General features: G+C 35.6%; 5 protein-coding genes across 7 annotated transcripts; 3 read left to right on the top strand and 2 right to left on the bottom strand.

Annotated features, from left to right (window-relative positions):
- Window positions 1-45,106: 45,106 nt before the first annotated feature.
- On the top strand, window positions 45,107-49,377 carry LOC110717320. 2 transcript variants are annotated; one of them, XM_021895980.1, is made up of 8 exons: window positions 45,107-46,184; window positions 46,263-46,302; window positions 46,401-46,496; window positions 48,282-48,401; window positions 48,520-48,618; window positions 48,703-48,762; window positions 48,856-48,957; window positions 49,049-49,377. In XM_021895980.1, the coding sequence occupies exons 1-8, from the start codon at window positions 45,388-45,390 to the stop codon at window positions 49,112-49,114; spliced, it is 1,380 nt and encodes a 459-aa protein (XP_021751672.1). In that variant the 5' UTR covers window positions 45,107-45,387; the 3' UTR covers window positions 49,115-49,377. The 2 variants fall into 2 exon arrangements, with proteins under 2 accessions (XP_021751672.1, XP_021751671.1); XM_021895979.1 differs by having other exon boundaries at window positions 45,111-46,184; window positions 48,856-48,950.
- A 2,643-nt stretch (window positions 49,378-52,020) lies between these two features.
- Window positions 52,021-72,110, top strand: LOC110717321 (sister chromatid cohesion protein SCC2-like). Of its 2 annotated transcripts, none has more exons than XM_021895982.1 (28): window positions 52,021-52,425; window positions 52,597-52,706; window positions 53,670-53,800; window positions 53,889-53,982; window positions 54,076-54,332; window positions 54,482-54,586; window positions 54,727-54,838; window positions 55,027-55,123; window positions 55,355-55,541; window positions 55,644-56,072; window positions 56,151-56,677; window positions 56,984-57,194; window positions 57,269-57,319; window positions 57,454-57,612; window positions 57,694-57,861; window positions 59,403-59,693; window positions 59,758-59,910; window positions 61,022-61,191; window positions 62,003-62,114; window positions 67,880-68,035; window positions 68,120-68,224; window positions 68,315-68,548; window positions 69,804-69,937; window positions 70,011-70,298; window positions 70,381-70,732; window positions 70,812-70,904; window positions 71,009-71,134; window positions 71,462-72,110. In XM_021895982.1, the coding sequence occupies exons 1-28, from the start codon at window positions 52,193-52,195 to the stop codon at window positions 71,678-71,680; spliced, it is 5,304 nt and encodes a 1,767-aa protein (XP_021751674.1). In that variant the 5' UTR covers window positions 52,021-52,192; the 3' UTR covers window positions 71,681-72,110. The 2 variants fall into 2 exon arrangements, with proteins under 2 accessions (XP_021751674.1, XP_021751673.1); XM_021895981.1 differs by having other exon boundaries at window positions 67,877-68,035.
- A 7,406-nt stretch (window positions 72,111-79,516) lies between these two features.
- Window positions 79,517-82,326, top strand: LOC110717309 (protein FAR1-RELATED SEQUENCE 5-like). The gene is made up of 4 exons (XM_021895962.1): window positions 79,517-79,924; window positions 80,019-80,158; window positions 80,729-81,172; window positions 81,579-82,326. Exons 1-4 carry the CDS (start codon window positions 79,517-79,519, stop codon window positions 82,324-82,326), a joined length of 1,740 nt encoding a protein of 579 aa, XP_021751654.1.
- Window positions 82,327-89,823: 7,497 nt separating this feature from the next.
- LOC110717319 lies at window positions 89,824-92,544 on the bottom strand. Its single transcript, XM_021895977.1, has 4 exons — window positions 92,321-92,544; window positions 91,359-91,569; window positions 90,275-90,436; window positions 89,824-90,124 (listed from the first exon to the last, which is right to left on the bottom strand). Exons 1-4 carry the CDS (start codon window positions 92,425-92,427, stop codon window positions 89,972-89,974), a joined length of 633 nt encoding a protein of 210 aa, XP_021751669.1. The 5' UTR covers window positions 92,428-92,544; the 3' UTR covers window positions 89,824-89,971.
- Window positions 92,545-92,828: 284 nt separating this feature from the next.
- LOC110717308 (nucleophosmin-like) lies at window positions 92,829-93,884 on the bottom strand. Its single transcript, XM_021895961.1, has 2 exons — window positions 93,805-93,884; window positions 92,829-93,108 (listed from the first exon to the last, which is right to left on the bottom strand). Exons 1-2 carry the CDS (start codon window positions 93,882-93,884, stop codon window positions 92,829-92,831), a joined length of 360 nt encoding a protein of 119 aa, XP_021751653.1.
- Window positions 93,885-144,179: the final 50,295 nt, after the last annotated feature.

Below are 144,179 nucleotides of genomic sequence, written 5' to 3'. Positions count from 1 at the left end.
TATTAACTTTAAACATAATTAATTTTATTAATCAAACTCAAGGATAATATTTTAAGTATAAAAAAACTTTGTTAAAATCAAAAACTGCCCACAAATCATATTTAAAGGATGAATTTGGCCACGAGAGGGTGGTGCTCACTACCAAAGGTAGTAAGTCTTTCTTAAAACATTGTTTCCACATTAAAAACACTACTTTTTCATCAAAATTGGATGAATTCATAACCTAATCAGGATGAAAACGATTAATATTAATGAACGAAAATCTTAAAATTAAAACACGAATTTAAGTGTTCAAAATAATCTGGAATTAAGTTAAACTAATCATTAGTTATAATCACCAAAATCTCAAAACATCATTACTATAAAAGCCCTAAATTAATTGTTCATAAAAACCCTAAAATCACGATTTTCAATAATTAAAAACCGTAGGTTATAAAATTTACAAAATCTGAAAATTATAAAATTTTTAAAATCTGAAATTATCAAATTTAATCATCAAAATACAATTTGATACTAATTAAATTAATTTCAAACAATAAAATCAAAACCCATAAATCAATAATTATAATTATACAAATTAATAAAACAAAGGAGAAAATAAGACAAACCTTTTTGTGTGGGAAAATTTTGGGGATTAATGGGTTATTTATAGGGGAGACTGTTGTAAAGTAAATAGAAAGATTGGGCCTCATAAAATTAATGGGTCAAATGATTGAAATGGACTAAGATTTAGTTGTATTGAAATAAATTATAGAATGAAGGTTTATCAAATGATTTGTACCAAAATAATTTTTGACCCTAATTAATAATTTGAATAATTTGAAATTAAATTACGGAAAAATACAAAACAATATTATAAATAAAATTAAATTTCATTTATAACATATTTAAAAATACAGGGGATTACAATTTTACTTGAAGAATCGATGAAACATGTGGTGATAATGAAATACTGAATTGAGAATTGAGTTATGACTTTCTTGTTTTTTTTTTAAAAGGTTTGTCGGGAATAAATTTCAAGCGTTAACCCCTAGCTTGAACCCCACTGTGATCATACACTAAAGTACGGTGGCGTCCAAAAGGGAAGAAGATAGAGCAAAAGAGACGCCAACAAGTTTTAGGAACTTGTAAACCGTTCACGAGGTGAAGGTTACACCCCTTAACGATCCAAGAGATCGTCAACTCCATAAGGTCTAGAACCAAATAAGGGTTCGGGGATGAAGGTACAAATCCAACCTAAAAGAGATTGAACCTGCCCTAATAATAGGCCTCTACTTTATTCTGATCGTATTCATGTGCGCTTTTTAATTAACATGCAATCAATAGGATTAACCCTAAACCTGTTTAATCTATTTTGGTTGAATATTAATGCACAAATAAACTATTATTGGCGATCACTTGAAATTATAATCATATTAACCCTAACAAGATTATTAATTATCTTATTAAGCGTGATTACAAGTACAAATTCCCTTTAAACATACATAAAAGGCGTGATCAAGCAATAAATATCAAGCAACATAATAATAATCAATATCATGACAACAAAATTATAATATCATCAAGATAATAATAATCATAAAAATAATAATCATAAATTATAACAATTATAATCATAATCATGTTCATGTTAATATTAAAGCATAATAATAGCAAGATCCTAGGCATGATACTAACAAGATTAATAACAAACCCTAGCATGTCACTAAGCAATAAAAAAAATCAAAGCCTTAACCCAAACATGATACTAACAATCATAAATATTAGGAAAAACATAGGAAGAATCGCAGGAATCATATTAAGCATATTTGATATTAAAATTACCCTAAACATGATACTAGGAATATCATAATAACAATGTAAACATGATTTCTACATCATAATATCAATTAAAACCATTAAAGCACTTACTTTGATGCCTCCTACCTCTTTCTAATAACAAAATACACGCGTTAGTAACTTCAAGGAAAATAATAAACCAACAATTAAATTAAATAATTGAAAGAGAGATTTGGGACCAAACCCTCATAAATTTAACCTTTCACGTCTAGGGCAAAGGCAACTTCGAATATGGCTAGATGCTTCTAGGTCTTGTGAATGCAGAAATTTGTGTGTGAAAGCAAGGTTTAGAAAAAGAAAGAAAGAATTGATGATTATAGAAGAGAATTAGAGAGAATTGATGATGAATGAAAACTGATTGTAGGTGAATATTCATGAAAATTGGTGGATGAAAACGGAGTTTTTAATACGTTATTTATAGAGAAAATCAGCCAAAAAGATAAAATATCAAAACAGAGTACTTGGCGCACGCCAAACGAGGTTGGCGCACACAAAACAGAGCTGGCGCCAGAACCAGCTAATTGGCGCCAGGCGCCAATAGCTAGCACCAGGCGCCAGGCGCCAAGCGCCAATAGCTAGCACCAGGCGCCAGGCGCCAAGCCTGGTTCAAGGAGCCAATGCCTGGAGTCAGGCGCCAAGCCTGTTTTTAACGCGTTTTCGAAAATCAGATAAGTTTGTCGTACTGGAGGATAAAATCGTATCTTTTCCTCGAAAATGCTATTTGATTTTAATTAAAAAGTCAACAAAAGTCCATTTATCAATGGTAATTGAATTAGGAATGAAAAGAACCTTCTAGAAGAATCTAGAAGACTAAAACCATTCCTAATTGCATTAGGAATGATAAATCATATTAGGCCCTCCCCTAGATCATTGGGCCGCATATAAGGCTCAAACCGGGCCCAGTTTAGTAAATTGGCCATAACTTCCTCAATATTCATCGGAATTGGACTTATAATATATCGTTGGAAAGGTCTTGGCAAGCCCCATCCAACTACACTATTATTAAACCCATATCATGGACCAACCAAACTGGATTTGCTGTTTTCTTAAAATAAGTTTTCAAAAACAGAGAGAAGAGAAAAGAAATTAAAACTTTCCGCAACACTAGACTTTCCACACTTTTACTTCATTCGATTATGATTCGACGTGAAAGGTACTCATCACCGGGTTTGGTTTTGGGGAGACACAAATAGATGTCTACAGAAGCCCCCACTTTGACTGAGTTTGGAGAAACGCGAGTTTCGAAAACAAAAGTCAAAGTATCGATAGGGACGGAGAATGATTCAGAACGTTCTGCGATCCTAAATCATTCTTGTAACGTCGATACCTGCAAAACTAGCGTTAGTTAAACAGATAAAAGAGTTAAGAGACGCGTATCTTGCACCGTCAAGCACACGTCTCTGAAAGAAACCGATTTGTTGTCGTATTGTTGTTTTGATGACCTCCTGCAAGCTAGAGAATGCCATCGCGCTTGAAAACCGCTACGCCTGTAACTGCTTTCAATATAGAAGACTGCTTTGCCTGGAACAATCCTCTTCCGCTTTGATAATATTCCACATCCAAGGGAATACTATCGAAGATTGCTTCTCTTGAAACAATCCTCAGTTGTTTGTGACAACCCTCCACAATCTAGGGAACGCCATCTTGTTGTTCGATGTTCACTCGTCTCTGAACAAAGAGCTTCTTTTGGATATGTTCACGCGTCTCTGAACAAAGAGCTTCTTTTTTATATGACTCCAATTTCCGCTGTGATAGTCTTCGAAAAGATCACTGCTTTTATCCTTAATGCTGTTATGCCAATACGTCGGCGCTTTGCTGCTTGTCGACAATCCTCTTTTATTTGGGAATAGTTGCCAACACAACTCTTGTATGATGTATGACAATCCAATTTAGGGAAAGTTGTCAATGCTGCGCAACAATCCATCCTTAGAAATGTTGCCACGATGAAGCGACAATTCGTACCTCGGAAAATTTGCCAAAATCCAATCTTTGGAAAAGTTTCCAATGCTTTGTAACAATCTTTCATAAGAACTTTGCTACGATCGACAATCCACATCTTGGAATATAACTCTTGAAAGCAATCCATCTTGGAAATTTGCCAACGCTATGCGACAATCCTTTTGGGGAAATATTGCCACTATTGACAATCCGCGTCTTGGAACATTTGCAAGAAAGAGTCGATCGACAATCCACTTCGGGAAAATTTGCCACTTGCTGAAGACAATCCAAGTTGAGGAATTTTTGCCGAAACTTATGATGAGTAGAGACCTACGACAATCCTTTGAGAAATTTTTCCATAGGGAACTAGGTGTATGACAATCCAATCTCGGAAAACTTACCAAAGATCTATGAATGTATGACAATCCAAACTTGGAAAAACTTGCCAAACAGAGAAGGAGCACGAAAATCCACGCTTGGAAACCTTGCCAGAGATGACAATCCAATCTTGGAAAAATTGTCGTTGAAGAAGATGCACGACAATCTATTTTTGGAAATATTGTCAGTTGGGGATGACAATCCAATTTTCGGAAAACTTTGTCGTTTAATAAGAATGCGCGATAATCCATATTTGGAAATATTGTCGTTTAAGTGCTTGCTTTTGAACCGATTGTAATGAGCCAGTGTTTTAGGCGCTTAAGCTAAGTGAGACGATCTTTCGTCAGGTCGATCACTTATTGCGATTGTAATCAAACTGACTACTTAATCATGTCAAATTGCTTATAGGGGCTAACTGGCGTACCAAGGAACCCGAAATTGTTGTATGAGGTCGAAATCACCTTTCTGAGAGGCTTCGAGCTCTGTCGTTGCTGAGATATTTCTGGCGCCAGGAATTAGAGTAGGGTCCTCCCTATTCTGCTGCACCTGTATTTATTTTGACTATAGAACCTTACCAATATTTTTAATTGTCTTAGGGTTGACCTAAGGTTTAGCATTGTTTGACTCATTGACTTGACATGACTCAAGGCATAAACTTGACTCGCTGTGATTGACTCGAGGTTGACTCGACTCAAAGAGTTTGACACATGTTTAGACTCAAATCAAAGTGATATGAAACGACATGACTCAATGTGTACATGACTCGTGTGTGCATTGTATTATGATTGTGCGACTCGAAAAATTTTCCGTCATTTTTGTGGAGGGTACCGACTTTCTCCCGGAAAAGAAAGACGTGAAAAAGAAAATCGAAAATTTGAAGATGCATGTTGAATGAGCTTAGACAAATGTTGTTTAATACTATCTCTCAAGGTGCAAGGATTAATCCATCCTAGGCTATCTCAATGGTTGAGTCAATGATGAAAGTATTTGGGTAACTTAAACACGGAGGCTAAGCACTTCATACTTCGTGATGCAATGACGATTATGATTGATGAGTGATGTTGATATCACAAAGCATGCTTCAACGTTGTGTTAAGATTCCATGACAAAGGGTTCCTAAGGGAAGTATATTTGGTCATGTATCTGTGATGTGTGTGATAGTGACACTAAAGTTAGGCCGCAAGAGCTAAGTGTGTGGAAAGATATTATTTGTTAAAAGAGCCAAATGGTGACTCTTAGGCTAGGCAAGCTAATGATGTAAGGATCAAGCCCCCAAGTCTAGCTCTACATGGATAGGGATGAGCATAGGATATCCCTTGATATGATCATGGTGTAAGTGTGTAAACGTGAATATGAATGCATGTTTATCATGGCCGCACCTCGATGTGAGGTTGCCTACGTATCCGTTAGGAATCAGGCCGAATGTAGCTCTAGCCGAACCTCTCACAAGTGTGTATACCTCAAAAAGTTCTTTTAAGGGTTGTAACGTGGTTAGGATAAAGGTTTGAAGAAGAAGGGGATAAAGGCTCAAGACCCTAGATAAGCCCCCAAGGTGTGCAACCTCGCTTTTGAATCTTTATATTTTTATGCTTGAGTTTCTACTCTTTTTTAGCTCTCTTTTATTTCATTTTTATAAGTGAGGGCAATCCCGATCATGCGGTCTATCACTCACTTGGCATTCATGTTTCTCAGGCACGGTACCGAGCACTCGATAAGAGACGCAATCTGAGACGTGTTCTTATCGAAGATATTTTCATATCAAAGACATTGGAACACTTGCCCTTTTGTACACTTTTATTTATTTTTTATTTTTATTTTATTTGCTATTTCTTTCTTTTGAAATTACTCAAGCTTTTTAGAATTGCATAAGTTACACATCATCCTATCCCAAGGTTAGGTAGATGTAGGTTGAAAAAAGAAAGGTATATCGTTAGACGAGGCTCAAAGTGGTTTATGAAGAAAGGATTGTAAATTTGAAAGGTGAAAGGAGATATGATGTGGCTACAAGGGGTGCCTCAAATCATTGGTATACCTTGTGCTTAATTCGACATGGATTTTTTTTTAATGCAATGTAATGAAATGATCATATGTAAGGAAATAAATGCTCATTTTAATAAAAAAAAAAAGGAAAAGAATCTACAAAATTCATCTAAGGGAATAGAAAGGCGCCTATGCTAGACTTATTGGGGAAAGGAAAAAATGAAAAAGAACTAGAAAAAAGAGGTCATGAAATCTTGTCATTGAAGCTCGCCTCTGTCTTGTGTTGTTTACTCTGACATCATCCAATCTTCTCGCTAACTAGAGGGAATGGGATCTTATTAGCCTCTATGAGATCTTGAATGAGGTTTTGAAACCTGTAGCTTTCATCAGTAGTATGACCGCGCCCTCGATGGTACTTGCAATTGGAGTTTGGATTCCATCTCGAAGATTGATTTTCTGGTGTTGGATCCTCAGTAGGGCCAATAGGTCTGATTAATCCTCGATCATAGAGACGATCAAAAGCAGCATCGTAGGTCATTCCAATGGGTGTGAACTCTCGCCTGGGTTTCCTTTTAGATCCTTGATTGTCCATGGCTAAGACACCATTATGGTCAAAGGTACTAACATTATTACTAGAGTCGGCGTTTTCGGAAGAATAAGGATTGTCGCTTTTCTTTCCTTTCCAGCCACCGTGGTTACTATTGTTAGTAGCTTTTTTCTTTGCGAGGTCGTCTTCGATCTCGATACCTATGTCATAACGGCTCTGAAAGTATTCAAGTTGTGTTGATATTTTAAGTGCTTTGAATACTTTTCTTGGAGATTCTTGATAAACATCCTCACAGACTCCTTTTCGGTGGGGACCTCAATCATCTTAGCGGAAGTTTCTCTCCATTTATTAAAGAAAGATGTGAACCCTTCGTTTTCTTTTTGTTTTAACATCTCGAGTTGTCTATGATCGGTTTCAACTTGGATATTGCACTTGTACCTATCAACGAAAGCGTTCACTATCGATTCCCAGGTAGAGGTTTCCTCCTTGTCAAGGGAGAAGTACCATTGTTGGCAAACGGTTTCAAGAGATAGTGGGAACAGAGAGGGGAAAACCTTCTTATCGATACCTCTTAGATGAAAATAAGGGTTATCAGTTGCCTTGAATTTAGGGATGTCAGCGGCGTTGAACTTATGCGAAAGAAGTTCCTTGTCCAGCGAGACCCCTTGTGAACTCATGCCCTGAAATTTATAGTCACTAGATAGCTTGCTTAGACTCTCTTGCATGAGACTCATTTGTTGTTGCTTCACAGTGTCATCAATCTTGAGTGTGAGTAGCTTCAGTGTCTCAGTCACGGTAACCAATTGATTCCTAAGCTCATTGACTTCTTCTTGACTTGACATTATCCTTTTAGCCTTCCTCTTTTGACGAATCGGTTTATCAAAAAGTGAGACTTGAACAAAGAGGTTGTCCTTGATTAATCGCCCTTCTCTCCTCGACCAAGTACTGTGGAAAAGGAATTTGGGGATACTTATTGTTAATTATTTGACTCAAACTTCATTCAACATGCAATGGATGGAGGAAGTGATGAAGAAGAATTAGGAATAGAATGTACCCCCCAACTCAAATGACGGAAAAAAAAATCGACTCATGCATGAACCTAAGACATAGTCATGGTGATGTGTACTCAAAGTATGTGCTAAGACTAGTGAGTGTAGGTGACATGTTATGACTCTTGTCATGACCATGTGGCTAGACTATGTGACTAGACTCAAGCAAAGACTAAGTTAAGACTTCATGTATATGCATTAAACTGGACAGACTGTGGTATTTTAGTCATAACGTTTTATCTGTGACTCTGATTTGAATGAAACCAACGCCAAATTAAAGATAAAACTCGGGGCTACAGATCCATAGGCTGTAGGGCTCGTAGTTCTTCCTAGAACTCTGTCTATGACCAAAACAAGTTGACGTTTGTGCAGTATACGGGAATAAAAATCCGGGTTGACTTAAAGGAACTATGACTCGATTTTATGTTTATTTATTAGGTTAAATTAATTAATTAATTAATTAAACAAAGTCCTTTAGTCATTAATCAGTTTATTTAGTCTTAACACAAGTCAAACAAACGGTTAGGAAAAATCACATAGAGTATGCACAACAAATAATGCACAATTAGTCAAGTAGGCACAATATGATGCAATGAGTTTGCAACCTAACCATGGCTCTAGTTCTCTAAAGTTCGGGATATGGTTTAGTCAATAGAGGGTCCATGGTTAATTGTCCGGATGCACCGCGCGGATTCCTAACCGTGAAGGGTTCGCGCGAGTGGATGGGACACCGCGAGTTTTTAGAAAAAACTCGCTTCCATAGTTTGGTGAATTCAACAATCTCGGATGTACCCTTTGTTGCATGGAGCGTTCAATCAGGTAGATGGAGCATGAATTCCCAGAGGGTTATGTCCATATGTAGAACACATATGGGTTTCAGAAAAGTGAGAAAAAATTCAATCAGGAAGTAGGATCGAGCAAACAATACGAAAAATCGGTCGAAATTAGAACGCATATTTCTGGCTCGGTATTGGGGGAAATTGGCGCCAGCAATCAGAGACTGGCGCCAGCTTTTAACTGTAGCGCCTGGCGCCAATACTGGCGTCTGGCGCTACGACTAAAATGCTGGCGCCAAGCTCTGGCCCCAGACGCTACTTCCCACATGCCTCAGCAGCTTTCTGTGCTCGATAAAATTTTCCAGTTTCGCGCGGTGTTATTTCGGTCCTAGTTGTGAAAATTATTTCTCAAATTTCCTACGTGTAAAATCCTATGTTTTTAACTCATTACGGATGGTCTTTCCAATGAGATCTTTTTTATGCATATGACAATAATGTTAATCAAAATTATGCACATGAAATACTTAGAACGTTTCGAGTCTAATCCACTCATTCTAAATCATTGCCGAAACAAATTCAGGAATTAAAATAGAAATCCTCCCCAGTGGTGTCTCCAAAAACTGTAGGGAATAAATTTCAAGCGTTAACCCCTAGCTTGAACCCCACTGTGATCATACACTAAAGTACGGTGGCGTCCAAAAGGGAAGAAGATAGAGCAAAAGAGTCGCCAACAAGTTTTAGGAACTTGTAACCGTTCACGAGGTGAAGGTTACACCCCTTAACGATCCAAGAGATCGTCAACTCCATAAGGTCTAGAACAAAATAAGGGTTCGGGGATGAAGGTACAAATCCAACCTAAAAGAGATTGAACCTGCCCTAATAATAGGCCTCTACTTTATTCTGATCATATTCATGTGCGCTTTTTAATTAACATGCAATCAATAGGATTAACCCTAAACCTGTTAATCTATGTTGGTTGAATATTAATGCACAAATAAACTATTATTTGCGATCACTTGAAATTATAATCATATTAACCCTAACAAGATTATTAATTATCTTATTAAGCGTGATTACAAGTACAAATTCCCTTTAAGCATACATAAAAGGCGTGATCAAGCAATAAATATCAAGCAACATAATAATAATCAATATCATGACAACAAAATTATAATATCATCAAGATAATAATAATCATAAAAATAATAATCATAAATTATAACAATTATAATCATAATCATGTTCATGTTAATATTAAAGCATAATAATAGCAAGATCCTAGGCATGTTACTAACAAGATTAATAACAAACCCTAGCATACCACTAAGCAATAAAAAAAATCAAAGCCTTAACCCTAACATGATACTAACAATCATAAATATTAGGAAAAACATAGGAAGAATCGCAGGAATCATATTAAGCATATTTGATATTAAAATTACCCTAGACATGATACTAGGAATATCATAATAACAATGTAAACATGATTTCTACATCATAATATCAATTAAAACCATTAAAGCACTTACTTTGATGCCTCGTACCTCTTTCTAATAACAAAATACACGCGTTAGTAACTTCAAGAAAAATAATAAACAAACAATTAAATTAAATAATTGAAAGAGAGATTTGGGACCAAACCCTCATAAATTTAACCTTTCACGTCTAGGGCAAAGGCAACTTCGAATATGGCTAGATGCTTCTAGGTCTTGTGAATGCGGAAATTTGTATGTGAAAGCAAGGTTTAGAAAAAGAAAGAAAGAATTGATGATTATAGAAGAGAATTAGAGAGAATTGATGATGAATGAAAACTGATTGTAGGTGAATATTCGTGAGAATTGGTGGATGAAAACGGAGTTTTTAATACGTTATTTATAGAGAAAATCAGCCAAAAATATATTATATCAAAACAGAGTACTTGGCACACGCCAAACGAGGTTGGCGCACGCAAAACAGAGATGGCGCCAGCACCAGCTAATTGGCGCCAGGCGCCAATGGCTAGCACCAGGCGCCAAGCCTGGTTCCAGGCGCCAATGCCTGGAGTCAGGCGCCAATCCTGTTTTTAACGTGTTTTCGAAAATCAGATAAGTTTGTCGTACTGGAGGATAAAATCGTATCTTTTCCTCGAAAATGCTATTTGATTTTAATTAAAACTCTGAAAAGTCAACAAAAGTCAATTTATCAATGTTAATTGAATTAGGAATGAAAAGAACCTTCTAGAAGAATCTAGAAGACTAAAACCATTCCTAATTGCATTAGGAATGATAAATCATATTAGGCCCTCCCCTAGATCATTGGCCGCATATAAGGCTCAAACCGGGCCCAGTTTAGTAAATTGGACATAACTTCCTCAATATTTATCGGAATTGGGCCTATAATATATCGTTGGAAAGGTCTTGGCAAGCCCCATCCAAATACACTATTATTAGACCCATATCATGGACCAACCAAACTGGATTGGCTGTTTTCTTAAAATAAGTTTTCAAAAACAGAGAGAAGAGAAAAGAAATTAAAACTTTCTGCAACACTAGACTTTCCACACTTTCGCTTCATTCGATTATGATTCGACGTGAAAGGTACTCATCACCGGGTTTGGTATTGGGGAGACAAAAATGGGTGTCTACAAGGTTATTACTTGGGAATTTTTGAGAATAAGCTTATGATCTGAAGGAATTGAGTAAGTTTAATTGGGAAATTAGAAAAGCACTGGTGAGGTAGTTAATAAGTAATAAAGTGTGAATACGTGAGTTAAACTACGAGTGTTTCGTAGAGGATTGAGAGATGATTGAGAGAACTACGACCTACGAAATTATAATGAAATTCTTGGTGATGTTATTTATTGAGGTGAGTTACGGGGGCGTAACTCTTTTCTTTTAAGGGGGGGTAGAATGCGATGTAATTTTGCGCTTTTTACCTAATTCATGCTATTTATTGCTTAATTTTGCATGATTTTTTCTCATTATTGCTTAATAGTATTGTGTTTGCATGCTTTTAAAGTATGTAAACTTTGGCCAAGTACGAGTTTACTGAGTATAAGTTCGGTTTGTTGAGTATACATGTTGAGGATCAAGCAATTTACAGCAATACAAAACACAAAATTTTGAATGGTTTTGGAGAAATTATTGTTTTTGAGTTAAGTTTCGAGGGCGAAACTTCTTTTAAGAGGGGTAGATTGTAATCCCCCGGATTGTAATCCCCCGTATTTTTAAATATTTTATTAATGAAATTTTATTTTATTTATAATATTTATTTGTACTTTTTCGGAATTTAATTACAAAAGTTTCAAATTATTAATATTGGTCGAAAATTATTTTAGCAAAAACTAATTTATGAACCTATGTTCTACAATTCATGATCATACAAACAAAGCCTAGTCCATTTCATTTACCTAATTGGCCCATTAATATTATGAGGCCCAATCTTCTTACTTACCCTACAACATTCTCTCCTATAAATACCCCATTAATCCCCAAAATTTCCCACACAAAAAGGTTAGTCTTATTTTCTTTCTCCTTTGTTTTATTAATTTGTGTAATTATAATTATTGATTTACGGGTTTTAATTTAATTGTTTGAAAGTAATTTAATTAGTATCAAGTTGTATTTTGATGATTAAACTTTATAATTTCAGATTTTATAAATGTTATAATTTTCAGATTTTGTAAATTTTATAACCTAGGGTTTTTAATTATTGAAAATCATGATTTTAGGGTTTTTATGAACAATTGATTTAGGGCTTTTATAGTAATGATGTTTTGAAATTTTGGTGATTATAACTACTGATTATTTTAACTGAATTCCAGATTATTTTGAACACGTAAATTCGTGTTTTAATTTTTAGATTTCCGTTCGTTAATATTAATCCCGTTTTAATCCCGATCAGGTTCTGAACTCATCCAATTTTGATGAAAAAGTAGTGTTTTTCATGTGGAAACAACAATTTAAGAAAGACTCACTACATTTAGTAGTGAGCACCACCCTTTCGTGACCAAATTCAGCCTATAAATATGATTTTCGGGTAATTTTTTATTTTAACGAAGTTTTTTTATACTTAAAATATTATCCTTGAGTTTGTTTAATAAAATTGAATATGTTTAAATTTAATTAGCATAAATATATGATTTTATTGAAGTTTTAATTGCTGGAAATAGTCTCTAAGTAATACTTTTGATGTTTTATAAAAAGGGTTTAATCACCCATTAAAAAGCTAAAGGGAGATTATTAGGGGTTTTAAATAATTTTTAGATTTTTATTAAACTTTAAACTTGCTGTAATTTCATGTATAAGAGTGAATTTTAAGGTTTTTATGAAGAAAATTTAAAGAACTATATATAAGCCTTTAATTTTAACTAAAGGGAAGGTTTTAAAGTGTTGTTTGATTTGGATTTTGAAGGTTTTAAAGTAAGTTAGTATTTCTGTAAATTTGATTGATTAGGTATTGATTGAGATGTTATTGTTTGGTTTAGGAGAGGAGTTTATTGAAGGTGGTTTCCAGATCATAAAGTGGCATACCAATTCGTTTATTCAAGGTACGTACAAGTTACGAAACCTTTCTTTTAGGTGCACGTTTAAGGACGGATCGAGAACTTAGTATCATGTATAGGGATGACTGAGTTAAATTGTTTGGTTATACATTGTGAATTTCGTATAACGTGCACTATTTTATATTGCAAGTATTATTTGTGCTCTAATTATGCAAGGTGCGCTTAGAGGCAAAGGTATATGATTGGTGTAATGATTAATTTATTACTCATTCATGATTATGCAAGCAGAATGAGTAAAGAAGAATTTAAGTCTTATTAGACGAGGTTAAGGTTTTGGGGTGCCTTATGAACTCAAGGTGTTTATACACTGAGGTAGTTAAAGGAATAAATAATAAATGCTGCTTGTCACTAATAAATCAAGAATTGAAATTGGAAAGTTGTTTTACTTGATTGAATTGATATTGGATTGATTGTATTGTTTGCATATGAGTCATCACAAAGTCTAAACCTGCAAATCACGTAAAGTGCAAGATGGATGAGCAGTAAAACTCTGGATTGGTGCACTTCTGGAGTAATGACAATCGGGGGTTGGGGTACACGGGGTATTAGCCGTGTACTTTTATTGAGGTCGTCTGATCTACGAGTCTCCTATTTCAATTTTTTTTTTAAAACTAGGAGTTAGGTGAGATCTCATACTAACTACAGACACAGAGTCGCGCCCGTGGTAGTTGGATGTTTATTGATGTTTCCGAAAGGAGGTATGGGGTTTTCTTTATTGATGTTTCAAATGGAGCATGGGTTGGACAACCTTGTCTATTTCTAAATCCAATGAAATAAATAAATGAGTTAGTTAATATTAACTAGTGAAGTCTTAATAAATTTGATGGTTGAGTCATGTGTTGAGTCTATAATTTAATGATGCTTATGCTTGATTATTAGTAGCATGTTAGGTATTTCTTAATTTATTTCGCAGCTTGTATGTACTCAGCTTTGCTGATTGCGTGCTTTTGTGTGTGTCTTTCTTTGCTCATGGCCTTCGCCTTTCAATGACCCTGTGACGATCCAATTTTTACACTTGTAATATTGGGGAGCAGATTAACCACAGGTTCTTATACATGCAGCATCTGTTTCTAGATGGTGGGATCTAGAGTGGAGTGTTGGTTACTTTTCTTATTTTTATTGCTATTTACATTTAAAGTTATTCAAACTCAACTTTACTTTCATACTATTTCTATTGGTTTAAGTTTTGAATAAAGGCCTTAAGGGTTCCAAGTTGTAAGAATTAATTTTGTTTTGGTTATTGGTTTTGAAACTTATATATATTTGTTTTATTTTTTCCGCTGCTATTTTCTGATAAAGCCTTAACGTTTGAACACGTGGCGGTAGTACGCTAGTAATTCTCTTGAATATTGTTCAGGGTCCTCACAGGTTTAAAGAGAGAATTATTGGGGTGTTATAGTAACCCAATAGGGAAACTCTCTCCCCGATCACTCAAGAGAGTGACGGAAAGAATGTGGGCAATGTATATCCGAGCCAGCCGACAACTCGTCGGCAAGAATCGAGTACGAACAAGACTGAGGATATATGTGAAGGATCGCCGCTAGACGATCCCCCACGAGATCCCTCAGTCTCAAGTCTTGCCCCGTTACGGCCTCTATAACTACAGGCTCACCTACAAAAGGAAAACCTGTAATCATAGAGAAGTCATAAGGGGTGACAGTTATATCTTCCCACGGAAGTGAAAAGTGTTGGTGGAATCCCTTCAAAACTCCATCAATCCGCGGAGGAAAGCTGACGAAGCAGACTGACTCGACAAATCCCGAAGAGCCGCCAGCGCGCGACCGATCCCTGAAAGCTCCACAATCTCCTTTACCACATCGGGTAAGCTCCAAAAACGAGTCCGCATGTCACCAGAGTCGTATAGACGCATGCTAAACTCACTCTATAAAAAAAAAGAAGAGAGAGAGCCAAAATTATAAAAAAAATAACGGTTATTAAAAGAAAAGAGGGAAAGTAAAAGAAAGAAGGCATAGGAAACTCACGATGCCGCACCACCCTCGAACCGAGACGTGATGGTCTAGATCCCACTTAAGGACCCTAGAGTCGCAGTTGGGAGGAGCCTCCCAAACCACATCCTCCTGGCGACGTCGATCAGTAGCGGTGCGTCGCTCTCGAACTTCCTCACGAGGCCGGCTCACCCTCTTTCGAGGGCGAACTACCTCGTCAGGACCAACTAGAATCTCCTCAGCGTCGACAAATGGAAGCGAATCCATGCTATGATAGACGAGATTTCTCTATTAGTTCATTTTTTTCTTAAACTAATAATCGCGTTCTAGATCCATTTCGGCAGCTGTAGACACCCATTTGTGTCTCCCCAAAACCAAACCCAGTGATGAGTGTCTTTCACGTCGAATCATAATCAAATGAAACGAAAGTGTGGAAAGGTCTAGTGTTGCGGAAAGTTTTATTTCTTTTCTTTTCTTTTCTTTTCTCTTCTCTCTGTTTTTGAAAACTTTAATTTAAGAAAACAGTCAATCCAGTTTGGTCGGTCCATGATATGGGTCCAATAGTGGTATAGTTAGATGGGGCTTGCAAAGACCTTTCCAACGATATATTATAAGCCCAATTCCGATGAATATTGAGGAATTTATGGCCAATTTACTAAACTAGGCCCGGTTTGAGTTTTAAGTACGGCCCAATGATCTAGGGGAGGGCCTAATATGATTTAGGAAAAATTGCCCGGAATAATCCGACCTTTTGCCCGTCCGCTGAAAATAATCCCACCGTTGGATTATTTTTTAATAATCCCACCTTTATACCCATTCCGCTATAAATGGTCCCATTTTACTTGGAACCGGTTGAGCAGGTATTTTTTTTTTTAAAAGTAGAATTTACACGTGTTGCTCCTTGATTAGTCAAAAAAATAAAAATAAAAAATTAGTAAAAAACCACCACCGCCACCTAAGCCACCCCAATTCAGCCACCACCACCCAACCTAAACCCTAGAACCACTATCCCACCCACACCTGAAACCACCAAGCTGACCGAAATCCCACCGAGCCAAGCCAACCTAAACCCAATTACCCATTAACCCAAGTACCCAACCCCTTAACCACATTAACCATTTAACCCAACCCCTCCTCTGTGGACGACGACGACAACGCGGTTGGAAACGGTGGACGGGGGAGACGCGACACGACCAGAATCTGGGGATGGGGGAAGTCGGCGCGTCGGAGCTGGGTTTAAGGGAGTTGGTGGATTTTTCGCGGACGGAGCCTGGGTTTAAGGGCTGGGTTTTCACGGGGGTAAGAGTGAGGGAGAGGATTGGTGGTTCATGGGAGGGGAGGGTAAGCCGGAGCCGCGTGAATGAGGTTGGCCGGTTGGGGGTTGGCTTGGTTTTTAATACAAAATTTCGCATTCACAAGATCTAGATACACCTAGCCATATTCGAAGTTGCCTTCGCCCTAGACGTGAAAGGTTTTAAATTCTGAGGGTTTGGTCCCAAATCTCTATTATTTAATTTAATTGCTTTGTTTATTATTTTCCTTGAAGTTACTAACGTGTGTATTTTGTAATTAGAAAGAGGTACGAGGCATCCAAGTAAGTACTTTATTGATTAATTGATTTATGATGTAGACATCATGTTTATATTATTATTATGATATTCCTAGTATCATGTCTAGGGTGTTTTTAATATTAAGCATGATTAAGAATATGATGCTTCCTATGTTCTTTCTAACATTTATGATTATGATTGATGATGATTATTTATTATGTTGCTTGATATGCATATTATTATATATTGTTATTGCTTGATCACCTTTTATTGCAGGTTAAAGGGAATTGGTATTTGCAATCACGCTTAATAAGATAACTAATAATCTTGTTAGGTTAATTGTGATTATAATTCAAGTGATCGCCAATAATAGTTTGTTTGTGCATTAAATTCAACCAACATAGATTAAACAGGTTTAGGGTTAATCCTATTGATTGCATGTTAGTCAGAAAGCGCACATGAATACGAGCAGAATAAAGTAGAGGCCTATTATTAGGGCAGGTTCAATCTCTTTTAGGTTGGATTTGTACCATCATCCCCGAACCCTATTTTGGTTCATGACCTTATGGAGTTGACGATCTCTTGGATCGTTAAGGGGTGTAAACTTCACCTCGTGAACGGTTTACAAGTTCCTTAAAAACTTGTTAGCGACTCTTTTGCTCTATCTTCTTCCCTTTTGGACGCCACCGTACTTTAGTGTATGATCACAGTGGGGTTCAAGCTAGTGGGATTTTTAAAGGCTTGAAAATACTCCCTACAGTTTTTGGCGACTCCACTGGGGACGATTTCTATTTTAATTCCTGAATTTGTTTCGGCAATGATTTAGAATGAGTGGATGAGACTCGAAAAGTTCTAAGTATTTCATGTGCGTGATTTTGATTAACATTATTGTCATATGCATAAAAAGGTTCTCATTGGAAAGACCATCCGTAATGAGCCAAAAACATAGGATTTTACACGTAGGAAATTTGAGAAATGTCTTTCACAACTAGGACTCAAAAAACATCGCGCGAAACTGGATGATTTTATCGAGCACAGAAAGCTACTGAGGCATGTGGGAAGTAGCGTCAGGGGCCAGAGCTTGGCGCCAAACTTTTAGCCGTAGCGCCAGACGCTAGTATTGGCGCCAGGCGCTACAGTTAAAAGTTGGTGCCAGTCTCTGTTTGCTGGCGCCAATTTCTCCCAATACCGAGCCAGAAATATGCGTTCTAATTTCGACCGGTTTTTCGTATTGTTTGCTCGATCCTACTTCCTGATTGAATTTTTTCTCATTTTTCTGAAACCCATATGTGTTCTATATATGGACATAATCTTCTGGGAATTCATGCTCTATCAACAAAGGGTACATCTGAGATGTTGAATTCACCAAACCATGGAAGTGAGTTTTTTCTAAAAAACTCGCGGTGTTCTATCCACACGCGTTAACCCTTCACGGTTAGGCTTCTACGCGGTGCATCTGAACAATTAACCATGGACCCTATTTGACTAAACCATATCCCGAACTTTAGAGAACTAGCGCCATGGTTAGGTTGCGAACTCATTGTATCATATTGTGCCTACTTGACTAATTGTGCATTATTTGTTGCGCATATATATTCTATGTTCCTCTTAACCGTTTGTTGATTTGTGTTGAGATTATAATTAATGACTTAAAGAACTTTGCCTAATTAATTAATTAATTAATTCGAGTCAATAAAATTTTTCTTCTTTTAATCGGAATTGACCTAGTACGACTTTAGGCATACCCAAGTTGACTAATAATATCGAAAACAGTCCCAGACCGAGGCTCCAATGTTGGTGCCAAAATCTGGGCTGTAGCGCCACTGTATGGTGTGTAGCGCCAGACACTTACTAAAAAGTCTGGCGCCAACCACCATATTGTGACGCCAGTCCTGTCGCTTGGCCGACAGTTCGGATTATTGGTCGAGTCATCAACTAGGGTCTAATTAACCAGTTTGCTAATCAATTCGGTCAATTTCCGCTGTCAATAACACCGTGTCGAGTCATTAATCGAGTCTTGGTCACATAGTCTAGCCACATGGTCATGACACGAGTCTTAACATGTCACCTACACTCATTAGTCTTAGCACACACTTTGAGTACACGTCACCATGGCCATGTCTTAGGTTCATGCATGAGTCGGTCTTTTCCGTCATTTGAGTTGGGGTACATTCTACTCCTAATCCTTCATATCCCTCCATCTAAATCCTCTTCACATTCTATTCCCATTTTTCTTCACTTCCTCCATCCATTGCATGTTGAATAAAGTTTGAGTCAAATAATTAATAATAAGTATCCCCAAATTCCTTTCCCACAGTACTTGGTCGAGGAGAGAAGGGCGATTAATCAAGGACAACCTCTTTATTCAAGTTTCGCTTTTTGATAAACCGATTCGTCAAAAGAGGAAGGCTAAAAAGATAATGGCAACTCAAGAAGAAGTCAATGAGCTTAGGAACCAATTGGTTACCATGACTGAAACACTGAAGCTCCTCACACTTAAGGTCGATGATCCCGTGAAGCAACAACAGATGGACATCATGCAAGAGAGCCTAAGCAAGTTGTCTAGCGATTACAAGTTTCAAGAGCTTACATCACAAGGGGTCTCGCTGGACAAGGATCTTCTTCCGCAGAAGTTCAATGCCAACGACATCCCAAAATTCAAGGCAACAGATAATCCTTACTTCCATCTAAGAGCTTTTGAAACTATAATGACCATTAAGAGTATCGATAAGAAGGTTTTCCCTTCTCTGTTCTCACTATCTCTTGAAACCGTTTGCCAACAATGGTTCTTCTCCCTTGACAAGGAGAAAACCTCTACCTGGGAATCGATAACAAACGCTTTCGTTGATAGGTACAAGTGCAATATCCAAGTTGAAACCGATCATAGACAACTTGAGATGCTAAGACAAAAAGAAAATGAAGGCTTTACTTCTTTCTTTAATAAATGGAGGGAAACTTCCGCCAAGATGATTGAAGTCCCCACCGAAAAGGAATCTGTGAGGATGTTTATCAAGAATCTCTAAGAAAAGTATTCGAAGCACCTAAAATATCAACACAATTTGAATACTTTCAAGGCCGTTTATGACATCGGAATTGAAATCGAAGATGACCTTGCAAAGCAAAAAGCTACTAACAATAGTAACCACGGTGGCTGGAAAGGAAAGAAGAACGACAATCCTTTTTCTTCCGAAAACGCCCACTCTAGTAACAATGTTAGTACCTTTGATCTCAGTGAAGTTTTAGCCATAGATAACCAAGGATCTAAGAAGCAACTAAGGAAAGACTTCACCCCTATTGGGATGAGCTACGATACTGCCTTCGATCGAATCCATGCCAAAGGACTCATTACTCCCATTGGACCTATTCAAGATCCCACACCTGAAAAAAGATTGCCTAGTTGGAATCCAGACGAACACTGCAAGTACCATCAAGGTAGGGGTCATACTACTGAGAGCTATTGGAAACTAAAGGAGGCTATCCAACATTTGATTGGTAATAACAAGCTTCCCATGCCCCCAGTTAACAAGAAGACTGGGTGATGATGAAGCAAATGACACAAGACAAGAGGCGAGCTGCAACGACAAGATTTCGTGACCTCTTTTTCTATTTCTTCTTCATTTTTTTCCTTTCCCCAATAAGTCTAGCATAGGCACCTTTTCTTTTCTTTTAGATTAATTTTATAGGTTTTTCCTTTTTCCCTTTTTAATAAAATGAGCATTTATTTCCTTGAATATGATCATTTCATTACATTGCATTCAAAAAAAAAAAATCCATGTCGAGCTAAGCACAAAGTATACCAATGATTTGAGGCACCTCTTGTAGCCACATCATATCTCCTTTCGCCTTTCAATTTACACATCCTTTCTTCATAAACCACTTTGAGCCTCGTCTAACGATAGATCCTTCCTTTTTCAACCTACATCTACCTAACCTCGGGATGGGATGGCGTGCAACTTATGCAATTCTAAAGAGAGCTTGAGCAAAATCAAAAGAAAGCAATAGCAAAAAATAAGCAATAATAAAAAAAAAACAAAACAAGTGTACAAAAGGGTAAGTGTTCCAATGTCTTTAATATGAAAATATCTTCGATAAGAACACGTCTCAGATTGCGTCTCTTATCAAGTGCTCGGTACCGTGCCTGAGAAACATGAATGTCAAGTGAGTGATAGACCGCATGATCGGGATTGCCCACACTTATAAAAATAAAATAAATGCTAAAGCAAAAAGAGCTAAAAAAGAATAGAAATTCAAGCATGAAAATACAAAGATTCAAAAGCGAGGTTGCACACCTTGGGGCTTATCTAGGCTCTTGAGCCTTTATCCCCTTCTTCTTCAATCCTTTAGCCTAACCACGTTACAACCCTTAAAAAGACCTTTTTGAGGTATACACACTTGTGCGAGGTTTGGCTAGAGCTACGTTCGGCCTGATTCCTAACGGATACGTAGGCAACCTCACATCGAGGTGCGGCCGTAATAAACATGCATTCATATTCACATTCACACACTTACACCATGATCATATCAAGGGATCCCCTGTTCTCATCCCTATTCATTTAGAGCTAGACTTGGGGGCTTGATCCCTACATCATTAGCTTACCTAGCCTAAGAGTCACCATTATTTGGCTCTTCTAACAATAATATTTTTCCACACACTTAGCTCATGCGGCCTAGCTTTAGTGTCACTATCACACACTGCACAGATACATGACCAAATATACTTCCCTTAGGAACCCTTTTTCATGAAATCTCAACGCTGAAGCATGCCTTGTCATATCAAAATCACTCATAATTGTCATTGCATCACAAAGCATGAAGTGCTTAGCCTCCGTGCCTAAGTCACCCAAATACTTTCATCATGGAGTCAACCATTGAGATAGCCTAGGATGAATTAATCCTTGAACCTTGAGAGATAGTATCAAATGACATTTGACTAAGCTCATTCAACATGCGTCTTCACTTTCGATTCTTTTTCGCATCTTTCTTTTTCGGGAGAAAGTCGGTACCCTCCACAAAATGACGGAAAATTTTTGCTTTTTTGCTTTTTTTCGAGTCGTACGATCACATTACAATACACACACAAGTCATGTACACACTGAGTCATGTCGTGTCATATCATTTTGATTTGAGTCTAATACATGTGTCAAACACTTTGAGTCGAGTCAACCTAGAGTCGGTCAATCACATCGAGTCAAGCTTATACCTTGAGTCGTGTCAAGTCAATGAGTCAAGCAATGCTAAACCTTAGGTCAACCCTAAGATGGTTAAAGAGATTGGCAAAGTTCTATAGTCAAAATAAACACAGGTGCAGCAAAACAGGGAGGACCCTATCACAACATTCGGCGATAGGGTCAATTCTTGGCTCTAGAGATATCTCAGCAACAACAGAGCTCGAAGCATCTCAGGAAGGTGATTTCGACCGCATGCAGCAATTTTGGGTTCCTTGGTACGCCAGTTAGCCCCTCTAAGCGATTTGACATGATTAAGTAGTCAGTTTGATTACAATTGCAATAAGTGATCGACTTGATGAAAGATCGTCTCACTTAGCTTAAAGCGCCTAGGCATTGGCTCAAAAGCAGAAAAGGCACCGACGTATGGGTTCAAAGAAACGAAAGCGCCGACGTACAGGCATGGAAAAAGCAAAGTTCAGGCGAACTTTTAAAGTTCGACAAGTGTTGGTCTTCGGTAATTTTTTCCTTTGGGAAAATTATCGCATCGAATGAGGATGGATTCAAGTAAAGTTATTTTCGACAGCGTTCGCTAAGATTGTGGAAGTTGTCACCAAAGATTTGAGAAGATAGCACGAGATGGGCGGTCTTCGACAGCGTTCGTTAAGATTGTGGAAGTTGTCACCAAAGATTTGAGAAGATAGCATGAGATGGGCGGTCTTCGACAGCGTTCGCTAAGATTGTGGAAGTTTTCACCAAAGATTTGAGAAGATAGCACGAGATGGGCGGTCTTCGACGGCATTCGCTAAGATTGTGGAGGTTGTCACCCAAGATTTGAGAAGATAGCACGAGATGGGCAGTCTTGACGACTTTTGCTATGATTGGAAAGGTTGTCACTATGATTCAAGAAAAAGCTCAAGATGTAGCAACATTGATCGACGGCGTTCTCTAGATTGGATCGTCAAAACAAACAGCAAGACGGCGTTCCCTAGATTGTGGAGAGTTGTCACAAACAACTGAGGATTAGTTCAAGGGAAGCAATTTTCGATAGTATACCCTTGGACGTGGAATATTATCAATGCAGATGAGGATTGTTTCAAGAGAAATAATCTTTGGTGGTATTCCCTTGGACGTGGAATATTATCAAAGCAGAGGAGGATAGTTTCAGGCGAAGCAATCTTCTAATTGGAAGCAGTTACGGGCGTAGCGGTTTTCAAGCGGGATGGCATTCTCTAGCTTGCAGGAGGTCATCAAAACAGCAGTAGCAGCAGCAATCGGTTACTTTCAGAGACGTACGCTCGACGGTGCAAGATACGCGTTTCTAAACTCTTTTATCTGTTTAACTAAAGCTAGTTTTGCAGGTATCGGCGTTATAAGATTGATTTAGGATCGCAGAACGTTCTGAATCATTCTCCGTCCCTATCGTTACTTTGACTTTCGTTTTTCGAAACTTGCGTTTCTCCAAACTCAGTCAAAGTGGGGGCTTCTGTAGACATCCATTTGTGTCTCCCCAAAACCAAACCCAGTGATGAGTGTCTTTCACGTCGAATCATAATCGAATGAAACGAAAGTGTGGAAAGGTCTAGTGTTGCGGAAAGTTTTATTTCTTTTCTTTTCTTTTCTTTTCTCTCTGTTTTTGAAAACTTTATTTTAAGAAAACAGCCAATCCAGTTTGGTAGGTCCATGATATGGGTCCAATAGTGGTATAGTTGGATGGGGCTTGCAATGACCTTTCCAACGATATATTATAAGCCCAATTCCGATGAATATTGAGGAATTTATGGCCAATTTACTAAATTGGGCCCGTTTTGAGTTTTAAGTACGGCCCAATGATCTAGGGGAGGGCCTAATATGATTTATCATTCCTAATGTAATTAGGAATGGTTTTGGTCTTCTAGAACATTCTAGAAGGTTCTTATCATTCTTAATTCAATTAGGATTCTTTAGAGTTTTAATTAGATCAAATAGCATTTTCGACTGAAATTATATTATTTTATCTTCCAGTACGGTAAAATTATCAGATTTTCGAAAACGCGTTGAAATCTAATTTGGCGTCCAACCCCAGGCCTTGGCGCCAGACGCCAGCCATTGGCGCCTGGCGCTAGCCACTGGTCCTGGCGCCAAGGTGGTTTTGCGATCTTCAGGCTCTATTTTGATAAATTATATTTTTTGGATGTTTTTCTCTATAAATATCGTATCAAAAACTCTGTTTTCATCATCAATTACCATTCATTAATTCTCTTCAATCATCATCAACATCTATCATTCACGAATTCTCTTTATTCTCAAGTTTTCACCAACTCTCATCAAGATTTTCTTGATTATTCTCTCTCTCTCTCTCTCTTTTTCTAAACTTTGGTTTTTAATACAAAATTCCGCATTCACAAGATCTATATACACCTAGCTATATTCGAAGTTGCCTTCGCCCTAGACGTGAAAGGTTTTAATTTAATTTAATTGCTTTGTTTATTATTTTCCTTGAAGTTACTAACGTGTGTATTTTGTAATTAGAAAGAGGTATGAGGCATCCAAGTAAGTACTTTATTGATTAATTGATTTATGATGTAGACATCATGTTTATATTATTATTATGATATTTCTAGTATCATGTCTAGGGTGTTTTTAATATTAAGCATGATTAAGAATATGATGCTTCCTAACATTTATGATTATGATTGATGATGATTATTTATTATGTTGCTTGATATGCATATTATTATATATTGTTATTGCTTGATCACCTTTTATTGCAGGTTAAAGGGAATTGGTATTTGCAATCATGCTTAATAAGATAATTAATAATCTTGTTAGGTTAATTGTGATTATAATTCAAGTGATCGCCAATAATAGTTTGTTTGTGCATTAAATTCAACCAACATAGATTAAACAGGTTTAGGGTTAATCCTATTGATTGCATGTTAGTCAGAAAGCACACATGAATACGAGCAGAATAAAGTAGAGGCCTATTATTAGGGCAGGTTCAATCTCTTTTAGGTTGGATTTGTACCATCATCCCCGAACCTTATTTTGGTTCATGACCTTATGGAGTTGACGATCTTTTGGATCGTTAAGGGGTGTAACCTTCACCTCGTGAACGGTTTACAAGTTCCTTAAAAACTTGTTGGCGACTCTTTTGCTCTCTCTTCTTCCCTTTTGGACGCCACCGTACTTTAGTGTATGATCACAGTGGGGTTCAAGCTAGTGGGATTTTTAAAGGCTTGAAAATATTCCCTACAGCAGCATAACGGCTGCCGATAGGACAAAACACAAAAATCGAATGCCACCCATACTTGGGGGCAACGATACCTGCAGTCAAACTCAGTAAATGGGGGCTTTTAAGACCCACAAAAGCCATCCTATACCAGTTTCAACTAAGCATTCAAGGGATTATGTTTTAAAATATCAAAGAATCGACTATTCCAAGACGAATAATAGTAACACCAACACAATTATCGTCTACCAAACAATCTTGAAGTTCGAATATGGCGAAAACGAGCTAAGTATACACTTCGCGCCATTTTTTTTTAATTTCAAATTTTGCAAAATGTGAATTATGAAAGTATTAATAGTTCTAATACTACAATCTACTTCATAATCAATAAGTATAACCAAAATGAGCAAGAAAAGCAACAGATTCGAGCAAAATTCGAACAAAAAGAGCAAGAACGAACTTAAACAATGAAATGCTCACACAAGGTTCAATACTTAACCATTTTTCATGAAATTTGTTGCAAGACACTCCTTAAACATAGCATAACAACATGGAATAAACAATTTCAAGAATAATAGACCGAATAAAAAAAAACCCCCAAATTCAAAATTTGGGGTTTTATGGTTTGAAAATTGCTCAAATGTCAGCCAAGAATGAACAAAATTAAGAAAAACTTGAAGGAGTTGTGTCTTCGATAAGTGCAATTACTAGATATATCAAGGATCACAATTATGGAGATAATTAGTTCATTCTATAGGGTCGTCAATGTTTGGTGCTAGATATGACAATTGATCTTTGGGCTAGCTTAATGGCCCAAAGCCTTATAGAATGGATCCTACAAGGTCATACATAAGAGTATTGGGTTAAACAAGTTAGAGGCCCATTATTTGGCCTCATGAGTTCATGACATACCATGTTGATAATTGGGCTTGGATAGTTAGAAGAGTCTAACGGTTTTTGGACTTGACATGGTTTTATTTCTAGATATGATCTATAAATATAAACCATGCCTAGGGTTGCATGACACAACAATTGACATACAATGAATTGTCACACAAGCAACCAAGTTTCCCAAAAACCCTAACTCTCTCTCTCCCTCCTCCCTGTCCGTACGGCCCTCCTCCCCGGGTGGCGCATGTGGTGGCGCGTGGGTGGTGTTGTGGTGTATTCGTGGCTCAAATCTCCGTTGAAGGTTGATTGAAGTGTTCAGTCACAACTAACTAGCATTAGTGGAGGTTTAATCCGTGCTCGTGGACTAAGTAGAGGAATCACGCTTGGGGTTCTTTATCTCCCATTGTTCTTTCTCGATCGCACGTGGAATCACGCTTCAAAGGTACGATTATATGTTCTTTATGTGTTATGCATTAGATCTTGGAATTAGGTACTGTATGAATATGATTCATGTTTTTCCGCTGCGTAGTACCTATAATTCCCTACAGTGGTATCAGTTAGCCTATTGCATTCACGCATATTGACTATAATTCTTTGATAGTCCACAATTTTAATTCAATTAGGAGGGAGAATAATTAATTATGGTTCAATCTTTATATTAAATGGAGATTTATTTTTCGGGATATGATTAAATATGATTTAATTGCTCAACAAATCCGAATAAAGCCCTAATTTTTCGAAAATTTTGATTGAAATAAAGCCCTAAAATTTTGATTTTGTGTGCTTAATTTTGATGATTTTCAAATATTTATGCTTCATAAATTTAATTGACTTGATTTTATACATAAAATATGATTTTTGTATAATCAATATTTTAATTTAAAAGTTGAATTAATTTTATAAAGAACCCTATATTTGGAATTGAATTGTGAATTTGATTTCAAAATTGAATTAGGCAAAGTTATGTTTTAATTCAAAAGACCTAAATTAATTTAATTCAACAAATGTTGTTTAATTAGATTAAATTTCTCAAAAAAAAAATCAATTTATGGGAGGGGGCAGCCGTGGCTGGGTGGATGAACCACCGTCAGGTGGCCACGGCGGCTGCCCAGGTGGTCGAAAAGGGTGCAGCAAGGAAGGCGCAGGCAGCGGACTGGTGGCAGCAGTGTAGTGGAACTGTTCCACTGCCACCTGCTGCAGCCAACAAACGCAAGTGGCTTGGCTTTTCTGCCTGGTTGCGCGCCTGGCTGCGACTGCGGCTGGGCTCCAGCCTGGCTGCGGCAGGAGCAGCGCGTGGCTGGGCGGAGAGCTCAGTCACATAGAGCAGCTCGATTTTGCCGCGGGTGGTGGCTGGACGGTGCAAGCGTTGCACGTCTAGCTGCTGCCCTGGTGGCTGCGCGGCTGGGCTTGATGTCTGGCTGCGCTAGCTGACTTTTGCGGTGGCTGGGCACTACGCCTGGATGCTGTGGCAGGGTACTGCGGTGGTCAGGCTTTGGTCTGGCCACTGCGGTGGTTGGGACGTGACTGGCAGCAAGCCAAGTCACGATGTTTCCCAATATTTCAAAAAAAAATGTTTTTTAAAATTATTTTGTTTTAAAGATATTTCAAAATAAAATCTGATTTTATTTTTGAATAAAATCAAATTTCAAAAGTTGGTTTTTGATAATTATCCTTTATTAAAGTTGTTAATTTTGGATAGGATTTGTTAGAATATTTTGAGCATATTCCAAAAAGGATAAAGATTGATTTAAATAATGTGATTATCCCATAATTAATTTTGGATATAATTGATTTAAAATTTTGTGATTGGATAGTAATTAGGATAGAAATTCCTAACATTGTTAGGATAATCTTTGAGGATAAATATGATTTATCTTTTAAGATTAAAATAAGATTTGATTTTATCTCATGACTAATTTAGAATATATGATATTTTATTGATGGTCATGAATAATATATGATATTATCTAACTGCAATAATTAAAAATATGAGATATTTTGGTGTCATGTTTCCTTAATTGTGAACATTCGATGTTGTAGTTTAGGAAAGCATGATGAGTGATTTATTATGTGGCAATTTTATAATATATGATATTATTTATTGCTATATAATGACTAGTATGGCCTAGTAGATTACTAAATACGATCTGCGCATCGTGATGTATTTTTGTAATCTTAGTACGGTCTACGTACCGATAAAGTATTTTTGTAATTTTATTTCATTTTATTTAAGTAGTAGATAGAATAGAGTAAAATTACTGCAGTTAATCCAAGAAATCCATGGAGTAAAGGCCCAAAGGAGCAAGATGGATGAGATCCAAGAAGGTTCAAGTGGGAGTTTTTTGCTTTATTAGTTTCTTAGGATTATGGGCCATGCTATGTCTTGTTTATGCATTCAGTATTTTATGCATGTTAGATTTTATTGATGTTTTGTGGTGATGGGCTAGAGTTCACTATTTAATCACAACATAATAAATTTAGGTCCCAGTAATATTGAGGTTGCTTTTCCAATTAAAAACCCGATGAAACCTTCGATATTTATGATAGGTCATGCCTCAGCTGGGTGTCATATTATATCTTAGGGGAGTGGGGGTAAATCACGTTTTACAATTTTAATTGGTTATACTCAACAAGGTTACCTAAAGCGTTTAGAACCTTGAAGCTAAGGGTAATAATTAAACATGTGATGGGTAATTATTCAACCAAGAATTACAAAGAGTTGTAATCAGTAAAGAGTTTACTCACCTTGAAAATGCAATACTTGATGGTAGGGCTTCAGTCTGGTCAATTATTGCACAAATAAAGGATCTTGGAATCTTTCTATTCAATAGGGATCAATTAAATTGAATGAATGCTTTAAAGATACCAGTTTTAAAATCGTTTATGGTACTTAAAATTTTATTAAACATAATTGAATTTTGCGTTTACTCATAAGTAACATGTCGTTCTAATTTTATTATTATATATAATCTCCTCGATTGAAAATAAAGTTGAGAAACGTTCTCAAAAGGTTAAAAGATAATCCATAAACCTATATTCCAATTTTTCTAAGATGGTTCTAGAAGGCAAGTTTTAGAAATCCATGTCATATGTCTAATGTTGGTTTTATTCAAAATGTTTGAGTAAAATTCCAACACATCTACATTTTGAAAAGTGTTTCAAGGGATATAATGAGATGGGAGGTACAAACCCTCTAAAAGACAAGTATAGAAGTCCAATAAAATCTCTTATCCTCAATATGATTGAATATAAGAAAGTGATTGGAAGTCTCTATGATCAAAAGTTGATCAAATGATATTATTCTTCATCCATTTCATATAGAGTTAAATAGTTGATTAAACTCTAATATGAATAATGATTGAATAAGACTTAGCACAATCATGAAATATGCTTAAAGTAGTTAAGCAAAGCATCATTTTGAACCTAAGAGAAGTGTTCTAAGTGGCTCAAATTGGAAAGGTTTAGGAATATATGAGGATTGCATTAAGAAGTTATAGGCCAAGAAATGCAAACAAGTTGCTACTTCTCAAACCTAGAACTACTTATATGCTAAAAGTTGTTATGAAAGACAAATGTTTCAAATTAAATGGACCAATTCCAATTGATTAGAAACTACCTCATACAGTTGGAAGGTAAAAGAATGGAAATGTTCCAATTTAAGAAGTATATTATAGAAATTGATTTAGCACATTGCTACTTCTTGGACATATGATGTCTTGTTTAGTTCTCTCTCATTGAGAATGAGGTTTAACTAAAGGAAGAAGTTATGGCTAAGGGAGAAATAAATCTACAAGTTTAGAAGCAAATGTTGCTACTTCACTAGTAGACTCTACAAGTCTGGAAGCAAAAGTTGTAACTTTACAAGTAGAACCTATATTTCACCTTACCTTGTTATTGGCTAGAATTAAATAAATGTTATTCATTCCTGCCATTATCAAAACACCATTCAATGTTAGTAATGACTAAGCATCGAAGATTCAAAAACGTGGAATAAATGTTATTCTATGCTTCATTGAGTCATAATGTGTTTTGAGTTGCTAAATAGTTCAAAGTTCTATATGATAGAAATAATTAAACCATTTCTATATATGAATTGTCTCTAAAATGTCAAATAGTTCGAACGAAAATGAACATTGCATGCGAAAGATCCAAAGGGATGGACTTTCAATATCATTGGATTATGAATCCATTGATATATGTAAATATCATTCTAATTTGAAAAGTTTTGACAAAGTCACCATTTAGAGAAATGATGATGCGAACCCAAGGTCGAACACATATCGATGTAAGAAAACCAAAGGTTCAAAGACTAGAGACGCACAATAAAACTTCATTTGTGATATGATCACTACTTGTGCTTAGTTGAAGCATAAGAGTGAAAATTTTGAAAAGTTCAAAATGTTCAGTATGAAGTTCAGTATCAACTTGACAAGATAATGATTACATTACAATATGATTGTAATTGTGAAAATTTAAGTCAAGACAAATACTTGGCAACACATTCAAAGTATTGTGATATGATCGTAATAATGAAAATTTAAGTCAAGACCTTTATAAACATCCAAGAGTTGTGAAATCATTTTACAACAAACTCCGAAAGAAAACCTTATGAAATGTTCATAAAAAGGAGCAATCTATATGGGATATATTTTATAATGGATGTAAATTACCTATCTTACAACCATTGTTCAAGGGATATAATTTTAAGATAAGCTACAAAACTAAACAAAGATACATAGGTCAAATCAAAATGTAGCAAAGGTACCGGTTTCATATGTGATATGGATAAGAAGAGTTCTTATAAAGTCTTTCTACAAAGAAAGGTATAAAAGTTGTATTAAATTGCTTAATGCACGATCAATTCCTATACAGAGCACGGGGTACTACTACACAAATCATACTTAGCACAAAATGTTTGTTTCTCAAGTAGATGCCCTTATGGAAATTTTTCCAAAAGGTCAAGTGGGAGTAGTAGAAATCTCAAAAGAGTTCGAGAAAAGAAATAAACAAACATGGTTCAAACCATGGTTGGTTCACCCTATGCTAAATGTGCCTCCTAAAAAAGGCAAGTGGGAGTATAAGAATCTCGAAAAGTTTGAGAGCCTTAAAAGAGTTCAAGAAAAGCTAATTTGAAGATCTTGAAGAAATTTGAGAAGTAATCGAATCAAAGCAACAATATGAGCATGATTCACCTCATGTTACAAATGACAACGCGTGGTCTCATTAAGTGTAATGGGAATAATAACCATGTGTCGAAGGTAGTACATTCCAAGTGCACATCCTCTACTGTCGTTTCTCATTGGAAACTAAACAAAGTTGTTGTATGAGTTTCAATTGTTGCATCAAACCCACAACGATGACTAGCATATGTAAAACTTAGTCAAAGAAATATGATTTCATATTGACTAAGAGTTCTAAAATATTCATTTTGGAACATGATGATTATACAAGTAATAAAGATGATTTGACAAGTTATGACTCCAAGTGGTTTAAAAACCAGGAAATCTGAAATAGATTCTAAGTCTGTAAGCAAGTGTATGACACTTAAATAATTTGCTTAATTGGGTGAGACCCATTATAAGCAAAATAGACAAGAAAGAAAAATTTCTAACTAAGCAAAGACTTGTTAAAGGATTCAATTAATTCATAGTATGACTATGACTACGACGAAAACTTTACATTAGTCATGTTTCAAAGATCTATTAAAGATATTTGAGTGATTTCTACCTTGTAAGATTTGGTAGATGGACTTCAAAACACTTTATTAAAATTGTTCATGAAAGAATATTTGTATATGATACAATCAAAAGTTTGAAGATCCAATAATCCTAGGGATGCATAGCATCATGGAGTTAGTGTTCTTAATTTTGTGAGTAAATAAATCGTTTGATGTTCTCATAAAATGAAGAAAAGGTCTTGTGTGTACAAGATGTTTAGTGGAAGCTATGAAGTCTTCTTGGTCTAGTACAGAGAGCAATTGTTCATTCTTGAAGGGTCAAGTGATGGCTAATGCATTTTGTATGAAAATCTTGAAGAAGAAGATGAGTACATTTGGGATTCAAGATCTATAGAGATAGGTCTCGAATGATGTTTGAGTTTGGTTAAGAAGCTTATATTGATAAGATTCTTATAAGGTTCAACATTATATTGAAAGGAGTTTCAATCCCATGTAACATGACACATTGAGCAATGATTCAATGCTTTGAGAAAGGTTGATGAAATTAAGGTTTTGAGTGATGATCCTTATGCAATATACAAAGGATGCATCATGCATGTCATGGACTATACTCGTCTATTTGATTCACGTGTTTTTTAAAACAAGTGATGATAGATTTCAATCGAAATCCAATATGAGTTTGGAATACAAATTAGAAATTACTAAGTTCCTTGCAAAAGGGCGAAGGAAAATTCTTAATGTATGGAGATGAATATGATTATAAAATTTAGAAATTGCAAAATTCATGTTTATGAGAATGTCTCATGAACTCTACTTACTAAACCCCTTCCATTTCCAAAGCATGAGAAACATGCTAATGAAGTTGGATTGAGGTAAATGATGTAATTAGAAGTTGTATTTGTTTTTGGAGAAAAACAATTTACATGTGTAATACATTCATTTGCAGAATTATGTTTATCAATTGAAACAAAGTTTCAATCTTATTTAATCGTTGTTTCAAGATTAAATAAAATGTCCAAGATAATTATGAATTAATGGGCTCATCAGGTTGATGACCTGTTGAATGAAACCCCATAGGTGAACTAAATTCATACATTATTTAAGTTCCTAGTTCAGAATCATTAAACTGGACATAAATGATTTCAATTAATGGACTGGCATGTAAGATTAATTGGATAACGCAGTTTCATGGGATATAGGAGCGTAGTGAAGCTCGGTCAATCACATGGATATGCATGAATGATGCATGATCGAACTATAGACCTACTTTAAAGTTCAAGTATAGAGCTTCCGGATATATTAGTGGATTCCTTTGACATGAGTGGAACACTGATTCCATTCAATGGCTGATTTGACTGTGGTACATTCAAACGTCTGCATGTAACTGGAGATTATAAAGGATGTTTCCCGGTTATTTCAAAAGCTGAGTGGGAGCTTTGATTTCCACAAGATTGGATTGAGTCTACCTATTAATAGGAATGTGTCTTGGCCCCTTGAAGAGGGAGAATTCAGAAAATGCATGGCCGTGCTCAAATGCATTACATAGTAATCATTTGTTCCGTGAATCTAACTCAGTATTTCAAGAAAAGATTTGAAGACTAATATGATCACGACATGAGATGCAATCATATTATCAAATCGACACACATTGACTTAAGGAATTTGAATATTGCGCACTTGTCTCAGACAAGTGGGAGATTGAAGGAGTTATGTCTTCGATAAGTGAAATTACTAGATATATCAAGGATCACGATTATGGAGATAATTAGTTCATTCTATAGGGTCGTCAATATTTGGTGCTAGATATGACAATTGATCTTTGGGCTAGCTTAATGGCCCAAAGCCTTATAGAATGGATCCTACAAGGTCACACATAAGAGTATTGGGTTAAACAAGTTAGAGGCCCATTATTGGGCCTCATGAGTTCATGACATACCATGTTGATAATTGGGCTTGGATAGTTAGAAGAGTCTAATGGTTTTTGGACTTGACATGGTTTTATTTCTAGATATGATCTATAAATGTAAACCATGCCTAGGGTTGCATGACACAACAATTGACATATAGTGAATTATCACACAAGAAACCAAGTTTCCCAAAAACCCTAACTCTCTCTTTCTCTCCTCCCTGTCCGTACGGCCCTCTTCCCCGGGTGGCGCGTGTGGTGGCGCGTGGGTGGTGTTGTGGTGTGTTCGTGGCTCAAATCTCCGTTGAAGGTTGATTGAAGTGTTCAGTCACAACTAACTAGCATTAGTGGAGGTTTAATCCGTGCTCTTGGACTAAGTAGAGGAATCACTCTTGGGGTTCTTTATCTCCTATTGTTCTTGCTCGATCGCACGTGGAATCATGCTTCAAAGGTACGATTATATGTTCTTTATGTGTTATGCATTAGATCTTGGGATTAGGTACTGTATGAATATGATTCATGTTTTTCCGCTGCGTAGTACCTATAATTCCCTACAAAACTTACATTGGATTATGGTAAATATGAATTAAGAGCGTGATTTGCTTTTTTAGCCTCGAAAATCGCGAAAATCCGAGCTCTATAAAGAGAGAAAGGGACGAAAATGGAGGAAGGAAGGAGAGAAAGCGAAATGAAAAATCGCGGTTGAGATTTTATTTTTACTGAACTGAGTGTCGCTCGCAATTAAAGAAGCTGCGCGTGACATATCAGCGCAACTCAGAAAGATGCGCGCGCCTGGCCAGCGCGACCAACTGAGTTGCGCGCGAATACTAGTCACTAAATGACCGGTATCCGGATTTTGATCCGTTTGATCATTTTTTCAACGAATTTTTCCTCATTTATAGACGTAATGGCGCGCAAATTATAAAAATCTTTTTTAATTGCTTTGTATTTGTAGTTTATTTTCTTCTTTGATAGTTTTTTGCATCATTTTGCATGTACATCGTGCTTTGTGCCTTCCCCAAGCATACGTTTTGAACGTTTTTCGTAAGCGTGCCTTAAGACGTTCCGTGGTGGTGCTTTACCCATAGATAGGTTTGTCATTTTACTATAATGACGTTATAAGTGTCCGGGTTTTCTTTTTTTTCACGTCCGAAGCAAAAGGAAGACGTTTTCATGCAGCGTAAAAATGCAAATGGCGTAGCGTACAGCGTAAAATTGTACGGTGTAGGTGTTGCATAAAATTTCACCTCAGCCCAAGCTTTGCGAGATCTACCTCTCGGAACTAAAAGGTAGACTATTACTGTAGGCGTTAGCTCACGAGTCGACAGGCGCGCCGAACCTTCAGGAACAGGCACTTCTTGAATGGAAGCAAATACGGTAGTTAGTGAGCTTACTAACTTACCGGACAGTTAGGGTGTCCGTCCACCCCTTGTATAAAGAGCGACGAGACAATGTCGCACCCATGTAGTCACGTGCCCCTAGTCCTGAGATACGTGTACTCATCTTGTGGACAAAACTGCTGGGAGAGTTGCTGACTTTCTTCCCTCTCACTGGATTTGGATATATGCCTCCAGCCCTGAGACATGTATTTCTATCTTGTGGACATCCGGTTCGAATTCCGGACCCAGCTCGAATGCCAGACCCTTTTCGGTTCGAATATCAAAAACCCCTTTTCATTCTTTTTACTTTGTTAAAGTCAGGCTAAAGTTTCAATGACATATCAAGGGACTTTAGACCAACGATGACATGATTGAGAGGATATCATCCCCTTTTATTCTTTTTAAAACCGATCTCTTCTCATGACTTGACATCACCCAGAATACATTTACTTGTAAAAGTATTCTACAATTGCAAAGGATCAAACTAGATTCTTTAGCGCGTTAAGACTAGGGAAAACTTTCTCTAGCCTTAATAGCTACTTGTTTCAAACACTTGGCAAACCGAGGACTGTTTCAACATCCTTAAACATATTGCTGAAAGATTCTCTAACCTTAGAGAACTTCGCAGAATGAGTCTCGGATTTTTCCTTGACTACTTTGATCATCGTCTATCCTAGACTCAATCAAAGTGGGGGCTAACTGTAGACATCTAATTTTGGCCTCCTGTCTCGACAGGAAGTGTAATGACGATAAATAAAGCCATCTTCGTGTTGGATCAAAGTGAAGAATACTTATGGATAACTGGTTAAGCCACAAAACACAAAAGACTAGCCCGAATAAAAGAACAAGGCCAATACAAGGTCCAATTAACTAAACCCGATCATAATTAGGCTTAAGTCCGTGCTTAAAACCCAATAATGACGGATTTAGGAGCGCCTAGGTTAAAACTAAAGCTGCCGCGGAAAATTTCGCGCGCATCTCATAAAGTCGCGCTGGGAAGTCACGCGCAACTTATTCAGTTGCCCGCGACACTCCGCGCAACTTCTGGAGATGCGCTTGCAAAAGATTCAGATTATCAAAAAATCGAAAAATCGAATTTTACCATAAAGCTGCGCGCAAGACAAATAGTTGCGCGCATAATCCGCACGCGACTTATTCACTTACGTGCGATGGCCGCGCACAACTCATCCAGTTGCGCGCGACACCTGCTGTGGCAGAATTCTCTTAACCCTAAACCTAATCATTCCATATAAATAAGACCCTAATCTGAGGGTTAAACACACAGAAAATAACCTAAAATCCTAGAAGAATACTTATGAACTTGTGCTTCCTAACCCTCTTGTCCTAAACACTCACCCCTTTTGATACTTTGTTACTACGGTGGAGGTTCCCCAACAAGAAGGAATCCATAAGTGTTCTAAACGGAGATCTAGCAAAAAAAGTGGTAAATTCCCAAGCACTTAGTTAAATCACATTTATTTTCTTGTTTAAAAGAACCTTAATTAATTAATTAGTGTTGTTTGATCACCTTGAAAATAATTAATTAATCAATTCCACATAGTATCTTTCGTTAAATAAAGATTATAATTGAATAAAATAATTGTTGGTTGATCACTTAAGCCAAGGCGAATATTGTTTATTTTCTTGTTCTTTTCACGAATTTGATTAAATAAGAATAACAACCTTACGATGTAATTCATACGTGAATTGATGTGTGTAAATAAAATTACTTAACATAGTTTTAGGTATCACGTAGCATACATTGTTTGGTGATGAAATTGTGCAAAAGAAGAGCTAGTAGAGGCCGCACTAGGGCTAGGATCGCGATTCCCCTCTAAAGGGAACTTTATCTTGGTACCCTCGCTCCCGAACTCATTTCTGGTTTATGTAGACCAATTTGGGCATGGGTAAACTTATGATTCATGCTAAATATCCCTTGAACTCTACTTGGGAGAAAGGCATGAACGAGGTTTATGGGTTTTCCTAAAACTCATTGGCGACTCCTACTTGTTCCTTACAAAAAAGCGTGTATGATGGAATCATTTCTAATTCAAGGTCCCCCAAACAGTCAGGAATTCAAATCCTAAACACCCTAACAAGTGTAAAGTCCTAGGCTTTTAAAGGGCCATGGGCATCTAAGGAGAAGGATCCCCTACGATGGGAACACCCTCCTTACACTAACCTAGGTGTATTGGGTTGTTCGACAAGGGGAGAAGAGGGAAAAGTGGGTAAATTACTATTCATTAGGAATCTTAAATTTGGCATAGTAAGGGTGCATGGGGCTTTTATATTGGTTAAAGAGGTTTTTATAGATTTTAACGAGAAATTCCCTTAAAAAAAATAATTTCCAATGAAAAATTGTTTTCTTTCTTTAAAAATAAATAAATAAACAATTGTTTCCAGTAACTTAATATTTGTAACTGACGTTTGTAAGTTAGTTACAAACTTTTTGGTCAAAGTTTCTTTGACTTAATATTTGTAACTGACGTTTGTAAGCTAGTTACATATGTTTTGGTCAACGTTTCCTTGACTGAATATTTGTAACTGACGTTTGTAAGCTAGTTACTAACTTTTTAGTCAAATTTCTTTTGACTTAATATTTGTAACTGACATTTATTTAGTCAGTTACTAATAAAACTTCAAACAATGATAAACCACATATTAGTAACTGACATTTACTACGCCGGTTACTAATGTCATGAAATTTGTAACTGCATTATCTTAGTCGGTTACTATTGATGTTTTCGTAACTAGTATAACATACGCCAATTACTAATAGGGCGTTACAAATAGCATTTTTTGTACTAGTAAAATACTTATTTAAATTAAAAATACGTATAAATACGGGGTATTACAGATGCCATGCACGCCCGACAAAAACGTGCGAACAATGTTTTCTTCAAAGCTCAACACACCTTGTAGGTAGTCGAGCAGTTGAGATTGCAATTTTTCTGATCGATCTTATAGTTTGGCGACTCCACGCACTAAGGAGACTCTGCAAACCTAAGTAGTGGTTGCAAAACTGCTTTGCTTGGTGTATTCTTCACCTAAGTTTATTTCATTCCATTTTTCAAAAAAAAAAGTTTATTTCATTCCAAGTGCCTTAGGTTTTTATTAAGAGTAAACTTGAAGAGTGTCGCTTTCAACTTTTCATTAAATGGTGGAAAAGATTCGATTTTGCATCACATTTCGAAATTCTCAATTCTTAGGTATTATGTCTCATGTTATTAATATTATTCTACGGACTTCTAGCCTCACATGGGCATGTTTTATGTCTGAGATTCAGCTACAATGGTTTTTGGTAGAAACTATTATGATTAAGGTGTTTTCTTACATAAAAGATAAATTTAAAGATGGATTGTGCCTAAAATTAAATATATAAAATGAGATTTGTGACAAAAAAAAATAAAAATAAAGTATGTTTAAAGTAGTCTTGTGACTAGCACGCAATGAGTCCACGCCTGCGGGATTGAATCCAACCAAAGGTGATGTCACATATATGTTTTACTACTTTTTTAAAATGAGATTTTCCACAAAAATATGTAATTTAAAAAAGGTTCTTGACAAAATTTAAATATAATAAGATTGTAAACACAAAAATTTGAGTCTGGAAAATAAAGAGTCAAAATAAATGCAACAAATGTAGTTTTATTATTCTAACAATTTTGAGTAAAATCTCTAATATAATCCGCTGATTCAATCTCCACATTATGAAGTCGTTTGCTGATTCGCTTAGTCGCTTTGATTTTCTCGAAACTCAGGCTCAAATTCCTTGATATATAGAGGGTCAATGAGGCTTGATCTCGATCAAGATTTGTCTCTAAAATGAAACGACGCGCCTGATGCGGTGTTTGTTGTTCTTCTTCTAGGTTGGAGATTGGTTTTTAGATAAGCTTTTAGGTTTCCTGAAAACTTTGTACATAGGGTTTTAGGTCTAGAGAGGTTTTTCTATAGAGAGATATTTCTCTAGATTTTCATGTCTGTGGTATGAGAAAAGAGATCTCTATTTATAGATTTCTCCCAAGCTAAGGTTTCAAGATGACCACTAAATGGGTCTCATAACCATTTTTTACTTCATTTTATGAATAACCCATTTAAATTAAATCCAATTTGTTGAATTTTATCATTAAATAAATGAGTCTAACTAAAATAAACAACATGGACTAAAGTAACCTGGATTAATTATTTAGTCAATATATACTAGTCAACTGTTTGACTTTGACCCGAGTAATATGCAATGATACTTAATAAATAATAATAATAATACACTCAACTAATAATATTGGGGAAAAATACACTTTATTAATCCCAACTTTCACCCGTTTACTTTCATTAATCCCAACTTTGGATTATTCCTCAATAATCCCAACTTTGAGGTGGGTTATCTTTCTTCTTACCCAACCAGTCACTTAACCTATTGTAGCAGGTTACAGTCCTACATGGCACTAGTCGTTATCTTTTTCTTTTTTTTTCTTTTTTTTTTAAAAATTTAATGTACCCCTTTATTAATTCCCCACTCACTCTCTCTCTCTTAATTTCCCGTTGGAACTCTCTCCCTCTGTTTTTCTTTCTTTTTCAGCCTCCTTTCTTTTTTTCCCCTTCATAACCATTAGCAATGGCTGGAGGTAAAAGTGTACCAGTTGGTTCCTCTAGGTCTTCTTCGAACTCGCGTGGAGGGTTGTACACCACAACAAAATGCAGTTGTGGTTTGTACGCCGTTGTGCGAACTGTGAAGAAGGGTCATAACATTGGATCCAGATTCTATGGTTGCCCAAAATGGCCAGTAATCATTTATATTTAGATAATTAAGCTTAAATTAGTTGTAATTGCTTATTTGATATCCAGATTGTATTTAGGGTTTTGATCAAAAAGGGTATTTTTTTTCGTACAGGATACCAATTGCAATTTCATGAAGTGGGTTGACTGTAATAATGGGGATGATCTACGATTAGAGATATTTGAAAGGGACACTACAATTACTGAATTGGAGATGCAAAAGAAATTCCTTGAAGACAAATTGAAGATAATGCAAGGACAAAGGGAAAAAATGGAGGTGGTGCAGCAAATGAAAGAAGAACTTTGTGAGATGAGGACTGAGCTCATCAAATGTTCAAGGAATGAGATTAATTTGTTTATGGCTCTTTTATTTTCTTGGGTATTTTTTTTCCATAATGGTGTTGTACTTAAAGTAGGGTTGGTGTGTTAGGTTGTAAACCTGTTGTCATGAAATGCGATGAAGTTTGGTTCTGTTCCAGAATAAAGTGTATGTTGTATGTTTTTGTTTGCAAAGCATAAACAAATAATCATGTAAATTGATGACTAAAATAGGTACATCATGTACCAACCCAACGTATTAGTTCACTAATCCAAAATAACACTAGCTACAGCAATTAGTTTGATACACAAAAGCAAATACTGCCCTAGCTTAATAAATATGTTCACAAATCCAAAATGAACCCAACATAATTGTAATTAGTCTGATTCTAGTAATTGAAATAAGCCTGCCCTAAATTGTGTTTAACATGAACATAATAATCTTCACTGAGTTGGCTGATGGAGGGTTGATTGCTGACTTGAGATTATGTAATTTCAGAGGTTGGTCATGGCTTGACCTGGTTATCACTCCTCCTCTCCTATTTGATTTGCCACGCACCTATTACACGTACACATTAGGCTAAGTCAGAACAATTGGTGCAACACAAAAAACAAAGGAAATCAATTTGCAAACTTGAAACACATACATTGGGTTGTATACTCCCATCCTCAGCAATGTACACACCCACTCCACTTACAATTCTCTGTCTTCACCTACCACCACTGTACCTACCACCTCTGCCTTGCCCTCTTCCTCTACCTGTAGGGATCTCATCTTGTCCTCTCCCTCTCCCTGCAGAGGTTTGAGCTTGTCCTCTCCCTCTCCCAGAAGAAGATGTAGCTGTAGAAGAACTTTGACCACCTCCTCTTGACCCTAACCCTCCTCTTATAGCTCTGCTACCTCTCCCTAGTTGTGTTGGTTGGGCAGTGATTGAGTGGTGTGGAGCTGATTCAGAAATTGTGAGCTGAGTTGCAGGGTTGTTAGGTGGTTCAGCATCCCTTCTTGGCCTTCCCCTCGGCTTTTTGGTGGGTGGTTCAATAGGGGGTGGTACTGTGTCCTTGTTAGGAAATCTTCTTTTGTTATGCCCCTTGATTTTGCACAAGGAGCATGTCATCTCAACACTAGACTTAGTCAAAACTCCAGGTTTTTTAGGGTTCTCAAAAGGGTCCCTAATTCTGTTCTTCCTTGGCCTCCTGGGACCAATTTTAATTAGTGGTGGGTGCATGGGATAATGCACCTTTGTCCAAAAACTCTCACCTTCTAAAGGTGGAATTGAACCTGTCCCAGTCAATACATACAATTATAACCAGGTTCAGTGGGAGCTTAAAAGTAATTACAAAGTGTATATAGAGGAGTAGAGTTAGTGTATACCTGCATAAGCCTGTAGATAAGCTTCCCTTGTGTAGCACCTCTCCACATAGTCTTCTGCTTCTTTGTTCAAAAAGAATATGCAGGAAACTGCATGGCAACATGGAATGCCAAGCATTTCCCACTTCCTACAGCTGCAAGTTCTTTGGTGCTAATTTACAACCAGCTGGTCCATGTTATGACTGACATTGAACAACATATCAGTGGAAGGCTGCACATCACAGTAGGTTGCTTTGTGTTTCTCCTTGTCCAATTTGGCTTGAATTCTAGGGCACAGAACACCTGTCACTTTCTCCATGTACTGCCTTTTCTTGAGTAGCCTCTGCATCAAGTATGTTCTGATTTCTTCTAACATGAACAAGAGGTGCTTTGTTTTGGCATTTATTATGTAGCCTTTGAAAGTTTCTACAATACTACTTGTTATTGCATCAGTCTTCATTGTAGTACTCAAGAAAGCTCTATAGATTAGGCTAGGATTATAGGCTTTGAATGCCTGAGCTGCTTTTGGATTCATCATAGTGAGCTCCTCCAATGCCTCATCATAATCAGGCATGTTGTAACACTTAGCAATCTTCCAAAATTGCAATTTTAGTTCATCTCCTCTATAGGTCTTGTGCCAGTTGGCAAGTATATGCCTAGCACATTGCCTATGTTCTGCTTTGGGTAGAACAGAGGAAACAGCATTGACAATAGCCTAACAGCAAAGTAAATGCAATAAATAAGTAAACACTAAACCAATTTAACCTTTTAAAAAGTGAGAAAAGTAGGAGCTAAAATCATAGCATTCATTCCTGGTGCTCATCACAAAGAACTGCAACACCATCAACTTCACCCAACTCCAACACTTTTTGTAGATGAACAAAAAACCTTTCCCAACTCAGATTATTCTCTCCCTCAGTAATAGCCCATGCCACAGGGAACATCTGGTCATTGGTATCCCTTCCTACAGCACAGAGCAATTGACCCCCAAGAAAAGTCTTCAGGAAGCTTGCATCAACAGCCAACACTTTTCTACAACCATCTTTTCATCCCTTAGACAAGCCCTCAAAGCACATGAAAAGTCTTTAGAACACAGGTGTACCCTTCTTCTGCTATACAGTAACAAGCTCAGTTGTACTACCAGGGCTGCTACTCTTCAAAGATGCAAGATAACCTCCTACTTTTTGGTAGTGTTCATGCATTGAACCATGTAGGAGGTTATGGCCAGTATATTTCACTTTATAAGCAAAGACCCTGTTCACAATGACCTTGAAAGCCCTTTTAATGCACTCCACTATTTCCTTTGTAGGCCAATGTGGTCTGCTCTTGAACACTTCAAGGAATTGTTTAGCAACCCATGAAGCTTTCAACTTCCTATTCTTCTTCATGTTCCTTTGGCAGGTATGCTCTCCACTAATCCTCTTTACAATCATGGCTGCTTTTCGAGAATGCCAAGATGCATACACATAGAAAGGACACCTTTAGTGTATTTCACTCCTAACCTCTGGTGTCTCTTCTTATTGCCAACAACAAAAATTAGGTTCTTTCCCTGCAGGACAGCATATTTGGCCACTGCCTCCTGGCAAATCTTAAACCCACTTTCCGCTGAAATTGACTGAAATCTGTATTTGGACTTACAAGCAATGCAGATCTTTTCTTACTCAAACCAACACCTCCCTCATCTTCACTCTCAGGTGGTGTATCTATCTCCTCCTCAGAATCCTCATAATCACTCAAATTTCCACCTTCAGACACTGGATCTTGAACACCTAATTTTCCATGAACTACTTCATGTATAACTTTTGAAGCAACCTGAACTAACTGTGTACTACAAGCCTTGACCATCTTTCTAGCTGTGTTGTACTCCTCATCACTCACATCAGAATCTGTCTCTAATGTCTCATTAAAAATTGCTACTTCATATTCTTTCTCAACCTCTAGATCTAACTGCTCCAAGCCTACATCCAAATCTTCTGCAGCTAAATCACCAGGATTGACTTCATCATAACTTTCTTCATCAGTGTACACATCACCAAACACCCTCCCCTCATCAGCTACTGCAACTCCCTTACCTTCGTCAGTGCTAGGATTATAAGGAAGGTCTTTGTCCTCACTACTATCAGTGTAACCTCCTACTAGCTCATTAAAGGGAATTGGAGAATCAGGCCTGTCATCAAACCAACTGTAATCTTCAAACACTTGGGGTTCCGTTTGGAATTTAGATTGTGAAGGAAGAGGGTTAACTAAACCCAGATCTGGATTAGAAGTAGTGGGAGGATGAAGACTGGCTTACTTAGATACAAATTTAACTTTAGGTGAGCTGGAAACTGTTTTTTTTAAGTGTGGGAATAACTTTATCTATTAAATGTGATGGGGTGGGAGCTTTTTCTTTTGGTCTAATAGTCAAAGTACCTTTAGGTGTTCCCCTTTTTGGGTTTGTTTTTTTCCTGAGATTTGGGTTTGGGGGAATCACACTCATCAGATTCTTCTTCTTAGGGTAACAGTTGATAATGTGTTTGGACAACAGGTGGGTTTGTGGGGTCCAGCAATGGTGACTCATCACCATGATGTACATATAACTCCACATTCCTATATTTTCTTCCAATTTCAATCACCTCCCTCACATCTTCATCACCACTAATCCTCCTCAAACCATTAGTCAGACTTAGTCCAGGGATCAAATACAACATAGCTTCAACAGATTTCCCACAACAATCAGTCCCCATCTGTACAATGTCCCATAAGCATAACTCATCTGGGTCAACTTGCTTTGTTTTACCCTTCCCACCCATATACACCAATTCACCATTAGACATAGTACTAAAAGACCAAGAATGCCAAAACTTCAACCCGATCTTGCCAAAAACACTATCCATGTTCAAACTTCAATTTTGAAACTTCAAACTACAACCTAGAATTGCAGTACCAAACTTCAATTTGGAAACAATAATAAACAAAAATACTACAACTACACAAAACGCAACATAAATCAAATATTCTATTGTTAAACATTCAACCAACAAACAAGCTTAAACAACAGTAAATTTCACATCAAACGAATCATAATTCCAAGTTTCGATTTTTATTGCAATTTCTTTTCTTAAACATGAATTAACACACATAAAAACCACAATTACATGTCGTAATTGGGTATAATTGCTCATTAAACAAAAAAAATGCACAAATTAAACACGATTTTAGGGTTACCTGGCCTCTGTTTGCTAACGTCAACAACTTCGATGTCATCAACTGAGTTGTTCCTTTCCTCAAATGGAAACCCTAGAACGCAATTAGTCCTTCCCTCTGCGATTTTTGGGAAATCTAGAGTAGTACAATGAGTCGTAATTGGGGGGAAAGTGAAATCCAAAGACAAAGAGGTATTAATGGCGGGAGTTTAATTTTGGCAGGGGGAAGTGGTTGGGAGAAGATGCTGACTTGGTCTTAAAAGTCAATATGTAGGTTTGTTGACTATTTGTTCACTTCCTTAGCAGGTTACCAGTTTTTTGTTTTGAAGAAAGATAACCCACCTTAAAGTTGGGATTATTGAGGAATAATCCAAAGTTGGGATTAATGAAAGTAAACGGGTGAAAGTTGGGATTAATAAAGTGTATTTTTCCTAATATTGGTTAAACTTAATAATATTTCCGTGCCTACAAAATAATCAAAACACTTAATACACTCAACTAATTATATTGGTTTAAGTTACAATTATAAAATATCCATCAAATTTTTAATTACAAAACCTAGCAAATTTATACCAAAGTTTTTCATTTGAAAAACAAATTGTGAAATATAATTAAAAAAAAAAAATTGTGAAATTTAATAATGTTTTTTTTTTTTTTTTTTTTTTTTTTTTTTTTTTCTGTTTCGTTGATTAGTTTCCTTATAAATTGGGTGTGATTAACAACCTTGATACACAATATTCCACATTTAACGGCTAGCAAAAACTAATCAACAAAACTTCAAATTTCTTTAATAATTCATATTTGCCCCCATCTTAATCGCTCCCTCCTACAACAGGCTCCAAAAAACTAGCCGTTACGGAGCTCCGTGTCCAACGTTCATCTTATTTTCCCTCTTTTTCACCTTCTCACAATCAACGCCTCCAAATTCTCCATTTTTCTCTCTCTCTCCTACTTTCTCGAGTGATTTCAGTTGAAGGAAGCAACAATGGCGACTCCAACAAAAGACCCACAAAGTGTTCGATCAAATGCCGCAAAGAATCAAGAGAATTCTAACCCTAATTTGAAATCATCTCCTTCGATTAAATCTGCGAAATCCCAGAAATCTGCGAGTAAAAACCCGATTTCTTCTTTTGTATCGCCCAAGAAGAAGATCAGGGAGAGGAAATTTGTGGTTGCGAAGAAGAATAATGCGAATAAGCAAGAATTGAATCGGAATTGTAAGTGTAAAGATAGGGTTAATGGGAAGTGTTTGTGTGTTGCTTATGAGAATTTGAGGGTTTCTCAGGAAGAGTTTTTTAAGAGTAGGGATGAAAATGATGGTGGGGTTGAAGAGTATGAAGATTTTGATAAACCCAGTAGTGAGAAATTAGAACTTGGGGGTGTAGATGATGTGGGTGATTGCGAACCGGAGGCGGCTGATTCTCCGAAAGGGGTGGGTAGTTCGACTACGAAACGAAGGCGGGATATATTGTTGCAGGAGGCAAGGGCTAGTGTTCCGGAGCCGGGTTCAGGGAGGGTTTTGCATCTAGTGAAGGCATTTGAGAAGCTTTTGACATTGCCTAAGAAATCGGAGGGTAACAAAGATGATGAAAATGAGGTGGAGGATGAGGAGGATACAAAGAAGGGGATTAAATGGGCGTTGCCGGGTTTGCAGCAGCCTCCTAGAGCACCCGAAACACAGGAATCGTCGTCTGCTTTTTGTCCCGGAGAATTGTTCTTCAATGCTGAAAGCTTGGGGATGGATGCACATGTTACTTCTTCATTAGATAGTAGCAGGGGAAGGTACATTATAATTCAATTGTGTGTGTTTGAGTAGTTGTTTTCGGGTTTGGATGTGTCTTAATTCGGTTTTAATTGTAGTGTTTCGAGCAGAAGTTCGATTGGAAGTCGAAGAAGAAGTGTAAGCATAGTGTTTTGGGCTTTATGTTATATTTGTATGTTTTAGGATGTATGTTATTGTATATTGAGGCTTATGTTTTGGAATATTATGTTTTTCAGGGCTCATTTTCTTCAGGGACTGTTGGTGGAAGCAAGTGGAAGAAGAAGCAACAGCATAGAGTCACTTCCCAGAGACCATTTAGGCTGAGGACTGAGGTATAATCACTGCATAGTTGCTATGTGTGTTTTGCTATTGAATTACTAATGTGTTAGAATGAGGAATTCCTTGCTGGGGGCGGTTACACTCATGTATTAGTGTCGAAAAGATTAGTTAGTCTTCCATGATTGCAGCCCAGGGTAGGGAACAATTTCATCAGATTTTTTGTGTTAGAAGAACTGATAAACATTGGAAGTCTGCTTTGCATTTCTGGATTGATTCTGGTGATCCTTACAGTTTGTTTGGATAAAGAAAGGGGAAGGAAAAGAAGGGGAGGGAGGGAAAGGGAGGGGAGGGAAGAATGGTGAGTTTTCCTTCCAAATCTCTCCATTAATTCTACAATTTAATCCTTTCATTTCTCTCCCCTCCAATTCCCCCCCTTCCTCATTTGCTATCCAAATAAAAGATACTCCATCTGTCCATTTTTCCTAACTTCCTTTCCCTCCATTTCCTTCAATCCAAACACACCGTTAGTGTATCTTTGCGGCATTTATTGATATGGGATTTCGAGGGGGAAAGGTTAGCTTTCAATGATGCAAACAAGTATTTTTTTTCTTTTTTTAAATCAAAGGACGTGTCTCCATTATTAATGGAGTGTAGTTGACCCTTTTCAATGCAGAATTTCTAATATTGGATTCTTTTTACAACGTTCCTGTTAGTAGGATACAATAAGTTAAAGCGTCGTCACGTTCTGCTCTAAGCTGTCATATTTATTCTCCGTGTACCAATTTTTTATTATTTGATGAGGGACACAAAGCTATTATTAATATTGCCTTCTGATGATGAGTAATAGAGCACTTAATTTTATAAATGAAAATTAATATTATACATAAAGCAAATTCCTAAGTGAATTCTAAGCCGGATTTCTAGATTGAACTCTCTTTGTTATAATTCTGTTAGTGTAAGCCATTAGCCATAGCATTGGAATATTTGGAACTTACAATAGATAGATAGCTTTTTTATACAACAACAGATGTTCTGCTGGAATTTTATTTGTATAAGCTAATGATGGTAATAGGCCTGATTCAGAGAATGATAAAGCTGCAAGGATGAATTTTTAGTTTTTGTTATTTGTTTTTTTTTTCAGTCAAATTCTTGTGATTATTGAGGGACATTCATGGTAACTTTGGGCTTTGGTTTCAACTGGAAAATTAACTTTCCCTAGAGTTCTGAATTCAGAAGAGATATAGTGCTTTTATGTGATATTATCTGCCACTTTTAATGTCTTCTCTGAACATATTTGAAGTCAATATTTCATCCATTTAAAGTGAGTGATTATCAAGTTCTATCATTACAACGTTGTTTTTGTGTCCTTTTCGACTTTTTTTCCATATGAGAGGGGTTAGACTAATAGGCTATAACTTCTGGTGGCTGTCTTTTCTAGATAAGTAGTAAACTCTAATTCTATGTAGGCAATAATGTGTGCAAAAGACTAGATTATAATAAGAATACACATTTGTTTTTCTGTTCTTTTTTCAAGTTTAATTTCCACCTTTTCTTTTGCAACCTGCAAGTTTGATCACAGAAGAGATGTATTTCTGCAACCTGCAAGTCTCATCTCTTAATTAACCTATGTATGTGTCTATTATAAGTGTGAAATGTTAATGCAGATGATTAAGTAATGGTTCATTTTAATAAGTTACTTGAGGACTGCAAAACTTTTATTTTATTATTAGTTCTATGTAGGTTAGTCATTTCTACTTCCCTTTACCAATGCTTTTTCTTTCCCTTCTCTACGTGTGTGTTGTAAATATTACATCTGCTTCCTCCACCCATAATTTCAGCAAAGAGGAAAAATGAAGGAGGAGGAGTTTGTGAAAAAATTACAAGAAATGATGATTGAAGAGGAGAAGCAGCGGATACCTATTGCACAAGGCCTTCCATGGACAACTGATGAACCAGAAGTGAGTCCTATAAACACTGTTTATCCTCAATTAGAAAGACTTCTATAATTGCTCTGTCTAATAGATTATACTTGAATAATTCAGTGAATGCTAATTTGACGTGTACATTCATATGTAGTGTCTGATAAAGCCACCAATTAAAGACATAACAAGGCCAATCGACCTGAAGCTGCACAGCGATGTAAGGGCTGTGGAACGGGCAGAGTTTGACCACCAGGTATGTTTAGTGATTATTGAATTCATTTCTTTTAAGTACTTTTGGTAATCATAGTTGCTAATGTAATTGTGATTCAATTACCAGATTTCTGAAAAATTGACGTTGATAGAGCAATACAAACTGGATAGAGAGAGGCAACAGAAGGTACACTACTAAATAACTGTGATAAACTGAACATAATCAGTATTATTATGATCGCAGTAAATTAAGTGAGAAACTTCTCTTTTGCTCTAACAGCTAGAAGAGGAGGAAGAAATAAGAAGATTAAGAAAGGAACTCGTCCCGAAAGCTCAGCCCATGCCTTACTTTGACAGGCCTTTTGTCCCCAGGAGGTACGGGGTAATATTTACATTGAATACAGATTGAGTTTGTATCTTTTTACTTTAGAAGATTAGCATCTAATTACAGTTGATCATCTCGGGATTTTCAGGTCAACAAAGCAACCAACGATTCCAAAAGATCCAAGGTTTCAATATCCCCAGCAAAAGAAAATTAAGTGTTGTGATTCATGGAATGACTTGAATGATTATATCCATGCAGCATGACTGGAACCAATCTTAAACATCACATTTTCGAAGCAATTCTCAGTGTTGCCTATCCTTGAAGATGTCATAATTCTTTTGTTCATAATATTTTTTTTTTTTTTGTTTTCTTACAACTTGCACACAAGTGTTTCTCAATATGAGTTTGAAGAACAAACGGTTGCCATTAACTCCGTAATTAGTACACAAGATGAATTAATGTATTTCTTGCTATCTTCTACCCTTTTGCCTTTTAACTTCTTCACCCATCTACAATAGGTTGGGGGGGGGGGAGTTTGAAGAACAAACGGTTGCCATTAACTCCGTAATTAGTACACAAGATGAATTAATGTATTTCTTGCTATCTTCTACCCTTCTGCCTTTTAACTTCTTCACCCATCAACAATAGGGTGGGGGGGGGGGTGGTGGGGGAAGCAATTGCAAAAACTGGAAAACTATCACCATCTCTTACTCTAAGAAACATGATTTGATAAAATTAAAAAAACGACATTATGAAACCGCACACTAAGATGAATTTAACAACATGCGTTAAAATAACTTTCTCCTTAGACTATGTGGTCAAATTTTTTAAACTACGACTATTAAAAGCAAATGGTGCATGTAGTATAATATATTATCAATAGAAAATATGAGTGGATGTCTTTTATGATATTTTTCCTTCCTCGCATTAGCAAAATAGCACCATCATTTTTTAAACCTTGATTAGGAGAGAATATATGACAGGTTAGGAGAGAAAAGATGGGTTTATTATTCCATACAATATTCTATTCTATAGAGTACTTGGATATATCATGGGCATCCACAAGTATTTCATAACAAGTATAAATTTATATTATTAACATATAGATGAAGGATCGGATTATCTACACGAAATATTGCACATTGTGACCGTTCAACTCGATTTATATATTGACATGTAGAAATGGATTTTTGTACAACATGCAAATACAATATCAAGCCCTCTCTATCTATCAAAAAATAAATAAATAAATAAAAATATTAAAACCTAAAATTATACTATAGTGTGATGCATTTGATCACACAAAAAAACTAAATTAACATTGATTGAAAAAAGAAAACCTAAACATGTCATCTTTAACAACACGTTTTACAACTTAGGATTAATGGATTGGATCACCTAGGGCTTGAATCGACTTCAAATCACCTTGAATAATACTTGATAAGGAGATTTGAGGAGGTTTTTATGATTATAATGCCACTGTTTTACTGTTTAAATAATTGTTATAAAGTGAATTTTTTTTGTGTTGAGCTCGGGTGGAAGAAGCATCGTATATATAATGAGCTTAGCTGGCTCGCGAACTACTCGAGCTCGGCTCGTAATTTTTACAAGCCAAGACCCAGCCCTGTTCGTCTTGAAAGCTCGCGAACAAGCTCGAAATATATTTTTTTAACATTGTAACCTTAAATATTAGTAGAATATTTTTAATAAGTCAAAGAAAAATAAATAAACTTAGTTATAATTTATTATATCTTAAAAATTGACATTATAATTGTAATGATTTTCGAACCTAAGTCGATTTTTATTGTAATTTAAACTTGATAATTTAAGCTCGAAAAAGCTTGAGGCTCGGCTCGAACTCGATCAATAGTGTAACGAGCCAAGCCTAAGCTACCCAAGCTCGGTTTTGGTTTGGCTCGTTAACATCCCTAGCCGCAAGAAACCATTTTCTGGCACAAATGTGGTAAAGCTAGTTTCCCAACGCTACCTGGTTTTCTTGCCGACATGTTGACTTAATTCCATGTTGATGTTTCATGTGTACCATGATGGGTACAAGCATGGTGCATAGGGTTTTGAGTCGATTTAGCTTGTCATAGATAGCTTTAAGCTTTGTGTGAAAGGTTTGCACAAAAATTTGGCCATTGGATTGAGTTTGAAGGTAGGTTAACAACCAAATACAAGGTATTAAGAATCAAGTTCCATCTCGATTCTAAATCCATACAACTCTGTTAACAATTGCCCTCGTAAAGGTTTGTTGACATTTCTTTATTCCATTTTCAGTTTTGACCCAAACAAGGGAAGTTATTTGAATTCTTTTGTCAAATTATTTTGGACAGGGAAGATTATGTCTCACATAAGTAGGGCCTGTTCTGATTTACTGAACTGAGATGAGCTGATTTGAGCTGACTAAACTGAAATGAACTGAATATTTTATAAGAGAAGAAAGTTAGGAACTAAACTTAACTGAAAATAAGCTGAAGAGAATAGGCCCGTAGTCTTAAGTTTCAACATGGTGAACTAGGAACATAAAGGATGATTTAGGGAGATTTTAGTCCATTATTAAACCCAATACCATTATGCAGTAGTTGTCATTTTTTTGGGTTTCGGTGATTGATTGATTTTCCAATTAAAATAATTCTTATTTAGAAATTTTATTCGAGGAACTTTTGTCGGCCTTAAGACCCGATTTCAAACGTCAGCCAAGTTGCAATTTCAACCGAGAAAGTATCACTTAAAAAAGATGTCTAATAAGGTTCCTTCGACATGGACGAGAAACACGGGAGGAGAATACGGAGTACGGAATACCTCTAAATCTCTAATTCAAGCAATGTATCTGAGCTTGAATAGAGATATAACTTCCCAAGTAAAGTCACATCTCCAATTGTACCATACAAGCTTCGCATGGGCAACAAGGCAAGTTAAGTCGGACCTTTTTCTTAAACTAGCTGACCTCTTCTTCAAATCAAACATTCAAACTACGGTTAAATTACTAATTAGTGGACTCAATTTTACTGTAAACCCTCAAAAATCAACCACTTAATTTTATTTTTCACATTTTCCCCGCCATTTGTAATTTGTGTAGTCTTCATCATTTTCTCTCTCTACCTCACTTTCTCTCTCTAGGGCTTATTCCTTTCAAAATTTCCCAATTTCTTCAACCTCTCTCTCACTCCTTCTCTCTCCTTCAAAGCCCTAATTTTCCAGAAATTGAAATTCCAATTTCACTGAATTTCATCAATTGATGATCAAATTCCAACCAAATTTCACTTCAATTGCTTTAATTCATTGAAAAATGAGCACCAATTTCAGCGATTGGACTCAAAGAGGCGTCACTCTCTCCAACACTCTACACTCCGAGGTTGCGCCTTGCTTACCTCTGCCGTCTCTTCCGCCGTTTTGCGGTGCTTCCGATGAGCAGCTTCGGCTTTTCGATGATCACCTCTCTCGGCCGCTAAATCGCCGTGATATCTTTGCTCAAGCTCCGAAAATCGCTGATCTCTTGCTTCATACTGATGTTTCCTACTTGTATGTGCTTAATTTTTCTCTGTATATCTTTTTTTGCTGTTGAATTTGAGTTTGGCTTTGAATTTGAATGTGAATTGAGGTGATTTTTTTGAGTGATTGGAATTTTGGTTTGAAAATTTGAATTTATTTGCTGCTGTTGCTGTTAGTCTTACATTGTGTTTAATTCGTCAGGATTCTTAAAAATGATGCGAGTTCAGGTTCTGGTTCTACAATGGCGCCTATGGATCTTTGCGAGGAGGTTTTACGATGCAATCGTGACGCCTTCGAGTGTACACTTCCAGGTAAGCGTAGTTTCATATGGCAATTCATTGGAGGCGTTCCAGCTATATGAATAATTTAATCCGAACGAGAGACAAATGTCGAATATACATCAACAATTTTAAAAATTCTACTCGTCAATGTTTGGCTGTGATAAAATCCAATGAGAGACAAATGCTGATTATGATACTATTTATCTATTTTATTTTTTTGATTTGTAATACTGATAAGATTAATTCTAGGCATTGTGGAACCGGTGCTGATGTATCTCACTTCTAGTTTACTTTCGTGATCATTTCTATCAATGGGCTTGAGAATATATGTATACAATTGGTGGCTTATTAGATGTTTCATTTTTTGGTTTAAAATATCAAATGAGGAATCGAGTGTGCAATCTATGCAGCCATTTGAACTTGTGGAGTGTGAATTATATTAGCTGGATAGATATTCTCGAGGGTGGGATAGAATGGAGTGCCCAACAAATTAGGTTGGCGTATGGACACTGTTCCTCATACGGCCTTAGCTGAAGGGAAAATAAAGTGGTTATGATGTATTATAACATGACTCAGAAGAAAACTATGTCAAAAGAGTAAAAAAAGGCGAGGAAGCCAATTTTGAGTGATTGGAGGAGGATTTTAGTCAGGAACATCACACCTTTAAACTGGAACAATTTGTTAATATCAATGTGTGCTGTTGTGGATTTTGTGTGAGGCATTCCTAGTGATAATGTTGTTTCGGGGCTATCTCCATTGATGCATCATGTAAGGAGGGTTATTAGCTCATAAAAGGACATAGCATGGAATTTCTGGCTTTCTAAGCCAATGGGCCAAGGAAATCACATATTAGACTTTAGTTGTCTTCCTAGGGATTAGGCAGTTGGATATATATTTCTACCTTTTACTCCCATGACTAGTCTCCTGTGCATTTTGGATGAAAGTGGTGAAGATTTATCCCTTATTGTTTATCGTCTCGTTCAAGTTTCTCAGGTCCTCTTGAAGAGCGAATCTCTAATGTGGAGTCTGATCGCAACATTTATGAGAAGAATGAGCATGTATCCTGTCAAGTTGATGGAGACCGTGAAGAAGGACACATGCGCCATCATGCTCATGTTGTTGATGTATGCGATCCTTTCATTTTTTTGTCTTTTAATTTTTAAACATTTTGTACAAGACCCTTTTATTTCTTAATTGCAAGCTGAATTTCAGGATGCACCTTCATCATCTAAAAAAACAAGAGCTAAGAAGAAAGGAACCCAGGGAGTGTCATCATCTGCTTTGCCAGATTTCAGTGAACAAAGAGGTTAGTATAGTTTACCAATAACTGGAATTGGCATCTTGGTGTTTCATTCTATAAACTTTTTACACTAAGACTATTGTTGATCAAACTTGTCAGATGCTATGATTGGGCGATTCTGTGATTTTTTGGAGGACTTTTGCAGTAGGGCTGAGATTCCTGGTGAAGAGCGAGAAGAGTCGGAGTGGTTAATGTTACCCACCTCTGACATTCGTATGGTCGTGAAGGAGATATTGACTATCAGAGAAGAAAAATTGGTACATCGAGTTCCTGTTGACTTTCTTGTGAGACTATTGACGGTTTTAGACCATCAGATTCATCGCGCTGAAGGCCTATCAATTGATGAATGTGAAAATGTAAGTTAATATGTAATGCTTTTCTCTAATCCACTGGATGTAAGGGGGAAGGGAGTGGAGGGGGTATATTCTCTTGCGCTATAAGAATTTTTGGTGAGTTGTGTCCTGTGTTTTCTGACATCATATTACTTCTGTGAATTTTTTTTCAGTCAGATTCTGATGTTTCATCGATTCTCTGTGCTTTGGAGTCTATCCATGCCGCTCTGGCTGTAATGGCTTTTAATGACATGCCAAAGCAACTATATAAGGAAGAGGTATGTTTTCTTCCAATTTTATTTAATTTCAAAAGTGTAGTATATTGCTTGCTTTCCTTTTTACCCTGATCTGTTATTTGTCAAGTACTGTGAGAATAGCTGTTTGTACCAAATTTAAGTGGTGATCTTCTTACTATTAGATTATTGAGAGAATTCTCGAGTTCACCAGACGTCAGGTCATGGACATGATGTCAGCTTATGATCCATCATATCGCGCTTTGCATAGACCTGGTGATAACAGAGTTGCTGAAGGTAGGTGGCTTAGAAAAGATGAGTGCTGGACCATTTTTTATTTTTATTTTTTAATTTGTGTCAATATCTGTTTTGTAAATATATGGCAATTACAACCCACTGTTATGGATCCACATTTATTTACCTTTTATATCTCAAATTTAGGCATGTGCTTTTAGATAATCATTACTAAGAGACTAGCTTTCCAGGGGAAGATGATCCAGATGTCGAGGCTGAGTTTGGTTCTGCAAGCAAAAAACGGCGTATAACTAAAAGTGTAAAAGTGAAAAGAACTATGGCTAGCAGGTGAGTTTGCATCTGCAATTTGCTTTTTATGGTCATTGATTTCTTCTAAGTGATTACACCCAATTCAATGCAGCTGTAAAGTGTTAATTTATACTTTATTTTTATTATTCTGTTATTATTATTATTGTTCTCTCTGCTTTAAGCTTCCTGTTGAACTGTGTATTGATCTTTAGATATTCTTCTTTGTCTCCAAAAAACAATGACATGCTGTATGTGTTTTTTGACTCCTAGGATTCCAGCTGCTGTGAACACTGTGTTTCAAAAGCTTTGTACTATCCTTGGTCTTCTCAAGGACCTCTTGTTAGTTGAACGCCTCTCAGACAGCTGTATCTTGCAGCTTGTGAAAACGTGTTTGTCAACATTTTTGGTTGACAATATTCAACTCTTGCAAATGAAGGCTATGAGCCTGATCAGTGGGGTATAAAAACAATGCATTTTGACTTTCCATTTACCTAGAATTTCCTTAATTTTGCAATGGTTCTGTCCACAGATCTAACTTTTTCTGTCATTGGGATTGCAGGTATTCTATTCATACACTCAGCATAGGAGCTATGTTGTTGATGAAGTAATTCAACTTCTATGGAAGCTTCCATTCTCAAAAAGAGCTGCCAGAGCATATCATTTACCTGAAGAAGAGCAGAAGCAGATTCAAATGATTACTGCTTTACTGCTTCAGTTAGTTCTCCATAGTGCTAATCTTCCTGAAGCCTTGAGACAAACATCAAGTACCAGTGCCATCTTTGAAACTACTATTGAAACAAACTACCTTGTTCAATGCAATGAGGCAGCCACAGAGGCATGCGTTTCATTTTGGACACATGTACTTGAGCGGCTTACAAGTAAAAGTCAAGAGGCATCCGAAGTGAAGGTGATAATGGAGAATATTGTGGTTGATCTGCTAACTACATTGAATCTGCCAGAGTACCCTGCTGCTTCCCTCATTTTAGAAGTAAGAATTCCACTATTGGTGCTTATTGCTTAACGTTTGCTTCTAAAATTTTCCACATCTAAAGATGGTTGCTTGCAGGTTCTCTGTGTCTTGTTGCTTCAGAATGCTGGTCCAAAATCAAAAGATATTTCTATTCGCTCATTGGCGATTGATATTCTTGGTACAATTGCTGCACGGTTAAAGCATGAGTCTGTACTTTGCCATAGTGATAACTTTTGGATAGTTCAGGAGCTGTTAGGTAGGGAAAGTGTAAATGAGAATGAACAGACAGATACATGCTCTGTTTGCTTAGGTGGAGTAGTCGAAAAAGCTTTAGTGATATGTCAAGGTTGTCAGAGACCATTTCATTCTGATTGTGTGGGGTTCAGAGAACATGACATCTCTACACGTGGTTGGCAGTGCCCTTGCTGTCTCTGTAAAAAGCAACTTATAGTGTTACAATCATACTGCAAATCTCAGATCAAGGATGATAGCAAAAACAATCATAATAGATCAGAAAATTTGTCTGATGAGTCTGCTTCAAAGATGGAGATTGTTCAACAGATGCTTCTTAATTACCTTGAGGACATGGGCTCATCTGATGATCTTCATCTTTTTGCCCGTTGGTATGTATCTGCTTAATCTGATCCTATGGTACTTGTCATTTAGTCTTTTTTCATTTTGGTACTTAGGTTCTATACTCAACTCCAAGTATCTTGGAAAGGATCATCAGAAGAACCAAGCTGATTTGCTTCTTCTAGTTAAAATGTGATTTTCTCCTGCTGTTGTAACTGTCTACCGCAGCTTGAATATTCACTGTTCGTTAATTGTAGATAAGTGCTTAAGTCTTTGTTATAAAAAATTTACTGTAGTGATGTTTTGATAATGTGGTGCGAAATCTGTTGTGCCTTATAGCTACTATATATTTGCAGGTTGTATCTCTGCCTCTGGTACAAAGATGATCCAAAAAATCAGCAGCAGTCCTGCTATCGCCTTGCCAGATTGAAATCCAAAGCAGTTATTCGTGATTCTGGGGCCTTGTCATCGATGTTAACCAGAGATTCCATTAAAAAGATAACTTTGTGTCTTGGACAGAATAATTCATTTTCCAGAGGATTTGATACTATTCTTGGCATGCTTTTGGTTAGTGTTATCATATTTTCCAGTTATCTTTTGTTGAATGAATCATTCCTTTTTAACTTGGAAACTCATTTCAGGTTAGTCTACGAGACAATTCACCTGTAATTAGGGCTAAGGCATTGCGTGCTGTAAGTGAATTTGATATCCATCTTATTTTGTATCTGTCTCCTTTAATATTGATTTTTGTCCTGATTTCTTACTTTGGTGGATTTTGGACATCTACTGAGTAGCTGACCACTCTTTTTTGCTGCCAACTAAACAGGTTAGTATAATTGTAGAGGCTGATCCTGATGTCTTGCGTGATAAGCGTGTTCAACTTGCTGTTGAAGGAAGGTTCTGTGATTCTGCAATATCTGTTAGAGAGGCTGCTTTAGAACTTGTTGGAAGGCATATCGCATCTCATCCAGATGTTGGGTTGCAAGTATGTATGAGTTCTCCTACATATCCTTTATGTTTGTGTGATTTATTGGAGCAGTTTCTTATTGTGTGTTATGTATCATAGTATTTTGAAAAGGTTGCGGAGAGAATTAAGGATACTGGGGTAAGTGTTCGGAAACGAGCGATCAAAATTATCCGAGATATGTGTACATCAAATGTTGAGTTTGTGGAATCTGCACCTGCTTGCATTGAGATCATTTCCCGTATAAGTGATGAAGAATCAAGTATTCAGGTATAGGCTATACTATGATTTATGATTTTTAAGCTTTTATCCAATATCCAAGCATGTTAAATGTAAATCTTCATTTTTCTTTTTAAAATATTATTGTGGTAATTGAACTCGCTAGTCATAATCTGGAACTGGATAAACTGCCAAGATTCAGGATGTCCCCTCAGTGAAGCGTATTAAATGGAGGTTCAATGAAACAATTACAGTGGATGTGAGTACATATCTAGAAGTAAATTAAAGCAGATAGGAACTATGCCAAAATAAAAGAAAACAGGCTTGTCTTTCTCCACCCCAACCCCCAACCATTCCCCCCCTCCCCCCCCCCCCCCAAGAAAATAAAAGAAAACAGGCTTGTATGATTAGGTAATGTTCAATCTGTTCATGTTGCCTAACTCTTTTAAAAAGCTTCACACTGCATGTTCCTATTTTTATTTTGTGCTGTGACTTATCCTGGTTTATGGGTGTACACAACTACAAGGGGATATAAACACAATGGTACATTTTGCATTACTTGGCAATAATGTGTTGCACAGTAGACATTTTAAATGAAAAAGAAAAAATGGAGATTAAGAAGGAAATGAGATTTCTTGGCTGAAACAACTGAATTTGGGGATTTGGCACATGAAAATAGTGGTAGAAAGAAAATCTGAAATTACCGTGGATGGATGCAGGGAGCCGAAAGAAGGGGGGGGGGTGCTTGTCTCTCAGTAGTTGGGTGAAGCTTTCATGCAACAGTTGCATCTTCTGTGCTTTTTCTTTGGTTCTTTTTTCCCCCATAGTGTTAACAATTTAATTTTTCTTTTGGAGAGGGGGGGGGGGGGGTTCAATAGGATGAGCATCCAATGAGCCGTATAAGTGGGAATGTGGGATATTGTGGCAGAAGAAAACAATAAATAAAACTTGGCAGGAGGCATAGGAGAGAACTTTTTGGAGGGAAAGAAAAATGCGTTGGTCAAACTTGTTTATAAGTGCTGAAACAGGTTTCTGTCCAAGTGGAAAACCTGGCTGCTTTATGCCAATTTTGCTTTTGTTGGCCCATAGGCCATTATGAAATGTCAAGTCTTTGACATGGATACCACAAATGAATGGAAAAGAAAATGGTAGGGTGAATCTTTTCCAAGTTGAGTGGTGTTAAACTGAATAATCACCACCGTACAGGTAAGCAGTCTGGATCTAGTCATCTTTGAGCAAAGCTGAAGGGTTGAGAAAATGAACAGAGTTTATCTTGCATTCTAATATGTTAGGCATTTAGCTTACTTCAGTTTATGTCGGAGCTACATAGGATGTCATGTGTTGTTTGAGCCACTAAGCCTGCTCTATGTTGCACCTTGTACTTAGGCATTTGCCAAAACTTTGTTAGGTCTTTGTGGATTTGTAGTTATCTAGACTCCTATATCAGAAAGATTGTTATAATGCCGTTGCATGTGTGACTTGAGAACTTTGCATAAATATCGTTATTGTTCTCTGAAAAATTCTACGTGTTGCTGTGCTGATCTTGTTTTCTAGGCTGTATATAATATGCATCACATTTATCTTGATAACAGGATCTTGTGTGCAAAACATTTTATGAATTCTGGTTTGAAGAACCTGCTGGGAGACAGTACTTTGCAGATGATAGTTCTGTGCCGTTAGAGGTGGCTAGAAAGACTGAACAGATAGTTGACATGTTAAGGAAGATGCCTAATCATCAACCTCTTGTCACTATTATCAAACGCAATTTGGCTCTTGATTTCTTGCCTCAGTCGAAGGGAACTGGGGTTAATCCTGTATTACTGGCGACAGTGCGCAAGCGTTGTGAAATGATGTGCAAATTTTCACTTGAAAGAATTTTACAGGTATTCTTGCTGCATATTTTATGAGTAAACTTGGTATCATTTGTGTGATATGAACATTTTTCAGGTAGAGGAAATGAACTCTGAGGAAGGGGAGTTGCGGATACTTCCTTATGTGACGGTTTTGCATGCTTTTTGTGTCGTGGATCCGTCACTCTGTGCACCTGCCTCCAATCCTTCCCAGTTTGTTGTCACACTGCAGCCATATCTTAAGAATCAGGTAATTTGCATATGCTATTCACTAATCACTATTCTATTCCTCTGAGTGTTTGTTGTGTATTTTTTACTTTCATTTGGTGTTTTTTCTTTTAGATCGCGTTTGTCATGAGAATACTTAGAAGACTTGTTTCATTTTATATCTTATAATTATAATTTAGATAGAAAATGTTGATGAATGTGTTAAACCTAACTTTTTTTTGTTGCGTGGTTCTAATTTCAGATGATTAAGCTATAAAATAGTTGCTGAGAGCTGGGTATAATGGGCTTGTTCCTTTAAATGGTATTTAAAAATATACTTGTAGGACAGACTCTCTCTAACCTGTCGCTTAGATCCTTACTCGGCGTGGGAGTCATTATGATCTGTTTTGGAAAACCAGTTGAGGTATAAACTACATGATGTTAGAAGTGGTTGTGAAGAGTTTGAGATCATTTGCTCATCTCATCATACTATCTATGCTCTCCTGGGCAAGGATGGTTGTGGAAGAGTTAAGGGATGGGAATGGTGGAATATTGAGTGATTCCCTTCCTTAGACGTAAAACAAGCAACAAGACAAACTTGACATCTAACCTTTTCTTCCTCATTTTTTTTTTGTTAAATATCTTTCCCTTTCTTGAACCATTCGCTCCCTTAATGCTCTAAAAAGGCAGGGTTAGGTGTTACTGAAAAGTGCTGTTTTTGCTATTCCCTTGTATAAAAGGGTATGAACTTATGTAACTTATCTACTACCCTGTCAAAAATTATAAGTAAAGAGCGATGTAATGAGTATTGAAATTTTTTTCCCTGTATTTTCTTAGTGATTTATAATTATACTATCCAAGTAATTTTCACTGAAAGTTCAGAATATTGTATCCCATATCCTCTTGCAAGTTGCAACCTTCTGCATGTCATACGGTCAAGTTCTCACCTTTGTATTTTGTTTCAACGTCCTCTATTGCATAGTGTTAGGAAGTAAAATAATTTATAGAAATTGTAGAGCTAATTCAGCTTAACATATATATTTTTTTTGTGCTGTTTCACAGCCTCTTTCCTTTGGAGGAGGAGAGGGGTGGGGGAGAGGTGATGCTGAAGTTACATTATTCCTTGTTTGATGATTTTTTTGTTCTTGTATAAGGTTGATAATCGAGTTATGGCCCAGCTTTTGGAAAGTGTTATATTTATAATTGATGCTGTTCTTCCTTTACTGCGGAAGTTGCCTCAAAGTGTAGTTGAAGAACTCGAGCAGGATCTGAAGCAGATGATTGTTCGTCATTCCTTTTTGACAGTTGTACATGCTTGCATCAAGTAAACATACTTCCTGCTTGTTTATTATTCAGCTATTCAGTCTTGTATCCTTGTTGCCATTGTAACTGTAATTGCTGGGTCTTTATAGTTGATAATTTTAAAAAAATAGCAAATATAGACAATCTATGACAACTTGACAAGCCATTTATTCCTTCTTGCATATAACTGTCTATCAATGATTTGCACATATATTAAGGAGCTGCTTTCAAAACTGATACTGTTGCATTAATAGCACATTCTGTATTCCAAATGGCAGGTTTTATGAAATAGAGTGGTTAGAAAAATGTAGAATCAAGGGAGTATGAAGTAGGTTTTGGTGGTCTCTGAAAATAATTAAATAATCAGGCTTCTGTGTTTTGAAATAATTAATAGTGAAATGTCCGAGATACATGAGGCAGTTTCAGGTACATCATTACCCATTAAAAGGAGTTATGTTTAAAAATACTTTGCTCAAGGTGATTTCGAATTTTCATTGAAGTGCTATAAGGTTTGTTGGTTTATTTTGTACTATTGTGATACATTTTAGTTTGACTATAGAGAGTGAAATCTATCTTGGAAGAAGCATTTTATGGTTTCTGTTTTATTTTTGCTGTTGGTTGTATAAACTAAGTTTGACTTTAGAGAGTAAAGTCTAAAAGGTGATAAAAATTCTTAATGACCCGTAAAACTACCTGTAACTCTTTGGGTCTTCAGAAAATGGGCTATAAAATAATCCCTTTGCTTGTGAGGTGCAGGGATCATTTTAATTTTCTCGTGCATTTAATTTTATGCACAACCTCATCTGATGAAATTACATCCCCATCTGCTGTAGGTGTCTTTGCTCTTTGAATAAAATTGCTGGTGGAAAGGGAGCTAGGTTAATTCAGTTTCTGATTCAGGTGTTCGAAAAGCGTTTGGATGCTCTTGGTGTTGATAACAAACAGGTTTGCTCCTGCCAATTTTGTTAGGGTTGTCTCGCCATCTCTAATGCTACTATCCAATATCTTTGATGTTACTTTAATTGAGCAGAAGTTAACTAATTTCCCTAAAACGCTTGTCTAAGGTTTGTCTGATTTGGAATTTATGTGTGTGCACAATGAGTAGTAAAATATCAAAATTTCGTTGTTCATTTGTTTTCATTTGATGTAAGTTATAGCTAACTGAGTATTAACAAGATTACAAGCGTTGAGTATTCGAAATCTGAACAAAATGCATTTATTATGATTGCTATTAGATTGCTGGGAATGTTTGTATCATATATGTTAAAGTTTCTCATACATGTCATCTTTGTCTAAATGATGACAATTGCTTGGTGATGTGTAAATTGGATGGGCTGGAATGGACTTTGACCCTGTTCATCTAGATTTATTTTGTAAATTTTCGTTCAATTAATTAGTTTTCAGCTTCATAATTGTTATTACTATTGTTATTGTTGTTGTTAATTGAACTTTTTACGATTACTTAATTGTCAGCTCTTCACCTTTTCAATTCAATTCAGTTTAATTAATTATATTAATTGCTATCACTATTATTTATTATTCACTTTTGTTGATTTAACCTCATTTTTTAACTGCCTGGGATTTGGGTTGGGTAAGCTGATTTGTTCATACTTATTTTGGTAAACTTGAGTCCTACATTGCTTAAAAAGTCCTTAATAGAAAAAAGCACCTTTGGCCTTAAGCCTACATTTGTTTAGTGAATGAGCATGTATCGTGTAAGTTATTTGTGATCATTGATTATCTTAATATAAGTCAATTTTATATCCCTCCAGCTATTTTAGTGTAGTTTTTATCTCTTATTCTTTCATTATATCTACTACACATAAGTGATGCTACCTACTTTGTTACCACAATTAAAGAAACAACTACTAAGAATTAGGTATGTTTGTTAGCAATCTATAATTCTATACTAATAGAGAGCCAACTTCTCTCTCTCTCTTTATTTTTATATTTCAACTTTTACTTTTTGGAAAAGTTTTCTGTTCATTTGACTAGAATCTTATGCTTCCTGGCAGAATTGATCATCTGTTATTCTCCTTGATATTTTTAACTATAAATTTTTTTAAATTTAAATTGTGTAGAAAACTTAAAATTTATTTTACTATATTATTCTTTTCTATATGTGCCAAAATCTTTTGATCCATCTTCTGTTACACTTTCTTAATTAGAAGATTTTGAACCACTTGACTAAAATACAAATACTTTCTTTTCTTTTCTTTTTCTTTTTTTTTCCTACAATATCCTTTATATTTTTAATAATATAAAAGTACCCACCAAATTGTACCTTTTATCATCATATGTTTTAAACTTTATCCATAATTTGTTCTCCTTAAAAATTCTTTCAAATTATAATTTTCCTAAAGATAATTATTATGGCCGCTACTACAATTATTATGTTATTCCTTTAAAATAGGTCAATGTGTTTAAATTTAAATTTATGACAGTTGAACATTGGATGGAACTTTTACCTAAAAAAAAAAAAAGAAAGAAATGTTCATAAAATTAACTACATGCTTGATTATCATACTTTTAAATTTCATGACTACTGTATTAGATATTGAATTTCGTTGGCCAAAAATTGAAGTATTTTGACATACCATAGATTATAAATCCATGATTGAATATTAATTGATTCTTTCCTATTGTGGTTCACCTTTATAATTATGTGATTATTTTACTTTGAAATGACAGGGATTGTAAAGTCGTAAATTAGAATACATAGTAATATCTACCAAAAAAAAGGAATATAGTTTTATAAAAAAAGCATAGTAACATATGTTGTAGTCTAATGATAATTCTCTTATTGAAATTTAATATCATAAGTCCTTGAACAATTATTAATTGATTCTTTCTTAATATAGTTCCCCTTATAATTATGTGATTATTTTACTTTGAAATGGCAAGGTTTGTAATTATGTAATTTATAACCCCAAAAAAGAAAAGGAATCAAGTCTTTTACAAAAAGCAAATAACAAAAGTTATTGTTTGATGATAACTCACTTATTGTGATCTAGTTTCATAATTTGATGAATAAGTTTCTAAAAAAGGATAATTTTTCAAGGGGTTTAAAAAGGTATTGTTAATATAATTTCGTGTTTGTTATGTCAAAAAAAATAAATGAATATTTATGTATATATTCTATATGTAATTTAAGTCATTTTAAATGATTTTGTTTTTACACTAGTTTGGATTTTGATGCTACTACATGTCATTAATATAATGTTTTTCACTTGTCAAAACTCAAATTTATTTCATTTCCTTACATTTTTTTTTGCAAGCTTCTATTTAGCTAGTAGCATCCATGTGTCGAATGGGTAATAAACTAGTTTCAAGAAATTCAGCCAATACGATTAACCTAGGGAAGGATTAACCACTTGTATTGATGATCAGTGTAACCAACAATTACAAATTATCACTGTTTGAAGGCTGATAAATCCTCCCAGTACTTTTTTCTTTCTACATTCAGCACGCCTCGCTTTCAGCTTTCCCTTATTTATATATAACTAATGATTGCCATGACAAAACTTCTTTATGACAAACTCTTAGCTACGAGACCCCTACAGCCTCTTATAAATTCTAGCATCTGTTGACTTCATTTCATTGTCACTTATTCTTTGCGTTTTCTTTGGGTGATTTTCTGCTGTATGTGACGAGCACAGGTGATTTAGGGTGAGTCTTTGCAACAACCATTGAGACAACAATGTATATAGAATCAACCTTATGACTAGAAGAAAGGTAGATGGCAATAAAGGAAATATTCTTCAGATTTAGTAACAAGAGGAATAATCTAGTTATTCTAGTTAAGAGCGTTGGAGTAAAGAGCAAGTTAGGTATTTGTGAAGGAAGAAAGGTGGGTGAGTAGCATATTGAGGGTTAGTGAGAAAAGCTGAAGTAGAATTATTGATTGGGAGAACACCAACCTTGAATGTTGGCAAGCTTGTAATTTGGATTATAGTGTGTTTGGATAAAGAACGTAGAATGAAAAGAAGAGGAGAGAATGGAAAGGGAGGGAGGGAAGAGTGATGAGTTTTCCTTCCAAATCTCTCTATTGTTGTAGAGATCAATTCTTACAATTTAATCCCTTTATTTCTCTTCCTCTCAATTCTTTTTCTTCTTAATTTGTTATCCAAATGTAAAATATTTCACATTCACTCCATTTCCTTCGATCTAAACAAAGGGTTAGTATTTTTGTTTCCCAATTACAATGTTTGATTATCTCTATTGAATCAACGAACTCTTAAGGAATTGGTGTCTAATTTTTGAACTTGCTATAATATCTTTTTGAATGTTAAATTTGTTTAAATGCATAATTATTGAATCTTGGCAAACATCTTTGAAGTATTTGATACCCAATTTTCATTTTGTTTTTTAAGGCGTAGTTGGATTAGAAAAAAAGATACTCATATCACATACTCCTTCCGTCTATATTCATTTGACAAACTTTCTTTATAGGGTTTCCCTATTGTTGACACACTTTTATTTCCTTCCTAAAAAGGAATGGTCCCATTAATTTTACATTGTTTCTTTCACTTGATACGAGTCCCACTTTTTTCCTAACTTCTATGAAAATAATTAAAAAATGATCTCACTCCCACCAACAAAACTAATGGTCCCACAGCACACTAACTACACTAACAAGTTACACCACTACTAACTTTCACATATAAAAGTAATTTTCATGTAAAAATACCAAAATCAATTCACCAAAAAAAAAAAAAAACCAAAGTCAATTAATATGCCGTAAACTTTGTGACAGTCCTGTCAACTAAATAGGGACAAAGGGAGTTATTCCCATTGTTATTTGATCCACAATTATTCAAGCTAATGAACAAAATCTTTCTTTTTTAGATAATTTTTCTATTTAAAATTCCTCATAGTGTACCACACATTTGTACTCACATACGACTCCATTTGTGGTGTTTTGAATACCCTTATTATGTATTCATTTTAAGGTATTTTAGCTATTACGGTTATCATATATAATACCAATGTGTTGTTTTGTATTCATATCAAATTTCCATATATTTCCTTTATTATTTAAATATTCAACAACTATTTTAAGGAAGTGTCATCAATGTCGTACTGTAGCGATCTTCTCTCTTAAGGAAATTCAACATCCCTTTCACACAGCTAATTCCTAAGATACACCTGTCACAAATTTTTTTTATTCACATTGTTTGTGATTGGTTTCACCTTTTTTTTTTTTCACTATCTAAAGTTATTATACTTTTCAAGGAAGGACAAGAAGGGGAGGGAAGGGAAAGGGAGGGGATGGAAGAATGATAAGTTTTCCCTTCTAATCTCTCAATTATTGAAGAGATCAATTTCTTACAATTTAAACCCTGCATCTGTTACCCTTCCTATTCCCTTCTATCCTCATTTGTTATCTAAATGAAAGATACTCCATTCCTCCATCTCCCTTCCCTTCCTTTCCCTCCATTTCCTTTGATCCAAACAACGGGTACGTTTCTATGCTCCTTGCTCACATGATACCGTGGGCATGGTGTAAAACTAAAAAATCGGCCCCAACGTATTATTTGCCGAGTTGCATATGTTTTCAAATCTATCGTACGGATTTATTTCGCATTGTATTGGTCTTTAAAACCATTTATGGGTTCGTGGTTGATTTTTGGCCCAACCACATGTGATGCCTAGCTATTTAGACAAGTACGCAACTTTTCTCTACTCATTAGTCAATACTCTAATAATGTCCTTAAAAACTCTTAATATATTCAAGATTATACTAGATTTTTGTTACTATAATTTCAAAAAGAGAATTTTAAACCACTTTCATGTCACATAATCGCGATCTAGTTCATGCATCAACTCCGATACCATAATCATTATCGCATTCGTGATTGTAGTGGCATTTCAAACCATGATTGTGGGTAATTTACAAGGTTTTTCTAAGTTGATTACATAGTTATTTGTGGTCTCTCACCAATTACTCACTTTTTATTCCCCCGTCGCAAATTAATGTGAAGCAAAGGGAATTAGGTAGTAATGTATTATATTGCAAAATTTGCGTACTTTAAAAGGTCAAATTAAGGAAACTTAAAAGCCAAGTGAAACAATTGTCTTATGAAGAGAAGCAAGCTAGCTTTATATTGAAGGAATATTATCCAACAAAACATACGGAGCAATGTTAGGCTAAAATCATTGTGTAGAATATTGTGATCAGTGATCAGTTGTAGTATTAGGAGAGTAGTATTCCTCTCAAAAGATTGGCGAGGCTGCATTTGGTGATTACAACCTTGGTTAGCATTAATTCACTCATTATTGTCCTTTTTTACTCTTTTTTCTTTCTTCATCTCTTGTTTCAGTCCTTAATCTCTTCGCTTTGGTCACTAATCTGAGCTAATTCATATAAATTTTGTTTGATGTACATCATCATTGATGTGCTCTTGAATCTTATTGGATGAAGGATTCCTGATCCTAAATTTAGCATATACAAAATAATGATTGTTATACTATAATTGGATCCACTGTTTTAAATGTAATGCATTGACTTGGAATATAAAGATATTATGTATTATGTAGCTTTGGTTATGCTACGTATTTGTAGTTTCTACCTTTTCCTACAATGCATGCATTGTCTATTTTTCAGTTTTTCATGTTCTTTTCTTTTGCTTGTTTTTCTTAGTTGGTAGGATAGAATTTATAACCTTACTGCTTCTGAATCAAATTTACCTTTTCAAATTATGTAGCAGGTTGGCAGGTCACTGTTTTGTCTTGGGCTTCTGATCCGCTATGGTAGCACCCTGTTAAGGGAATCTACTGAAGGTGTTGATATTGGTAGCAGTATCAGTTTATTTAAGAAGTATCTTCTAGCTGATGATTTTGGTATAAAGGTCAGAGCTCTGCAGGTAAGGGTCTTTCTTCTCATAGTGACTGTAGGAAATATTTTAATAAATATGTTCATAGTCTCATAGAGAGGGTGCACTTTCCAGGCACTGGGATTTCTTTTGATTGCTAGACCTGAATGCATGTTGGAGAAGGATACTGGAAAAATTTTAGCTGCAACGCTGTCTTCCAGCTGTGATGCTCGTCTGAAGGTAAGGGCTTGTTTCTTTGCCTACCTGTTCCTCCTACTCTCTTTAGTAAAGGTTATGCTTTGGCCCTTTCTAATATGATATGATCGCCAGCTGCAAGCTCTGCAGAATATGTATGATTATCTCCTTGATGCTGAAAGTCAGTTGGGCTCAGATACAGTTGAAGATAATGTGGTTGACTGCTCCCACGATGGTGGTTCTGTGGTGCCTGTTGCTGCAGGTGCTGGTGATACAAACATTTGTGGTGGAATAGTGCAACTTTATTGGAACCATATCTTGGAAAGATGCTTGGACACAAATGAACAAATTCGCCAATCTGGCCTGAAGGTAAATATTTAATTTATACGTGCCAAAGTTTAGATCTTGGTATCTCATGTGCTGTAGATTGTCGAATGCAGTAAGAGGATGTTAATGCTTAATCGAAATACTTTTTATTTTTTTATTTGTTTTTTAAACACCAACACTTTACTTAATCGGCTGTTTTTTTAGTGCAACAATTCCAAATTTGGAAATCTTCTATACTTTTTTATTTATTTATCTATTTTTTTTATTGTGTCTATCTCCACCCTCCCCACTTTTTTTTTTTTTTTTTTTTTTTTTTTTTTTTTTTCTTTCCTCTCACATCACTTACTTTTAAATAAACCGTTCACCCACTTTCTCTTTTCTATAATTTTCAATTCCCAAACAAACCCTTACATATTTTCTTAACAAATTCAACTCATGCACTGGAGGGATTATTTCTTACTTTCTTAGACATGTGGAACTGGTATATGTAAAATTTTATCTTCCCTAGTTCTTCACGGATGGCTTCTGAGCAGAGAATTCACTTTACCTTGGACTAGGGGTAGTTTAACTTCAAAGAAGGTATTGCTGTAGCCGTTGCAAAGTTATCCTTCATTCGAGCTATCAAGCGTGTGTGAGTAGATATGTTTGGTATTTGTAAATAAATAGTTTGTGATAGACTGATATATTATCGCTCTTCTTTTCTTTTCTTTTTTTTATTTTTTTTTTGGTTTTGTTTTTGGTTTTGCGTTAAACTGGTCATTCAATGGGCTTTGTTGGCTAATTTTTTTTTACTGACTCATTATTCATTTGTCGGATTGTAATCTGATGATTAATTGGACTCCACCAAATAACTTTGTAGTGTTTTCTGCATTAGATAAATTTGTTTTTCTGTTTTTGGCATTGTATTTTTGGACGGTTCCTTTGACGATTCATATTAGCCGACCCCAAATCATTTTTGGATTAAGATTTTGTTGTTATGTTGTTGTTAATCTATTTTTACATGCCATTTCTGCATCAAATATTATAATGATTGTGTAAGGTTTGAACATAACAAATCATACTACCATTTGTTTCAAGCAATTTGTGGTCAATGTTAGATTTAAACATCAATGTGTTTATTTGCCGCTTGAGTTTTTGTTCTGGTCTGAGATTCGCAATCACATTTTATATGTGCTTTTCTTTGCCAAAAGCTTACCTTGTGCCTACTGTTAAAAGGCAATACTGACTGCAAGTCTGCTATTTTTATGTGCCTGCAGTGCATGATTTATTGCTTCATTTTGTATTTTGCTCTGTGCAGATTGTGGAAGTTGCTCTGCGCCAAGGTCTTGTACACCCAATTACTTGTGTTCCGTACCTCATTGCTCTGGAAACAGATCCTTTGGAGGTGAACTCAAAGTTGGCACACCATCTGCTAATGAATATGAATGAGAAGTACTATTCTGACACTTTGTATTTTACATTTATTATTCTTTGCTCCTGCTCACTATCTGATGAATCATTTCAGGTATCCAGCTTTCTTTGAGAGCCGCCTTGGTGATGGACTGCAGTTGTCATTTAATTTTATACGATCAATGAATGAGAATTCTGTAAATTCAAGTTCTAAAATCCAATTCAATGTTGCTGAAAATAAGGGAAAACATGAGGATGCATCATTTGCAAATGCGAGAATAGGAGTTTCTCGTATATACAAACTTATACGGGGAAACCGTGTTTCTAGAAATAAGTTCATGTCTTCGGTTATTCGCAAGTTTGATAATCCAAGCTGGAGTGAAACAGTTGTCCCTTTCTTGATGTAGGCTATTCTCCCTCTGCTACTTTGTGAGCTTTAATTTTACACTGGTTTGTTAACTCATGTTGCATCTAATATTGTCTAGGTACTGTACGGAAATCCTTGCTTTGCTCCCTTTCACAACCCCTGATGAGCCCCTTTACTTGATTTACACCATAAACAGAGTGAATCAAGTTAGATCTGGGACACTGGAAGCAAGTCTAAAAGCTGAATCCCATTTCTCCCAGCGAAGTTTGCATAAGGTCCTGACAGAAAATGGGAGTGTTTTGCAAGAGTTACCTGTTGGGTCTCTCTCTGCATCTTCTGTATCTTTTGAGTTAAATGGACAAGTTGAGGTTCCTGAAGATGGGCATTTTCATTCTACGGTGAATGAAGAAACTGTGCACACAACTACTGGACCTTGTGTCCTCGCAGAAGATGATCAGCAGAGAATACAGGTTGAATTTAAGAAGCAATTTACAATAATTCTGTAGTAGATCAAAGTAGCCTCACACCTAATAATTGGTGTTTGTGCAGGCTCTCTGTCTTGCAGCTACGGCACTTCAGCTTCTCTTAAAGTTGAAGAGGCACTTGAAGATTATGTACAACTTGGATGATGTTCGATGCCAAGTAGGACTACTATAATCTAATTTTTTTTGTGCTTTGCTTAAACTAATTATTAGTTGTCCTTTAAATAACCTTGTTTAACCTGGGAGTGCAATTCTTTTTAATAGGCATTTTCACCTGCTGATCCTCCCAAATCTGGAGAGGCCCTTTCCAGACAGAATATTCCTTTTACCATTGGTGTCATAAACGTTAATATGCCCTCTACGTCTGAAGAGTTGACCCAGAGATATCAGGTACTATTACATGTACACCCCCCCCCCTTCCCCCCTTGGCCAAATACCTGAGTTGAAGGTTGTAACTGCATACCTGCCTTTCCTAGCTTCCTTTTCCAACAGTAAATCGATATAGATCGGGAAAATAATGAGAACTGGAATATTCTAATGGGAAAATATATTGTACAAAGATGAGTAACCAGTATGGAAAATTACTCTACATATTTTTCAGTACCCTTTCACTTCAAAGGGTATGCATAAACATTTCAAGATGTTAGGGACAGGGTTGTATGTGGTTTCACTGATCCCTTGATCTATTTGTTTGTTCCCTGCTTTTGTGACTAATAGGAATTCAAGAATGCACTGAAGGAAGATACTGTTGACTACTCAGCCTACACAGCAAACATTATTAAAAGGAAACGCCCAACCTCCAAAAGAGGAGGTAAAGCAAGCCGAATGATAAGCAGGGAGGATGAAGATGAAGATGATAATGAAGATTGGACTGGAGGGCGGAGGAATCAAAGTGGCCGACAAAGCAACGGTGTTAGAGCAAGCAGGCGGTTGTAGTTTGTACATAGCAGGTTAGGCTAACTTGTACAGTTTTGTAGCACAGATGCAAAGAAAACATACACAAGAACGAAGGAGAGTTAGGTTTGCTGAAACAGAGGTCCAGACTCAAAGACCATAAATCATACTGGCTCTGAGACGACTTTGGGCTGCTGCTCCAGTCTTGTAACTTGGTTATCAATTATACCTGAGTATAGTGCTTGGTAGGAATTCACCCCACATTGGCCCCAGGCTTTGTATGTTGCTATTTGATGTGAATAGGCCAGGCTTACCCCTATTTTTTTTGTACCTTTGGGGTTTGCTTTCATTTATGTTGGGCGGTAATTGTAAAGGATATGAAGTTTCATTGAATGGAATGTAAATACTAGCTTCCGTTCGTTTTCAAGCAATCAATTGGTCTGCCTATCTTTGGTGTAGGTGTAGTTTTTGCTGTTGCTTATTGCAGCTCTGTGTAGGGGTGTTCATAAATCGGTCCGGACCAAAAAAATGGACCGGACCACCCTGGACCGGACCGAATTAATCGGTCCGGTCTTCGGGTTTTGAAATTCATTTTTCCGGTCTTCGGTCCAGTCCTATCCAAAACCCTATAAAAATCGGTTATGGACCGGACCGATTTTTCTATTAAAAATATGTGTGAACCCCTTAAATAATGGTTAAAATTATCCTTAATAAGCTTAGAAAACTTTAACTTTATAAGTTTTTTTTGCAATAAACATACAAAAAAGACGTAAAAATGACGTTATAATATAGTTTTTTCAATACTTTTTTTGTGTTGTCCTTAACTTCATTAAAAATTTAGTATTCTTTTTAAAAAAATTCTTAAATTGGTCTAAAGCGGTCCGGTCCGGGTTTTGGACCGATTCTTTCGGTCCGGTCCGGGTTCGATCCTAACTCAATCGGTCCAATCTTCAGTTCTGAAAATTCTAATTTTCGGCCTTCGGTCCAATCCGGGTCGGTCTGATCCGGTCCGGTCTTGGACCGATGAACAACCCTAGCTCTGTGGTGTTCAAATTCCCCCCCTCCCCCACACCACCCCCCCCCCCCCCCAATGATGCATATCAAGAGGATACGGAAAAAAGCCATTAAAATTATATCTTTTGTTAATAATAGTTATCCTTTGGGTGGTTATTATAGATAGTATTTAGTAGTTTATCTATCTTTTATTGTGATAGATTAAGTTTTGAAATTAGTTTATCTTTTGTTTTTAGAAAGTTCCAGAGTTTATTTTCCTTATATAATCACTAGAAAGATTTGAGTTTAGATTATCATATGAAAATCGTGAGCTTAGCTTGTATTTATGGTTTGTTAAACCTTGCTGTTGTGCTAAACTTTGATTCTTGAACCGAGGTTTCAATTATCGCATCTCAATCGATCCTTAGGAGTTTTATCATTGTGTCACAAAAATTCTTTAATTAAAACACATACATCATAATCGCATAATAAACGTATAAAAATCCAAGAAAGGTTTAAAGATTGAGTTTTATTCAAAGAAACTCAAAATAGCTCATCATCTTGGTGTGGCTACTACTACTGCTATTTGACGAGGGAAAAGGGTGCAGACTCGTACAAAATCTTGGCATAACTCGGGCCTAAAAAGAACAGCTTTGTAGGTTAGATTGTTTGGCTTCGTTCTCCTTCGTTACTAACGCTTTGTGGGTGATTCTTTTTCCCAAATTGGATAACTTTTTGTCTAGTTTTCACCTATGAAATTTCAGAATGTTTGGAATTAGTTAACTATTAAACGGGTTCGTTTTTGGAAACTGGTTAAAATCAGGAAAATTCTGACTCTTCTGGAAAAATTAAAACTGCAACCTATTGGCTAGGAATTTATGGCTAAAATCTTGGTCGAGTGTTGGAGACATATAGTTCTAGCTTTCCACAATTTTTTAGCAATTTCCGACGTGTTTTGATTGGGTTTTGATCCTCACACTTTCGATCAACTTTCTGGACTGATTTTGTGTTTTCTCATCTACTTTATCATGGAAAATCAAAGTTTATTTGAAGCATTTATGGATGAAATAACGAAATTCAATGACTGTTTGGATAGAATTGATGCACATTTTCAAAGACGTGATGAGAGATGTGGTTTACAAGATATGTCTTGTGAGAAGGAGAGAGTAGAGTCACCTATTGTAGCTGAGAAAAGAATTGTATCTTTACTGAGTGATAATCTTACAAATTCAATTTTAGAGCAATCTTATGAACTACTAGTAGAAGAAAAAGAAATAATGGAGCACAAAAGTATATATTTGTCTAGTTTCATTGACGAGGATCGGAGGTTACATTTGTGGTTGATATGTCTATTTTATATAGTGATTTACCTGCGTCCCTTGATCATAATTAGGAGTATTTTTTTGCTCTTTAGAGCCAATTTTATTACTAATATGTGTTTTCTAGTGTTTTTCATAGTTTTGGTATTGGTTTATAGAAAATTGCAGGTTTTGAGCATTTTCCCGGATTTATTATGAGCCACTACGAGCATTAGAGAATCACGACTTTCTTTCGTAGCCCAAGACCGGTTAGAATTTTCAAATCGATGATTAAGGGCTCGGCGTAGAAGAAAACGAGGCATTGGACTGAGTGATTAAAGTCTCAAAGAGGAAATTAGAGTTTGGGCCAAGTTATTAAGCCCAAACGGAAGTCCAAGTTGCCCAAGAGGCTCCACCCGGCCGGGTGATGGCTCGCTCGAAGGCGCGAGTCTAATGGTCCAAAGACCTTCTCCGCCCTGGACCGGGCCCGAGAGAAGCATCTCAGAAGAAAAAGGCGCGACTAACCCCGGCCGCGTGTTTTGGAGAAGCAACTTTCGATGTTTTTTTATTTAGTTTCTAATTAGGATTTTAAAGCTTAGTATAAATACATTTTGTTTAGTTTTGAGAGATTATCTCTTTCATTAGCTAATTTCTCTCTTACTAAATTTTAAAGATTAGACTTCTCTCTTGTTTCTCTCCCTACAACTCTTGGTTTATTCAATTCATTATTTCCGTTAATTTTGGTAACAAATTCTTCCCTTTTTATTTTTAGTAACTTAATTGCTTTAATTCATCATGTCTTGTTTAATTGCTTTGTTTAGTTTAGATTTAATTATGTGTGAGTAGATTATTTTCTTGGGTTTTGTGGATCCATAAATAATATGAAGGGGTAAATTATTATTGTTGATTATCAATGCTGGATTAATTTCCTATTGATTGATTTAATGCTACGCAATTAGATTAGGTCTGGTTTAATTGTATAAGTTATGCAATATTGATTCAAGATTCAAGAGATGAGAATTGATGTTAGGCTTAGTTTCAGACTTTTAACAGGCAAGTTAATTTATAAATGGTTAAGTTAAAATTCGAGATACGATTTAATACCGGTAGATAAATTCATTGATTGTAATGCGTAGCGAAAGCCTTTTGATCTGATTAATTATTGCATTGGTAATTGATTATTATGTTTTACCCTGTAATATGATGAATCACATTTATATAGGATTTATAGGCACGTTTATGCTAAGTTTATAGTTGCTTTTTAGGTTTTTTTAAAAGCTTTTTAGGCCACAATTGCATAAATAGTTTGTTTTGTGCTCTATTACGCTTCGTTTGTGTTTTTCTTAATGTTTCAGGTGATTTCAGAGTCATTTGGACGCTTTCGTAGTGTTTGGAGTTGATTCAGATGATATTTGAATGGAAGTCGATGAATTGAGTTCATTAATCAAAGATCTCATGTTCGTGGATGTTGAATTTGAGGATTTCATGCATGAGAAATGAAAATAGCATTATCAATTATCGTTAGGCACTTTTCGGAATTGAATTTGAGTTAGAAACGAAGTTAAACGATATTTTACAAAGTGGCAAAACTGACTCTTGTTCACTCTTTTGATCATAACTTGAGTTCTACAGATCGAATTGAGGCGATTCAAATTGCGTTGGAAACTAGACTTGAATAGCTTTTCAACGATAGGTCACATATCCTTATAAGCTTCCTAGAACTCAAGATATAGCCCCTGAAATACGACCTTGCAAACCAGTTACGACCAGCGCCCGTAACTCAGCACTCTAAGGCCACGAGCAGCTTCTGCTTGGCCCAATGGATAACCAGCGGCCGCTGGTTTCCGCGCCCAGCAGGAGCAGGCCTCGTCTTCCCATCATCGCAACAACCTTCTTCGATTAAGACTCCTTTAAATCGACGACCAATCGTTTATATGACTTATGTAATTGCTATTTTTCTGATTTTATTTTATTTATTTATCTTTAGATTAGTTTTAGGATAATATAAATACTTCAAGGGATTATTATTTCCCCTTATGCCTTTTATATCTTTTATTATTTTACATTCTTTGGAGTTTTCCCTCGAACCCTAGTTTCTCATGGCATCTCCATGGATTCTTCCATGGATGATTCTTGGGTTTATTATTTCAATTCATTGAGGTATTTTATTTTTAATTCTTGTTTTTAATTATGTTTTATTCCTTAGATCTAGTTTTAATTATTTCTTCCATGTTTGAGTAATTTATTTCTAGGGTTTGAGAATTCATGATTATATGATAAATCTTGATTGATATTTTTATTATTTTGATTATTCACTTCTCTAATTGATAGTGTTTTATTGTTAATCTTGCAACCTGATCAATTGTTTGATTAATTATAGTTAATAAGAGTTTGAATCGAAAGATCTTACTTTAGAGGCTTACCTACAATTAGCAATTCTGATTATGTTAGCGACCGAACTACATATGTTGAATTGAGAGCGTTAAGACCCGACCGTAGGCTTAGCAATTGCTCTAGATAAATGATTGATTGAATTGTTATTGACATATGATTCATTTAGAACTATAAACATGGTGAACCATAACCCTAGATCTTTTTATTAATTGTTTTATTCCTATTATAATTTAGACTACTTTTCTACCCCAATTTCGTGACATAGTTTAGTTTCACCAAATTTTTAAAGGTTAGATTAAATAGCCATCTCTATGTGGATTCGACCCTACTACTACATTGTTAGTTGGTTTTGTTAGGAATTTATTTTTGACAGGTGTACGATAACCTATCAAATTTTGGCGCCATTGTTGGGGAGACGACTTAATTTTATTTTGGTGAGACTAATCTGTATATACATATATATATATATATATGTATATATATGTATATATGTATATATATGTGTGTGTGTGTGTAAATATATATATATATATATATATATATATATATATATATATATATATATATATATATATATATATATATATATATATATATATATATATATATATATATATATATATATATAGGAAGGCTCATATAAGAACCCTCCTCTATATAAGAATCCAATCTTATATAAGAATCCATCTCAACCGTTCAATGATTTTGATCTAACCATCTAAAATCCCCCTTTAGTAATGACATTTTTGTAATTTTAATAACTCTTTTTCAATCTTTAAATAAAAGAAAACCCTAAATCTCTCTCCTTAGCATTTTCTCTCTCCTCAACATTTTCTCTCTCCTCAGCATTTTCTCTGTTCTCTCTCCTCTACCTCAAGGAACTTGGTAAGTTTATTTATTTATTTATTTTTTGCGTTTTTTTTGCCATTTTAAGTTCGATTGTTTTTATATTTGGTTCAATTTTGTTGATTTTTTTTGGCGATTTAAAGTTTATTTTTTTGGTTTTTTAATAATATATTTTTTAAATTTCCAGTTTTTTTTTTCGATTTTTTATTTTCAAGTTGTTTTTTCGATTTTCCAGTTTTTTTTCTTTTTTTTTATTTTCCAGTTTTTTTTTGTCGATTTTCCATTTTTTTTCGATTTTCCATTTTTATTCTATTTTTCAGTTTTTTTTCCAGTTTTTTTTTTTTTTTTTTTTTTTTTTTTTTTTTTGTTTGTCGATTTTCCCTTTTTTCGATTTCTTATTTTCAATTTTTTTTACGATTTTTTTTTTCTATTTTCCAGTTTTTTTTTGTCGATTTTCCATTTTTTTTTATTTCTTATTTTCAATTTTTTTTTTCGATTTTCCATTTTTTTTTTATATTTTCTTGTTTTTTTTGTCCATTTTCCATTTTTTTTTCGATTTTTTTTTTCAAGTTTTTTATTTTTATTTTTCGTTTTTTTTTTCCAGTTTTTTTTTTCGATTTCAATTTTTTTTTATTTCGTTTTTTTTCCTCGTTTTTTCCTCTGTTTTTATTTTTCAATTTTTTTTTTCGATTTTCCATTTTGTTATTTATATTTTCCAGTTTTTTTTTTATTGTCCATTTTCCATTTTTTTTTCGATTTTTATTTTCAAGTTTTTTAGTTTTATTTTTCGTTTTTTTTCCATTTTTTTTTCGATTTCAATTTTTTTTTTTATTTTGTTTTTTTTCCTCGTTTTTTCCTCTGTTTTTTCCCTAATTTTTTTCGCTTTTTTTTTTAAGTTTCTAGTTTTCATTTTCAATTTTTTTTTCCAAATTTTTTTTTCTTGCTTGAGTTTTTCTATTATTGGATTTTAATTTCAAATTGTTTTTTTTACTATAATAGAAAACCTTAGAACATAAGGGAAAACTTTAGAACATAATAGAAATACTTTAGAACATATAGATAGAAAATATTAGAACATAATAAAAATACTTTAGAACATAAGGGAAAACTTTAGAACATAAGTAAAAAAATATAATAAAACATAATAGAAAACTTTAGAACATATGGGAAAACTTTAGAACATAATAAAATACTTTAGAACATATGAGAAAAGTTTAGAACATAATAGAAACATTATAACATAATAGAAAACTTTAAAACATAATAAGGGAAAACTTTAGAACATAGTAGAAAACTTTAGAACATATGAGAAAACTTTAGAACATAATATAAATACTTTAGAACATAAGGGAAAACTTTAGAAGATAAGGGGAAAATATAATAGAACGTAATAGAAAACTTTTGAACATAATAGCAAACTTTATAGCATAATAGAAATACTTTAGAACATAACAGAAAATCTTAGAATATAAAAGAAATACTTTAGAACATAAGGGAAAACTTTAGAACATAAGGGAAAAATAATACATAAACTTTAATTACCTTTTTCTTCTATAAGTAATTTCAGATTGGTTTTTTACTACAATTGGTATTTATGATAATTAGGTTTTGGCATATTCATGGATTTAGATGATGTTCAAGATAATTCTCCTTCTTCCGTTGTTACTCATTCAGGTAATTTTCATTGTTTTAATACTTTAATTTCAATTTCCTTACATGTTCTAAACTTTACTTAGTTGTATATTTTAAAGTAATTTTGTGAATTTGTGGATTATGTTTAATTAAAAGTTGTTTTAATGTTCTAGATTAATTCATTATGTTCTAAACTTTTTCACTTTATTCTATTTTAATTTAGTTACATGTTCTAAAATTTACTTACATGTTCTAAACTTTAAACTTTACTTACATGTTTTAAAGTAATTTTGTAAATTTGTTGATTATGTTCAAAATTTGTTTAATATTCAAAAAAAATTCTAGTTATGTTCTAAAGTAATTCTTTATTTTATAAATTTTTTCACTTTATTCTAAATTTTATTATGTATGTTATAAAGTAATTTACTATGTTCTAAAGTTTATTCTTAATGTTCTAAACTTTTTTCATTATGTTTTAAAGTTTTCTATGTATGTTTCTCTTTCTCTTTATGTTCTAAAGTTTATTCTTAATGTTCCAATATTTTCTTCATATTTAATGACTTTTATTGTAAGTTCTAATTTTTTTTTTCTTTTTATGTTCTAATGCAGTTGGTGTTATTTATCGTACTCCTGAGGTTGTTGGATCGTTTAGCCCTGGTGGTACCACTAAGGAATGGATTCCAAGTGTTCCCGAAGAGTTAAACCTCGTTTGGGGATGATATTCAAAGATCCCGAAGAGGGTCTTAGTTTTTATAAAGCATATGCAAATGCCGCTGGATTTACTTCTAGGAAATCTACTACTACAAGGAAGAAGAATAACAAAGATATAATTGCTTTTCAATATGGAGTTTGTAATAAGGAAGGTTTCAAGGCAACAAAAAAACCTATTGCTCAACAAACTGTTGATGAAGAAGGAAAAGTTCGTATTACTAGGAAACGTTTAGTGACTCCTGTAGGATGCAATGCTCACATATGTATGAGATATGATGCAGGAAAGTATGTTGTTAGTCAATTCAAAGAAGAACATAATCATTGTTTATATACTCCAAGTTGTGCAAAATTTCAAAAGGATAATAGAAAAATGCATATTATGCATAAGAAGTTGATTGTTGATAATTCAAAGGTGATTTATTTTTATGTGCCAAATATTGTTTTCTTTATTCTAAAGTTGATCTTTAATCATAGTAATTTTTCTTTCTCTTTGTTTTTGTACACAGGTAAATGTTGGTCCTGTGAGGTCTTATACAATGATGAAAGAATTAGCTGGATCACATGATAATGTTGGTGCATCTAAACAAGATTTCAAAAACTTTTATAGAGATTTGAAGGCTTATATTGCTGGATCAGATGCCCAAATGTTTGTGGATAACTTTCAAAATAAGAAATTGCTTTGGAGTGCCTTTTTTTTAACTATGATGTTGATGAAGAAGGTAGACTTTGTAGAGCTTTATGGGCTGATCCTATTTGTCGCAAAAATTATGCACTTTTTGGTGATATGGTATCTTTTGATACAACGTTCCAAACAAACAGGTGATGTTCTAAATGTAGATTTTTTTATGTTCCTAAATTAATATCAATCATGTTTTGATGTTCTAAACATATATTTCTTATGTTCTAAATTATGTATATCTTATGTTCTAGACATATATTTCTAATGTTCTAAACATATATTGCTGATATACTAAACATAGATGCATTATGTTCTAAAATATTGGCAAGTTTAATAATTAAATTAAATTTCTATGCTCTAAAGTTTATCGTTAATGTTCTAAAGTATACATTTATGCTTCACAATTTATCTTTATGTTCTAAAGTTTATCCTTAATGTTCTAAAGTATACCTTTATGCTACACAATTTACCTTTATGCTCTAAAGTTAATCCTTATGTTCTAATATTTTCTGCATATATAATTTGTGTATGTGACAGATATAATATGATCTTTGGTCCATTTACTGGAGTTGATCACCATAAGAAATGTGTTACTTTTGCGGCTTCTTTTGTAGCTCATAAAGATATATCATCTTTCGAATGGGTTTTCAAAACTTTTCTTAAATCAATGGGAAATAATGATCCTGTGTGTTTGATTACCGATCAAGACCCTGCAATGAAAGTTGTTGTTCGTAATGTTTTTCAAATTACAGAACATAGGTTTTGTATGTGGCATATTATGAAAAAGGTGCCTGAAAAAGTAGGTCGGGCAATTACCCAAGAAACTGATTTTTTGAAAAAAGTTTGTGCATGTGTTTGGCATTTAGAGATTGAGCCAGCAGAATTTGAAGAAAAGTGGAACAAAGTTATTTCAGAATTCAATTTGAACGATCATGAGTGGTTGGCTCACATGTTCAACATACGTGATATGTGGATTCCAGCGTATTTCAGAGATTTATTTTTAGGTGGCATCATGAGGACCACATCTAGATCCGGAAGTGAAAATAATTTTTTCACTATGTTCACAAATCCCCATCTCACTTTGATTGAGTTTTGCATGAGGTAATATGTAAATGTCTAAATATGTTCTAATTTTAATCTTTATGTTCAAAAGTTTATCTTTAATGCTTTAAATTTTTTTTTTCTTTTATATATTTTATTTTATAGTTTTACCATTTTTTTCAACTCTCTTTTATTTAATAAATTTTGTCTTAAATGTTTTAAAGTTTTAGTTTAATGTTTTAATAGTATTTAGATCATGTGTATTATTTTAATATGTTCTAATGTAATTCACTTTATGTTCTAAAGTTATTTTCTATGTTCTAAAGTTAATTTTTATTTTCTATAGGTTTGAATGTGCATTGGATGCACAAAGGCACACTCAAAATAAAATGGATAATGATTCAAAGAATAAGCGTCCAGAGTGTAAGACTCCAATTCCTTTAGAAAAAGATGCTCCTGAGTTGTTTACAACAACAATTTTTTATGATTTTCAATATGAGCTTGAAATTGGATGTTTTAATTGTGGTGTTGAGGAGATGAAGAAGGACAATGAGATTTACATTTTCAAATTAAGGGAAGGATCTAGGAGGAGGGCTTTTGATGTTGTTTTTGATCCAACTACCTTAGATACCAAGTGTTTTTGTAAAAAATTTGAACGTGATGGTGTGCCTTGTAGGCATATGATTTGGATGTGGAAAGCAAGGATGTTAGAAAAAATTCCCAAGACTTACGTTCTAAATAGATGGTGTACAATGGCTTATAAGAAGCCCATTTTTGATTTAGAGGGTAATGTTTTAGAGGAATGTCTTAATGTTGTAGATAAAAAGATGCTATTAAATGATTTGTGGTGTGAAATTTATGCTTGTGTGAGTTTAGTGCAAAACAATGAAGATGATCTAAGTGATCTTGTCAAAAAACTTCGAGTCATGAGAATAGATTTGGAACAAAAGAAAATAACAAATGGAAGCAACAATTTTTGTAGCAAAGTTAAAGACATTGAAATGCTTATTGGAGCTAGTTTACCTTCTGAAGTTTTGATCAAAGCTCCAAAAATTTCAAAAAACAAAGGTACAGGGGTTCATGTTCCAAATTAGGTTAATGTTCCAAATGATACCCCTATTCCAAATGATACGCATGTTCCAAATAGTGACAAGAGAATGAAGAGTGACAGAGAAAAAGCCGTTGAACAAAGTCAAAAGAAGAAAAGATTATGTAAAGCATGTGGAGAGCTTGGTCATCATGATAGTCGTAATTGTCCAGGGAAAGTCAAGTGATATTGTAAGTAAACATTTTTTTGTTATGTTCTAATTAGTAATAAATTAAAATTATTACTAATTAGAACATAAGAAAAAAATGCATCAAATATGTTTGAATTTAAATTTAATACTTTGAATTTTTAATTTAAACATTTTGTATATGTTTTAAAATGCATCAAATATGTTCTAAAATTTATAATGTGTTTATGTTCTAATTATTAATTTTTTTTTTCAGGTTGACTATGTTATTCGTACAACCGCATGGGACATTTTATTTATAGGAAATAGCACAAAAAAAAAAAATTGTGTAAATTTTTTTTTATATATTTTTTTATTATTTTGAGAACATAATGACATATTATTTTTTGTCCAATAATTCTCTATATTCTTATGTTTACAATTATAAGATAACATGATTTTATTATAATATAAGGAAAAAATATAATAGAACATAATAGAAAACTTTAGAACATAAGGGAAAACTTTAGAACATAATAGAAATACTTTAGAACATATGGATAGAAAATGTTAGAACATAACAGAAATTATTTAGAACATAATAGAAAACTTTAGAACATATGGTAAAACTTTAGAAAATAATAGAAATACTTTAGAACATATGGGAAAACTTTAGAACATAAGGGAAAAATATAATATAACATAATAGAAATTTTTATAACATAATAAAAACATTAGAACATAATAGAAAACTTTAGAATATAAGGGAAAAATATAATAAAACATAATAGAAAACTTTAGAACATAAGGGAAAACTTTCGAACATAATAAAAATACTTTAAAACATATTATATAAATACTTTGAGTTTTAAACTTAATACTTTATGTTTTAAAATGCATCAAATATGTTCTAAAATTTATAATGTGTTTATGTTCTAATTATTAATTTTTTTTTCAGGTTGATTATGCTATTCGTACAACCGCATGGGACTTTTTATTTTTAGGAAATAGCACATGGAAAAATTTTTGTGTAAATTTTTCTTTTATACATTTTTTTATTATTTTGAGAACATAATGCATATTATTTTTTGTCCAATTATTCTCTATATTCTTATGTTTACAATTATAATATAACATGATTATATTATAACTCTTATTCTTTTATTAACATAATTTTTGGCAATATTATAATATGAGAATGGGGTTGGATGAGTATGAGATAACATAATATTTTTCAACTAATGTGAACCATTTATTTTGCGCAAATTTTGCAAGTAACAACTTAAATACTTTAGAACATTATAATAATAAATTAGAACATAATAAGAATTACTTTAGAACATACACATGCAACTTAGAACATATTAAGAATTACTATATATACTTAGAACACAATCAAAATAACTTGAAATTAGGTTAATGTTCCAAATGATATTAATGTTTCAAAATATACACATGTTCAAAACAGTTATGTCCATAATCATATATTTGTACAAAAAATTACTATTATATATACTTGAAATTTACACAATCAAATATCAAAATTTGTTGATCTTTGACCACTTTCTAGCCATCTTCAACACTCTTTTCCTTTCTTCATTTACTTCTGATGTTATAATCTTCCCACAATACTCCACTCGTAACCTTTTCATTTGCTCAAACTGCACAAAAAAAAAAATGACTGTAGAACATATACATGTAATTTAGAACATAATAAGAATTACTTTAAAACATTGACACGTAATTAGAACCTAATCATATATGTTTTGTACTTACATTATCCTTTTCTAGTCCTGAATTCCATTGTTTTTTACATTGGCCTTCATAGGATTCCATGTGCTTCAATAGAAATACTCCACAATCATGTTTATTTCGGTTGCTTTTCCATCTCATCTCAACATTTCTTGTTTCATAAGTGGAAATAATTGCACTCTTCTTATCAACTTCTTCATAAAATTCACCAAATGCTTCCAACTAAAAAAATAATAATATAATTAGAACATTGACATGGAATTTAGAACTCAATTACAATTATTTTAGAACATTGATATGTAAATTATAACATATATATAATTTTTAAAGTACTTTAAAAGATTGACATGTAATATAAATAATTTCAAACATAATAGAAAATCATTGAACATAATAGAAATACTTTAGAACATAAGGGAAAACTTTCGAACATAATAAAAATACTTTAGAACATAATGGAAAATTTTAGAACATATGAGAAAACTTTAGAAAATAAGGGAAAATTTTAGAACATAATAGAAATACTTTAGAACATATGGATAGAAAATGTTAGAACATAATAGAAATACTTTAGAACATAAGGAAAAACTTTAGAACATAAGGAAAAAATATAATATAACATAATAGAAAACTTTAGAACATAAGGGAAAACTTTAAAACATAATAGAAATACTTTAGGACATATGGGAAAACTTTTGAACATAAAGAAAAAAATAATAGAACATAATAGAAACACTTTAGAACATAAGGGAAAACTTTAGATCATAAGGGAAAAATATAATAGAACATAATAGAAAACTTTCGAACATAATTGAAAACTTTAGAACATAATAGAAATACTTTAAAACATATGGGAAAACTTTAGAACATAATAAAAATAACTTAAAATTATGTTAATGTTCCAAATAAGGTTAATGTTCCATATGATATCAATGTTCCTAAATTTCTTTATAGCATAATAAAAAAAATTATAATTAACTAAATCAAAACTTTACACCTTACCATTTTTGTAAAATCATCCCCATATTTGTCTTCTACCGAAACATTTGGTGGAAGAATCATGTTATCAATGACATCAAGAGTACCTTCCATAAAGTTGAAGCACAACAAATAATAGTGATCCGGTAAAACAGCCGGAAAGAAAACCTATGTTTAGAACATAATCAGAGACTTTAGAACATAATCAAACATGTGTTTACAACATAATCATATACTTTAAAACATTATAATAATAAATTAGAACATAATTAGAAATACTTTAGAACATTGACATGTAATTTAGAACTCAATAAAAATAAATAGAACACTATATAAAGAAAAGAAAAAACTTACCAATTGAAAGTTGTTAAATGTTGTTACTTCGGCATTTGTCATTTCATTTCTCATTTGATGAAACAAAGCTTTTTTTCTATCTTCCCAATTTTCAGTATTTTTGATGTATTTTTCAGTGCAAAGAATGAGCTGGAAAAAAAATAAATTAAAACTCAAGTAATTAGAACATTGACATATAATTAAAACAAAGACATGTAATTTAGAACATAATTAGAAATACTTTATAACATTGACATGTGATTTAGAACTAAATCAGAACTACTTTAGAATATTTTTTGAAATACTTTAGAACATTGACATGTAATTTAGAATATAATAGTAAGATAATTAGAACATACATAGCATTCAGTAGAGAAAAAAAATCTACTCTTCTTGTCTACACCACGCCTTTTGTTTTCACAATTTAATATGAAAGCATAAGCATCTGCAATGTTGTTGAACATGTGACTACATCCTGAAAGACTATCCATCTCATCTCTCCTAATCACCATTGCCGCTTTGTCAGCATACAAAAGTTCTCTAAAATGAGAACAAAAACTACATTAAATCAAAACAGCATTTTTAACATAAACAAAATACTTTAAAACATAAGCACATAATTTTAAACATAAGCATAGTGCTTTAGAACTAAATTTTAGAACATGACCAGAAATATTTTAGAACATAAACTATATTAATCAAAACATAATTTTGAACATTAGCATAATAGTTTAGAACGTAAGCACGTAATCTTGAACATAAACATACAACTTTAGAACATAAGCATAGTACTTTAGAACATAAACTTGTAACATTTAGAACATTTACTTAGAAAAAATATAACCATCAAAATTGAATTTGATTAGAAAACGAAGATGGGAATTTCAAACATGTATTTTAAAACATAAGTTTCTACCTTAGAAGATAAATACAATATTTAGAACATAAATATATATATTTTATGACATAATCAAATACTTTTATCATAAGCATATAAATATAAATGGATGAAATCTTACGCGTTATCTCCTTGAGCAAAAGCATACTCAGCTATCATTTTATGATCTACATTGTTGAAGAGTTTTTCATGAGTAACCATAAAAGGCGAACGCATATACATTGGAAGCTTATCCTTTCCTCTTTTTTTCTTTGTTTCTTCTTCTTCTTCTTCTTCTTCTTCTTCTTCTTCTTCTTCTTCTTCTTCTTCTTCTTCTTCTTCTTGCTTCCTATTCAATTGAATTAAAAAAAAAAACAATCAACAACTAAAATCAAATAATAATCAAACAACCGCCATAGCCTAAATCTAATTACCGTTGCTTATTCTCTTTGTTGTTCTTTTCTTCAACATGCTTCTTCTTTTCTTTTTTGGTTTTGTTGTCCTCTTCTTCTTCATTCAATGTAGGTGGATGATCTAGATTCAAAAAATTTATAACATTAAAAGAACTTTTGACATAATAAATGTAATAAATTTCCAATATACATATAACAAAAATAAAGTTAAAATAAGTCAAACTTACCAACTATTGGTGAGGGCGTCAACAAATTGAAGCTTGGAGGTGAAATATCTTTATGCATCTTTTTTGGAGGAATTTTGGTGTCTTTGGTGTGTCGTCATTCCTTTTCGTTTTCTTCTTTGTTGTACGCAAGAAAATTTTAAGCTTATTCTTTTGTCTAAACAAAATCAAAATTACTTTTAGAACATGGACAAGTAATTTAGAACATAATTAGAAATACTAATAACAAACCCAAATCAAAACCAATATATAACTAGAAAACACAAACCATTAATCCTATATTAAGATTTTACCAAATCGTCCAACATATGTTCTAAACCAAAACCAATGTATTAAATATTCCTATTAATAAGTTACATTGATTACTCTTTCTTTGCTTCAACTTTCTTTTTTGCCACTTTTTTTCCTTCATTCTCCTTTTGCCTTTCCCCTTCTTGCTCCTCTTGTATTTCTCCTTCCTTTGTCTCTTGCCTTTTTTCTTGATTATTCTTTTGTCTTTGTTTTTGCTTTTCTTCTTGTTCTTGAAAATATAAAGGAAAACTTTAGAACATAAGGAAAAAATAAAATTGAACATAATAGAAAACTTTAGAACATAATAGAAATACTTTAGAACATAATAGAAAATACTTTATAACCAAAAGTACTTTAAAAGATTGACATGTTCTATAAATAATTTCAAACATATATTATAATCTTTAGAATATAATAAAGAACTTTATGTCATAATTGGAATACTTTAGAACATAAGGAAAAAATTTAGAATATAAAGAAAAAATATAATAGATCATAATAGAAAACTTTAGAACATAATAGAAAATCTTAAAACATAATAAAAATACTTTAGAACAAAAGGGAAAACTTAAGAACATAAGGGAAAAATATAATAGAGCATAATAGAAAACTTTAGTTTAGAACATAATAGAAATACTTTAGATCATAACCTTTTGCCAAATCTCCTTCTTGCTCCTTTTGTCTTTCTTCTTTATTATCCTCTCGTTCTTGGTCTTGCTTCTCTTCTTGTTCTAGAAAACATAATTATAAAACACAATATTAGATTATAATTGTATCATAAGAATTTGAGTTGGAACATTAACATAAACTTTAGAACATAAAGTGCAAACTTTAGAACATATATCGTAAATTTTAGAACATAAGCATATACAAATATTCTATTTCCTTTTTTTTAGTAATTTTCCTTTTTAAAATACTTTAGAACATAAGGGTAAACTTTAGAAAATAAGGGGAAAATACAATAGAGCATAGTAGAAAACTTTAGTTTAGAATTTAATAGAAATACTTTAGATCATAACCTTTTGCCAAATCTCCTTCTTGCTCCTCTTGTCTTTCTCCTTCTTGCTCCTTTTGTCCTTCTCCTTCCTTCGACTCTTGTCTTTCTTCTTTATTATCCTCTCGTTCTTGGTCTTGCTTCTCTTCTTGTTCTAGAAAACATAATTATAAAACACAATATTAGATTATAATTGTATCATAAGAATTTGAGTTGGAACATTAACATAAACTTTAGAACATAAAGTGCAAACTTTAGAACATATAGCGTAAACTTTAGAACATATAGCGTAAACTTTAGAACATAAGCATATACAAATATTCTATTTCATTTTTTTTAGTACTTTTCCTTATTAAAATAGTTTAGAACATAAGAGAAAACTTTAGAACATAAGGGGAAAATATAATAGAGCATAATAGAAAACTTTAGTTTAGAATTTAATAGAAACACTTTAGATCATAACCTTTTGCCAAATTTCCTTCTTGCTCCTCTTCTCTTTCTCCTTCCTTCTCCTTTTGGCTTTCTCCTTCCTTTGCCTCTTGTCTTTCTTTTTGATTATCCTCTTGTCCTTGGTCTTGTTTCTCTTCTTTATCTTGAAAACATAATTATAAAACACAACATATAATATAATTGTATCATAAGAATTTGAGTTGGAACATTAACATAAACTTTATAACATAAAGTGCAAACTTTAGAACATATAGCTTAAACTTTAAAACATATAGCGTAAACTTTAGAATAATAGCGTAAACTTTAGAACATAAGCATATAAAAATATTCTATTTCATTTTTTTAGTACTTTTCCTTTTTAAAATCAATTAATTAAAAGAACATTAATAAGAAATGAGTTTGAAAATAGTTGGAAATTACCAAGTATAGGTGAAGAGATACTATCATCTATCTTTTCATTGATATTTCTCTCATCATTGTTCTTTTCTCTTTCTCCTTCATTTGATGGCAAATCTTCATAATAATTACAAAACACAATTTTAGAACTTAACTATATCATAAAGATTTGAGTTGGAACATAAACACTTGATTTAAGAGCATAATTTAAAACATAGGTATAATTTAGAAATTAAACATGTAATTACCATGTCCCAATGACTTTGGTGACTTTTCAACATTAAATTTCTTCCATGCAATATTCATCAACATATCCAATTCTTCTATGAATGCCGGTTCATCGAAGAAATGTTGATATTGACTAAGTATGGAAGGACTTTTTGTGTGTTGCTTTTCTTCTTCTTGATTTACCAATGGCTATATATAAGAATACATAAGTTAGAATCCAATAAGACATTTATATATGTTGAACTATTATAAATATAAAAATTACACTTTAGAACATAGGCTGAAAATAGTTTAGAACATGATTACTATACCTTTGTGGTATACTTGCACCAAATGTTGTCTATAAGATGATGCATTTTTCCCGCTGTTTCTTCCTCAACAAAGATATCCTTTGCTTGTTCCAACATGCTATACATCTCTTTTACATTCAATACAAGACTTTTTGCCAAATCTTCAAATTTGCTAAAAAAACCCTAAGAATTTAGAACATAAAATAATGAATATTTAAAATATTATAGAAATAAGTAAATAAATTAATAAAAAAATATTAAAACATTATACCATCATATCATTTGGAGATGTGATAGAATCACATGTCATTGATTGGTTTTCCACAACTTTCTCTTTTCCTTTGTCTTTCCCTTGCTTTTTTTATTACTTTCTTCTCCCCTTGTTTTTCTCTAATTGTCAAGGGTTGCTCTTTCTTCTTTCCTTTGTCATTCTCTTGCCTTTTTTCCAATCCCTTTTTAAATATACATTATAAGTTTTAGAATACATGCATAAATATATTGTATAGATAAATATAAAACGATAATAAACTTTAGAACATATAATACAAAGTTTAGAACATATAGTATAAACTTTAGAACATAAGCATATACAAAAATCATACCACATTCAATTTCATTCTTTCTAGTACTTTTCCTTTTCCAAATCCAAGGTCTTTCTCAAACTTCAATCTTGTATGGAACCTTTCTTGGTTCCACAATGATATTAATGGAACTTGACGTGGTATCTCTAACCCCTTCCTTTGTACCCGATCAAAATAGGATACCTAAAAGAACATCATTAGAAATACTTTAGAACATTGATATGTAAATTAGAACATAGATATATAATTTAGAACAACATTAGAACTTACCATAAGAAAGATTAAAGGACCCTTAAAGAAAGATTCTCCATCTAGCCATTTCTTAGTAGTTTCCATCAAGTGCTCCTTAACAAATTTGCACCAATTCAACTTAACTATATTCTTTGTATCCTTGCAACTATACAAAAACTTAATGTATAGTTGTTTGTTATTAGTTGAACGGATGCAACTATTAACCACACAAACCAAAAAATTCCAAATGAATTCATCCGAAACTTGTTTTTGTTCTTTATCTACCTCCTTCACCTTTTAAATCCTACTAATCAATTGTACATTTGTTGTAGCACCCTGTAAGTAATTTAGAATATAATAGAAAATACTTTAGAACATAATCAAAATAACTTTAGAACATAAGCAAAAATACTTTAGAATATAATGGAAAACTTTAGAACATAATAGAAATACTTTAGAACATAATTGAAAATACTTTATAATCAAAAGTACTTTAAAAGATTGACATGTAATATAAATAATTTCAAACATAATAGAAAATCATAGAACATAATAGAAATACTTTAGAATATAAGGGAAAACTTTAGAACATAAGGAAAAAATATAATAGAACATAATAGAAAACTTTAGAACAAAATATAAAACTTTAGAACATAATAGAAATAGTTTAGAACATAATGCAAAACTTTAGAGCATAAGAGAAAAATATAATAGAACATAATAGAAAACTTTAGAACATATGGGAAAAATATAATAGAACATAATAGAAAATCTTAAAACATAATCAAAAATACTTTAGAACATTATTAAAATAAATTAGAACATAAGCCAAATAACAAGTTTAGAATACAAGTACACATAAAAATATTCATACCACTTTAAGGTTAAAGTTTTTTCTCCATTTTTGCATAAAATTTGCACATTCATTCTTGTTTTCTATTGTATCAAGAATTTCTATATCTCCCATTGGCAATCCATATGTCATGTGAACATCAATTTCATCAAAGAGTATTTCTTCTTCTCTCCCCGGTAGCATCAAGCAACATCTCTTGGGATCAAAATTCGAAAGAAGTTGTTGTGTCAACCTAGATTTAAATTAAAGGTTTAGAATACAAAATACATATAGATTAGAATTTAAATAAAAATAAAAATTAACATGATAATTAAACTTTAGAACATTAATTAGATTTTTATAAGAATTAGAACATAATAGATGATATTTAAATAATAAAAACAAAAAATAAAAGTACTTTAAAAGATTGACATGTAATATAAATAATTTCAAACATAATAGAAAATCATAGAACATAATAGAAATACTTTAGAACATAAGGGAAAACTTTAGAACATAATAGAAATACTTTAGAACATAATGGAAAACTTTAGAACATATAACATGTGAACATATGGATAAAAAACTTTAGAACATAATAGAGATACTTTAGAACACATGGATAGAAAATGTTAGAACATAATAGAAATACTTTAGAACATAAGGGAAAACTTTAGAACATAAGGAAAAAATATAATAGAACATAATAGAAAAATTTAGAAAATAAGATAAAACTTTAGAACATAATAGAAATACTTTAGAATATATGGGAAAACTTTTGAACATAAAGGAAAAAAATAATAGAACATAATAGAAAATCATAGAATTTAATAGAAATACTTTAGAACATAAGGGAAAACTTTAGATTCTAAGGGAAAAATATAATAGAACATATGAGAAAACTTTAGAACATAAGGGAAAACTTTAGAACATAATAGAAATACTTTAGAACATAATGGAAAACTTTAGAACATATGAGAAAACTTTAGAACACTAGTGCTTACCAAGAATCCACATAATGTGGTGCATCCAAGTTCAAAAAAGCTCCAAATCCAATTTTTTGAATTGCTTGTTTATGCTTATCAGAGAGATTTACCAACACTTGTTTCATTAATTCCTTTGCGGTAACTCTTTGATAAGCCGATCTCTTATTTTTTTCCACTTTGATTATTTTCACATCCTCATCATCCTTTTCTTTTTCAATCTTTCTTTTCTTATTTTTTTTTTTTTTTTTTCAAAACCACCCGAAAAAAGTAAAACATTAGAAAGAATTTGAATTAGTAGATAAATTATTGTTATAAAAAATAAAGTTTAGAACATATGTATATAATTAAAAAATCAACTTAGAAATGTAAGAATTAACTTACAAAAATCATTTACTTATTAATTAAAACATTTACTTTAGAACATAAGCATGAATGTAATAGAACATAAGCATGAATGTATTAGAACATATATATATAATTAATAAAGTTACATATTATTTATAAATGTAGAATATAAACATGCAATTTATGACATTAGCATATAATTTAGAACCTTTTTACTATCATCATTCATGCCATTTCTTTTATCATCTTTCTCCTCCAACTTTGGTTCATCCATCTCATCATTAATATCATGTTGATCATCATTGTCATCATCATCATCATCTTCTTCTTCCTTTGTTTTCATTTTTCTAGTTGGTTGAATCCTTGATGAAAGCTTGGCACTTTTTTTTCGTTTCTGACTTTGCACATGTTTCTCAAATTCAGCTTTGTCAATTACTTCCGCATCATTTTCAACAACTTTCCTTTAAAATCAAATATAAATGATTTAGAACATATATGATAATATTTAGAACATAATAGAAAACTTTATATCATAATATAAATACTTTAGAACATAATAGTTACTCTTAGAACATAAGGAAAAAATATAATAAAACATAATAGAAAATTTTATATCATAATAGAAATACTTTAGAACATAATAGAAAAACTTATAACATAATAAATAGAAAAACTTATAACATAATAAAAATACTTTAGAACATAAGGGAAAAATATAATAGAACATAATTGAAAACTTTAGAACATAAGGGAAAACTTTAGAACATAAGTGAAAACTTTAGAACATAAGTGAAAAATATAATAGAACATAATAGAAAACTTTAGAACATAAGGAAAACTTTAGAACATAATAGAAAACTTTAGAACAAGGGAAAACTTTACAACATAATAGAAATACTTTAGAACATATGGATAGAAAATATTAGAACATAATAGAAATACTTAAGAACATAAGGGAAAATTTTTGAACATAAGTAAAAAATATAATAAAACATAATAGAAAACTTTAGAACATATGGGAAAACTTTAGAACATAATAGAAATAATTTAGAACATAGTAGAAAACTTTAGAACATAAGGGAAAACTTTAAAACATAAGGGAAAATTTAGAACATAAGGGAAAAATACTTTAGAACATAAGGGAAAACTTTAATTACCTTTTTCTTCCATAAGCAATTTTTTCATCCGGTATAATAGTAATTTCTTCTTCTGATTTTTCTTCATTTTGGCTTTGCATTTTGCTGATATTTTATAAAATAAAAAACATTAGTAACATTACTACATTAGTAATATATTTTAAACATATTATACAGTTTGTGAGACAAGTATTAACTTAACATATTATCTATACCAATATATGTGATTACTTGTCAACACTTCATGTATAACAAATAGCAAAACAAAATAACTAAGTGTGCCATATATGTGATTACTTGTCAACACTTCATGTATAACAAATAGCAAAACAAAGTGACTAAGTGTCATAGTTGCCTCTTATATATATATAGATGGTGGTTCATGGACAAGATCAGTCTACATTGGGAGGCATCTGCGTGCTCAATATAACTAATTAACTAACCACATAAAAGAGAGAAAATAAATTGGAAACAACTTCTCTGATTTTACAAGAATTAGACACATTAAACCATTCATTCATTCTAAAAATGTCAAATGGAATCCTAACAAGCACACTTTATAAAGCAGCAGATGCATCTCTTAACATCGGAAACAATATACAAGAAGCCAGAAAACGCATTTCCAACAAAAGAGAATCTGATTGCAACTTAGAGCTTCTGGATAGCTGCAGCAAATTAAAGAGGTTTTTGAGATGCAGGAAAACAGATGAGGACATTGAGGAAGAGAAAGAATTTAACCCAAGATGTAACCCAAAAGTTTTGACAACATTCTAATTTTACGCCTTTTTTATGATTCCTCTTTGATTGTAATGTCACATCGTATTATGAACGAATTGACAGCGATGGGTCGGGATGATAACTGATTTTATGTTGTCTCTGTTCTAGATGCTCTATTATTGAATTTTCTTCGGTACATTTTCCCATTGAATAATTCAGCAGCATTTAGCAATTCTTTTAAAACGTGGAATTATATATCGTAAAAATCAAAGATCCACCTCCATTATGATTATGTTGTCGGGTATCCATTAATTTAAACGTAGACATAATAGAATGAGTTTAGAACATAATTTTTTTAAAAAAAAGAGTTTAGAACATTATCCATTAATTTAAACATAGAATATAATAGAATGAGTTTAGAACATAATTTTTTTTAAAAAAAGAGTCTAGAACATTATACAAGCCTGTTCGAAATTGACAGAAAACAAACAACACAAATCGAACAAAATAATTCGAACATAAATTGAACTAATTAAATCGAACAAAATCGAACAAAAATCAAAATATTAGCAAAATCGAACTTACATCAAGCAAAATTCGAACTAAAATCGAGCAAAAATCGAACAAAATAATCGAACAAAAATCGAACTAAAATTGAACCCTAAATTCGAACACTAAAGCCGCAAAAATCGAACCCTAAATTCGAGCCCTAAATTTTCAAAAATCGAACTCAAAAAAATCGAAAAGAAAAACGAAATCCACTTGAACATCATGCTAATTTCATAGAAATTTAAACAAAATCGAAAAGAAAAACATACAAAATCCCTTTAACTTATGCAAAATTCATGAAAATCAAATCGCAAAAATCAAAATCACCAATTTGCAAACATCATGCGATTGAAAGCACAAAATCGACTTGAATATCATGTGTAATTCATAAAATTAGAACAAAATCAAAGAAAAATGTACCTGATTTGAGCAATTTAGGTTGTTTTGCAGCAATTTGGGCTAGATTTTGAGATTTGAGGAGAGAGAAAGTAAAGAGGATTGAAAGTTTGAGGAGAGAGAAAAGTATGAACGTTTGGGGAGGGTTTTGGGGGAGTTTTTTTTTGTTTTAATCTTGACCGCTCATCCTAATCTAATCCTACGGATGAGATTGGTTCTTATATAACTAGGGTTCTTACATAAGGAGGGGTTCTTACCGGATCCCTCCCCTATATATATATATATATATATATATATATATATATATATTCCTTTACTAATTCTTGTGTTTGCAGGTTTCTCTTGCTCTTTTTTGGATTTATTTCAATGGCTATTTTTATTTTCCACAATTTGAGAATGAAGTGTTTTGGAAATATTATTATAGGCTTGGTGACTTTGTTGGTCCTAATCATGGAATTGAAGAATGAGATATGTGCTTAGTGATTTATGAGGGTTTAAAGGAAAAAACTAGGTTTATTGTTGAGTCTATATTATGTAGTGGAGGATCTTTTGATTGGGATTTCATTGAGTGATGATAGAGGAATAATCGCGTTGTTAGACAATTACACCTAAATCAAATACAATTTATAACACTCGACTTATCCTAATACAAGTATATGGCAAGAGGAGGGGTCGAACCACAGGGAGAAGCACATACACAACGTATTCATCACTAGACTTTAAGCTATCTCGGGACAAAGGATAGGAATGACTAAGAGATTAAACTAAAGATAAACGAGTTAAAATCAATATAACTAAACGTCAAGGGAAATGGGTAGATGTAGATGCCGCTTGATCATGCAATAACATAAAAGTAAATCAATAGTGAACTAAACATGCATGAATATTGAAATAAGGTCCAATCTACCCGCCTTCCGGGGTTAATCGGTTTCTCCTAACATAGCCTCTATGTTTCCACACTAGAACCATATATTGGGAGGAGCAATCAAAGAACAATCGATAGTAATGAACCTTAACTAAGTCAACTTCCGTTCCTTGTTAGCAAAGATTCACCTTTATTCAACCAACAATGTGCACTTGCAAGAAGATCAAAGAATATCAAGCATGCAAAGATTTTAATCACAATTAACTTAATCCCAATATTATGAGCATGAACAATTAGCAACTACACCATCCCCACACCCTTGGCTAAGTGACTACTCACAGATCATGTTGAAAACAATATCAATCACCAAATCAATAAGCTTCAACATGATTAATAAGCAAAGAAGGAAACTTAAAGTAAACAAGCAAAATTAAATGAAAAAGTAAAGAGAAAGAGTAAGAGATTGCTCATTAATTGAAGTTGAAGATATACAAAAGATTATACAAGCTTCTTCTTCAAAATCCAAGTTCATCAATGAAGAAATCCACACTTTCTCTCTCTACCAAATGAAGACTAATAGTGTTTCTCTCTCTAGATTAAATTAAAAATGCAGAAAATTAAAACTAAGTTAATCTGATTACATCAAAGCGTTCTCAAAATGGGACTTATATAGTCCATACACAGCCAGCTGAAATAGAGGAGTGGTCCGACCGAACACTGGGAAGGTTCGGTTGACTACAGGGTAGGTTCGGTCGAACCATGGGTAGGTTCGGTCGAACCATGGGTAGGTTCGGTCGAATCTCCTTGATCCTGGTCTGGTCGAAATTCTGAGGTTCGACCACTCCTGCAAAATTGCCAAAATGCAACTTGACTCTGCCTTGACGTTCGGCCGGACCACTGAGGAGGTTCGGCCACACCAAGGTTTGGCCACACCTTCAGGAGGTTCGGCCGAACATCTCCTAAATCTTGCTTCCTTCAACTTTCCTTGAGCTTAGCTTCCTCTTCTTGAAAACCTCGGTGGTTCCTACAAATCATAAGCATGGAAATTAAAGTAAAGAGTAGGAAAAGGGGCAAAATCTAGGAAAGAAGATGCATAAAGGAAAAGGGAACTAAGTGCAAAGAAAAGGATGCAAACAAGCCGCAAATGTGGGAAAATGACCATCAAAATGAACCTTAATCGTGGCATAAATGCCACTCATCAACTTCCCCCACACTTGCCTCTTGCTAGTCCTCGAGCAAGGAATGCCAAAATAAAGAGAAAGTCACAACAAACATAACATGACAAGGGTTAAGGAAAACCACTTAAGCACTTATGTAGAAAAGGATCCATTTGAACTCGAACGAAAAGACATGCACCAAAGAATACTCACATTTCTAAATTCAATGAGGGAAAACACATTATAAGATGCTCGGGGTTGAAAGAGACAAACCTAAGCTAAGCATAGAGAATTAATGACTTCACCCTCCGCCCTTGCCCCAACCAAGACAGTCCACGTTCTCTCCACTAGTTTCAAGTCATCCCCTAGCTAGCTCCTCATGATTCCTCGAGGGAACCGGAAAAAGATATTTTTGTGTGATCATAAGGTCATCCCGACATCTCAACTATGCATACTCTCTCCATAGGGTTGAAATCTATCTCCCTCCACCGGTCTTTGACCGCGCTCCTCCAAGTCCAAGGGTCTTAAATAAGGTTGTAATGTCATGGCTAGGGGTTAAGGTTGGGAATCAATTTGAAAATTTTGGTGGCAAATCCTATGTGAAGCAAAAGAGTGGCCATCTCTCAAGAAAAACCTAAGAATTGAACCTAACCTCAAATTACAACCTTCAATACAAACCTCACAACATTACTTCATCCCTTTTCATTTCTTTCATCATCTTTTTTTTTCATCATCTAATTTTTTTTTTTCAACTTCACTTGGTTTTCATGTGTTGCAACCTTCTTTACAAACTTTTTGCATATTCTTTTCATAACCAACTTTCATAACCTTACTTGAACCGATTTACACAACTTTCTTGCTCAAAACCAACACTCTCAAACTCGAACCTCACAAGCCAATGCTTCACTAACTACAAGGGTCGGTAGAACATAGGCCGATAGGTTTTTAATATGGCTAAGTCAAGAAAGGGAAATAAGGCTCAAATTGGTTAGCAAGTAGGTGGATGCAAAAATGAAAACCAAATTTGTAACAAAACACAAAGAAAACAAATAAAAATGAGAAGAAATGCCCTCTTCCTCCTCTAGAGTTGTTTGGTCACGATCTCAAGAGCTAGATACCAACACAAAGATTAAGACATGCATAGTTAAGGATCCAAAATGCCGCTCACAAGAATGATGAAGGCTAGAACAAATGATGCTCACATGGGATAAGAAATAAGCAAATACTAACTAGAGGGAATCCTATCCACTATAGAGAGCAACTCCATCTTACCACTTTCCCGTGAACTAGGGGTTCAAATTTCCTCAAAAGTTCTAAACCGGGCTACCTTAGCTTACAATGTGTCTAACTCAACCCTGAGCATTCTCAAACCGTGCAAACCCTCATCAATCAGGAAGATAAGCATTCAAAGATGCAACATCATAAAAGGCATACAAAACCAAATGAATGAGCAAATTCCACATCAAAAATCATTTCAACTTGTCATAGTCATGTTTGTAACACAAAAAGGGAAAAACAATACAAAAGAAAGAGGAAGAAATCAAAAAGGTTCACACACGAGGCATATAATCCAATTAAATCCTAATCGCCATACAAGTGATCGTTCGATAACAACATCAACGATCCCAGGTTCCATAGAACCAAAAGCAAACATCCTCGAACCATTCAACTTCTTCCTAAGCTAAACCTAGACTAAACACTCAAAGAAAGAGAAAATAAAATAGAGGAAAGGTCTCACCAAATGCCGCTTGAAATTGAAGACAAGATAATTCATAAAATCTCACCAAGGGAGCTTGTGTTGCTCCTTAACTTCCTTCGTCTCCGCTTTCAAGCTTCAAGAAAAGTGAGCCAAAACAAAAGAAACTATGAAAAAACAAGAAAAAGTTAGAAACCAAACAAAAATACTAAAGTTATAAATAAAAAGAAAAATAAATAAAAAGTTATTTACAAAGTTTGGATTAAGGGAAATTGAATTGTCGGGAATTTTGGATTTTTCCTTGGGAGCATCTTCACCTACACAAAGCTCAATAATCATCAAAAATCATCATAAAAACATCATTGATATGTCCATTTTATATAGTAATTTACCCCCATCCCTTGGTCATAATTAGTAGTGTTATTGGCTCTTTCGAGCCACTTTTATTACTAATTTGTGTTTTCTAGTGTTTTCGTAGTTTTAGTTGTATTTTATAGGAAATTGCACTCTTGGAGCATTTTCCCGGGTTTTATGGATCAACTACGAAAGCTAGAAGGACACGACCACTTTTGAAGCCCAGGATCGGTGAGAGCCGATGATTAAGGGCTCGGTATGAGTTACCGAGGTTATTGGATCGTTTAATCAAGACCCGATGAGGAAACTTAGATTGGGCCGAGGAATTGAGCCCAATCGAAATCCGAGCCTCGAAGAAGAAGACCGGGCCTGATCGGGCAAGCAAACGCCCGATCGGGCGGCTGCGCGCATAAGGACCCTTAAGGAAGAGGCGCGCCCGATCGGGTGAGCATAAGCTCGATCAGGCGCGGCACACCAGCAGCGGGCAAAGAAAAAAAGGTGGGCCCGATCGGGCGGCCCTTCGCCCGATCGAGCGCGTGTTTTTCTCAGAGCTGATTAGATTAGTTTTAATTTTTGTTTTAGGGAACGTTTAAGTATGAGATTTGTACGTAATTTTTGATTACCTTCTTTTTTAGACTTTCTCTCTCTACTTAGGATATTTCTCTCTCTTAAATTCTCTCTCAAATTTTGTTCTTAATTAGTTCCATTAATCCAGATTTCTTTTGGTAACAATTTCTTCTCTTTTAATTTCAGCTATTTTACTTACTTCTTTGATTATGCTTTGCTTTATTTATTTGATTAGTTTAGTTATGATGATGCTTGAGTAGTTTTATTTCTAGGGTTTATGGGGATCTAATAATTGATATGAATGGGTAATTTTGTGATTGTTAATTATCAATGCTTGGTTAATTTCCTATTGATTGATTTAATGCTATGCAATTAGGTTTGACCAGATTTAATTTTATGAGTTTAGCAATATTAATTCGAGATTCGACAGATGAGAATTGATGTTTAGGCTTAGTTTCAATAGGCAGACTAATTTATAAATGGTTAAGTTGAGATTCGACAGATGAGATTTAATACCGGTAAATTAACTCTGTGATTATAATACGTAGCGAAAGCCCTTTATAATCTGATTAACCAATGCTTGATGATTTCTTATTATGATTTGCCCTGGAATATTGTTTATTAGTGAACCTATGCCCTAGGTCTTTTAATATTTGATTTTCCCCTACTTTATTTTTTTCGACCTTATTCTCCGTAGTATAGAATTTATTCACAATAATATTGGTTACTTAGATAATTTAGATTATAATAATTAATTAGGAATAGAAAGACTTGTTTCCCTGTGGAGTTCGACCCTACTTACCTATCTACTTTAGTTAGAGGACTTAGGTAATTATTTTTGATTAGGGGATACGACTTTACCCTGTCAAAATTTGGTGCCGTTGCCGGGAAAACGGTTTTATTTTTGTTTTTAGATTATTTTTTGTAGTCTAGATTATCCCCTTTTGTCTCAGAGAACGTTAGTTCTATGAGGCAATTCTCATATTTGTCTTTTAGTTCCTTGTTTATGCCCAGGTGTTCCAGATCAGGTTACATCCCATTCGATCCTGAGATCGAGCGCTCTTTTCATAGGCAAAGGAAAATCTATTGACAAATTCTGGCGGGTTCTAAGGAGGACAACAGTCGAAGAGATCCTTCCTTTGATTCTAGTGACATAGATATTCCTTCAGATTCAGAATCAGAGATGACGGCCCATAAGAAACTCAGTGGCTACTCGCAACCGAAGCTCACTGATTTCCCGCACCTTACTCCCACTCCGGCACTAGATGGAGTTCAATTTGAAATCAAGCCCCAATTTATCACTATGATAGAGAGGAAGCAATTCAGTGGAGCTAAGGGTGAAGATCCTAATCTTCACATCGCAGATTTCTGCCAATATTGTAACACCATTAGACAAGCCGGGGTCACACAAGACCAAATCAGGGAGATTCTTTTCCTTTTTCATTATGTGGTAAAGCTAAATTATGGTTTAATGGTTTGAATAGAACTGCACTTGGTATTACTGACTGGGAAACTCTTGCTTTGAATTTCTATAATAAATACTATCTTGTAGAGAGAACAGCGGTGCTAAGGAGTGCTATTCAGAACTTCGCTCAAGAGGCCGACGAAACATTATATGAGGCTTGGGAGAGGTTCAAGGATCTACAGAGAGAGTGCCCCCACCACAATCTAGCACAATGGCAATTGATCCAAGCATTCTATAATGGACTTGGAAATTCTTCTAGATCAATGCTAGATTCTGCAGCTAGTGGGAGGTTCATGAATTTAAACGTGGACGATGCAGGACAGGTTATCGAAGACATGGAAATACACAATTCCCAATATCGGAATTCGAGAGGGTTTGCAAATAAAGGAAAACATAATGTTGATTCTGTATCCTTTTTGCAAGTTCAATTAACGTCTATTTGTCAAAAATTAGATAATCTTACTGTTGCTCCTAACTCTGTAGCTAATGTTTCTGCTGTTGCTAACAATGAAGCTTTTTGTGAAAATTGTGGAATTGTAGGTCAATCGGAGCAAGATTGTAGGAGCTCTATGGAACATGTTAATGCCTTTCAAACCTATAGGCAGAATAACCCATATTCCAATTCCTACAATGCCGGTTATAAGAACCATCCATACCTTTCATACCGGAGCACCAATGTACAAAACCCTTCGCCTCCACAACAACCACAACAGCAAACCCCACCATAGCAAAAATATTATCATCCTAATTCCGGCTAGAAAAGCCAAGCATCACCCTCATCATCTTTCGACCCTGCCATGACAGAAATTAGAGCAATACTTGCCAATATGAAAAAGCATATGGAGAGTAGGGATGCGCTAATTGATTCTATCCTAGCCCATAATAAAATCATGGACAATCAAATTGCACAACTTTCATCTACCCTACAATCCCGTCAGCAGGGAGCTCTAACGTCACAACCTATCCATCCTACAGATCATGCCAATGCAATCACTCTAAGGAGTGGTTCACATTATGATGGGCCTCCTATGCCAAAGGAAGATAGACCAGTTCCTGATCTAGATTCCTTTATACCAAACGCTAATCCTGATAGCCCTGCAGGGCTACAAATAGACACTAACTCTACTAATGTTTCTGTGCAGGGTTAATTGCAGGATAAAGGAGGAGATGTGCAGAGCCTGATTATCAAACTTTCATTCCCTAATAGACAACTGAAGAGTAAGTTTGATAAACAATTCGGTAAGTTTTTAGAGGTTGTGAAAAACCTGCAGGTAACAGTTCCTTTTACTGACTTAATCACTCAAGTTCCTGCTTATGCTAAATTTATGAAAGACATTCTGACTAGGAAAAGGGCCTTTAATGAAGTAGAAACTGTAGCTTTCACAGAGGAGTGTAGCGCTTTATTGCAAAACAAATCCCCTCCTAAATTAAAGGACCCCGATAGTTTTTCTATCCCTTGTCATATATGGAATGTTTTTATTGATAAAGCTTTGTGTGATTTGGGTGCTAGTGTCAGTGTCATGCCATCGTCTGTCTGTACTAAACTTAATATGGGAGAATTAAAAGTTACTAATATAACCTTGCAAATGGCAGATCGTTCGGTAAAATACCCTTTAGGTATTTTAGAGGACGTCCCTGCCAGAGTTGGTAAATTTTTTATTCCTGTTGATTTTGTTGTGTTAGACATGGCAGATGATACACAAATACCCATTATATTAGGTAGGCCTTATTTCCATACCGCAGGAGCAATTATTGATGTTAAAAATGGTAAACTAACCCTTTCTATAGGTGACGACAATGTTACATTTAATTTAGGGAAGGTTTTGAAGGGGCCTATGCTAGAGGAAAATTGTTGCTATATTGATGTAATTGATATAATGGATGATATTTGTGATGATAGCTTGCCACAGGTTCTTGCGAAGGATCCCCTAGAGGATGTTCTCTGCGGGAATTTATCTGGAGACAATGCAAGCGTTTGGGGTAATGAGGTACAAGATATTGAAAAGGCTCTTTCCTTAAAAGAGTTAAGCCCCAAGGAAACAATGAAGGTAGTAAATTTAGTTCAGGAATCAAAACCTGCAAAGGTCAAGAAACCTGAGCTAAAACCTCTCACTTCTCATTTAAAATATATTTTTCTGGATGAACAGGAACTACACCCCGTGATCATTAGTACTGCACTTACTGACCTACAAACTTCCCAATTTCTAGGGGTTCTCAAAACCCATAAGAAAGCTATTGGGTACAATATTGATGATCTCAGGGGTATTAGCCCTGACTTTTGTATGCACAGGATACATCTAGAGGACAATTATAAGCCCTGCATTCAACCCCAACGGAGATTAAATCCCAACATGCAGGAAGTAGTCAAGAAGGAGGTTATGAAATTACTTGATGTAGGTATTATCTATCCTATTTCTGACTCCAAATGGGTAAGTCCTGTGCAGGTAGTGCCAAAAAGGGTGGGAAGATTGTGATAACCAATGAAAAAAATGAATTAATTCCCACTAGAACTGTAACATGGTGGCGTATGTGCATTGATTATCGTAGATTATATATCACCACTAAAAAGGATCACTTCCCTCTTCCCTTTATAGATCAAATGCTTGAGAGGTTAGCCAATCATAAATTCTTTTACTATTTGGATGGGTATTCGGGATTTTTCCAAATTCCGATTCACCCTGAAGATTAGGAAAAGACTACTTTTACATGCCCTTATGGCACTTTTTCATATCGTAGAATGCCCTTTGGTTTATGCAATGCACCCGCTACCTTTCAACGTTGTATGATGAGCATTTTTTCTGATTTCATAGAGTCTATTATGGAGGTCTTTATGAATGATTTTAGCGTATAAGGTTCTTCATTTGATTCATGCTTAATTAATCTCGCTAAAATTTTGAAAAGATGTGAAGAGTGCAACTTAGTTCTTAATTGGGAAAAATGTCACTTCATGGTGATAGAGGGAGTAGTCCTAGGTCACATTGTATATGATAAGGGCATACAAGTAGACAAAGCTAAGATATTAGTGATTGAGCAATTACCTCTCCCATTTAATGTTAAGGGAGTTAGAAGTTTCTTGGGTCATGCGGGGTTTTATCGCCGCTTTATCAAAGATTTTTCAAAAATTGCTAAACCACTGACGCAGCTTTTGCTTAAGGATGCTCCTTTTATTTTTACTGACGAGTGTCTTGAGGCTTTCAACAAGATTAAGCAGGCTTTGATATCGACACCCATCATGTGTGCTCTCGATTGGAACCTTCCTTTCGAGATCATGTGCGATGCAAGTGACTTTGCGCTAGGAGCCGTGCTCGGACAGAGAAAGAACAAGGTTTTGCATGCTATTTATTATGCAAGCAAAACTTTGGATGAAGCCCAAGTCAACTATGCCACTACGGATAAGGAGTTTCTTACTGTTATTTATGCTTTAGAAAAATTTAGATCATATCTTGTTGGTTCTAAAGTCATTGTTTTTACTGACCATGCAGCATTGAAGTACTTGATAGCCAAGGCGGAATCAAAGCCAAGGCTACATCGATGGGTTCTTTTGCTCCAAGATTTCAACATAGAAATAAAAGATAAAAAGGAAGCAGAGAACGTAGTGGCAAACCATTTGTCACGTATCAGGTATAGTGAGGGTAAGGATTCTCTACCTATAAATGATTCTTTCCCTGATGACAACGTTTATGCAGTTGTAGAGCAACACCCATGGTATGCGAATTTTGCCAATTATTTAGTGGGTGGTACTCTACCTCTTGACTTGTCCTACCAACAAGAAAAGAAATTCCTTTATGATGTTAAACATTATTTTTGGGATGATCCTTTTTTGTTTCGTGAGTGTGCAGATGGATTATTTCGCAGGTGTGTTCCCGAATGGGAAGTCCACGGTGTGCTTACTAGTTGCCACACCTCACCATATGGAGGACATCATGGCCCCACTAAAACGGTGGCCAATATTAATGAGTCAGGTTTTTATTGGCCTACGATGTTTAAGGATGCTAACATTTTTGTGCAGGCTTGTGACTCTTGCCAGAGGACTGGCAACATCTCGCGGAGGCATGAGATGCCCGAAACAAGAATTTTAGAAGTTGAAATTTTTGACGTTTGGGGTGTTGATTACATGGGACCGTTCCCTTCTTCAAAAGGGAACCGTTATATTCTTGTCGCCGTCGACTATGTATCCAAGTGGGCTTAGGCCATTGGCACTCCTACCAATGACGCCAAGGTCGTCCACAAACTTTTCAAGAAGACCATCTTTCCAAGATTTGGTGTACCCAGAGCTATAATAAGTGACGGAGGATCTCACTTTCATGAACGGAAGTTGGACACCCTCCTCAAAAAGTATGGTGTCTACCATAGGACAGGTTTAGCCTACCACCCCCAAACTAGTGGCCAAGTTGAGGTTTCTAACCGTGAGATCAAGGCCATTCTAGAGAAGGTGGTGGCAAAGTCAAGGAAATATTGGAGCGACAAGTTGGACGACACCCTTTGGGCGTACAGAACTACATTCAAGACCCCTATAGGTACTACTCCGTATAGACTCATGTACGAAAAAGCATGTCATCTCCCGGTCAAATTGGAATATAAGGCATATTGGGCTATTAAGGAGCTCAATCTAGATGCCAAACTAGCGGGAGAAAAGAGGTTACTTCAACTTAATCAACTCGATGAGTTTAGGTTGACGACCTATGATAGTGCTCGAGTCTACAAAGAGAAGACGAAGAAGTGGCATGACAAGATGATCCTTCCGAGAGAATTCAAGGAGGGTGATAAAGTGTTACTATTCAACTCACGACTTAAACTTTTCCCAGGAAAGTTAAGGTCAAGGTGGTCGGGTCCTTTTGTCGTAAAAAAAGCCAATAAATTCGGTTTTGTGGAGGTTTTCGACGAATATGGTAACGAGTTTAAGGTTAATGGCCAAAGACTCAAGCTATATCATGTGGGGGCTACAATCGGTGTAGTTGAATTAGTTCACCTAAGTGGTTCCGATTCACTCTGAGTTTTACTGTGGTAAGAGGGTCGTGCGGGACCTAGATAAACCAGCTCTTTTCGGGAGGCAACCCGTATTTCTTGCTTTCTAGACTAGTTTTCCTTTTTCTTTATTTTTATTTTTATTTTAGAGAGGCGAGGAGAGTGAAATTTTACCTTTTATAAGTGTTTTTGTACAGGTATAGGTTTGAGAGGTAAAGAGACTTAGAAAAATTTGAAGACGAGAAGAAATCGAAGAAGAAGCTAAGAAAATCCGATTGGGCACGGGCCCGATCGGAGGCAAAAGCAAGTAAAATTTTCAGCTCTTATTTCGCCCGATCGGGTGAGGCTGCCTGATTGGGCGTGCAAATGGAGTTGGAAATTGGAGCTAAATTTGCCCGATCGGGCAAGGCTGCCCGATCGGGCATGCAAGTGAAGTTAGAAATTCGAGCTTAATTCGCCCGATCGGGCGCAAATCGAGTGAAGGAAAATAAATGTCAGGCGAAGCTCGCCCGACCGGGCGAGTGTGTTGATGTTTAAAGGTTTTGATGATGAGGAACTTAAACTACAGCAAACTCATTTAATAAAGGTTTATCAAGTGTTTGTTTAGTTTAGGTGAAATTGATCTTGGAGATGAAAGGAGTAACTGAAACTAAGAAGACTTGAAGAAATTCTTTATTCAAGAAGGTTATTCGAAACAAAAGAAGTGTTCCCTCACAGGAACCGAGTTCCCTAACAGGAACGTTCCTTTACAGGAACTTGAAGATGGCTGGCTAAGATCTTTGGAGGAACTTAGTAAGCGTGGAGCCCAAGTAAACCTACCAGTACAGGAGTGCGGTGCAGTAATGATTTAGTTAAAGATTTTATCTTCTAGATTCATTGTTAAATATGTTAAGTAGGGTATGCATGAAGTCTATTAGAAGCGTTACAAGTTAGCTTGGCAAATAAATTAAAATTGGAAAAGATAAAAGATAGAATTCGAAAAAGATTTTATTTCAAAGTTTATTTCTTAAAATCAGTTTGTTAAAAAGATATTGTGCTTTTTTACTCAATCTTTCTATCTTATTTTTCGGAAAAAGATTTTCTTCTAATGATTTGCATAAAAACCGTGTATAAAGATAAATTAAGTTTAACTTATTTACCTTTAAGAAAACCTACTTTCTATACAAGTAATACTTGTATAAATAGTAGAGAATAAAAGGAGTTTAGGTTTTTGTGAGTTTATGCGTGAAGAATTTACAGAGCTTTAATTGTGTAAGTTTGCCAAGTTTATCATCTTGTCATATTAGTTTCGGGTTTCATGCATAGCTTGCCGATCATATACTAGGTGTCTTTACTTGTAATTGGTTTGGGTTATTTGGGTGTGAGTGCTCTTATTGTCATTGCATACAGAGAGAGAGCTTCTGGTGAGAAGTTGAGAAGATATGTGCTTAAGGAGTACGAGAGAGAGTCTAAGTGTGGGACTTAGACTGGGTAGAATAGATTTCTATTCTGTAGCAAGTTCGTTGAGAAACTTGTGAGTAGAGGTTTGATTATAATAGGTTGTAACTTGGTGTTTGCTCTATTATAGTGGAGCTGTTTGTGTTCGAAATCCCTAAGGTAGGGTCGAGGTTTTACTTCTAGTTGGGCACAAGAAGGTTTCCTCGTAAAATCCTGTGTGCATTGCAAGTTCCTATTTTATTCTGTTTTATATTTGCAAAAGTAGTCATTAGGAACTCACATACAATTCACCCCCCCTTGTAGTGTTCGTCTCAACTAACAATTGGTATCAAAGCAAGGTTCTCACTTGCAAGCAGATAACTTTGCTGAGTAAGGTCCTGGAGAGATGAATTACAAGGAGAAACTTGAAGAAGGGTACTTAACCCAACGTCCACCTATTTTCAATGGTAAGTTCTATGCCCACTGGATGAACATGATGGAGATCTTCATCAAGGCTGAAAATTACCAGGTTTGGCGTGTTATTGAAACTGGTGATTTTGAAATAACTGCAACCAATGACAAACATGAGGTAGTTTCTAAATCTATTTCTGATTATGACAAAGAAGATTATCAGAAACTTGAACTGAATGCTTTAGCAATAAAGTATTTGCACTGTGGACTTGGACCCCATGAACATAACCGTATCATGGGATGCAAGTCTGCCAAACAGATTTGGGATTTGCTACAGGTAACACATGAAGGTACTAACGAGGTAAAACGTTCTAAAATAGATTTATTGATGTCTAGGTATGAAAGGTTTGAAATGCAATCTAAAGAAACCATAGAAGAGATGTTTACCAGATTCAATGATATTATTAATGAACTGAACTCCCTTGGCAGGCATATTCCTATTGATGAACATGCAAGGAAGATCTTAAGAATTCTACCACAAGATGAACGCTGGAGACCCAAGGTTACTGCTATGCAGGAAGCTAAGGATTTCACCAAGTTTAATATAGAACAACTAGCTGGATCATTGATGACACATGAACTTCATCTGAGTTTCAATACTGAAAGTTCCAGAAGTAAAAGCCTTGCACTTAAGGCTCAAGATTCAGAAGAATCGGAAGTGGATGAGGAAGAGATGGCTATGCTAGTGAGGAAATTTAAAAAGATGATGAATAATAAGAAGTTCGACAGGAACAAGAAGTTCACAAGTTCCAGAAACACAACCTGCTTCAGGTGTGGGTCAAAAGATCACTTCATTAAGGATTTCCCTGTACAGGATGGAGAGAAAGGAAAGACAAAAGGCAAAGATCAATCCAAAGATTCAAAAGCCTATAAGCCTTACTTCACCAAGGACAATGTGAAGAAAGCCATGCTAGCTGCTTGGGGAGATACAGATTCAGAAGAAGAGGAGGACCAACCGTTGGAAGAAACTGCTCATTTATGGTTAATGGAAAAAACTGATGAAGCTGCCAAACTAAAGGAGCTTGATTCTAAGGTATGGTTCTCTTACAATCAATTAAAACATCTGTCTAAAGAGAATCTGATAAATACTGTTTTGGAAATTCAAGAAGATTTAAAGGAATTACATAGATCCAAACAACAAAGTGATAAAGCTTTAGTTACTTACAAAGAGAACAATGAATGGGTTGATAATATGAAGTTTGACATTCAATACAGGTTCTTTAGTCTGTTTGATGATAATAAAAACTTAAAAGAGACTATAGAGAATCTGAAACAAGATAACATACTCCTGAATGTGGAATTGTCTTTGTTAAAACTTAGTGTCGATACTCCTAACTCTGAAGTTCCTCCACCTACTGATTATCTGAATTTTGAAAAATTAAAACATGATTTGGAAGATTTAAAAACGGATAAGGCACGTCTTGAGGGGGAACTTGAGAGAGCTAGGAAAGGTAAGAAACCAATAGAGTATAGAGTTCCTAATTGGATTACTAAGGCTCAAACCAAGATAACTGAAGGTTTAGGTTTTAAAAAGAAGTTCCAGAAAGAAAAGAAGTATGTCAACTTGCCTAGTAGCATGGTTTGTTATTTCTGTGGCAATACATGACATAAGCAGGTTAAGTGTCTTAAGAAAAAACAAAGCACGCAGAAGAATATCAAACATGTAGAACAAATCTGGATCAAGAAAAATGAATCAACTCCTGTTACACAGGAACCCAAGGAAACCTGGGTTCCTGACTCTAATGTTTAATTCTTCTTGCAGGTTCCAGTGAGGGGGAACAACACTTGGTACCTCGACAGTGGTTGTTCTAAGCACATGACTGGAGATAAATCTAGATTTCTCTCACTGGATGCCTACTATGGTGGAACAGTGACCTTTGGTGATAATATGAAAGGTGATATAATTGCTATTGGAAATATAGGAAGGTCACGTTCCCATGCCATTGATAATGTATTTTTAGTCGAGGGCCTCAAACACAATTTGTTAAGTATTCCACAGTTTTGTGACAAAGGTAATTCTGTTAGCTTTACTTCTAATAAGTGTAGAATCATCCACAATGACACTGGGAACATTATTTTGGAAGGAGCTTGTAAAGGGAACACATATATTGTGGATCTTAATGAGGTTCCTAACAGCAGTTTAACATGTCTTAGTGTTATTGAGGATGATCCTCTTTTATGGCACAGAAGGTTTGGGCATGCAAGCTTTTCCTTACTTGATAAAATAAGATCTAAGAACTTAGTGGAAGGACTTCCTTGCATTAAGTTCCTGTATGACAAAGTGTGTGAAGCCTGTGCTAGAGGAAAACAGACCCGAATTTCCTTCAAGTCCAAAAAGATGGTAAGTACCAAAAGACCTTTGGAACTCATTCATATGGATCTCTGTGGTCCAATGAGAATCCAAAGTAGAAGTGGTAAGAAATATGTAATGGTTATTGTTGATTATTTTTCAAGGTTCACTTGGGTTTTCTTTCTTGTAAGTAAGGATGAAACGTTTGATGAGTTTGTTGCTTTTGTAAAGAAAGAACAGAGAAGAACAGGCAATCAATTGACACATCTTAGATCAGATCATGGAACAGAATTTGAGAATTCAAAATTTGATGATTTCTGTACTGAGTATGGTATGGATCACAACTTCTCTGCCCCAAGAACTCTACAACAAAATGAAGTGGTAGAACGCAAGAATAGGAGCCTTGAAGATATGGCAAGGACAATGCTGATATCAAGCAGGCTGCCTAGGAACTTCTGGGCTGAAGTAGTAAACACAACATGTTATATACTTAACAGAGTATCTGTTAGGGCCATCACCAATAAAACTCCCTATGAACTTATGAAAGGGAGAAAGCCTAATATTTCCTATTTTAGATCTTTTGGATGTAAATGCTTTGTTCACAATAATGGTAAAAGGAACTTGGGTAAATTTGATGAACGTAGTGATGAGGCAGTATTCCTAGGATATGCCTCGAATAGTAAAGCTTACAGAGTCTATAATAAAAGGACTATGTGTATTGAGGAGTCTGTACATATTATATTTGATGAAATTGAACATTTGGTTGATGTACAGGATTGTGATGATGATTTCGAAATTGGACTTGTGCGAAAGCAGAATCCAGATGAGGAACCAGCATCACAGCAGAAGCAGCAAGTTGAAATTGCTGAAGTAACGAATCCTGAAGCAAATGCTGAACCTGAGATGGAGAATGCACCAGGAACTCCACTTCAAGAACAGACTGATGCCCATAATGAAGACCAGAATGTGGAAACACATGAGGAAGTTCAAACTGAGTTCCAGGAACAAGTTCCTACAGAAGAGCCAGTCAACAATAATGAAGAAAGATTGTATCCAATCAAGGATTTCACTCCAAGGCCCTGGAAATATCAGAAATCACATCCAGTTGATGTAATCATGAGTGATATCACAAAAGGAACTCAAACCAGATCTCAGCTTAGGAACTTCTGTGCATTCAATGCATTCCTTTCCTCCATGGAACCTAAGAATTATGTTGAAGCTTTAACTGACGCTGACTGGATTAATGCTATGCAAGCTGAACTAAATGAATTTGAAAGAAATAAAGTTTGGCATCTGGAACCTAGACCAAAAGACAAGAAGTCCATTGGACTAAAATGGGTATTCAGAAACAAACTAGATGAACATGGTATTATTGTCAGGAACAAAGTAAGACTAGTTGTACAAGGTTTCAACCAGCAGGAAGGAATAGACTATGAAGAGACATTTGCACCAGTAGCCAAGTTAGAGGCTATTCGTTTACTTATTGCTTTTGCTGCTTATATGGGATTTAGGCTGTACCAGATGGATGTTAAATGTGCTTTCTTAAATGGATATTTAAATGAGGAAGTCTATGTGGAACAACCTCCTGGATTTGAAAATCCAGAGTTCCCAAACCATGTCTATAAGCTTGACAAAGCTCTATATGGGTTAAAGCAAGCTCTTAGAGCATGGTATGAAAGATTATCTAAGTTCCTTTTGGCTAATGGTTTTAAACGTGGTAAAATTGATAAAAATTTGTTTTTAAAGTCAAATGTAACTGATATCTTAGTTGTACAAATTTATGTTGATGATATTTTATTTGGTGCAACTAACGAATCTCTATGCAAGTATTTTGCTGACCTTATGAGTGGAGAATTTGAAATGAGCATGATTGGAGAATTAAATTTCTTCCTTGGCTTGCAAATCAAGCAAACTGAAGAGGGAATCATGATTCATCAGCAAAAATATATTAAGGAACTGATCAAGAAATACAAGTTGGAAAATGCCAAAACCAATAATACTCCTATGGGAATTGCCACTAGATTAGATGAAGATCCATTTGGAACTTGCATTGATCAATCTATGTATCGAGGTATGATAGGTTCACTGCTCTACTTAACAGCTAGCAGACCTGACATATCTTTTAGTGTAGGTCTGTGTGCCAGGTTCCAAGCAAATCAAAAGAAGTCTCACCTTACAGCAGTAAAAAGAATTCTAAGATACTTGAAAGGAACTGATGATTTGAGTCTCTTCTATCCCAGAAGTGATTCTTTTGATTTAAATAGTTTTACTGATGCTGACTATGCAGGTGATTTGATTAATAGAAAAAGCACTTCAGGTATGGTACAATTTTTAGGTCCCTGTTTAGTTTCTTGGGGTTCCAAGAAGCAAAACACAGTTGCTTTATCTATTGCAGAAGCTGAATATGTGGCAACGGCAGCATGTTGCTCATAAGTTCTATGGATAAAACAACAAGTCAGAGATTTTGGAATTATTTTTGAATATGTACCTATTTACTGTGATAATACTAGTGCTATATGTATTTCTAAGGATCCAGTTCAACACTCAAAGGTAAAACACATCCACATTAGGCATCACTTTCTAAAAGATAATGTGGAGCAAGGGAATATAAAGTTAGAATTTTGTCAAACTGAAAATCAAATTGCAGATATTCTAACCAAGCCCTTGAACAGAGAAAGGTTTGAGAAATTGAGACTGGAACTTGGGATGATCAAGCTGAAGTACTAGCCTCTGAAGTTCCAAGATATGGCAAAGTCAAAAATAATGTAAATAAAGAAAAAAGAGCTTCTACCACAACTTTGGTGTGATAAACATAGCTAAAGTGTCACCGTTGTTAACTACCAAAGGTAAGTTCATTAAATTTCTCAACGGTATAAGTTATGAAATTTGCACATTGCACATATGTAGAAAGCGTGTTCCAATTGTGTTTTATAGAAACTTCGTTTAAGATAAATTGAATTTGGAAAGTTAAATTTTTGAAAGAATCATCCAGTAATTTGAAATTTGAAAAATTAATTGAAATTGTTCAATTAATGACTGGACAGTGAAACTTCCTAAATTCCCTCACACTGCTTCATTTATTATAAAAGCTGATTTCACCCACTTCTTTCACCTCACTGTCAAATCAAATTAAACCCTTCCCAGTAAAAACTTTTTCAACCTTGCATAAAAACCTTTACTAAAGCATCAATGGTGATCATTGCTTAATTTATTTCCTCAGAAGAATCACAACACTCTGAAAACACAATTCAAGAAGAAACTTCTCCCTTAGCCATGGTAAACTATAAATCATCCTCCACCTCAAACAAAACTTCCGAAAACCCTAGAAAATCTCCTAAAAAACCAAAAGAAGTAGAAAGTACAAGCGATCAAGGGGATTCCTCTGCCTCAAACATTCTTCAACGACTAAAAGAGTGGAAAGAGAAGAAACAAAGTGAAAAATCTCTTGAAGAGCAAATCGAGGAAGTTGATGATTTTGCTCAAGGGAAAAACTCAGAAGAAACAAAAGAGGAGAACAAAGAAAAAGAAAAGATGAGTGATGGAGAAGAGGAAGATAAAGAAGAGGAGAACAATTCAGAAAAGGAAGAATCTGAAAAGGAGAGAAAAAGAAAGAGAAAGTGACAGGGAAGAGGAAGGAAAAGGCTGTGTCTAAGCAGCCTGTGATAAAGAGCAGGAGAATTTCTGCCAGTGGTGTTCCTCAAACTAGTATGGAACAGCCACTGGAGTTGGATGTTGAGGAAAATATCCTCAATGGGAAAGTTGCTGAACTGGTTGACAGAATGGAAAGGGTTGAGAGTCAAATGAAGGACTCTGCTGGAAAGCTTCAGGTACTGACTCTGGAAAAGTTGGTACATGAGCAGGGGAAGGAGTTAAAGGATCTCAAGAAGCTGGTGCTAAAACAGAACAAGGAACTTCAAGAGCAAAAGGAGTTTCAAGAGCAAGAACTTAACAAGGCTCTACCGGAACAGAAGGAAGAGTTCCTGGTGAAACTCAAGGGTATTGAAGAAAGGTTGGAGGCCTCTGCATAACAGACAAAGGAGGACTTCAAGAAGATTCTGGAGTTCCTTGAAACCTAGCTTGCCCTATTTCATATTTCAGCCTAGCCTATTTTCTCTGTTTCAGTCATGAACAATTTTAATTTATGTCTTTAGTTTTTGAACAATTAATTTTGTTTGTAAAATTTCTAAATTGTTCAACTGGATGATAAATCTTTTGGTTTTTAATGAAATGTTGGAACTCTGCCTATACTTGTGTGTTTATGTGTATTTTGAACACTTATGCTGAAGGGTAGATCTTACTTGAGGTTGTTTAGCACCGCTGGCTTTAGTTTCCCACACTCGATGAATTGCTTGTGGGGCTGTGGATAGATGCTTAATACACTTGAAAAAGCAGGACTTTTTGATAATGCCAAAAGGGGGAAAAGAAGAAGCAAACATGGATGCTGAAGTTGTTCTGGGTTCCAGTTGATAAAGTATCAGAAACTTTTTTCTGATATGATGCTGATAGATTATTAGTTTACTTTCTGTCTTAGTTATTTTTGTTTTCTGTTTTTAATTCAGTTATGTGTTTACTTTTTGTTTATAAATCAAAAATACAAAAATACGTCCTTCTATTTTGTTTTAACTTTCTCTAGAGTTTGCTTAAGTTTGTCATCATCAAAAGGGGGAAATTGTTGATGTTTAAAGGTTTTGATGATGAGGAACTTAAACTACAGCAAACTCATCTAATAAAGGTTTTTCAAGTGTTTGTTTAGTTTAGGTGAAATTGATCTTGGAGATGAAAGGAGTAACTGAAACTAAGAAGAATTGAAGAAATTCTTTATTCAAGAAGGTTATTCGAAACAAAAGAAGTGTTCCCTCATAGGAACCGAGTTCCCTAACAGGAACGTTCCTTTACAGGAACTTGAAGATGGCTGGCTAAGATCTTTGGAGGAACTTAGTAAGTGTGGAGCCCAAGTAAACCTACCATTACAGGAGTGCGGCGCAGCAATGATTTAGTTAAATATGTTATCCTCTAGATTCATTGTTAAATATGTTAAGTAGGGTATGCATGAAGTCTATTAGAAGCGTGACAAGTTAGCTTGGCAAATAAATTAAAATTGGAAAAGATAAAAGATAGAATTCGAAAAAGATTTTATTTCAAAGTTTATTTCTTAAAATCAGTTTGTTAAAAAGATATTATGCTTTTTAACTCAATCTTTCTATCTTATTTTTCGGAAAAAGATTTTCTTCTAATGATTTAAATAAAAACCGTTTATAAAGATAAGTTAAGTTTAACTTATTTATCTTTAATAAAACCTACTTTCTATACAAGTAATACTTGTATAAATAGTAGAGAATAAAAGGAGTTTAGGTTTTTGTGAGTTTAAGCGTGAAGAATTTACAGAGCTTTAATTGTGTAAGTTTGCCAAGTTTATCATCTTGTCATATTAGTTTCGGGTTTCATGCATAGCTTGCTGATCATATACTAGGTGTCTTTACTTGTAATTGGTTTGGGTTATTTGGGTGTGAGTGTTCTTATTGTCATTGCATACAGAGAGAGAGCTTCTGGTGAGAAGTTGAGAAGATCTGTGCTTAGGGAGTACGAGGGAGAGTCTAAGTGTGGGACTTAGACTGGATAGAATAGATTCCTATTCTGTAGCAAGTTCGTTCAGAAACTTGTGAGTACATGTTTGATTATAATAGGTTGTAACTTGGTGTTTTCCCTATTATAGTGGAGCTGTTTGTGTTCAAAATACCTAAGGTAGGGTCGAGGTTTTACTTCTAGTTGGGCACAAGAAGGTTTCCTCGTAAAATCCTGTGTGCATTGCAAGTTCCTATTTATTCTGTTTTATATTTGCAAAAGTAGTCATTAGGAACTCACATACAATTCACCCCCCCTCTTGTAGTGTTCGTCTCAACTAACAGAGTGAAAGGGCAAAATTTTACTTCGTATTCGCGCCCGATCGGGCAGAGCTCGCCTGATCGGGCGCGCAACCACACATTTGGAATTCAGAATTTTCGCCCGATCGGGCGAGGCTTGCCTGATCAGGCGCGCCTATTTTTGGCCGTCCCTTATATCCTTTTCCCTCCTTTCTTTCCTCACTTTATTCTTCTTTCATCTTCTTCACCACTACTTTCTCTCTCTAAAACTTCCATTTTTACACCTTCAAACTCCCTTATTTTCAAGATCTCCTCCAATTCTTCCATCAAAACTCAAATATTTTTTGCATATTCTTAATCCTTTCATCTTTCTTTACAATCTACACCAAAATTCTACCACTTTCTCTCAATTTTTATCAAACCCTAAGAGAGAGAAAGCTTCAATTCCTACATTTTTTCATCACAAATGGCTCTCAAAAGATCTAGGACCGTGAGGGGGGAAAGCTCAAGGCAACAAGAGCCTAGGATTGACCTGGAATTGCAAGTTCCGGGATGGGAGAGGGTGGTCATCACCACCCAAGAGCAAAAGCAAAGGATGATCAATCTCACGTCAAGGCAGGTAATTCCTACACGTTTTGTTCATCACCCCACCCTTGCTAAATTAGGAATTGATAAACCCGTAGAAAAGTAGTTTAAGGGAATTGGCATGAGTGGTTTGTTTAACATGCATTATGATACTTATGATTACTTGACTTTGGAATTTATTTCTAGTTTTAATGTCATAAAATCTAATGCTTTGATTTCTCATGTTCAATTTAGATTACTTAATAATGATGTTAGATTGTCTTTGAAAGAATTTTGGCAAATTATTTGAGTTAAAATCGGATAGGCTAATTGAACCTCCTCAAGACAACATTGTCGTTGTCTATCAATCCCTTACGAGGGATGATAACTTGAACCTCTAACATGCAAAGGGCACTTGGATACAACATCCCGTGCCAAAGTTTTAGCAACGGTTTGTTGGCCTTACCATCTTTGGGAGGCATGAACCCGCCAATGTTAGGCGGGATGAGCTAGAATTGTTAGGGTCATACATGAAACCTAGGAGTGATAAGCTCAACATTGTCCACAAGATGGCCAACCATTTATTTTGGTGGTCTAGTAACTCACATAGCGATCAAACACCTTAACTTTGTCCCTAACAACGACGGGAAGGTAGCCGGCCCAACTATTATGGACCTACCCTATTTAGGTGGCCTAAATTGGATAAATGTCATGGGAGGTGAGACTTGGTGGGTGATTCAAAGGGAATCGGTTAGATGGGACAATGCTTTTACTTTGCCCAACCCAACCTTAACCAAATTTGAGAAGGGGAAGCCTTCTTATACTTTCGAGATTAACGGTCAAGCTGAGGTTCAACCGCCTCACCCTTCACCACAACCCCACCAATCTCCCCTAGACCATTCCCTCATCACCATTCACCATACTATCCACCACCTCCACCCTTCACATATGACATTCCCACTTCCTCAACCAACTACAACATTGACCCCAAAGCCCCTTATGACTTTTCGGCTATTAGGAGCCAATTGGATAGGATTAAGATGGGGCAAGGGAGAGTCGAGAGTATGGTTAGGGATTTGGACACTAGAGTTGAGTCTCTAGATAGAAGGGTGGGGCATGTGGAGAGGAACGTCGGGAGGAATTTGTACCCCATGCATGATGATTATGCCCGTCGGGGGGCTATTCCCCCCGATTCACTTGTTCCCGATTGGTTCCAATATCCGCAAGGTGGATACACGAACCTAAGTGCCTACGGTACTTATGTGGACTACTCATCGGTCCATGGTTATGGGACCGATGTTCCTTTTGGTGGGCTTGGGGGGAATGTAGACCCTAATAACTTTGCAGGTGGTTCGGGTTATGGAGTTGGTGGTTCGAGCCATGGAGGAGCCGGTTCTAGCCATGGAGGGGGCTATTCGAGGATGGATGAGGATGAGGAGTAGGCTACACTCCCAAGTCAATGAGGGCATTGCTTGATTTGGCTTGGGGGGTGATCTTTCGCTTGGTAATTCTCTTCCTTTTCTCTTTTTATTTGCTTTCTAGTATAGTTTTTATTGCTTTCCAAGTGTAGTTTTTATTGCTTTCTTATATATGAAATATACAAAAAAAAAAAAAATTGAAAAATAAAAAAATACAAAAATACGTTCCAATGAATTGTAAATCATGCTTCCCTGTGCCCCTTATTTGAGAAAATTTATTTTGATTCTTGGTTATTGATAATGAGCATTGTGGATTTGTTGGTCATGATTTGAAGTTTAATTGTTTGGATTCCTAAACATGTGTCAATTTTTCCAACTACTTGTGAATATAGTGTTTGACTAGTTGATTTGGTTAGGAAATGTGTGATAGTTCCATAGTTCCTGGTATGTCAATGAATTTGAGTATTGGTTTGCAACTATGAGTAATGTTTCATGACTTACTATTATGCACATGAGGAGGACGAAGGCGTTCATTCTTTTAGGTAGCCTTCAGACGTTATTAGATACATTTGTTCCCTTCTTGTTACAAATGTTGTTGCTTGTGCTCTTTCATTTTTTATTTAGACACATTACAAGCCTATACGAGCCCCATTGGTTACTAGTCCCAAGCTTGGCTTGGGGGAGCTATTAGTTGGTGAGGTGAGGGAGTTGTGGTGTGCACATTATTTGCACAATGTGGGAATAAAAGAAGAGTAAATGTTCTTTGATTTTTGATTGGAAAATATTGATATGTTTTGTTTCAAAGTTGAAATTTCCAATATGAGTTAAAAAGAAAAAAAAGAGCAAAAGAAAAAAAATTTAATGCTCAAATGTTCTAATTGAAGGTTGTTCAAGAAGAAAAAAAAAAGAAATAATTCAAGTTTGAATAGAAAATAAAGAGAATAAGTTCAAAGTTTGTATTTCACTCAAGTTCTACATTATCATATTTTTATGAGTGAATTTTGTAAGTAATGGGTTTGTTTATATTGTTTGTAGTTGTATTTGGAGGTTTTTGTTGGAGTTAGTTATGTCGATGGAGATGTATGATCATCATTTATTTTGATCATGGGTTTATTAGGATTTAGCTGCCTTAATGCATAGCTTTTCTCTCACATACTCCCAAATTTATCCTACCCTTTACCCTAGCCTTACATTACAAGCTTTTAAGACCTCCGACCTTGTGCATAGAGTTTTGTAAATGTGAAAGTGTTGTTTATCAATGCAAGTTATGACTTGACATATTTCCAGTCGTCTAGTAGGTTGAGCGTTCATTGTTTTAAACACAAGAGAATATGAGATGGGTGGGAATTGTTCACAATTAAAGGGGTTGGTTGGAGAGCGATCGAGTACATCTTTTACTCGCCAGATAAATGAGAGTTGAGTGTGTGAGCACTAGTCAAGAATTCTATATGCTCTTGTGGTTTTCTCTATTTGACAATTGTTGGGGAGGAAGGGTGATTAGATGAATAAGATTGATTGATGTTGAAGCATGTTCATTATATTTTCCTTGAATCGTTTGTGCTTGATTTGATTATTGTGGTTAGGCATGTTTTATATGTTCATTGATGAGCTCTTTGCTTAGGGACAAGCAAAGGTTTGGCTTGGGGGAGTTTGATATGTCCATTTTATATAGTAATTTTACCCCGTCCCTTGGTTATAATTAGTAGTGTTTTTGGCTCATTCGAGCCATTTCTATTACTAATTTGTGTTTTCTAGTGTTTTCGTAGTTTTAGTTGTATTTTACGGGAAATTGCACTCTTGGAGCATTTTCCCGGGTTTTATGGATCAACTACGGAAGCTAGAAGGACACGACCACTTTTGAAGCCCAGGATCGGTGAGAGCCGATGATTAAGGGCTCGGTCAGAGACACCGAGTTTATTGTATCATTTAATCAAGACCCGATGAGGAAACTTAGATTTGGCCGAGGAATTGAGCCGAATCTAAATACGAGCCTCGAAGAAGAAGACTGGGCCCGATCGGGCAAGCATACGCCCGATCAGGCGGCTGCGCGCATAAGGACCCTTAAGGGAGAGGCGTGGCTGATCGGGTGAGCATAAGCTCGATCGGGCGTGGCACACCAGCAGCGGGCAAAGAAAAAAAAGGCGGGCCCGATCGGGCGGCCCTTCATCCGATCAGGCGCGTGTTTTTCTCAGAGCTGATTAGATTAGTTTTAATTTTTGTTTTAGGGAATGTTTAAGTACGAGATTTGTACGTAATTTTTGATTACCTTCTTTTTTAGACTTTCTCTCTCTATTTAGGATATTTCTCTCTCTTAAATTCTCTCTCAACTTTTGTTCTTAATTACCCATTAATCCAGATTTCTTTTGGTAACAATTTCTTCTCTTTTAATTTTATCTATTTTACTTACTTCTTTGATTATGCTTTGCTTTATTTATTTGATTAGTTTAGTTATGATGATGCTTGAGTAGTTTTATTTCTAGGGTTTATGGGGATCTAATAATTGATATGAAGGGGTAATTTTGTGATTATTAATTATCAATGCTTGGTTAATTTCCTATTGATTGATTTAATGCTATGCAATTAGGTTTGGCCAGATTTAATTGTATGAGTTTAGAAATATCAATTCGAGATTCGACAGATGAGAATTGATGTTTAGGCTTAGTTTCAATAGGCAGACTAATTTATAAATGGTTAAGTCGAGATTCGACATATGATATTTAACACCGGTAAATTAACTCTGTGATTATAATACGTAGCGAAAGCTCTTTATAATCTGATTAAACAATGCTTGATGATTTCTTATTATGATTTGCCCTGGAATATTGTTTATTAGTGAACCTATGCCCTAGGTCTTTTAATATTTGATTTTCCCCTACTTTATTTCTTTCGACCTTATTCTCCGTAGTATAGAATTTATTCACAATAATATTGGTTACTTAGATAATTTAGATTATAATAATTAATTAGGAATAGAATGACTTGTTTCCGTGTGGAGTTCGACCCTACTTCCCTATCTACTTTAGTTAGAGGACTTAGGTAATTATTTTTTATTAGGGGATACGACTTTATCCTATCAAAATTTGGCGCCGTTGCCGGGGAAATGGTTTTACTTTTGTTTTTTGATTATTTTTTGTAGTCTAGATTATCACCTTTTGTCTCAGAGAACGTTAGTTCTTTGAGGCAATTCTCATATTTGTCTTTTAGTTCCTTGTTTATGCCCAGGTGTTCCAGATCAGGTTACATCCCATTCGATCATGAGATCGAGTGCACTTTTCATAGGCAAAGGAAAATCTATAGACAAATTCTGGCGGGTTCTGAGGAGGACAACAGTCTAAGAGATCCTCCCTCTGATTCTAGTGACACAGATATTCCTTCAGATTCAGTATAAGAGATGACGGCCCAGAAGAAACAAAGTGACTACTCGCAACCGAAGCTCACAGATTTCCCGCACCTTACTCCCACTCCGGCACTAGATGGAGTTCAATTTGAAATCAAGCCCCAATTTATCACTATGATAGAGAGGAAGCAATTCAGTGGAGCTAAGGGTGAAAATCCTAATCTTCACACCGCAGATTTCTGCCAATATTGTAACACCATTAGACAAGCCGGGGTCACACAAAACTAAATCAGGGAGATTCTTTTTCCTTTTTCATTATGTGGCAAAGCTAAATTATGGTTTAATGGTTTGAATAGAACTGCACTTGGTATTACTGACTGGGAAACTCTTGCTTTGAATTTCTATAATAAATACTATCTTGTAGAGAGAACAGCGGTGCTAAGGAGTGCTATTCAGAACTTCGCTCAAGAGGCCGACGAAACGTTATATGAGGCTTGGGAGAGGTTCAAGGATCTACAGAGATAGTGCCCCCACCACAATCTAGCACAATGGCAATTGATCCAAGCATTCTATAATGGAATTGGAAATTGTTCTAGATCAGTGCTAGATTCTGCAGCTAGTGGGAGGTTCATGAATTTAAATGTGGACGATGCAGGATAGGTTATCGAAGACATGGCAATACACAATTCCCAATATGGGAATCCGAGAGGGTTTGCAAATAAAGGAAAACATAATGTCGATTCCGTATCCTTTTTGCAAGCTCAATTAACGTCTATTTGTTAAAAATTAGATAATCTTACTATTGCTCCTAACTCTGTAGCTAATGTTTCTGCTGTTGCTAACAATGAAGCTTTTTGTGAAAATTGTGGAATTGTAGGTCATTGTGAGCAAGATTGGAGGAGCTCTACGGAACAAGTTAATGCCTTTCAAACCTATAGGCAGAATAACCCATATTCCAATTCCTTCAATGCCGGTTATAAGAACCATCCATACCTTTCATACCGGAGCACCAATGTACAAAACCCTCCGCCTCCACAACAACCGCAACAGCAAACCCCACCATAGAAAAAATATTATCATCCTAATTCCGGCTAGAAAAGCCAAGCATCACCCTCATCATCTTTCGACCCTGCCATGACAGAAATTAGAGCAATACTTGCCAATATGAAAAAGCATATGGAGAGTAGGGATGCGCAAATTGATTCTATCCTAGCCCATAATAAAATCATGGACAATCAAATTGCACAACTTTCATCTACCCTACAGTCCCGTCAGTAGGGAGCTCTACCGTCACAACCTATCCATCCTACAGATCATGCCAATGCAATCACTCTAAGGAGTGGTTCACATTATGATGGACCTCCTATGCCAAAGGAAGATAGACCAGTTCCTGATCTAGATTCCTTTATACCAAACGCTAATCCTGCTAGCCCTTCAGGGCTACAAATAGACACTAACTCTACTAATGTTTTTGTGTAAGGTTAATCGCAGGATAAGGGAGGAGATGTGCAGAGCCCGGTTATCAAAATTCCATTCCCTAATAGACAATTGAAGAGTAAGTTTGATAAACAATTCGGTAAGTTTTTAGAGGTTGTGAAAAAACCTGCAGGTAACAGTTCCTTTTACTGACTTAATCACTCAAGTTCCTGCTTATGCTAAATTTATGAAAGACATTCTGACTAGGAAAAGGGCCTTTAATGAAGTAGAAATTATAGCTGTCACAGAGGAGTGTAGCGCTTTATTGCAAAACAAATCCCCTCCTAAATTAAAGGACCCTGGTAGTTTTTCTATCCCTTGTCATATAGGGAATGTTTTTATTGATAAAGCTTTGTGTGATTTGGGTGCTAGTGTCAGTGTCATGCCATCGTCTGTTTGTGCTAAACTTAATATGGGAGAATTAAAAGTTACTAATATAACCTTGCAAATGGCAGATCGTTCGGTAAAATACCCTTTAGGTATTTTAGAGGACGTCCCTGTCAGAGTTGGTAAATTTTTTATTCCTGTTGATTTTGTTGTGTTAGACATGGCAGAGGATACAAAAATACCCATTATATTAGGTAGGCCTTTTCTCCATACCGCAGGAGCAATTATTGATGTTAAAAATGGTAAACTAACCCTTTCTGTAGGTGACGACAATGTTGCTATTAATTTAGGGAAGGTTTTGAAGGGGCCTATGCTAGAGGAAAATTGTCGCTATATTGATGTAATTGATATAATGGATGATATTTTTGATGATAGCTTGCCACAAGTTCTTGCGAAGGATCCCCTAGAGGAAGTTCTCTGCGAGAATTTATCTAGAGACAATGCAAGCGTTTGGGGTAATGAGGTACAAGATATTGAAAAGGCTCTTTCCTTAAAAGAGTTAAGCCCCAAGGAAACAATGAAGGTAGTAAATTTAGTTCAGGAATCAAAACCTGCAAAGGTCAAGAAACCTGAGCTAAAACCTCTCCCTTCTCATTTAAAATATATTTTTCTGGATGAACAGGAACTACACCCCGTGATCATCAGTACTGCACTTACTGACCTACAAACTTCCCAACTTCTAGGGGTTCTCAAAACCCATAAGAAAGCTATTGGGTACAGTATTGATGATCTTAAGGGTATTAGCCCTGACTTTTGTATGCACAGGATACATCTAGAGGACAATTATAAGCCCTGCATTCAACCCCAACGAAGATTAAATCCCAACATGCAGGAAGTAGTCAAGAAGGAGGTTATGAAATTACTTGATGCAGGTATTATCTATCCTATTTCTGACTCCAAATGGGTAAGTCCTGTGCAGGTAGTGCCAAAAAGGGTGGGACGATTGTGATAACCAATGAAAATAATGAATTAATTCCCACTAGAACTGTAACATGGTGGCGTATGTGCATTGATTATCGTAGATTAAATATCGCCACTAAAAAGGATCACTTCCCTCTTCCCTTTATAGATCAAATGCTGGAGAGGTTAGCCAATCATAAATTCTTTTGCTATTTGGATGGGTATTCGGGATTTTTCCAAATTCCGATTCACCCTGAAGATCAAGAAAAGACTACTTTTACATGCCCTTATGGCACTTTTGCATATCGTAGAATGCCCTTTGGTTTATGCAATGCACCCGCTACCTTTCAACGTTGTATGATGAGCATTTTTTCTGATTTCATAGAGTCTATTATGGAGGTCTTTATGAATGATTTTAGCATATAAGGTTCTTCATTTGATTCATGCTTAATTAATCTCGCTAAAATTTTGAAAAGATGTGAAGAGTGCAACTTAGTTCTTAATTGGGAAAAATGTCACTTCATGGTGATAGAGGGAGTAGTCCTAGGTCACATTGTATATGATAAGGGCATACAAGTAGACAAAGCTAAGATATTAGTGATTGAGCAATTACCTCCCCCAGTTAATGTTAAGGGAGTTAGAAGTTTCTTGGGTCATGCGGGGTTTTATCGCCGCTTTATCAAAGATTTTTCAAAAATTGCTAAACCACTGACGCAGCTTTTTCTTAAGGATGCCCCTTTTATTTTTACTGACGAGTGTCTTGAGGCTTTCAACAGGATTAAGCTGGCTTTGATATCGGCACCCATCATATGTGCTCTCGATTGGAAACTTCCTTTCGAGATCATGTGCGATGCAAGTGACTTTGCGCTAGGAGCCGTGCTCGAACAGAGAAAGAACAAGGTTTTGCATGCTATTTATTATGCTAGAAAAACTTTGGATGAAGCCCAAGTCAACTATGCCACTACGGAAAAGGAGTTTCTTGCTGTTATTTATGCTTTAGAAAAATTTAGATCATATCTTGTTGGTTCTAAAGTCATTGTTTTTACTGACCATGCAGCATTGAAGTACTTGATAGCCAAGGCGGAATCAAAGCCAAGGCTACTTCGATTGGTTCTTTTGCTCCAAGATTTAAACATACAAATAAAAGATAAAAAGGGAGCAGAGAACGTAGTGGCAGACCATTTGTCACGTATCAGGTATAGTGAGGGTAAGGATTCTCTACCTATAAATGATTCTTTCCCTGTTGACAACGCTTATGCAGTTCTATAGCAACACCCATGGTATGCGGATTTTACCAATTATTTAGTGGGTGGTACTCTACCTCTTGACTTGTCCTACCAACAATAAAATAAATTCCTTTCTGATGTTAAACATTATTTTTGGGATGATCTTTTTTTTGTTTCGTGAGTGTGCAGATGGATTATTTCGCAGGTGTGTTCCTGAATAGGAAGTCCACGGTGTGCTTACTAGTTGCCACACCTCACCATATGGAGGACATCATGGCCCCACTAAAACGGTGGCCAAGATTAATGAGTTGGGTTTTTATTGGCCTACGATGTTTAAGGATGCTAACATTTTTGTGCAGGCTTGTGACTCTTGCCAGAGGACTTGCAACATCTTGCGGAGGCATGAGATGCCCGAAACAGGAATTTTAGAAGTTGAAATTTTTGACGTTTGGGGTGCTGATTACATGGGACCGTTCTTTTCTTCAAAAGGGATTCGTTATATTCTTGTCGCCGTCGACTATGTATCCAAGTGGGTTTAGGCCATCGCCACTCCTACCAATGACGCCAAGGTCGTCCACAAACTTTTCAAGAAGACCATCTTTCCAATATTTGGTGTACCCAGAGCTATAATAAGTGACGGAGGATCTCACTTTCATGAACGGAAGTTGGACACCCTCCTCAAAAAGTATGGTGTCTACCATAGGACAGGTTTAGCCTACCACCCCCAAACTAGTGGCCAAGTTGAGGTTTCTAACCGTGAGATCAAGGCTATTCTAGAGAAGGTGGTGGCAAAGTCAAGGAAAGATTGGAGCGACGAGTTGGACGACACCCTTTGGGCATACATAACTGCATTCAAGACCCCTATAGGTACTACTCCGAATAGACTCGTGTACGAAAAAGCATGTCATCTCCCGGTCGAATTGGAACATAAGGCATATTGGGCTATTAAGGAGCTCAATCTAGATGCCAAACTAGCGGGAGAAAAGAGGTTACTTCAACTCAATCAACTCGATGAGTTTAGGTTGACGGCCTATGATGGTGCTCGAGTCTACAAAGAGAAGACGAAGAAGTGGCATGACAAGATGATCCTTCCGAGAGAATTCAAGGAGGGTGATAAAGTGTTACTATTCAACTCACGACTTAAACTTTTCCCAGGAAAGTTAGGGTCAAGGTGGTCGGGTCCTTTTATCGTAAAAAAAAGCCAATAAATTCGGTTTTGTGGAGGTTTTCGACGAATATGGTAACGAGTTTAAGGTTAATGGCCAAAGACTCAAGCTATATCATGAGGGGGCTACAATCGGTGCAGTTGAATTACTTCACCTAAGCGGTTCCGATTTACTCTGAGTTTCACTATGGTAAGAGGGTCGTGCGGGACCTAGATAAACCAGCGCTGTGCGGGAGGCAACCCGTATTTCTTGCTTTCTAGACTAGTTTTCCTTTTTCTTTATTTTTATTTTTATTTTAGAGAGGCGAGGAGAGTGAAATTTTACCTTTTATAAGTGTTTTTGAGCAGGTATAGGTTTGAGAGGTAAAGAGACTTAGAAAAATTTGAAGACGAGAAGAAATCGAAGAAGAAGCTAAGAAAATCCGATTGGGCACGGGCCCGATCGGGCGCAAAAGCAAGGAAAATTTTCAGCTCTTATTTCGCCCGATCGGGCAAGGCTGCCCGATCGGGCGCGCAAATGGAGTTGGAAATTGGAGCTAAATTCGCCCGATCGGGCAAGGCTGTCCGATCGGGCGTGCAAGTGAAGTTAGAAATTCGAGCTTAATTCGCTCGATCGGGCAAGGCTGCCCGATCGGGCGCAAATCGAGTGAAGGAAAATAAATGTCGGGCGAAGCTCGCCCGATCAGGCGAGTGAAAGGGCGAAATTTTACTTCATATTCGCGCCCAATCGGGCGGAGCTCTCCCGATCGGGCGCGCAACCACATATCTGGAATTCAGAATTTTCGCCCGATCAGGCGAGGCTTACACGATCGGGCGCGCCTATTTTTGGCCGTCCGTTATATCTTTTTCACCACTACTTTCTCTTTCTAAAACCTCCATTTTTACACCTTCAAACTCCCTTATTTTCAAGATCTCCTCCAATTCTTCCATCAAAACCCAAATAATTTTGCATATTCTTAATCCTTTCATCTTTCTCTACAATCTACACCGAATTTCTACCACTTTCTCTCAATTTTTATCAAACCTAAGAGAGAGAAAGCATCAATTCCTACATTTTTTCATCACAAATGGCTCTCAAAAGATCTAGGACTGTGAGGGGGGAAAGCTCAAGGCAACATGAGCCTAGGATTGACCCGGAATTGCAAGTTCCGGGATGGGAGAGGGTGGTCATCACCACTTAAGAGCAAAAGCAAAGGAAAATCAATCTCACGTCAAGGCAGGTAACTCCTACACGTTTTGTTCATCACCCCACCCTTGCTAAATTAGGAATTGATAAACCCATAGAAAAGTTGTTTAAGGGAATTGGAATGAGTGGTTTGTTTAACATGCATTATGATACTTATGATTACTTGACTTTGGAATTTATTTCTAGTTTTAATGTCATAAAATCTAATGCTTTGATTTCTCATGTTCAATTTAGATTACTTAATAATGATGTTAGATTGTCTTTGAAAGAATTTTGGCAAATTATTTGAGTTAAAATCGGATAGGCTAATTGAACCTCCTCAAGACAACATTGTCGTTGTCTATCAATCCCTTACGAGGGATGATAACTTGAACCTCTAACATGCAAAGGGCACTTAGATACAACATCCCGTGCCAAAGTTTTAGCAACGGTTTGTTGGCCTTACCATATTTGGGAGGCATGAACCCGCCAATGTTAGGCGGGATGATCTAGAATTGTTAGGGTCATACATGATTCCAAGGAGTGATAAGCTCAACATTGTCCACAAGATGGCCAATCATTTTCAAAGGGTGGCCAATGCGGCCGAGGCGGGTAGGTCTAGGGTACCCATTTATTTTGGTGGTCTAGTAACTCACATAGCGGTCAAACACCTTAACTTTTTCCCTAATAATGACGGGAAGGTAGCCGGCCCAACTATTATGGACCTACCCTATTTAGGTGGCCTAAATTGGATAAATGTCATGGGAGGTGAGACTTGGTGGGTGAGTCAAAGGGAATCGGGTAGAAGGGACAATGCTTTTACTTTGCCCAACCTCACCTTGACTAAATTTGAGAAGGGAAGCCTTCTTATACTTTCGATATTAACGGTCAAGGTGAGGTTCAACCGCCTCACCCTTCACCACAACCCCACCAATCTCCCCTAGACCATTCCCCTCATCACCATTCACCACACTACCCACCTCCTCCACCCATCACATAAGACATTCCCACTTCCTCAACCAACTACAACATTGACCCCAAAGCCCCTTATGACTTTTCGGCTTTTAGGAGCCAATTGGATAGGATTGAGATGGGGCAAGGGAGAGTCGAGAGTATGGTTAGGGATTTGGACACTAGAGTTGGGTTTCTAGATAGAAGGGTGGGGTATGTGGAGAGGAACGTCGGGAGGGGTTTGTACCCCATGCATGATGATTATGCCCGTCGGGGGGCTATTCCCCCAAATTCACTTGTTCCCGATTGGTTCCAATATCTGCAAGGTGGATACACGGACCCAAGTGCCTACGGTACTTATGTGCACTACTCATCGGTCCATGGTTATGGGATCGATGTTCCGTTTGGTGGGCTTGGGGGGAACGTAGACCCTTACTACTTTGCAGGTGGTTTGGGTTATGGAGGTGGTGGTTCGAGCCATGGAGGAGCCGGTTCTAGCCATGGAGGAGGCTATTCGAGGATGGATGAGGAGTAGGCTACACTCCCAAGTCAATGAGGGCATTGCTTGATTTGGCTTGGGGGGTGATCTTTCGCTTGGTAATTCTCTTCCTTTTCTCTTTTTATTTTCTTTCTAGTATAGTTTTTATTGCTTTCCTAGTGTAGTTTTTATTGCTTTCTTATATATGAAAAATACAAAAAAAAATTGAAAAATAAAAAATTCAAAAATACGTTCCAATGAATTGTAAACCATGCTTCCCTGTGCCCCTTATTTGAGAAAATTCATTTTGATTTTTGGTTATTGATAATGAGCATTGTGGATTTGTTGGTCATGATTTGAAGTCTAATTGTTTGGATTCCTAAACATGCGTCAATTTTGCCAACTACTTGTGAATATAGTGCTTGACTAGTTGATTTGGTTAGGAAATGTGTGATAGTTCCATAGTTCCTGGTATGTCAATGAATTTGAGTATTGGTTTGCAACTATGAGTAGTGTTTCATGACTTACTATTATGCACATGAGGAGGACGAAGGCGTTCATTCTTTTAGGTAGCCTTCAGACGTTATTAGATACATTTGTTCCCTTCTTGTTACCCATGTTGTTGCTTGTGCCCCTTCATTGTTTATTTAGCCACATTACAAGCCTATATGAGCCCCATTGGTTACTAGTCCCAAGCTTGGCTTGGGGGAGCTATTAGTTGGTGAGGTGAGGGAGTTGTGGTGTGCACATTATTTGCACAATGTGGGAATAAAAGAAGAGTAATTGTTCTTTGATTTTTGATTGGAAAATATTGATATGTTGTGTTTCAAAGTTGAAATTTCCAATATGAGTTAAAAAGAAAAAAAAGAGCAAAAGAAAAAAAATTTAATGCTCAAATGTTCTAATTGAAGGTTGTTCAAGAAGAAAAAAAAAAAAGAAAAAATTCAAGTTTGAAAAGAAAAAAAAAGAGAATAAGTTCAAAGTTTGTATTTCACTCAAGTTCTACATTATCATATTTTTATGATTGAATTTTGTAAGTAATGGGTTTGTTTATATTGTTTGGAGTTGTATTTGGTGGTTTTTGTTGGATTTAGTTATGTCGATGGAGATGTATGATCATCATTTATTTTGATCATGGGTTTATTAGGATTTGGCTGCCTTAATGCATAGCTTTTCTCTCACATACTCCCAAATTTATCCTACCCTTTACCCTAGCCTTACATTACATGCTTTCAAGACCTTCCGACCTTGTGCATAGAGTTGTGTAAATGTGAAAGTGTTGTTTATCAATGCAAGTTATGACTTGACATATTTCGAGTCGACTAGTAGGTTGAGCGTTCATTGTTTGAAACACACGAGAGTGTGAGATGGGTGGGCATTATTCACAATTAAAGGGGTTGGTTGGAGAGCGATCGAGTACATCTTTTACTCGCCAGATAAATGAGAATTGAGTGTGTGAGAAATAGTCTTGAATTCTATATGCTCTTGTGGTTTGCTCTATTTGACAATTGTCGGGGAAGAAGGGTGATTAGATGAATAAGATTGATTGATGTTGAAGCATGTTCATTAGATTTGCCTTGAATCGTTTGTGCTTGATTTGATTATTGGGGTGAGGCATGTTTTATATGTACATTGATGAGCTCTTTTCTTAGGGACAAGCAAAGGTTTGGCTTGGGGGAGTTTGATATGTCCATTTTATATAGTAATTTACCCCCGTCCCTTGGTCATAATTAGTAGTGTTTTTGGCTCTTTCGAGCCACTTTTATTACTAATTTGTGTTTTTTAGTGTTTTCGTAGTTTTAGTTGTATTTTACAGGAAATTGCACTCTTGGAGCACTTTCCCGGGTTTTATGGATCAACTACGGAAGGTAGAAGGACACAACCACTTTTGAAGCCCAGGATCGGTGAGAGCCGATGATTAAGGGCTCGGTATGAGGCACCGAGGTTATTGGATCGTTTAATCAAGACCCGATGAGAAAACTTAGATTGGGCCGAGGAATTGAGCCGAATTGAAATCCGAGCCTCGAAGAAGACTGGGCCCGATCGGGCAAGCATACGCCCGATCAGGCGGCTGCGCGCATAAGGACCCTTAAGGGAGAGGCGTGGCCGATCGGGTGAGCATAAGCTCGATCGGGCGCGGCACACCAGCAGCGGGCAAAGCAAAAAAAGGCGGGCCCGATCGGGCGGCCCTTAGCTTCACCCGATCAGGCGCATGTTTTTCTCAGAGCTGATTAGATTAGTTTTAATTTTTGTTTTAGGGAATGTTTAAGTACGAGATTTGTACGTAATTTTTGATTACCTTCTTTTTTAGACTTTCTCTCTCTACTTAGGATATTTCTCTCTCTTAAATTCTCTCTCAACTTTTGTTCTTAATTACTTCCATTAATCCAGATTTCTTTTGGTAACAATTTCTTCTCTTTTAATTTCAGCTACTTTACTTACTTCTTTGATTATGCTTTTCTTTATTTATTTGATTAGTTTAGTTATGATGATGCTTGAGTAGTTTTATTTCTAGGGTTTATGGGGATCTAATAATTGATATGAAGGGGTAATTTTGTGGTCGTTAATTATCAATGCTTGGTTAATTTCCTATTGATTGATTTAATGCTATGCAATTAGGTTTGGCTAGATTTAATTGTATGAATTTAGCAATATTAATTCGAGATTCGACAGATGAGAATTGATGTTTAGGCTTAGTTTCAATAGGTAGACTAATTTATAAATGGTTAAGTCGAGATTCGACAGATGAGATTTAATACTGGTATATTAACTCTATGATTATAATACGTAGCGAAAGCCCTTTATAATTTGATTAACCAATGCTTGATGATTGCTTATTATGATTTACCCTGGAATATTGTTTATTAGTGAACCTATTCCCTAGGTCTTTTAATATTTGATTTTCCCCTATTTTATTTCTTTCGACCTTATTCTCCGTAGTTTAGAATTTATTCACAATAATATTGGTTACTTAGATAATTTAGATTATAATAATTAATTAGGAATAGAAAGACTTGTTTCCCTGTGGAGTTCGACCCTACTTCCCTATCTAATTTAGTTAGAGGACTTAGGTAATTATTTTTGATTAGGGGATACGACTTTACCATGTCAATCATCAAAACATCACCATCACATCATCATCATATCACCATCATCATCATCATCATCACATCATCATCATCACAACATCATCAACTACAACAAGGCCACTATCCTCAATTGTCCTCCTCATGTACAAGCCACTACCCTACCATACTACCCTCCTATGTACACTTCAACCAACCCTAAAGGAACATCCTCCCCTACACTAGTCTTTTGCACGTCCCTAGCAAAAGTTAAAAATGAGAAATTTCGGGGGGGGGGGGGGGGAGGTAAGGGAATCCTCATCTCGGGTCCCTATTTCCTTCCTCCCTAGGGGGGTTATCAAAATCAAACGTGGAAGTTTCCATGAATGGGTAAAAAGGCTGGTTGAAATGCTCATAGGGCCACCCTTGGTCACCCCAACCACCATCAAAAGGGTTTGGGGTGGATGTAGATGCCGGGTCATAGGTCGGATAGGATTACATCCACCCGGGCGATAAGGATCGTAAGGTGGGGTGCCAATACGTTGAGAAGGGTCGATGGGACCTTCCCAATAAGGGTAGACATTGGGTGTAAGGTTGTTAGGGTCATAGGGGTCCCAATGAGGAACCGAACCCTCTTGAGGAGGGTGGTAGGGGTAGTTAACATAGGGCGCTTGGATGCCCGCTTGTACAAGATTATCATAATTCATCCTCCCGTAGTACCCCCGTTGCTCAATGGAAGCTTGGTTATTACGGCGGATATCCTAGAGGGTACTACGGAGGTCATTCATATCAAAAGGAGGAAATGAGGAAGAGGAAGATGCCTCACCTCCCCCGCTAAGGGGGGGGGGGACGGTTTGCTCCTGGCGGTTGATCGGTAGAGGATGAGGAACTGCACCCTGGGCTCGGGTTCTTCTCAATTCGTCAGGGATGTGATGGCGGGGGATCTTCCATTTAAGAGGAGTGGAGTGGTCCACCGTAGTGAGAGAGGGTTCCGGAAGGACACACCATTTAACCTCTTTATCCACTAAACACCTAGTTTACGTCGAACCACCTAGTTTTTCAAAAAAAAAAATGCTCATTTTGCAACAAAATATGCACAAACACCCTTCTTCAAAACACACTAAACACCATACCATCATGCTAAGGCAAAGCATACCAAAAATTCCAACACAATCAAAACTCAAAAGTCTAACAATCCAACATTGTAGATAGGAAAATAACAAAGCATCAAGAAAAGAAGAGAGTAAAAAGGGTTAGAGACTCGGGTTGCCTATCGGAAGCGCTTTTGGTTTACGCCATTAGCTCGATGTTCCTTGAATCAATCAAGGAGGGTCAAATTGATGATGCACATCAAGAAGAGTCACAAAAATTGGTTCATCACTTGGGAATCCTTCGTAGTAGGGCTTGAGCCAGTGACCGTTCACTTTGAATGGAGTATGCCCGTCTTGGGAAATCTCATAAGCGCCATATGGGAACACCTCTGTGATAATGTACGGCCCACTCCACCTTGACCTAAGGTTGCCCAGGAAAAGCTTCAAAAGGGAGTTGAATAGGAGGACTTTTTAGCCTTTGACAAATTCCTTCTTGACAATTTAAGCATCGTGCCAAGCCTTAGTCCGTGCCTTGTACATGCTTGCGCTATCGTAAGCATTCATCCTCAACTCCTCTAACTCATGTAGCTCGAGAAGCCTTTGTTCACCCGCACTATGGAGGTCAAAGTTGATTTTCTTGATCGCCCAAGGGGTTTGATGCACCATCTCTACGGGAAAGTGACAATTTTTTCCCATAAACAAGCTTATAGGGAGCGGTTCCTTATTGAGTTTTGAAGGCGGTCCTATACACCAATAGAGAGTCGATGAGTTTAGAAGACCAATCCTTTCTTGTTCTAGAAACCGTCTTCTCCAAGATCACCTTGAGCTCCCTATTGGTGAATCCGCTTGACCACTCGTTTGAGGGTGGTAAGCAAGCCCCCACTTATGAGACACTCCATATCTATCAAGAAGTCGAACGAAGGTGTGGTGCTTGAAATGTGATCCCCCATCATTAATTATGGCTCTTGGAACACCAAATCTTGGGAAAATCACTTTCTTGAAAAGATCAACCACTACCTTAGAATCATTCGTAGGGGAAGCCATGACCTCCGCCCACTTAGAGACATAGTCAACGGCAACCAAAATATACTTGTTCCCATGTGAAGAGATAAAAGGGCCCATGAAATCTATAACCCACACATCAAAAACTTCAAGCTCAAGGATGGGGTTTTGCGGCATTTCATCCTTCCTAGAAATATTCCCCATCCGTTGACATCTATCACAAGTCTTAACAAAAATCCAAGCATCCTTGAATAGAGAAGGCCAAAAGAGCATAGATTATAGAACCTTTGAGGCGGTCTTTTGAGCACTCATATGCCCACCACAAGGAGAAGAGTGTCACATATGGAGAACACTTTGAACCTCGTCATTAGGGACGCATCTCCTCAACAAACCATCGACCCTTCTCTTCAACAAAATTGGATCATCCCAAATGTATCTCTTTGCCTCATGCTTGAGTCTTCGACGTTGTTGTGAAGTGAAATCCGGATGTATGGCACCACAAGCCAAATAATTCACAATATCCGCATACCATGGCTTCGACTTCACCTCAAGGACATATAGCACATCATCCCTTAGAGCATCCTCTATTGTCAAACTATCATCTTTAAACCTTACACCCCCAACCTTGAAATGTGATCCGCCACCACATTCTCGTCTCCCTTCTTGTCTCTCATCTCATAATCGAAGTCTTGGAGGACTAAAACCCATCTCAACAACCTCGGTTAGCTTTCTTCTTTCCTATCAAATATTTGAGAGCCGAGTGGTCGGTATACACAATTGTCCTAGAACCAATGAGGTAGGTTTGAAACTTCTCAAATGAGTGAATAACCGCTAGGAACTCCTTCTCGGTAGTTGTGTATTTTCGTTGGGCATCATTGAGAGTTTTAGATAAATAATGTATGACATGAAGTTTCCCATCCTTTCGTTGCCCATGAGCCGATCCAATAGCCTCGTCGCTTGCATCGCACGTGAGCTCAAATGGAAGAGACCAATCCGGACCTTGGACAATAGTAGCTGTGCAAAGGGCTTCTTTCAACCTACAAAAAGATTCTTAACTAGCATCATCAAACACAAACTCCTTATCTTGTTGCAATAGGGATGTGAGAGGCTTAGCAATCAATGAAAATTCTTTTATAAAACGCCGATAGAACCCGGCATGGCCAAGAAAGGATCTCACTTCCCTCACGTTGGTGGGGGGAGGAAGTTTCTCAATGACCTCTACCTTGGCTCTATTTACCTCAATGCCGGCATGGGAAATTTTGTGCCCAAGAACAATCCCACTTTCCACCATAAAGTGGCACTTTTCCCAATTCAACACGAGGTTGGCCTTCTCACATCTTTCTAAGCAACGAGATAAATTAGATAGACAATCTTCATAGGTGGCTCCTCCAACGGAAAAGTCATCCATGAAGACTTCTATCTCATCCTCAATCATATCACTAAAAATTGACATCATGCAACGTTGGAATGTTGCGGGGGCGTTACAAAGCTCGAAAGGCATCCTACGATACGCATAAGTACCGTAGGGGCATGTGAGAGTCGTCTTCTCATGATCCTTGGGGTCAATCGGGATTTGGAAATATACCGAGTAACCATCAAGGAGACAATAGAAGGAATGATTTGTAATCCTTTCCAACATTTGATCAATAAACGGTAGTGGAAAATTATCTTTGCATATACTTGTGTTAAGTTGGCGATAGTCAATACACATGCGCCAACCGGTAACAAGCCTTGTAGGCACTAGTTGATCATGATAATTTTTCACTACCGTCATGCCCCCTTTCTTAGGCACAACTTGTACGGGAGATAACCAATCACTATGAGAAATTGGGTAGATAATTCCCGCATCAAGAAGCTTAGCCACTTCCTTCCGCACAACCTCTTGCATGGAAGGGTTAAGCTTTCTTTGCCTTTGTCTAACGGGTTCGGCATCTCCCTCTAGATCAATTTTGTGCATGCATAAAGATGGACTTATACCTTTGATATCATCAATGGTATAACCCAAAGCTTTCTTGTGTTTTCTCAAAACATTGATCAAGAGGGAGGTTTGCTCCTTCGTTAGGTTAGAATTGACAATCACGGGGAAAGACTCATCGGAACCAGGAAATGCATACCTCAAGCCCAAAGGTAGAGGTTTCAAGTCTACCTTTGGTGCTCCCTTACCATTGGGACACTCTTCTCTTTCTTCAACTTGAAAGAGATCATGAATGTAAGGATCCTCTTCTTCCATGCTCGCATCCTTGCACTCCCTTTTGCTTTCCTCAATCAAATCCTCATAGAATTGTATGTCTTATTTGTGAGTACCTATCTTTGATTCATTCAACAACACACTTTCTAGAGGATCATTAGTAGCATGCAAGTGGGAGCGAGAAAATTCATTAAGCACAGTATCAAGAACATCTACTCTAAAGCATTCACCACTTGAGGAGGGTTGTTGCATGACACTATTCAAATCAAATTCAATGGAATCATTATCAATTTTCAAGGATATCTTACCCTCCTTCACATCGATGATAGATCTAGAAGTATCTAGAAATGGTCTACCCAAAATTATAGGAATCCTCTCATCCTCATCCATCTCTAGCACATAGAAATTCACGAGGAATGTGAACTTTCCTACCCTAAGGTGAATGTCCTCAACCTTGCCCATGGGGAACTAAATGGAACGGTCCGCTAGTTGGAGAATTATGTTAGTGGGGGAGAGGGTTCCTACACTAAGCTTTTGGTAGATGGAATAGGGCATGAGACTCACACTTGTTCCTAAATCACACAAGGCTTTATCAAACTTAATGCCATTAATAGTACAAGGGATGGAGAAGTTACCCGGATCTTTCAATTTAGTAGGAAGTTTGTTGGAAAGAATTGCACTACAATTGGTGGTCAAACTCACCGCCTCACACTCCCTTCACCCACTCAAAAGATCTTTCAAGAATTTGGAGTAGTGGGGAATTTTCTTCATAGCATCAACAAAAGGGACAGAAATATGCAAATTCTTAATGACTTCCAAAAACTTCCCAAATTGAGCATCAAGTTTAGCTCTCACAAATCGTTGTGGAAAGGGTAGCTTCTCCTCTTTAGGTTGGCGATTTAGGGGCAAGGGGGTGGCTTCTTTTTCCTTTGGCACCTCAACATCTTTTCCCTTTTCAAGACTCAATGGCTCATTGGTTCTCTCACCCTCATTCTCTAACTCCACCTCCTTTTGGGGTTCTTCCTCAACTAAAGGGTCACTCCCTACTACCTTCCCACTCTTAGTTGTCACGACATACAAAGGTTTTGGGTTGACTCCTTGACTTGGAATGGTAGAAGACGAAGAATAAGAAGAAGAAAGGAGAAGATGAAATAGATGCAAGTTGAGCAATTTGGGTTTCAAGCATTTTCATTTGAGCATTAGTTCGCTTTTTATCCTCTTCATGCATTTTCATTATAGCATCTAACTTAGCCATCACGGGATCAATTGGAGGGGCTTCAAGCTGAAGAGGTTGTTGAGGTGGAGGAATTTGGGGTTGATGGAAACCTGGAGGCCTATTAGTTTGGGCATAGTTAGAAACATATTGACCCCTATTGCCTCCGGTGCCTTGGTTGGGAACTTTGCTTTGTTGATTGTTTCCCATGTTACCTTGATCACCAAAATTTTGATTTTGATGGTCATGGTATCGGGAATTAGGTTATTGGTTTTGATTACCTTACCCCCTTTGGTTAGAGTAACCTCTTCCATTGAAATTGGAAGGGCCTCCCCCACCATGGTATTGGTTATCATAACAACCACCACCTTGGTTCCAACCACGGTTTCCACCTTGATTCCAATTCCCCATTTGATTGGAGTTTGGCCTCAAGTTCCCTACATTCCCCATTCTAGGAGCAAAATTCATAGCATTAACATCTTCCACATTATCATCATGTACATGTTCATGAGGAAGAAAGGTTGAACTTTACCGTGTCACAATATTTTTGAAACTCTTTTAAGTGCTCATAAGGACTCTCAAACTTTCCACCCGAGAATTGTTTCCTCTCAATCAAAGCAATCAAATTAGGCTTGATCTCAAAATTTTTGGCTTGAGTAGTAGGAGTTAGGATCCAACTTTGTGCTCCAAAGGCTTAGGGAGCCCCAAGACGACTCAAAGGCGTATTCTCTCCCATTTTAGGACCTTCTTCACTCTTGAACTTATAGGTTGAGAAAAGGGTTGATTTTCGGACTCGATGATGAGTTAAGGCTATCTAATTCTTCACTTGAGGGTGAAGAGGGTGGAGTATCTTCTAATTCTCTTACTCCTCTCGTCGGGGTGTGAGAATTTCTACTCCTTACTCTTGCTTCTCTTCGAAGTAGGGACAAAGACCTCTCTAGCTCTGGATTGATGGGAATCAAAGATCTTGAGTGGGTTTGTCCTTTGTTCATACAACAAAGCTAAGAAGAACGTAAGCACTGACAAGTAACAAAAGTAGCAAACATTAACAAATAAAAGGTGAGATAGTCTCAAACAAGCAATGAAATAGCAATGGAAGCCGTCTCCCCGGCAACGGCGCCAATTTGATAGAGAAATCATCGCGTCGTTAGACAACTACACCTAAATCAAATACAATTTATAACACTCGACTTATCCTAATACAAGTATATGGCAAGAGGAGGGGTCGAACCATAGGGAGAAGCACATAAACACCGCATTCATCACTAGACTTTAAGCTATCTCGGGACAAAGGATAGGAATGACTAAGAGATTAAACTAAAGATAAACGAGTTAAAATCAATATAACTAAACACCAAGGGAAATGGGTAGATGTAGATGCTGCTTGATCATGCAATAACATAAAAGCAAATCAATAGTGAACTAAACTTGCATGAATATCGAAATAAGATCCAATCTAACCGCCTTCCGGGGTTAATCGGTTTCTCCTAACATAGCCTCTATGTTTCCACACTAGAACCATATATTGGGAGGAGCAATCAAAGAACAATCGATAGTAATGAACCTTAACTAAGTCAACTTCTGTTCCTTGTTAGCAAATATTCACCTTTAATCGACCAACAATGTGCACTTGAAAAAAGATCAAAGAATATCAAACATGCAAAGATTTTAATCACAATTAACTTAATCCCAATATTATAAGCATTAACAATTAGCAACTACACCATCCCCACACCCTTGGCTAAGTGACTACTCACAAATCATGTTAAAAACAATATCAATCACCAAATCAATAAGAATTAGCATGATTAATAAGCAAAGAAGGAAAATCAAAGTATACAAGCAAAAGAAGACTAAACAAGCTTCTTCTTCAAAATCCAAGTTCATCAATGAAGAAATCCACACTTTCTCTCTCTACCAAATGAAGACTAATAGTGTTTCTCTCTCCTGATTAAACTAAAAATGCAGAAAATTAAAACTAAGTTAATCTAATTACATCAAAGCGTTCTCAAAATGGGACTTATATAGTCCATACACAGCCAGCTGAAATAAAGGAGTGGTCCAACCGAACACTGGGAAGTTCGGCCAACTACAGGGTAGGTTCGGCCGAACCATGGGTAGGTTCAGTCGAACCTCCCTGATCCTGGTCTGGTCGAACTTCTGAGGTTCGACCACTCCTAAAAAAGTGCCAAAATGCAAATTGACTCTGCCTCGACGTTCGGCCACACCTTCAGGAGGTTCGGCCGAACCTCTCCTAAATCTTCCTTCCTTCAGTTTTCCTTGAGCTTAGCTTCCTCCTCTTGAAAACGCCGGTGGTTCCTACAAAGCATAAGCATGGAAATTAAAGTAAAGAGTAGGAAAAGGGGCAAAATCTAGGAAAGAAGATGCATAAAGGAAAAAGGAACTAAGTGCAAAGAAAAGGATGCAAAAAAGCCGCAAATGTGGGAAAATGACCATCAAAATGAACCTTAATCGTGGCATAAATGCCACTCATCAAGTGGTTAGCTAGAGATATATATGAGTGGGAAATGACATTGTATGCTAAATTAATTCTAGAAAATTTCTCTTCACTAATTTGACCAATACTCCATCCCCTTGTTATTGTCCCCATTGCAATTCATGTGATTATGATGCCTCTTCTTAATCTTACAATAACTCTTTCATGCATGTTCCGAATCCCTCTCCCAAGTATAAAGTGCATATTATTGTAAAATCTAGTGCCTTACCATACATTTATGATGATGATGAAGGGTGGATTAAGAATGGAAATTTTCAAGAGAGCGTTTATGAATTAATAGGTATTCAAGATGAGAATAAGGTGCATATGATAAATATTTTTGAGGATGATGAGTCATTATGTGATGAATTATTGGTTAAGGAATCATTAGATATAAAAATTCAAGCTAAAGACTCTTGTGTTGAAAAGCTTTTAGAAGAACAGGAGATTATAGGTGCAATCAACCATGAATGAGCCAACATTACCTTCTCCTTATGTTCCATTTATTGGGAGTCTTAATCTTGTGAATTCATCCTCTTTGCTATGTGTAGACACCCATTTGTGTCTCCCCAAAACCAAACCCGGTGATGAGTACCTTCGCGTCGAATCATAATCGAATGAAGTGAAAGTGTGGAAAGTCTAGCGTTGCGGATAGTTTTAATTTCTTTTCTCTTCTCTCTATTTTTGAAAACTTATTTTAAGAAAACAGCCAATACAGTTTGGTTGGTCCATGATATGGGTCCAATAAAAGTTTAGTTGGACGGGGCTTGACAAGAGCTTTCCAACGATATATTATAAGCCCAATTCCGATGAATATTGAGGAAGTTATGGCCAATTTACTAAACTGGAACCGGTTTGAGCCTTGTGTACGGCCCAATGATCTAGGGGAGGGCCTTATATGATTTATCATTCCTAATGCAATTAGGAATGGTTTTAGTCTTCTAGATTCTTCTAGAAGGTTCTTTTCATTCCTAATTCAATTAGCATTGATAAATTGACTTTTGTTGACTTTTCAAAGTTTTAATTAAAATCTAATAGCATTTTCGAGGAAAATATACGATTTTATCCTCCAGTATGGCAAACTTATCTGATTTTCGAAAACGCGTTAAAACCAGGCTTGGCGCCTGACTCCAGGCTTTGGCGCCTGGAACCAGGCCTGGCGCCTGGTGCTAGCCATTGGCGCCTGGCGCTAGTGTTGGTGCCTGGCGCCAGTTAGCCAGGGTTTGCGCCAGCTCTGTTTTTTGTGCGTCAGACTCTGTTTTGTTTATTTTATCTTTTTGGCTGATTTTCTCTATAAATAACGTATTAAAAACTCCGTTTTCATTCATCAATTCTCACGAATTTTCATCAACAATCAGTTTTCATTCGCAATCTTTAATTCTCTAGTTCTCTCTTAATTCATTCATCTCTCTCTCTAAACTAGTCTTTTACATACAAAATTCTGCATTCATTAGATCTAGAAACACCTAGCCATATTCGAAGTTGCCATCGCCCTAGACGTGAAAGGTTTAATTTCTAAGGGTTTGGTCCCAAATCTCTATTTCAATTATTTAATTTAATTGTTGTTTATTATTTTCCTTGAAGTTACTAATCTTTGTATTTTGTTTTTAGAAAGAGGTACGAGGCATCAAAGTAAGTGCTTTAATTGATTAATTGATGTTATGATGTAGAAATCATGTTTATATCGTTATTATGATATTCCTAGTATCATGTCTAGGGTATTTTTAATATTAAATATGCTTATTATGATTCCTGCGACGCCTTTTATTCTCTTCCTAATATTTATGATTGTTAGTATCATGTTAGGGTTAAAGATTTGATTTTTATTGTTTAGTGACATGCTAGGGTTTATTATTAATCTTGTTAGTATCATGCCTAGGATCTTGCTATTTTTATTATGCTTTAATATTAACATGAACATGATTATGATTATAATTGTTATAATTTATGATGATTATGAATATTATTATTATTATTTTGATGATGATTATTTTATTATGATTATAATTGTTATTTTTATTATTATTATTATGTTGCTTGATATATTCATTGTTATTGCTTGATCACACCTTTTATTGCATGTTTAAAGGGAATTGGTACTTGTAATCACGATTAATAAGATAATTAATAATCTTGTTAGAGTTAATTTGATTATAATTTTAAGTGATCGGCAATAATAGATTTATGTGTACATTATATTCAAACAACATAGATAAATAGGTTTAGGGTTAATCCTAATGATTTCATGTTAATTAGAAAGCGCACATGAATACGATCAGAATAAAGTAGAGGCCTATTATTAGGGCAGGTTCAATCTCTTTTAGGTTGGATTTGTACCATCATCCCCAAACCCTTATTTGGTTCTAGACCTTATGGAGTTGACGATCTCTTGGATCGTTAAGGGGTGTAACCTTCATCCTATGAACGGATTACAAGTTCCTAAAACTTGTTGGCGACTCTTTTGCTCTATCTTCTTCCCTTTTAGACGCCACCGTACTTTAGTGTATGATCACAGTGGGGTTCAAGCTAGGGGTTTAATGCTTGAAATATATTTCCTACAGTTTTTGGCGACTCCGCTGGGGAAGATTTCTATTTTAATTCCTGAATTTGTTTCGGCAATGATTTATAATGAGTGGATGAGACCCGAAAAGTTCTAAGTATTTCATGTGCGTAATTTTGATTAACATTATTGTTATATGCATAAAAAAGACTCATTGGAAAGACAATCCGTAATGAGTTAAAAACATAGGATTTTACACGTAGGAAATTTGAGAAATATCTTTCACAACTAGGACCGAAATAACACCGCGCGAAACTGGAAAATTTGATCGAGCACAGAAAGCTGCTGAGGCATGTGGGAAGTAGCGTTAGGGGCCAGAGCTTGGCGCCAGCATTTTAGTTGTAGCGCCAGACGCCAATATTGGCGCCAGGCGCTATAGTTAAAAGCTGGCGCCAGTCTCTGTTTCCTGGCGCCAATTTCCCCCAATACCGAGCCAGAAATATGCGTTCTAATTTCAATCAGTTTTTCGTATTGTTTGTTCGATCCTACTTCTTGATTGATATTTTTCTCACTTTTCTGAAACCCATATGTGTTCTACATATGGACATAACCCTTTGGGAATTCATGCTCCATCTACCCGATTGAACGCTCCGTGCAACAAAGGGTACATCCGAGATTGTTGAATTCACCAAACCATGGAAGCGAGTTTTTTCTAAACTTGCGGTGTCCCAGCCACTCGCGCCAACCCTTCACGGTTAGGCTTTCACGTGGTGCATCCAGACAATTAACCATGGACCCTCTATTGACTAAAACATATCCCGAACTTTAGAGAACTAGAGCCATGGTTAGGTTGCAAACGCATTGCATCATATTGTGCCTACTTGACTAATTGTGCATTATTTGTTGTGCATGTATATTCTATGTTTCTCTTAACCGTTTGTTGACTTGTGTTGAGACTAAATAAATTAATGACATAAAGAACTTTGCCTAATTAATTAATTAAT

Source organism: Chenopodium quinoa, unplaced genomic scaffold (assembly GCF_001683475.1).
Source record: "Chenopodium quinoa cultivar QQ74 unplaced genomic scaffold, ASM168347v1, whole genome shotgun sequence".
NCBI classification, from domain to species: domain Eukaryota; kingdom Viridiplantae; phylum Streptophyta; class Magnoliopsida; order Caryophyllales; family Amaranthaceae; genus Chenopodium; species Chenopodium quinoa.
Note: the sequence above shows the minus strand (reverse complement) of the source record. Positions and strands in the feature narration are given on the sequence as shown.

What these genes read in the sequence shown, in the direction of transcription:
- LOC110717320 (XM_021895979.1), top strand. Translation starts at nt 45,388, where the DNA reads ATGGCGACTCCAACAAAAGACCCACAAAGTGTTCGATCAAATGCCGCA. An exon ending in TTAGATAGTAGCAGGGGAAG is followed by an intron (nt 46,185 to 46,262) that starts GTACATTATAAT and finishes TTTTAATTGTAG; the next exon opens with TGTTTCGAGCAGAAGTTCGA. An exon ending in AGGCCTTTTGTCCCCAGGAG is followed by an intron (nt 48,951 to 49,048) that starts GTACGGGGTAAT and finishes CGGGATTTTCAG; the next exon opens with GTCAACAAAGCAACCAACGA.
- LOC110717321 (XM_021895981.1), top strand. Translation starts at nt 52,193, where the DNA reads ATGAGCACCAATTTCAGCGATTGGACTCAAAGAGGCGTCACTCTCTCC. An exon ending in CTGCTTCCCTCATTTTAGAA is followed by an intron (nt 56,073 to 56,150) that starts GTAAGAATTCCA and finishes GGTTGCTTGCAG; the next exon opens with GTTCTCTGTGTCTTGTTGCT. An exon ending in TTGGTGTTGATAACAAACAG is followed by an intron (nt 62,115 to 67,876) that starts GTTTGCTCCTGC and finishes CAAATTATGTAG; the next exon opens with CAGGTTGGCAGGTCACTGTT.
- LOC110717309 (XM_021895962.1), top strand. Translation starts at nt 79,517, where the DNA reads ATGATATTCAAAGATCCCGAAGAGGGTCTTAGTTTTTATAAAGCATAT. An exon ending in TGATTGTTGATAATTCAAAG is followed by an intron (nt 79,925 to 80,018) that starts GTGATTTATTTT and finishes TTTTGTACACAG; the next exon opens with GTAAATGTTGGTCCTGTGAG. An exon ending in CGTGATATGTGGATTCCAGC is followed by an intron (nt 81,173 to 81,578) that starts GTATTTCAGAGA and finishes TATTTTCTATAG; the next exon opens with GTTTGAATGTGCATTGGATG.
- LOC110717319 (XM_021895977.1), bottom strand. Translation starts at nt 92,427, where the DNA reads ATGAAACAAGTGTTGGTAAATCTCTCTGATAAGCATAAACAAGCAATT. An exon ending in CCACATTATGTGGATTCTTG is followed by an intron (nt 91,570 to 92,320) that starts GTAAGCACTAGT and finishes ATTTAAATCTAG; the next exon opens with GTTGACACAACAACTTCTTT. An exon ending in AAAGAATGAAATTGAATGTG is followed by an intron (nt 90,125 to 90,274) that starts GTATGATTTTTG and finishes ATATTTAAAAAG; the next exon opens with GGATTGGAAAAAAGGCAAGA.
- LOC110717308 (XM_021895961.1), bottom strand. Translation starts at nt 93,884, where the DNA reads ATGCAAAGCCAAAATGAAGAAAAATCAGAAGAAGAAATTACTATTATA. An exon ending in ATTGCTTATGGAAGAAAAAG is followed by an intron (nt 93,109 to 93,804) that starts GTAATTAAAGTT and finishes TTGATTTTAAAG; the next exon opens with GAAAGTTGTTGAAAATGATG.